The 113,103-nt window shown below is 43.7% G+C and overlaps 1 protein-coding gene across 1 annotated transcript; it reads left to right on the forward strand.

The window, feature by feature from the left end:
• Window positions 1-16,873: 16,873 nt before the first annotated feature.
• MAML2 (mastermind like transcriptional coactivator 2) lies at window positions 16,874-96,494 on the forward strand. The gene is made up of 8 exons (XM_074860794.1): window positions 16,874-16,878; window positions 17,319-17,371; window positions 19,460-19,644; window positions 20,257-20,358; window positions 22,288-23,742; window positions 82,844-83,047; window positions 86,173-86,284; window positions 91,767-96,494. Exons 1-8 carry the CDS (start codon window positions 16,874-16,876, stop codon window positions 92,747-92,749), a joined length of 3,099 nt encoding a protein of 1,032 aa, XP_074716895.1. The 3' UTR covers window positions 92,750-96,494.
• The last annotated feature ends 16,609 nt before the right edge of the window (window positions 96,495-113,103 follow it).

Genomic DNA, 113,103 nt, shown 5'->3' on the forward strand with positions numbered 1-113,103 from the left:
TTTAGTGATTATCTGCTAGTTTATTTTTTCACTATTTGACAAATACTGTGTTAAAGGACACTCAGCCACTCAGAGAGTAGAGAGGCTGACCTGTGCTGAGAGCACTGGGAAACCTGAAATGAAATTATGAACACAAAAAGGAACAGTAAACCTGAAACAAATTTAATTAAAAACTAGCATAAAACAGAAAACTTGGAAAGAGGAAAAATAAAGCAATGAACTTTTTTTTGAGTCATTCTCAACATTTTTCCATTTCAAAGAGGTTGCTCTTCTCAGTGAAAACAGAACTTTGCTGTAAATGTTTCTATCACTGTTAAAACTGAGCTTGTAAGAAAGCAGCGTGTTCAGCAGTATCTGTTACTCATTGGGGATGTTGTATATTTAAACTGACGTAGGACTGTGCTACAGAGGCTGGAAACGTTAAATAATGTGCAAGTTTGTGTTTCCTTGTGAACATAATTGCCTGACCTCTACAGCAGATGCAATTTGCCAAGATTTTCTTAACAAAGGCAGTGACCTTAGTTTACTACATAGTATGAATGTATTCAGGCTATGGCACTGGCATATACTGCATTCCCTTTCTTTCCTCTACGGTTTTGCCTATTGTTTAACTCTCCCTATTTACTTGAGGCCCAAAAGAACTGGCACAAACTACCTGCTCCACCACACATATTGATTAGGCTGATACTGAATTACAGTTCCTTATTTTAAGAAGTTTTGTCAGTGTGCAGTCCTGTGGAGCGTTGTTTATGAAATAAGGCTGCTACAAGGTCAGAGGACTAGCAGCCCCGTGGGACGGTAAATAGCATTGCAGACCATATACTGTTAATTATTTAACATGTCTTCAGATGAGTGATTTGAACTGAATGGTCTCATCTTTCACAGCTAAATAGTGAAGATGACTCAAATGCTTTTATGGCCTAAATCATCCAGGGTAATTTACCCATGAAAATTGAGATGGTAAAGAAACAGAAAAAGAAGCTGGGTTTCTTACAGATTTGAGTCATTCCACCTTTACATTCCCTTTTCTTATCAACCACAGCGCATCCAGCTCCTTCTCCTGTGTCCTATAACATCCTTACCAGGCAAAAGACATTAGATACCAGCTGGGTCAATTTGTAACTGTTCCAGCCCCTACTGAACAAATACGGCTGTGTTCAACCACCACCTCACTTGTCTGTGCCCTGGATTGGATGTTCTCCTCATCCCAGCCACTAGTTTACATGCAACGTGTAAGAGCTTTGCTCCTCTGAGACTCCTGCCAGTTTGTCAAATCCAACTGGAATTGGCTCAGTGGTGGCAGGAGAGGAGGAAAATGCAAAGACCCTAAGCAACGAAACAACCAAAACTCCAGTGGCATGGTGCTCTTCCATGCTTATTGTCTCTGGAAATCAAATGTCCCCTGTGCCAATCATCCAGCCAGGAACATGCTAGTTCAATATAACCATCATACTTAAAAGTAGATTGTAACATGGGTGTGTCCTAATGTTAACTAATGACAAAACTGAACTGAACATGAACTGCCTCTTAAAACTTGAGGGCAGTGAAAACAACCTCTCTGGGTCTGCCATCCTTTATTCCTTTCCTTCATTCACTCTTTCTTTCTTCTTTAATTCTCCAGGATCTTGCTGCAGATCCCTTCCTTCAATGTTTTCTGTTCTCCAATATTCCTCAGACTAAATCATACACTGTCACTCTTCCCTTCCTCAGTCTCTCAGATGGGTGATTCTCTTCTTTTTCCATGTCCTGTAGATTGTTCCTTTTCCTTCCTCATCCAGCCTTCCCATCATCTTGTCTTTTCTCTCTGCTTTTCAACTCCTATTGTGTTTCCTTTTCATCCTTATCTCCCTGCTTCATCATTTACTCTTTTATTCTCTGTCCCCTGTTCCTCTTTGCTATCTGCTACTCAAATTGCACCATGCCTACATGAACTCATGCCCTCTAAAATGCATGTCAATCATATTGGTCAGAAAGGGAAGTGGAGGCAAGCAGGACTGCTTGAGTGGGCACCTTGTTACTCAGCCTCAGATCTTCCGGGGGAGTTTAGACAGCTGCTCAGCTTTGACACTTAATCCCCATTGATTTTGAGTCCTAAATCTCTCTGAGTCTCTGGTTCCAGGTCAGCAACATTATCCATGCCACGTCACAGCCCCTTAGCAAGGCCCACCAATGTGGTCTCACAAAACTTAAGCTATTATTGACAGAAGTGGCCAGTGTATGTGGCCACTTTTTGCTGTGCTCACATCACCTGCTTCTTAATTAAATTGCAGTTGTGCTGATTGGCAGGGGTGAACTTATTCCTGAAACCATGATAAAAAACTGCTGGGGAAGAGGCCAAGAGGGGAAAAGGACAGAGCAACATGGCACTGTGGTGATGTAGGACTGCCAGTTTTTGGATTGCCCAACTTTACCGGGTTCTCAGGAGAATTAAGTCTGTACGCACATTCTTCTCCCTTTTGCTCTCTCCAACACTGCAACAAGGAGAACTGAAGGAAACTGTGAGTAGGAAGGCAGATTTTCCAGTCCCCTTTGTAGGAATGACCCACTTAACAGATGATACAATCAGGGTATTTACTCTTTTTTTGCCGCTTCCAGTAAGAGATGTTCAAAAGCAAAATGCCCATTCACTGAGATGCCCAGTGTCCAAATTGGCCGGCACAAAGGAGCTAATCTTGTCCTCAGCAATCCTATTTGTTCAGGTGCAAAGCTAGTGCCTGCGGTAACTACCAATCTAAATACAGATGCAGGGGCCTAAAAAAAGGAGAAAAAAAGAAAAAAGAGAGAGAGAAAGAAGGCCATTTCAGACAAGCCATAGTGAGCCCAAGAAAGTTAGAAGTAAATTAATTGTGGAACAACACAGTGTACAGTTTTGGCCTCCTAAAATGGAACATATTCCTTATAAAATGGGCATGCTGTGCAGCTCTCTGACATTTCCAAGTGAAACAATAGGACCACTAGAATGGAAAGTCTGCAGGAACGACAGACAAGGAAAGGAAGTTTAGGTTGAACAAAGGTTTTGTTCATTTTTACAGCCCCTAGAGGAAGAGCAGTGCTGTACAGAAGCTGTTAATGATGGGCTGGATTGGACGGCCGAAACCAGTGCCAAGATCTAAATGTGTTTTCACTCCAAACTCCTCCCCAGCTGTCCAGATACCCTGCAGAATTTCCAGCTGGTGTGAACCCCATGGGCTTCTTGGAGAAGCAAAAAAAAACCGGCTGGGGGGCAATCCTGTCCATGGTTTGCACGCCACCTTCTCACTTGATAATGCAATTCACTTGCATGAAATAGCAAATCATTAAGCTTTGTCTGAGAAACTTTCAAGTTGACCTAAACTCTTGGGTTGTAGGAAGGAACTGTGCTGTGCTGAGGGCTTGCTCAGGTAACTATGGCAACTCTGCTTCTCCGTTAGGCTTTGAACGAACTGTTCTTAAGTGAAAACAGCTTCAGCCTACCGTCGCTGTTTAATAAATAATCCGCCAGCAGATGAGAATTCAGGTTCAGAGACGCTGTGCTTCCTTTCAACTAAGAGCTGGAAAATGCAAAAGTAAAATTCAGCAAAGCCGTTTGCAGAATTTCCATGACATGGCTTTCTTCCTCCAGCATGTAAACAAATCCCTCACATACACCCTTGGGGCTCGGCGGAGGGGTATGGGGCTCAGGGACCCGCTCCTTGCTGCTAGTGTCCCAGCAGGTAAATACAGAATTGGAGCTCACAAACTGCTTTTGCTCATAATCTCCCTGTTGTACTTGAAGTAATTTCTAAGCTATATGTCATCATTTTAGATCAACATGAGCAAAATGAGATGTTTCTTTGTATTTGGCAGTGAGGGAAAGAAAGGGAGAGAAACCTTTTGAAATTTGTCATTCAGGACCAGCAGGGTGAGATTCAACCTGCATAGTTCTGCGATACATCAAAGTGCATCGGGGTCAGAAAATAACACTGCACAGTTCCTGAGTGGGAATGATGTTTACAGGCTTTTCTTTTACAAGTTTGGATTCTGCCAGGGACATTACATGAGAACTTACAATTTGTTCTTTATAACTAAGAGCCGTTTTGAATAGTAGCCAGGCAGTCTGGGCCAGGTTCTTCTTTTAGTCTCTGATGCAGCAAGGACTGGCCTGATACGAGTTTTCTGTTGACTCCAGTTGGAGTTGGTTTTATTGGGCATCTCACAGGCATAATGCTGGGCCACCATGGTCAACGGTGGCCTCATTTCTCCTGCCTCTCTCTGCAGTAGGGTGAAGGAGGGATGGCCAAAGTAGTGCAGCTTCATCCTGCTGCTCGAGCTTGTCCACACATTTTGAAGCCTGAGGCATCTCTGTTCTAGCACACGTCTTGTACATGGCTGTGTGGCTTCTCCTTCACAAGGTAGGGTGGGCAGCATGATACATTCAGAAGTGTTGTCAGATAAATAGAAGAAAGCTTCTGGGGCTAGCTGAGCATCTTCCACAGAGGGAACAGGTCTTATGGATGCCCAACAAGATCTAAGGTACCTTTCAGATCTAAGCTTTTCAAAGCCTGCCTTAGTCCAGTCTCCTGACCAGCGAGGAGAGCTTTCATCCCACCAGTGACTCCTTCTACCCATGGGCATGCTCTCTGCAAGGCAATCGAAGGCACTGAGGGCCACAGTGTGCCCTTTCTTCCCTCCCTGCCCTCTCACTGTGTGAATCCCATCCAAGTCTGCCTGCCAATATCCACTGGTCTCTGCCAGCATAAACAGTGGCAGAGGGCCACAGGGACTGCAATTGCACTTATGAGGAGAGGAACAATAAGAGATCAGTTCGATCCAGAAAACATATAGAAGTGGCCAAAATGGAGGTGTGACCAAAGCAAAGAGAAGACCTACAGAAATGGTGCCTATATGGCCCCTCCAAAACACTACAGAACCATGGTAGGGTCACCCCTGCCTTCCCCAGCTCTGCAGCCCGGGTGGAGGACAGCAGTTCAGACCCTCTGAGTGCAGTACCACAGGGACGCAGGATCCAGCTTCATCAAGGAGAGCCACCTACTTCAGCTTTGTCCATTGGGCATCATGACACTGCCATTAGGAATGCCAGGCAGCAATGGGACCTGGTCACCACCCCAGCGCAAGCCAGGGGCAATGCCGGGGGCAATGCCAGGATGAGTGGGATGGCTGAGGAAATGAAAGGAAATGTGTTCCCTACTCAAAACCCCAGATTTGGAAGATGTCTTCCACCCTGTCACGTCTCTCTTTCCTCAGGATCTGCTGGCTTCTGAGCTGAAGATTAAGGATTGCAGGCTCATAGACACTATCTGGTTATTGTCTATGAGTCTGGGACATGAAGTCATTAAAAATAACTCCTCTTGCCACTACCCAAATAACTCAGTAGAGTTGAGTGACTGTAACCCGATTTGGCCTTTTGTCATTCTGAGTGCTGCTATTACAAGGCTGCAGTTTTGTGATTTGTGGAGAGCAAATTCCCCTCCAAGCAAAGGCCAAACCTGAGCCAGAGCCTCATGCACCTCTCTGAGAGAGCAGGGTGCAGTGGGCATGCCCAGGTCCTCTCCAAGCTGAGGGAGCCCCAAAACCACCATGTTTCTTGGGGGGCTCTGTCACTGGGGGTGGCTGAGCACCTTCCACCAGGAGGCTCTCCTGGAGTGAAGAAGTGAAGGTCTATCACTGCAATCTGTCAACATTTGGGCAAAGTATACCTTTGTAGGTGAGATAAAGTTTCCACTCCTGATTGAAAAAAGGAGGGGGAGGAAAGGGAGAGAAGTTCACAGCCTAAGAATCCCAATGCTTAGATGTCTTAATTAAAGGTAAACTTTTGCTTTGGGGTGGCTGTGGTTAGAGCAGCAGGCAGAGACCTGACAGCACAGGCTAAACAGAGAGAAAAAAGGCTCTTTCTTTTTTTTTTTTTTTTATTTGCCAAGCATTCACTTTGGCCTCAGTCTGAAACGGCTTTGAAACTGCAGACACCTTCATGTAAATGTTCTTAATAAAGAAAAAAAAAGTCCGCTGCGGGACATTTGTAATCCTTCTGATTTAGATGTTTTCATAATGTGCGAGTTTATCTTGGAAGATGGTGGCTGACCTGGAATTAAAAGTATGGTTCTGCCAACGTAAGACTAAGAGCCCAGACAGAAGACTTAAATATAATAGTATGTGTCTGTATATATATATATACACATACACACATATATAGACATATATATGCATGTGCTATATAAACACATCTCTAAATAATCATAAACTCTTTTTAAAAATTATTTCAGCCCAAATTAAGGTATAGACAACATCTGATTGGCTCAGACACTACAGAGTGGTGCCCCATGATATATTCATTTCCTATTCTGGTGTGGTTAATTGGGTATTTCAATTTAATTACCACAGTCAATAGTACTTTCAGTTGAGTGTCTTAAGTGTTCATTTAATTTACTGTAGATTTAATAAGGCAGCGGTTGTATGTTAAAGCTGTTAACCATCTGGATGGGCTGCAAAGCCCATCTCTTCTCTTGGGTAGCTGGGGGCTGATCCAAGACACACTGATGTCTACAACAGTCTTTCTGTTGACTTCAGGAGCTCTAGACCTGAACTCCTTGGGGAGCAGGGAGGCAGGCAAATGCCTCTGGCTGTGGGCTTCCTGGCTGGGGTGTGTGAGGAGGGGTATTTTTAGGTGCCATTTCTTTTCTGTAGGTACTCCTGTAAAGTAGTAATAGCAGGAAGAGGAACCCATGACTTGAGGCTTGGTAATTGTGAACTATGAGACTGATCCTTTTGGGTTAGGATTTTAAGTGAAATTTCAAGAGGCTTCTCACAGCCTGGGTAAAGAGGCCACAAGCTGGGTCACACCTAGGAAAAATTAAAATAAACACACCAATATGACAAGCCTCATGCAACTGAGTGATCCATTTTAGCCCATCACAAGGTCTGGCAGAGCTGTTCATCCTCCCTCCACCTCCTATGAGTCACTAGTTCATGCCGTGGGTCAGGAAATATGCAAGTCTGCAGGTTTTCAGATCACTAACATAGTGGGAAGCAGAACGAGACAATCATCAGATATCAGCATTGCTTCTCTTGATTTCAGGGGCTCTTTTAAATAGGAGCATGACTTATTTAGGCAAAGGATGATATAACATAGGGCTGTGATTGTAGGGTCTGGACTTTATGGCCTGGGAAGCTGCCCATCCTATCTTCCTTCACAGTCCTACTTGGTAAGCAGGACAGTACAATGGTAAAATACCACAGTATTGGATGTTTTGGAGATATGCTAGTGCCTAAAGATACTAGCAGGTAATTGAAGGGATTTCCAGGAACACCAGGGTCAGAAGTGGCCAAATGTGTACCAATATCCTCACCACAGAGACCACATGCCTTGGATGAATGAGAAGAACTGGGGAAAGAAGAGGGGATTTTAGGCAGAGGATGAGTAGCCAGGTTCCACAGCTCTGCCATGGGACAAGCAGGAGGAAGGCGTTTTGCAGGATCCTAGAGTAGCCCATCAGTGCAGGCCATGGTGACCCCATTGCTTGCCTCCTCCTCCAGTCAACAGCTGGGTTTATCCAGCAACTCCCAGTCACATACTGCCAGTTATATGATGTTGACCAGACCCAGGGCCATAGCTGGCCGGCAGGCAAGCTGCAAGCAACATAGGAGCCACAGGTTCTTCAGGGCTGCGGGCTCCCATGCCCCCCAGGCTTGAAGCCAGGCTGTGTTTAAAAACAAGCAGCAGAAACATCGGCAGGAACAGGACTCCAGCACATGAAATCAAGTGGAGGGAAATTCTTCTGCTGCAGAAAGTAGGCAAAAGGCAACTGGAGATGAATAGCCTGCCTGACAGTTGGCAGACATGCAGACTGTCTGCCATAGATGGTAATATAGGCACTGCAACTGTTATGGCATCTAAAGTCAAAAAAGCAATGAAAAGATTTAACCTCTGCTATCCGGGAAAACAAACAGTGGCTTCAGATGCAGTCAGTGGAGAGAAGCCTTTGCGATGCTTGTGAGAGGCAAATGGTCTAGAAAGCTCTGCTGAGCTGTGTTTGGGATTAAGGGCTAGGAGCGCCTGGGTTCGTGCTTTATTTGTACTAGTCACACAGCCAGTTTTAAAAATTATATTACTGCTGTTATTATAATGATATTACTATCACTACTGTTATTTTCTTAACACATCAAGGGATCCTGGACAACCGCTCTTTATTTCTTACGTGAATGCAAACGGCGTTTAGATTTTTGTGGAGATCAGACACCAGACACATTCCTACATTCTTGTCCGATGTTCAATATTTTTCCATGAGTCAAGGAGAACAAGAATGGGCATATTGTGTAAATGCAAAACTCTGCCTTTTTAAACTGACACGATGAATTTCAGCCCTGCCTCTTTGTCTCTCTCCTCCGAGCTGGGGCATTTCAGCCTGCCAGATTTTGTTACTTACTATCCTTGAAAACAGAGGGAGGGAAAAGTCAGCCCTTGTTAATTCATTGTCCCAGTTACCTAGCAGTGCTGATCCTTAAGGACTGCTGGGTTTTTTTGCTCTTCTGAGATGGTGAAGGGCTGTTGCTTTCCTGCCAGCTCCATTGTGTTCCCTTAGTAAAAGCCTGCAACACTAGAGGCACTTTAAAAAGAAGCAAGGAGTCTGTTGCAATAGACATCCAACAAAAGTTCCTGCTGCAATCCACACTTCCAGTAAACGCTGGTTCGTAATCCAGATTTCAGGCTCCAGGGCTGGTTCTTAATAAAACACTGATACAGGTCAGTGTAGCTGCATCTGTTTACAGAAACAGAAAATTTGGTTCTCTGTTGCATCAGGCTTCAGTACAGATTCACAGACAAGGACATGTATGCAGACAAATATCAGCATATATGGGGTCCCTGTAATTTGAATTCCACTCGGGGAACATGGCAAAACACTTTCCCACCTCTGTTTTTTAAAGTGCGTGTGAAAGGTGCCTCACTGATGACCTGAAGACTTAACTCACTTGTGCCCTCCAGAGCAACAGCTGCCCTGCAGACTGCTCATATTTGGTCCGTGTCTCAAGCAAGACTTCATGGCCTGCCTTTCCAAAGGCTTCTCCTAAGTACGGACCACCATGGACAGAAGTCTGTGTGCAAACAAAGTAAGACTTTTTTTTCTAGACGGACATTTCTTGGAATTTTTGCAGATATTTTGATAGGCTATAAAATGTGTATTCCCACACCATAAATGAGAATAAATATCTATCTACCAAAGCTATTTAACATCTTTGTCAGTGACATGGACAGTGGGATTGAGTGCACCCTCACCAAATTTGCCGACAACACCAAGGTGTGTGGTGCAGTTGACATGCGGGAGGGAAGGGATGTGCCATCCAGAGGGACCTGGACAGGCTGGAGAGGTGGGCCCATGTGAAACTCATGAAGTTCAACAAAGCCAAGTGCAAGATCCGGCACATGGGTTGGGGCAACCCCAGTACCAATACAAGCTGGGGAATGAAGGGATTGAGAGCAGCCCTTCCAAGAAGGACTTGGGGGTACTGGTGGGTGAAAAACTAGACATGAGCCGTCAATGTGCACTTGCAGCCCAGAAAGCCAACCGTATCCTGAGCTGCACCAAGAAAAGTGTGGCCAGCAGGTTGAGGGAGGGGATTCTCCTCCTCTACTCCGCTCTCATGAGACCCCACCTGGAGTACTGTGTCCAGCTCTGGGGCTCCAACATAAGATGGACATGGACCTGTTGAAGAGAGCCCAGAGGAGGGCCACAAAGATGATCAAGGGGCCTGGAGCATCTCCCTTATGACTACACACTGGGAGAGTTGGGGTTGTTCAGCCTGGAGAAGAGAGGGCTCCAGGGAGAACTTATTGCAGCCTTCCAGTACTTAAAGGGGACCTACAAGAAAGACAGGGAGGGACTCTTTGTCTGGGAATGTAGTGATAGGACAATGGCTAATGGTTTTAAACTGAAAGAGGGTAGATTTAGATTACATATAAGGAAGAAATTCTTTACTGTGAGGCCGATGAGATACTGGAACAGGTTGCCCAGAGAACTTGTGGATGCCCCCTTCTTGGAAGTGTTCAAGGCCAGGCTGGACGGGGCTGTGGGCAACCTGGTCTAGTGGAAGGCAACCATGGCAGGGGGGTTGGAACTAGATTATCTTTAAAGTCTCTTCCAACCTAAACCATTCTACGATTCTATGAAAGCAAGTCTAGTCTAAGTAATATGCAAACAAAGTTTCACTGAAGTGCTTTGATAACCCTGAGTTCTGGTTACTCTTTCTGAGAGTGGAAAGTTTGTGAGTACCCTCTGAGCACATTTGACCCAGAGCTTCCTCACCAAGGCTTATGAAAAAAAGGGGAGCATACAAAGGGAGAAAGGAACTAATTAGCACCAAGAATGATATGGTCATTTGTCTACTAGGAATCAGTCTGCTACCTCCAGAGTTTCATATATAGCAGTTCACTGTGCAGCCCTTTGACTGTAATGATTTGTAGTCACCATTAACTGGTGATGTAAAGGTGAAAGGCTTCACATTAGTTATAAAAATGGAAAATTAATTTTTATCCAGTCTAGTATTTTCTAAAGTCTTTTTGGATCCATATTTTGACACCTAAACAGAAGTTTGCTTCTCAGAGATGCTGAATGTGCATCAGTGTCTTTGGGAATTTAGGTGGAAAACAGGTCTTGTTATTAATGTGTTTGACAGTGTCTAAATGCATGAAGAGTATTTTTCAGAAAAATATATAGAGATAAAGTCCTTGTCATAGAACCTTATAATCAAGGAGAGAGAAACAAAGTGCGGCAAAGTCCATTTAAAGACTTGGATATCTCAATAGACTTTAGCATGGGCTTAAGGAAAAGCGTCATTTAGCAACTCAGATTCATCTGATGCAGAATCAGTTTGCTTGGTCAACCCATTGACTGTTTATGTCATTTAAAAGCTACTGATCTGACGCTTTCCCTGAAGGAATCTGAATAGAAACAGAAATTGACATTTCTCAAGTGCATTGTCATTTATGGCTTTCATCTCCTCCTCCTCCCTCATAATATATATCGTTGACTTGGAGACAAGTAAAATTTATACATCTCCTCCATTCACTCTACATTCAAAGTTTTCTAGTTACACACCAGATCTGTCTTAGAAGTGAACAACAAAAGGAAGAGAGGCAAGGAACATGATTTGCTAACTAGATGTAAGGAAAAAAAGGGGAGCTGGGATGGTGCCTGGAGAGCTTGTGGAGTCTTCATCCTTGGATGTGTTCAGCACTTCCCTGGACAGTGTCCTGAGCAATCTGATGTAAATTTGAAGGTAGCTTTGCTTTCAGCAGGGCCGGGACCACATGGTGTCCAGAGGTCCCTTCACAGCTATGTCATTTTTTGATCCTAAAGATCTTCTAAGGAACTCTTCACTAAGACCTTTGCCACAATACTTTTATTTTCTTTATGCGACTAACATGGTAAATGGACAAGTAGCATATGAACTCTCTTTCTACTGTTAGTGGTTTGCAGAGATGGCATATAAGAGATCCACCTATGGAGCTATACAACTGCACAGGGTTTCCACTGCATGACTCTTAGTAAGGACTTACTCTAGGTGCCTGGACTCCCTTATCCAAGTCAGCAGAGCAGCTGAACAGTTCTGCATCTGGCCACACCCGGTGCATCATCAATGTGTAGGCTACAAAAGTGATGCAGCACTGATGCACAAAGGTCAGTTGTAGCTGAAGGATCCTTAGAGTCCTTGGCTGAACCATTTTCACTGTGTAGCCAAAGGAATGCTCTTTCTTGTGATGGTTGTGGTACCTGTGTCCAGTCTTGCAGGAGTGTGTCCCCTTGTTACAGTGTGTTGTGTCAGGAAGGAGATGCTATTCCACTCAGTCATTGCCAAACAGGAAATTTTTTCTCATTTTGAATTTTCAAAGCCAGCAATCACAATTGGCTCTAGAAACAGGCTCAAGGCTGCTGTGGAGGAAAATACAACTTTGAGAATAGCTGTGATCTTTGAGAGGCCTAGAACTGCTCATTTTTCAGTGCTGTTTCTATTTGCATGAATTCACTTAACAAGTGATTGGTGCACATAGGAAATACGGCGTATAGGAAGCATCAACTGTAATGAGTCCAGTTCTGTCCCATTCACTGAAAACTATCATAGTCAGGCCAAAAATACCTGAAAGTTTTGCGGTGACCCTTTGTGGTTTACCACCACAGGAGATGTAAGGCATAGCTGGTGGGGATGGGCTCCTGTCCAGAACTACCAGGATCATCTTCATCAGCTGCTTAGCATCCCACTGTGTCTCATGGGACTTAGTGATGCATCTAGAACCAACGATCCTCTTGAAGAAAGCTGTAATCGGGATAAAGTCATTCAGTACAAAGGCTCCTAGAAGACTGGATGGCTGCAGATACGTGAGCATCCGCAGCAAGGGTTTGCACTGATGGTCTTAGTCACTGGCATTGCTACTCCAAGCCACAAACCACGGTGTGTGCTCAGCAGCAGGGATTTGCATCAGAGGGGCAGGACAAAGGAGCTGAAAGGCTGCAGTGTGCAAACTGCATCACTTCATTACTGGGGAGGTTTGCCAGTCCCGCCTTGGCACTGTCTCCTTGAGTCTCTCAGTCCATCTGAGGGTTGCTGAGGGCACTGTCATTGAGCCTGTTTCCCACAGACAGGCCAAGGCATAGCTGTCATGTTTTCTTTCCCTCTTTTATCCCTTCCCTGCACCAGATTTGGTCTTCACATATTCTTCCTACCTATTCAGTGACCAGTGTAAAACTGTTCAATGTTACATTTTAAATAATGTGATGATGGCATCTGTTGCAGAATCAACAGCTCTTGAGACACATGAACCCTATTGCAATGTCATCTTTTGCCAAAGCAAATCTTCTTGCAAAAGCCAAGCTTTTGGTAGATGCTCTGTACTACCTCTGCTAATCAGAAAGAAAAAGAAATCCAGAAAACTTATTTTCACTTTCTTCAGAGAAGTCTCCATGCATTTGACTTGTCTACTTGTGCAAACATCTTTCACTCATCCTCTCCACTCTCCTTGTCATTTCTCACATTCCTTCTAAGCATGATCTTGTAAGCTTTTCAGTAACTGAATGATTGGGGTTTTTTAGCTTGTAGGTGCCTTTTTCTTACCCCAGACTGCTCCTGGTCCCCTCTATCCACACTGACCTTTTCTCGCTCCTGGAACTTTCCTTCCTGGATGGTTGCTTGTTTCCAAATCTTTCCATTTATCCTCTCTGGTCATTTTTTTGGGTTTGGATTCTTTCAACCTTCTCATAAAATATCATCAAGATGTTACTCAAAGAAAGACCAAATAATGAAAAATCACCTGAACGGCAACATATGCTAGTCTGAGACAACAAGACATTCAGAGTTCCTGTAACCTGCTAATGATCTTCTGTTGTCTCAGAGCAGTTTTTACTATTCATTCTTGTTCTGTCATTCTGTCTGTGTTTTCAGGCTAAAACTGGAACTCAGGAGCACAATTAGTAGTAAATATTTAGATACTGGTCATATGACTCCCATTTTTACAGTTTTCCTCCAGACTTCTAAAGTGTTGGAAATACAGGAGTTGTGAAACATGGCCAGTCATCCTTTGTAAACCCTTGCAGCATCTCATTGATAACAATGACAAATATATCAGGGGAAGATACACAATCACCTTGATTGGCCTGCAAAACCCACCACTCCTCCCCCTTAGCTCTTTCTCCCTTGCCCACTGACAACTGTAGCCAGTCCCCATGAACTGTAGACTAGTTTGAACCTTCATGTTTAATATTTCACATCCCTTTCTAAATATTTTGTGGTCACCTTTCAAAAGTCAGCATCTTCCCATTTCCAAACAAATGCTCAGTCCCTCTTTAGATCTTGCTGAGCTCTGGATCTGTCATGTAGTTCCTCAAACTCTATCCACATTGGAAGAAAAGGTTTATGATTTCATTGGGATTGAATTTACCGCTGTTCAAGTTTGCTAAATATCCTTCTGATCTGCAGTTAATCTGTTAGACTCTTATTATATAAACTTTAATAATTTTCTCTTTTATTTGTCCCTTCTATTGTCCATTCTCTTCATAAGAGTATCTTCAAAGCTCTTAAATCATTGTTACTTGTCTCCAAAACCCTCTAAAGTTTTGCCTGTTCTGCTTGTATAGGTCAAACTCTTGCTGGCCAATCCTGACACAGGATGTTTAAGCTGAAGGTTTTGAAAATGGCTATTAAGTACTGCTTTTACTTTATGTCCTTCTTAACATGGTGAACATGCATGATGGGGAGAGGCAGGGGGAAGATGCTAATACAGGTCAAACCCAGCCATCAAGAAAGTGCAGCAACCTGTTAGAGACATTCTTTTACACAGGCCTGGATTTGATCTTAAATATCACTTGTCCACTGAAGTTTTTGGCAGAGAATCAGGACTCCTTCCTCCTAACAAGAAGCCATTTTGCCAGTTGCTCATTAAGAGTCTTAGCTGATGCAGTGATGGAAGGCAGTTCTCACTGAAGCAGGACCTCCTTGTTCTGGCTGATAGAGTCTGATGCTGGAAGCATGACTGGGTAATAAGCTGAAAGGATCTTTTTTTTCTAATTGACAAATGATGACTGTATCTCCTATGAACTGTAACTTACCTTGCAGAAGACCTCAAGGCCAAACAGTTGGCCTAGGTGTCCTGTGTGATGTGTTGATTTGCAGAGAGAGAGAAACAGTCTAAATATTTCCTTATTTTCCAAGACTGGATGGTTGGCTGCTGTCTTCCTCCATTGATTGAACTTTTGATACAGAGTGTTGCAGAGGAAATGATAGGTGCTTAGACGGGTAATAAAGGCCCATGTGTGTGTATGAATATGTGTTCTAATGAAGCTACAAAGCCTTCACACAGCCAGTTTGGAAGCAATGCTGGGCAGAAAACCAGGACCAGACTGCTCTCGGCAGTCTTTCCTTAGGTGAAATCTGCTATGCTATTGATCTCTAAAAGGCAAATCAAATAACAGCAGCCACATTTTTAAGGATTAAGAGCTTCCTGTGCAAGACAATATGTGTTTTTAATACTTTAAGCTGACTTATGAAACTGGTAAACAATGTGGAGGGTGGTGTTGGATGACCTCTTTTACATGCCTGATCATCCTGTCAACTTTTATAATGCATTTGATATTTCCTTCTCATCAGGATAGGATCAGTTAAGCAGTCACATTTCCCAAAGCTCAGGTTGCATTATGCTTTGTTCCACATTTCATGGTAATAAACGTTGACATAAATTTCTATAGATTTCACATAAAGTGATTGTTAATTTATTCATAGTTGGAAAAAAAAAAAAAAAAGAAAAAAAAAAAGAACAGAAAAGACTTCTCCAAAAGACAAATACACAGCTTGCAGGATAAGAAATACAGATCTTTCATGCCTATTTGTTTTGCACACAGTAATGACTGCTACATTCTGATTAGCAATCTTGACCTAGTTAAAGTGCTATTGTTTCTCTGTGTTCCTATTCTTCTAAAAGACTGTGGCTAGACATCATATTTTATAATCCATCAGATGTAAAATCTGCATAAAAAATATAATTATTGTGCTTCAGCAACTTGGACCAAAGCCCTGACGTTATATTTCTAGGCAGTACGCTGTGAATGATATTGATGCATTTTTAGGTTGGTATGTTCAGTTGGCAAGATATGTGATTTTTCCATAAGTGAAGGTAAATTGTGGGATTTCTAACATGCTGATTACTATTCCAGCCTTGTTCCCAGCTAATGAGAATTAAGTGGATACTTGTCAACCAGGGAACATCCTTATTTGTTACTATAAATTCAGTTTTAGTGGCACTTATTACAGTAAACAGGGAGAAAAATTTGCATTTACCTCTCAGTCAGCATTATTATTGACAGTGGTAGTTATGTCTAAGGATCAGCCAGAGCTAGGACACTAGTGCAAGAGGCCATGTATAGACACCAAGTCTCCTCCCAAAATTACTATGAACAGAAAGACAGGGATGGGTGGTGGGAAAGTTTAGGATGCGCAGAGCAAAAAATCCCATGGCAGCAAACCTTACTCCGTGTGATCAGAACAGTCTCAGGAGCTGATTAGCTAAATGGGAGAGGAGTGAGGCAGAGCAGAGGTGTGCTGACTCGAGCTGCCACGTTCACCAACAGGGGCTGAAGGCACCTGCACCTCCTCTTCCTCGCTGATCAGAGAGACCAGTTGGTCCCCTTCCTGTGGACACAGAGCAGATGACAGGAGGCACCTGGAGCTGGGCCTGTGAAAGCCAGGCTGGAGAGGGAAACAGCATCTGCTACTCTTGCATAGCTCTTTGCAACCATGGTAGGACCACCTTGACCCAACCGCAGTGCTGTGAGGACACACCAGCTCTTGGTGCCACTCCCCATTGTGCAGTGTTCCCAGGACCTCCACTCTCACTCAGTGCTGCATGAAAAATTAATGTTGTTTCTCAGATCAGCATCATCCAGCAGATTGGACTTTCTGAACCTGGAGTACTAAAATTTCTCTGAAGACAACTGTCACGCTTACATACTCAGCCATGTCATGTAGAAGTTGCAAATGAAGACAAAAGATTAAAAATAAATATCCTTTTGCTGTATAGAGAAAGTGCAGAGCAGAGGGGCTGGGGAGAGGTGCTCAGAAGAGGACCATGCTGTTGAGATCTTCAGGAGAGATGTCAGGGTGAACCTGATGCCCTGGGTGTGGGGTAGAGTGGGAACAGCCAGAACCACTGGATTTCAGGAGATATGTAGAAAAAGCGGTAATGGGAGCCCTTTTGCCTGTTCCTGAAAAGTGTGTTTGTAGTCAGAAACAGGCCATGAGGGGGGGTGTGTGTGATCATGGCATTAGCATCTGTGATGGTCCCGGAGGTGGCAGCTCAGGGCAATGCCCCCTCCTCACCCCATGTCAGCCCTGGGGTGCCTCAGTGGCTCTGCAGCTGGCCATGGTGTGAGTCACCATGACCGTCGTGTCTGGCCAAAGGGGTAAGAAAACAAGGAGGAGGTGCCTGGTCCTCCTGCACGCTGGGGAGATGCCTGCAACAGGGAGGTTCTGCACTGGTGAACCCCAATTCCTGCCTGAAGAGGCACTCCCCAGCTTGGCTCCTCTCCAGACACCGCAGGAGGTGACACTGCAGAAGGCTGGCAGCAAACACTGCCAACCACAATTTCAAAAATGAGAGCTGCTGTCATTCAGGATCAGGCCCTAAGTCCCAGGGGTGGCTTGCCGGGTCCAGCTCTGGGTTGCAAAGGTGCTTTCACAGCATAAATAAGAAGTAGCATTCAGCATGTTTTCCTCCTTTGGAATGAATCCCTTTTTTTTGGCCACTTTCATTGTTTGAATATTTTCTGTATTTTTCATGTAATCCCTTTACCCCTTCCCCTCCCCAGATACATGAAGGATTTTGTTTACAGTGCAGCCATAGATACAGTCAGCACATATTGTGAGAAAGTCTAGGAAGTCCAAAAGGGACCTTTTAAAGTGGATTTGTCTGCTGCTTCTATATCAAAAGCATAAAATCCAAAGCTGCTTTTTTAACATCAGAAATATTACTCCACATGAATAGCTAACACTGCCACGCTGCCTGCTTCAAAAGTGTGATAATTGGTTGGGGTTTAAGTTAGCAGCATGTTACAAGTTTCGTCCCAGTTGTTTGACCACACAACCTAAGAAAGCTGCAAACCTTAGTAGGAAAATGTGAGGGTTGGGAGAAGAAAGGTGGTAGGAGATCTTCCTTTTATGTCTTCAGCTAATAAGGATTAATGGAGACTGAAAACTGTCATACTCCGTTATTTTTCTCTGTAGTTTTCTTGGAGCATTGTGGTGTTTTGGTGCAGTCTTAGTGTCTAGCTATAAACATTTTGGGATGACAGTCAGACATGTTACTAACATCTCTGTACAAGGCCAAGGATGGGTTGCCCTGGGAAAGGAATTGTTTTGGAGATCTGCAGGCACTATGGAGATAACTCAGGCAAGTCAGAGCACAGGCTGTGTTTTACTTGTCCTGAGAGCTGTAAGACTCAAGGCTGCTGGATGGTTAACCTAGGACTTCTGTCAAGCGCTGTGCTCCTACACATTGTTAAATGAAGTGAAAACCAAATTCTAAAGGAAGTCCAACTGAAGAATCTGCATGAAGGGCACAAAAAGTAAGATTTTCAGTGAAAGTGAAACCAGATAGACCTTGTAATTTACTGCTGCCACAGACAAATTCTTTTCTTTGCCATATTGGACAGTCCCTGTGGAAAGGAATGCAAGGTAAATAAATGCACATGGGTAATGTCAGAAATGGGTCAAAGATGTGCTAAAAATATTGTTAAATATGGATATTTTGGAGAAAACAATCCCTAAAATTTCTCATTGTCAAATTGTGCTTTTGCACCAAAGAAGTTTTTGTTTCCATTTTCTGAAAAACTTTTGAGCCAGAAAAAAATAATCAATTTTCAGCAAAATCCTTTAGTTCTACATTTAGTAAAATTTTTCAACCAAAAGAAAGGTGAAGCAAAAGCCTTTTTTTTTTTTTTTGCCAGAAGAGAAATGATTTGATACCAGATTTTGATGAGCCTTAATTATTAGTCTGGTGGAACTCCTGGTGATTTAGCCTGGTGTCAGGGAGCATTAGAGAAGAAGCTGCCTCTCTTAATCCCTTTTAAGACTCAGAATAAGTTTTAAATAGAAATTAATTGTCCCTCTGCACAGGACGTGGTGTAACACTGGGTCGTTTAGACCAAATAATCTCTAGAGTTTTGCCTTCTGCTGTTAACATCTCTGAGCAGTTTGACCAGTAACAGCACTGCGCTATCTTTCAAAGGTGATCTCCAGAGCCTTAGCCCATGGAGTTTTAACTTCAGAAAATCAATGCATCCAGCACTCCCTCGCTCTAAGCGCATGAACGCCTGCTGACTCACCAGAGCCTGCTCAGCAAAAGGTCTTACAATAACACAGGCTGCCAGGAAATATATGTACTCTTTGATGGTTCATACAGTGCTGCCCACCTACCTGTGGGATGGAGCTGTGCATGGAGGGCTTCCTCCTCTCCCACTTACTGTCACGTCACTCATTTCCCATCACAGAGCCTTTCAGTATTACGCAGTTCAAGCAGTTTGAGATGTGTAATCATGAGCTCGTTTGATCTGAGGAATGTGCTTGTGTGTTATAGGAACTTTTGCTCCATGTTTACTGACCCAAATCAATCCTGGCTTGCAAATTGGAAGAGATGGAGCTTGTAATCTGGCAAGCTCTTTTTTTACTCTCTGAAGAGTCTGTGCTTTGCCTGGGGAAAAAGGGCTCAAGTACTGACTTTCAATCAATAGTTGAAAAATGTGATTGCTAGAAAACTGCAAAGAATTGAGTGATCTGGTCCATTCCCCTGTGAAAACAAAACAGAAATAACGCTTGGGCAACAGTGCCCCATAGAAGACAGCATTCAGATGAAATAGCAAGACAGAGGGGGCTTTTGATGGACACTGCTCGTCTCGCTGAACAAACATAGACCAGTCTGCTGCAAACTGCTCTGACACATAATTGAGAACAGCTTGGGGCAAGGAGGGAGAGGGGGCTTCATCTCTGCGGGCTGCTCACATGCTTCCCATGCCCTCACCCTCCACATCCCAAACTCATGGAGGATGTGAAATTAGGACCTTTCCTGCAGCCTCAGTGAAGTCCCCTGAGAGTCCCCTGCACCTTTGCAGCCTCGCTCGCTCTCATTACTGCTTTAAGGTGAAGACATCTCTTGACCAAGGTGGTGTCAGCATTCAGAGGGCAGTGTTTGCAAGGTTTTGGGGAGATGTGATAAGCCAGCACTTGCTACCTCTTCTTTAGAAATGCATAGTGCCCTTTGTGGTGGGCACCTCAGCAGAGCAGATGTCATGAGCACAGGAGTCCTCCAGCCCATGTCGAGGGAGGGAGCGCTTGGTTAAGGGATGTGTCTGGAGATCATGGTGCTCTTCCTGGTTCTGCTGCTGACTTGTGCGTGTCACCAGGCAAACCGCTTTACAGCTCACCCGTATCTGCTAGCAGCTAGTTCAAATGCAAAAGAAAAGCAGCTACTACGCACAGCGCGGTGTAACACCTGCAGTTTTAGTTGTATCAGAAAGCCTGGTGCAGGTGCTCTGAAAATGTGAAGACATTTTAAACAGCTCCCTCTGATTCAAAATCTCAAGCAAAAGCAAAATTAACTCAGAAAGGCATATTAACCACATAAAGCATATACATATGCAGAGGATATATTATTCATTATCTGTTCAGCCTTTCTGCCAGCAACACATCTGAAAGCAAAACATGCTGCCAAGTCGTGTATTCTGATGACTTGGGGACTTCCCCATTTCCCAGGAAGACGAATTTGGGGACACAAGAATGATTTCTAATAAACACACTGACAGCAAAAATGATGGTAAAAGGAAGTTTAACTTACCGTTTTTTTTGCAAAGGAAAGTACAGTGACTCATGTGTCAGAAGAAACACTGTTAACCAAAGAGAAGTCTGCACACTTTGCAAGTGACCACCCAAAACTGCCCCAACAGGGGACACCTAATGACAATTGGTTACTCTTGAAGGCACAAGGTCTGTGGACTTGTACAATAGGCAGCAAGATGTCTGTCCTTATGAAATGAAAACATGAATCTGTGATTCAAATGCTGGAAACTTAACTTGAGATATGAGATTTTCAGTGTCAGAGAGAGAAATTACAAGCTTTATTTTTAAAGGCTAAACTCAGTGACCTGCTGATGCAATGGAAGGATAGGTGGGTATGGAGGAAAAACATATTTGTCGGTTGAGCTCTTTCCAAGCAGCTCAGTGGTATTCACAGCAGAATAAAAGTGTTCACACCTGGAGTTCTCTGGGAAGAGCTCTTACTCATAGATATAGCCTGAAGTGGAGGGGAATGGGGGCCACACAGAGTATTACGTGACCGTGGACTTCTGTACATGAAACAGCATGATACAATAATGGGATTGAAAGATCTTGTGAATTGTCCTTCCTCACTTAACCGGAAAATTAGAGTTCTCAGCATCCCCTCTGCCCATCACAGCCTCCCAGTGTATCACAGTTTGTATGGGCACCGTTTTCTCACTGGCACACACAGGTGTTTGTCAGATGATATTGTCCTGTTGCCTCTGAGGCCATTGCACTTCTGCCCAGGTGCAGAAAGGCAGAAGATGAGCCGTGTTTCCCTGCGGCATTTCCTGACATTGCTCACAGCTGAAACAACGACAGCGTGTGTGCCGATTGAGTGAGGGCTGTTTGTGCGTGCTCACTGCTTGGTGTGCACACCTTTAATGTACAGAGCTAAAGATATGACAGCTGTGCTTGTTTAAAAGTGTTCTATTTTTCTATGAACCATGTTCAAAGCAACTCTACTTGAAGGTATCTGCACCTTACTTGAGGGCATATGCACCAAGTTCAAACTTTTCAGCTTGTGGGGCTACATCTTTGTTTTGTGTGCGTGGGGTGGGAATTTGTGTCTACAACCATGGCAGATGAGTGTAGATCAGGACAGAGCCGCGAACCTCTTTTCCTTCAGTAGGCCCACAGAGCTCGTGAGCAGATGAAAGTATTGCTGTAAATATTCAAGGAAAAGGAAATAGTTACAGTTCTCAGAGCAGTGTTGCGTGGAGTGTGTGTTTTATAGCAAATGTTTCAGAACATAAACAATTAGGGCTTAATGTATTAATATACATCTCTGGAAAATAATCTGGCAGTATATCATGGGCCAGACCCTTGGCTGACATAACCTGACATGGCTCCAGTGGCTTCATTTTCAGTTTTGAACAAGTTAACATCTAACATTTTTAATTGTACACATCTCTGGCCAGTATAAATCCATGTGAGATCGGGATGTCTGGATCTCATGTGTGCCATTAAAATGTCTCCTAGGATCTTTGGACTCTACAGCAGTCAAAAATGTTCTTTTGGATCATATACCAAAATAATGAGAGTGAAATCTTTCAGCACTGAATAGGCACAAGGACAGATTTCATGACTGCATTAGTCTCTGCTATCTAAAAATACTTTAGATCTGACTGGCACAGTTACATGGGAGCAACTCTAGGGCAGATATGGCCACCTCCCTGCACTCATGCCCATGGGGTAAGGGGGTCTGTGATCACAGGAGGCAGCAGTGCTTGAAAAATGCTGGTGGCTACAAGGACAGGGGTGGTGGTGTCAGGGACATGTCTCACTTACAACATATTTTCCTACAGTTCTGCCTAGTTTCATTGACTGAGAAAGCCCAGAGTATCTTTCTGTACTAAGCAATGCTTACTTGCCTGTTGCCTTTCAAGATCCTTCTAGCAAATAGACTACAGATTGTTTCTTTGGTGTCATCTAATGATAATTTCTTTGTGTGTCTGCTTCTTTCAGCTCCAAGGCTCCTTGAAGAGAAAATTGGTGGTAAATCTGTCTCCTGTCAGCAACAAGAGACCCAATGGTGTTTCAGAGAGCTCTTTCCTTGACATTAAGAGGATAAGAGTGGGTGATAATATGTCAGTGGGACAAGGTGGACAACATGTTAACAATTGCCAAAGCCAGTCAATGTCAGGAACTATGTCTGTGGGGCAAGGATCACAAAGAAAGGCCAGCAACCTAGCGAACAATACACATGCTAGTGGGAATGGCATGTTTAATATGACTTTGAAAGAGGTAAAGAAAGAACCAGGAGAAACCATGTCCTGCAGCAAACACTTAGATGGCCAGATATCACATGAGAACATGTTCCCTAACAGATACGGAGAAGACTCATGGGAACAAATGATGGATCTGGAGCTTCAGGAACTATTTAATGAACTGACTAATATATCAGTGCCACCAATGAGTGATCTTGAGCTAGAGAATATGATAAATGCCACAATAAAACAAGATGAGCCATTCAACATTGACCTTGGGCAGCAGAGCCAGAGGGGCCCTGTGAGATCTCTGCAGATGGACAAGATGGTGATAAAAAGTGAATATGCACCAGGCATGAATCAGGCTCCTGTGGGCTCCCCACAGATGAGGCCTTCTTCTACAGGTCCAGCCTTCACTATGGCCACCACTGCCATGTCCACCTCTTCACCCATCCCTTCGGTGCCTCAGAGTCAAACACAGGTATCGCAGGTTTCTTCTGCATCCAGTCGGCCATTGCCTAACTGGCAGGAGGTGTCTCATGCACAGCAGCTCAAACAGATCGCAGCCAACAGGCAGCAGCATGCCTTGATTCAGCAGCAACAGCAGCAGCAGAACCAGACAGCCAACTGGTCCACTCTGTCTCCATCAGGACCTTCCCCTGGACCCTTTGTGCAAGAGAAAATCCCCAGTCCTTCTTTTCGCCAGCAGCAGTTCAGCCCACAAAGCTCAGCCATGCTTGGGGTACCAGTGAATGGAAACCAGTCAAAAGGGATGAACAACTATGTTTATAAACCAACCACTCCCCAGAGCAATCCCATGGACATAATCATGCAACAGAAGCCTCAGGACCTCAACAGAAACTTTATCAACAGCGCTCAGACACCACTAGAGCAGCATCATGGCAACACAAAGCCTTTGTTTCACTTTAACTCAGAGCAAACAAACCAGCAGATGCCTTCAGTTTTGGGTTCCCAAAACAAGCCTGCCCTTCTGCACTACACACAGCAGGCACAGGGTTCAGCCCCCGTGCAACAGCCACAGCAACAGCAACAACAGCCGCAGCCGCAACCTGCTCAGCCTCTCCCGAACCAGTCTCTTCAAAGGCCACCTAATGTACCCCTAGCAATGCAGCAAAAAATGATGCTTCAGAAAATGCAGCAAGGCCAGCAAATCTCAGGTTTGCAGTATCCAGTTTCTCAGCAGCATAGACAGGTAAGGCAAATTCCTCCTTATTTGTTACAGAATCATTCTGGTCTGACTAGTAAAAAGGCTTTTCCAACCTGGCCTCATTCCAGGAGATGTGTACTGGTGCCAGATAATGACTGTCTCAGCACATACTTCCGCAGAGCTGGTGATGGCATGTTTAGCACCTATTCAGGTATATCATGGATGTACATTTATAAGAATTTCAAGAAAGACATGCTCATAACACTTTTTTCTTAATGCAATGGAGTGAATATGTCACTGCTATATATTATGTAGATACTTGTCAGAAAGGTGAGAAAGTAGGGCAGATGCAAGCTTATTTTGGACCCCCATCTAAGTTTTCTAGCTTACAAAAATTTAGGCTCTTTTGAATAGCAAAATTTTAATGAATTCCTATGTTATCTTAGATAATGTATTTTACAACGTTAATTTTTATGCCATCGTTTTCCTTAGGGAGGCAGGGTTAGGAAATTCTGGTTTTAGATATCTTTTGACTGACATGACAAAAATACTGTTTGCACATTTGTTATCTGTTTGGCAAAGAAAAACTAAGACTTATCTGTGAGCTTTATAAACACCCATCACACTTCTGGGAATATTCTGTAGATAAAATACGTGCTTAGATATGAAGGTGAAGGTTGCCACAGATATGTCTACAATTATATACCACATGGCCAGCTCCCACCGTGTTATCATGAGACAGCTCTCTGACAAAATCAGTTGTTATAGCTCAGTTAGTCACTGTGCACCAGTATCCCAAGTTTCAGACCTGCCAATCAAAGTTTGAATATGCAACCTCAGTGTACCCCAGAAACTGGAAACCAGGTGCAAAACAAGTAAAACATATTTGACCTTAGGATGTTTAAGCCACTCTGAGTAGTTTTGGTGGGACTTGGGGTCAACACATTTGAAAGTATGGAATAGCAATGTAGGTGTGGAAATCATCTGTGGATGTGAAAAAGAGCTATAAGAAACTACCAAAAGGTGAAAGCCTAAGTCTTCCACAAAGTCCCAGAGAAGAAGCACTGTGAATGAATCATTCCGAACTGGAGTTTCTGCCTCTAACTGTTTGGGTGATCAATCTGATGTTTTTTAAAAAAATAAAGTAAATTAGTTGTATGCATGCACACCTTTCTCCTTTTAACTCTTTCAAATTCCCTGACCAACTAACCATGACTTTCTCCAACAGAAAATCCCTTAGCAAGAAGTACCAAGTGAAACCTATGGGCAGTTTTGGGTAGGGAGACATTGCTTTGTTGGAAGATGCCTGAGAATGAGCATTGGCAAGAAGCCAGCACAGCTTTGCTGTTTTACGGGAGGTCTCTGCTGGCTGTTCCTCTCCTTGTTGGGCCACTGTGTGCTCTCTTCTTACGCACATTTCCCCATTCTCTTAATAGACTGGCAGGCAGATGAATTTTAACAGTTCCTTCATTCAGCCATGATGAAGCTTCCAGCAATCTGTCAGCACAAGGGAGACAGGCAGGACTTTTGCAAACACTGTTTTTCTGAAAAAAATATGCAAGGTCACATTCTGGAAATGAATAAAAGCACTGAGAGTAACTCTGCTTGAGGCAATGTTAGCTCCTTGCTCTGTGTCCTCTTGGGCTGCTCAGGGAGGCAAGCCAACAAGATGGTACTTGGCAACTTGGCCATAGTAGTACTTGCAAGATTTATCATGAGTAGTGGGATCTCTCACCTGTGCAGCCACAAGATCTTTTGGCTTAGGAAACTTGTCCTAAATGAACTTTGCTGAGTGCCAAACTTTAGATACTACACCAAGGACAGAGTTTTACCTATCATTGCAGACTTCTGCAAGTAGCTTTCCAAGTTTCTTGTCATCTGACCCCAGTTATGTCTGCAGGATGTGGCTACCTGACCCACAGCACAACTGAGAGGCATAGAAGCTTTGTAGACACAGATTACAGGGCTTTTGCAGCAAGAATGCTGTTTTTTCTATGCTCTAGGGAGATAACTGGCTTCTTTTAGAGATCCTTAGCAGTTGTTCCAAAGCTCTGATGAAGTTCAGAAAACCAGGTAGGGCTTTCTCAGTAGAGCATTCTGTAGCTGCTGGAATGATATGTAGAAATACGATCCATAAATTGCAGAGTTTCGGAAAGGTTTGAACATAACTGTTCACCTGGCTGTATTTGTGAGTTCCATGGACTCCTTTAGCTCCTGCCTGCACAGCTGCAAGAGCCCACCAACCCCTTGGTCAGGGTTTGCTTGCCCCATGAGTCTAGTCTGAATATTAAATCAGAGTGGGAGGTGACACCGCTAGTATTATCTTCTAATAAAGACAACAAAGGTCAAAGCAACCTCGTGGGTCAACCCCCGCTGATTTTAGCAATGGGGACATCACCTCATTTAGGCTGCACAGTCTTCTCTCCTAGAGGATTGTCTCCCAACTTTGAGGATTCCTACACATCATTAACAGTAATGAATGATTAATTACCATAATTTACTAATTAACTTCATGATTAATATTTATTTTACTCATGCCTTAGTTCTTCATGAAGAATCAAGGGTTGATTCTGCTTGGTGTCATTCAACTCCTCCTCATAGCATTATAATTTTGGACTGTAAGGACCATCTCAAAACTGTCTGGAATGCTTTGTTGATGGAAATGTGAGTGCACATTCATAAAGGGTTGCTGTGACTTTGCCATCAGATAACACTGACTGGAACACTATAAATTCACATTTTTAGCTGAACCAGCTCACTCTCTCGATTTTTACTCCCCAAGCATTAAGATCCCCCAAAATTATTTGAACTTGGCTTTATCAGCCCAAGCTGGCTAACTGGAAATGTAAGGCTTATAATTTCTCTGCTTGTCACATTAACTTTGTGTCAAACTGGAGCAAACTTATAGTGGGATTTGCTAATTAGATGTCTTTTGCCTCTAGGGAAAAGTCATAAAAATGGAAATTATCTCGGTTTCCTGGAAGGTTGATCTGAATGAAGGGTTTGTTTGCTTCTTTGTTTTATTCTCCATTTTTGTGGGGAAGATTCACCTTTCCATTGTCTATCAGGATGCAACATATGCACAGTCATGAAAAAAACTCTTAGAAATTCAACACTCTCTTTCTTTAGGGAATATTTAGAAGCTCCAAATTCCGCACAGGTTTAATCAGGTTTGCAATACAGAACCTGGGCTGATATGGGGAAAATCTATAACTGGACTTGGATAGAAGTTTGAAGTCTAACTTCCTTCTTGTGAAGAAATGTAGTCTAGTCAGTGAAAGATGCTTCTGAAGTACAACTTAAGGTCTCTGAACAAAAAACTTGAGGTTTTTAACTACTCTAAGAAATTCCACACATATTTTCAAAATTTTTGATCAGCCGTAAGACTTGTTCAATAAAATCCATTAGTCTTATGTAAAGAAGTCAAAAAACAATTAAATAAAATATTATTCATCCCCTTCTGGTTTTGACCTAAAGACAAATTAAACTCAGAGGTTTCAAGCTGATTTTTTCTCCAATTTTTTTTATTCAATTTTATTCACTCAAGGGAGGGGAGGAAAGAAGGCTGAGATCATGAGAATGGGAACCTTAATGGAGCTAGGCCACTCTATCTGCTACATGTGGTCATGTGCCCTATTCAGTCTTGGCTTTGGGACCAAGGATAACACAAGGCATCATAAGAGTTTCAGCCCCCACTTCACACAAACAACCAGTGGTCCTTATTTTTAAGGCTTTGGAAGCATTGGTGTTGTCTATGTAGCTACAATCCACAACAGTGTTTCCTTGTGCACAGTTTAGGGCCTTGTTAGTCTCTGATCCTTTATAATCGCTTTGAGGATGGGGTCATCTTCTTTTTTTCTTTTCTCTGGTTTTTTTTTTTTCAAGGACCCAGGAATGTGGTGTGATTTGTTGCAGTTTGGGACTTTTTTTGCCCTTACTTGCCCTAATTGGGGCATGCCTTAGATCATTTTCTTCACCAGATCTTAACAGGCCTCTTTTAAATCCAACCAGTCTCCCTTCCTACTGAATACTGAGCAGTCCTTTCTCCAGTACCTGCTCCAAGCATGAGTGTCCCATAAGTGCCTCTTGCCTCCTGCTCTCCCACAGGAAGGCTTTGTATTTTGCAGCATGTGGCCAATGGCCTTTCAGGTGCTCTGTAACCCAGGGACACAGCATAGCTGCATTTGTCTGGGGAAGGACCACAGTGCAGCACTGCACCAAGGGATGTGCCACCAGTGAGGAGCTTGTGTTCAGAGGAGCTATAGGAGCTGAGATGACCCCTCCTCACGGGCCCCTTTCATTACACCAGCCCTTCAAATGCCCAGAAAATCAGTGTTTAATTGATATATATTCATCACTCTAATATATCTCCAAGGGATAGATATGATATTTCAACTAACCTGGCAGCTCTGCAGAGATGCTGAGACAGATTGTCCTCTCATTTTCTCCAGTGTAAACCCAGGGTAATTTCATTTGTTTTCAGGAGAGCATAATTGGACCTACAGCAGCATAGTAAGCAGCAGGATATGGCCTTCTACCTTTGTTTTTAAAGCATGCGTACCATATGGATTTAATAAGAAGTGTATGTTAAACTGACAGACTATTAGAGTGCTATATGAGGAAGAAGCACCAGGAGCAAAAGATCGATGGCTTTTTTGAAAGTGCAGATATATAAACTCTTGTTATCATTCACTGCTGAGCAATAACTTACACCTCTAATTTAGCCTCCAAAATTTCTCAAAGAAAGTGTGACTTCTTTGGATGATTCATATCAAAACAATATTTTCCTAAACCTTTGTGTTTACCACTAAAGAAGAAAAGAAGAGCACATTTTGGTGAGGCAACCTCTTTGTTTTCAAGTGTGAAGGAATTATTTTGCAAATATTTGTGAAATGAAGAGAGAAAACCTAGAGTGACTTGTGGTAATTGATACAAACCAGGACTTAAATTTGACTTAGATCATAAATAACAACGATTCCAGGCTTTTGGAATCTGCAATAATAGAAACTGTTCCATAGTGTAAGAAAATAACAATGTGACCTTTCTTTCAATGCTCGCTATAAAAATAATATTTGGATGACAGCTTTTCTTGATAGCTCCATTTTGGTCGCATTCCTTCCTACAAGGGCTTCTGAATTAAATATTCTGGATAAAAACTTGAGTATGTCCCAATAACCACCATCGATTTCAGGGTCATAGCTGATTTATAAACACGAAACCAGAGAGAAAATGTCCTAAGTTCCTGTATTGTCATGGTGGACAGTTGTCTTGGTAGTGTCTTATATCATTAATGCTCAGTTTGCTGAATGAAATACATAAACAATCACACTGTGGACAGTCAGTCTCTGAGAACATTGTAATTCAAAGGCAGAGACACTGCCAGTTCCATAAGGCTTCTTGAACTCTTTGCATAAAGTATTTACACTGGTAGAATAGTAGAATATTAGCCAATTAGGTCAAATGCTTCTAGATTTGGGGATCTGGGAAGTAGCTGAGATAGTCCCTGTTGTGTCATTTGGACTACTTTTTGAAGGTACTTCCATGAAGGTACCAATAAAAACCATCATTGCACTTGCCTGGATGAGTTCTTTACTAGTGTCAGCACACTTGAAGTCTTATTCATTATTTATTAGCATTGTGAAAGTGTCTGGAAGGTCCACTGATAGGGCAAAATGTCATTCTGTGAAGAACTGTATAAACTCAGATGAAAAATGGCACCTGTCTCAAAGGGACAGTGTTAATCTGGGTTCTGTAAGAATCAAAGAAAAGATGACTTTTACAGAAGGAATTTGAAGGATATCAGTTTCTACTCACCTGCATGTCTAAGTGATGTTGATTTGAGGACTGCAGTGATCCAGGAGGAACTTCATGAGCCAGTCAGTTGTCTTGGCCATGGGGAAGAAAAATGCTGTTGGAGACAGGAGGCACAGTCAGGGTTCTAGCTGCTTCAGTCCTCTGATTTTACTCTACTGCCACCTGGAAGACATGGGCTAGGGTAGGAAAGCAGAGGGACAGCCAAGGTACCTGGTGTATACATAAGAGAAGATGATGGTGACTGCAAGGAGGAAAGGGCAGGTGAGTAGATCCACAGTGCTGGTGGCTGAGATTACAGTTTACAGTTTACAGACCTGGGGTGGTGGTGTAAGGTAGGGAACCATCATGAAAGACAGGACATGAGTTTGTGCTTATTAGATTAACAGGAAAGGACGTGTAACAGGACAAGACTGGGATAAGGAACTGTGAAGATGCAATGGTGACCAGGAGGAAAGGGGTCAGGGATGTTTCAGGTCTGGTTCTCTGCTACTAAGCAAGTTAGTCTGTCTTGACCTGTGATCTCATCAATAAAGCTGGGATGTCCGTAATGGCTTCTCACCTGGTTGAAGTGAGGATTTCTGCTATTGCTGTGTGTGCATCTGAGGCCAGAGTCAAGCCCTGAGTCAACTTCCTGCAGGGATTTTGGAAGGGCAGCCTGGAAAAACAATATAATTCCACAGCCATTTGGAGCTGGCATGGTGAAAAACCTTTTCCTGTAAGTTTTCGCTTGTTTGTAGGCAATTTACAAATACCTCAAGAAGTCAAAGAACAAAAAAATTTTAACAAGCCCCAGCTCCCATTTCTCTCCCTAGAGTCTTCCTATTATTTTAATTCCCCGAAGTCCTCAAGAGCATGTCCCAGTAATTTGTCTCTCTAGGGGTTCAAAATGAAGGAATATTTTAATGGCAAATATTTATTCCTCCACTCAGCCACTTTTACTGCCGGTGTTTTTATGGTGAAGACCTGCCCCAGGCCACAGATGACTGTCGTTAAGACAGCAATAGACCTAGTAATGTTCATTTAATGTGAATTTTCACGGGTGAATTTACCATTTGTATGTGATTGTGATCCAGAAAATCAGCCAGATGCTCCAACAGAACTATTCCAGAACCATCTGCCTGCTTCATTTGCTGTATGCCTGTTTCTGGTAATGTACACACACCGTGGAAGAGACAGCTTTTGCCCTGAAGTATTTATAACCTAAATAAGCAAGTCAGCCAAACCTTGAGAAGAAGGAAATGTTACTGTATATTTTATATATTATTATGTATTTTGGGAAAGAGAGAAAGAAGGTCTCATTCAAAGACATGACAATCAATCCACTGGAGTTGTTGAATAAGGATACATTTACTGTCACAGAGGAATCCTCTGACAGAGTTTTGAGTTGAACCAGACCCAGTGTCAGTCTCAGAGCCACTATCCTTGTGTCCCAGGATAGTGCCTGAACCTATCAACTTGCATCTGCTCATCTTGACCTCGCTGCCCCTTGCCCCTTGGTCTGAGAGTCTTCTCTGTAGACTCAGCATCCACAGCTCTGGGCCTTCACAGTCAGCACAGTTGACCATAGGACACCTCTGGAGCAGTTACAACAGTGTTTGATGCCTCTTTTTCCCTTTGTACCTATAGATGGTAAATAACCCATCGAGGTGCACCCAGCAGCTTGCCAACTCCAACTCTTGCAACTTTGAGACACATGGGTGGACGTGCCCAGGCTATGCCTGAGATTCTGCTTGCCACCTTGTCCATGGGGAAGGAGTGGAGTCTTGAGGGTAGCCTCACACCTCATTGAACAGGCCAGTCATGTTGAGTTTGTGTCATCTCTTCAAAAATGGTCCTCTGTCCCCTCTGACGAGTCTCTGCTTTGTCAAGCCCCAGCTGGAATTTGGAGGGGGACCGAGTGCCTGAAGCAGTTGGTCTCTCTGAAAAGCCAAGCACCTTTCATAGTCTTTTAATAGTAATACTTAGCCTTGACATAGTTATGAAAACATGAGCGTTGAATGATTCTCCAATTTCATAGGAAGAGGTGAGGATTTATGTGAGGTCCACATCATATTGTGAATCAGTAGAAAATGTAGAAATCTGGTAAAAGGAGGGATATTTATCCTTCTCCATCTTACCAGTTATCTGTATTTAATGTTAACCCCTTAAGTTTCCTATGTAACCAGTGAGGAAGGCACAGTTCCGAGTACCTAAGCCAGACACATATATGGGGCATAACATCGCTGCAGAAGACTCCCAGTGTCCATGAGCCCAGCTGTGCTGCTCTGCCTGCAAGACAAGCACAGACTGGAACTACAGTGCATTGAATTGCATGTCAATATGTCAAAGGAAGGGGAGGACAGGGGTTTTGGGCACTCAGGTGTCCCAGGATGGCAGAGCTGATCTAAAGGTTAGGGGCAAGGAGTCCTCTCCCACCCCCCAGCCCTGTGTCCACTCCTTCCTCTGCCACCAGCTCTGGCACTTGTCTGTGCTCTCACAAAACTGGCAGAAAACTAACCTTTTTCTCTCTGTGTTGCCTTTCTCCTATTTTAGTGACTTTCTGCAGCTTGTGGGGTCAGACAAAGCCAACACTGGCACAAGGGAGGTGGCAGGAGCATGTAGCTGGAGGCAAGCAGTGAAGATGGGATCGCTCCTGTCAGCAGCAGCAAGTTGTTAAACTCAACTCAGGTGGCTGGTGCTGGGGAACCTCAGCTACGGGGGGTGGCCAGAGAGGGAGTAGAAGGTGGGCAATTGACTGCCAGAGGGTGGAAGAACAGGAACCAAGGGCAGGAAAGAGTCAGGGAGCAAAAGATTTAGTGCAAGGGAAAGAAACAGACAGGTAGGACTGGATCCAGAGTAAGACAAATGTGATGGTGCAGACAAGAGACTGGGAGAGGTGGTGGTGAAGGAGTAAAGTGCAGGAAAGGTGAGAGTCTGAGGGTAGGAAGAAGCCTGGAAGGCAGTAATACAGAGTGTAAATTGGGTTTGGGTGAGGGGGAACGAGGGAGAAGAACTGGGAGCTCAGGAGGAGGAAGCTGAGAGAGAGTCTGGTTGCAGGCAGAGGAGGACAGGGCATCGGAGAGTGGGAAATAGCGTGGGAGGAAATGGGGCAGAACAGGAGCTTCTGGTGCACAGGGGACAAGCACCTACGGTCTTTGCAAAGGGAAGAGTGGAATACTGGTAACACTTAAAAACTAACTGTTTCTGTATCCTATGCCAGTAATAAGTGAAGGGGCATAAGGGGCTTGTTGGCCAGTAGTTCACAAAACATCTGCAGGAGGTCTTCAGGACAGGGCAGGAAATGCAGCTTTGCAGACCTGCCTCACTCCGAGCCTTTCAAACTGCCAGCTGAAAGGACACACTACATATCTCATGCTGTGCTATTCATCCCAACAGTCTCCATCAGTCCCACTGGATAAAAATGAATACATCTCATTCTCTGCTTTTCTTCCTTCAGGGGACCCTACAGCTCTCCTACCATCCCCAGCTGCAAGTGTAGCTATTGAATAACCAACATGTATAGAATAGAATAGAATAGAATAGAATAGAATAGAATAGAATAGAATAGAATAGAATAGAATAGAATAGAATAGAATAGAATAGAATAGAATAGAATAGAATAGAATAGAATAGAAAATTTCCATTGGAAGGGACCTACAGTGATCATCTACTCCAACTGCCTGACCACTTCAGGGCTGACCAAAAGTTAAAGCATGTTATTCAGCGCATTGTCAAAATGCCTCTTAAACACTGACAGGCTTGGGTCATCAACCTTCTCTCTAGGAAGTCTGTTCCAGGGTTTGAATTTTCTTCCTGCCCTGCAAAAGATGCACATGAAGAAGAATGATGGAGATTGAATGGTCCCCTCAGGCCTTCATAAGAAGTTGTGTAGTCCACCTTGGTTGAAAAGTTCCCCATGATTGACTGATACCAAGACACTTGAAATTACCGAGGTGTGAAAATGAAGAAAGATGATATTTCTGTGGAGCCAGTTTGTTCTCTAACCTGTAAGAGGGAGAGAGACTCAGAGCTTTCTGTAATTCTGTGAAGATGAGTTAGATGTACTCTCAGAGTCTTTTCTTTTTCCAGCCCTTTCTATAATTCGTAGTGATTGCAAGCCGGGCTACAGCCTGGCTCCAAGTGAGTGATGAATGACTAAAGGATTTAGTGCTTTGGTTCTGGTTAGAAAAGCATCCAACTTTATCCATTGCAGAACTAGATTTCTCCGAATGACTGTAATCTGCAATCCCAGCTAAAGCAGGCTTCGCTGGGGTGACTCCAGTCTTGTCTGGTTTCAACTAGAATGGAAAAAAAAGAAAAGAATGGCTTTTTTTTTTCCTACTGGAACTGGTAAAAGACATGGGAAGACATAGTAGGCATTAGCAGAAGTATTGCTAGCTTCACAGCCTGAGTGAAAAACAGGGTGGGAGGAGGGAGGGTGGGAGTGAGTTCTGGCTATCCATCCTTAATCCAAAGCCTCCTGCTCCTTCCCAGGCTATACTTCACTGTCATACACTTGCAAATTCACTCCAGTAATGAAAACAGACTAACTTTAAGCTTGTTCCCAAAGCTGCAAATTTGTCCCTGCTGGGTGTTAATTTAACTGCTTCCAGGGCACCAGGATGTCTACTAGTGTTCGCTTTGCTTTCTTTCTTCTTTTTTTTCGCACATCTGGTGTTGTGAAAACTTCCAAGGCACCACACAGAAGAGTGATGAACTGACCACTTTTAACCCTTTCTGCAGCATGCCAAGTATGAACCTGCCTGTCTCTCTCCAGTGTTTTCTCCCTATAGCGGAGTCCATGGGCCTTGTTATGCATAGGATCCACAAACTCTAAAGTGGGTCTCATGAGCATTTCACAGGCTGAGAATTGAGCCTTTCTTCAGCTCCATCATCCTCTGTTTTTCCCGGTAACAAACCTGGCTAAACAGTAATAACTGGACTTCAAAACTTTCCAGCAGGAAGAAACAGGTTTGGAGCAGGGAGAGGTTTTTTCCAAAATATTTCTTTTTTCCTCTTGCTTTTATCTGGTGTTGCCACTTCCCAGCAGGGAGGACATTCAGTGCAGTGGTTTTGCTCACATTATGGCAAGTGATGGCCTTTTCCTGTTGTTTTTTGATTGTTGCATTTGTTCTGTAATGGCTGCATTAACTGTTTATCTGCTGCATCAGCTGAACCAGAGCAAATTCAAAACAATCTGGGTGTCTCATTTCCAGTCATAGCTGTTGTACTTTACCTGACTTTCTCCACTTTGTTTGCTTTCTACAAGTTGTTTGCATGACCAGCTCATTTGTTTCACTAATATATTCCTACCAAGAGTATACAGACTGGCTTTTTTTGTCTTTGATTAGGGTTTCCTAAAAAAATGTCAAAGGTACTTGAAACCCAAATTCCTCTTTTGTTTTGGCCTGTTGTGCAATGCCAGCCTTGTGGCACAAGGAGGGTGCAAAGTCCTCCTTTACTGTCTTCCCCTCATCCCTATCATTTCTTTTATCCCACACTTCCTTTCGTACTTCCATCCCAGTGACTGTCCATTCTCAGCCCTGGTTCCTCTTCAGCACCCAGCTCTGGGGGGCTGACACACCATGGAGAAACATCTCACAGCCACGTGGGCTGCTGAACACAGCGAGAAAGCAGCAGTCTCCATCACACTGATTCAGGAGACCCAAACGTGCCACAGTCTGTGATTTTGGCATCTTCTCTTCTTTCTGTAGGGTTTTCTCTGCTGAATTTTATTTTAAAATAAATTTAATATATTTAATTTATTTAAATATATTTATTTATATTATATATAGAATATATATAGAAAAATATAAATATATTTAATATATTTAAATAAATTTAAATATCTCTTGATCCACAAATTACAGGCCTCTTTGGTAAACATGAAATCTACTTCATGGGTTCAGTACAGCTGTGTTGTCAAAATCTTGTTTCAGATTCAAAGTGCTATCAAGGGCAGCCTTTTGCAGAAGCAGCACTTCTCTGTGGACCAAGCTCTGGGGCCCTGGGAAATGCTGAGAGCAATTCTGCAGAAGGGTTTTCCATAGCCATATATGTACTTCAATAAAAAGTATACCTTCAGATATTAATCCTCCTGAAATGCTTTCTGGAGCGTGGACTCACCACCTGAAAATACTAATGAAATTTGGTTTGTGGAGATACAATCATTCATCTCCCTATTAAGCCTAAGCTTTTTAAAGCTTCAGAACGGGACTTATATGTCCATAGCCAAATTATTTATGCAGATCTAGAGAATGTTGGTCCAAAACCATAGCTTTAACATATCCACCCCTGGGGTTTTTTTGATAAGTTTTCAACCAGTGCACCTAGTAACTACCTTTGAAAATGGCCATAAGTAAATTTAGGCTGGAAATTAACAGCACATTCCCAGCAATTGGAGAAATTGTTTGGCTTTCCCAGGGAGAGTGCTGGTGGTCAAAAGCCTCATTGCTTTTAAGATAAAATTGAGAATAAATGCTAGATGATAGGCGATAGCAAGGCACTCAGTTTAAAAATGGGATTCCTTTCTACTCCTCCACTTTCATAGCAAAAAAAAAAATAGTCCTCTGGCTGTCACCTCATGTGGCCCTTTCTTTGAAGGAACCAAGTGGAGAGCTGTCTAGGCCACTACTAAGCAAAGTGGAGTAGATGGCTAGGGACACCAGGTAGACTTACAGATATTTAATTGTAGCATTCATTTAAATATATACTTTACTGTTGTTATGAGCTCCGAGGATATTTTCCCTCTCTTCCTCCCAAAGAATCCAAAGCAAATCAAAAGCTAGTCAGTTGGTACAGTAATTGTATATAAATTTGCACATGAATCATTAATTAAAGTCAAGCTGTGGAAAAAATTAAAAAGGCTAAAAGACCTTTGGACATTTGTGTGAAGATCACCGCGCTTGATACTAGGGAATATAGAAATGTTTGGACTGTTTGCTCAAACGGGCACGGTGTTAATGAATCATTTTAATCACCTTCATTACAGTCTTTCAAACAGAGGACACTACTATGCAAAACCAAGCCTGACAAAAACAACATACAAAACCCAGAGGCAATTCTGAGCCTGTTAATTAGATAACTTTGTCTTGATATTTGCATTTGAGCCTATGGATCTGGACAACACAGTGTGTTACTCTCAGGGCAAGAAGCAAGCGAATGAATGACTGCTGCCCTGTGTCTGCTCGAACAACATTTTCAAGGTGCCTCTTGGTCTCTTGCATCCCCCAAGGTAAATATTTGGGATACTCTTTATTGTGCTTTTCCCAAATTTTCCTTACATCTCTGGTCTTTTTGTGGCAACAAAACAATGCAGGAGCTGGAATTATGCTATAAAATTTAGGGAACAAAAAAGATGTAGAATGCCCAGATTTTGTGTTATTTTAGCCACGCAAATGCTACAAGCAAAAACTAAACCAAATTAAGTTCATGCGTACATATCAGTAGGAACATTGAGGTAGTAGTGATAGCAGAAGTAATGAAATTATGTAATATATGCTAATTGTTTTCTACACACTAATTCATCCATAAAGCTTCTGGGAAGTGAGTAACTATTAACTGTTCTGTAAAGGTTAAAAATTGTAACTGTGAGGTAAATACTTTTTTCTAATGCAGCTGGTGAAAAAGCATTAGAAATACATGTGATGCATCTAAATAGGTGTCTTGCTACAAAATGACTGAGTCAAGGAGAGATGAAGTAGATCAGTGAAAACCGGACATCTATTTAGATGCATAATTACAGCTTTAATTGTAGTCTCCAAAATAGTGTTGGATTCAGAATTAGCATAAACTTTGCAGGTTTTATAAATTTTTCAAATTAAATTTTTTTGACCAAGCACTACCCCGTCAAAAATTCAGATAGGCAAAGATTCCTACAAATGTCATTGAGTATTTTCAGGAAACTTCCTTTTAAAGATTTAGAGGTCTCAGAAATGAAAACAGTCAGAATTTATTTTCATTAATATTTCAATACATATAGCTTAAACCAGTCTTAAAATTCAGATGTTTACATTCCATGCTGAGGGAGGCTGCATGTGTTGATACTCCTGTGTGATAAAAATGAGTTCATGTACACTAGAGTAGCATCTTAACACTTCACAAAATGGCAAACAGATGCAAGGTAAGTTCTACACTTTCAAATGTAGATCACAGGAGAAATTGATTTCACACCAAGGCTTCTGAATTTGCATCTCAACTACTTTATATATGTCTGTTTACACAAAAGGCAAATATTTTTTCATGTATGACAATGCAGAGGGCAACTCTGTCCTTATTTAAATGGGAATCAAAATACTGTTCACAATTGCCAAGTTACATAAACAGTAAAAAAATATTTTGAGTTCAAAACAATACTCTTAAAGATTGGGAAAAACAGGTTTTTGTTCCTCGTTCAGACTCAGATCTCCCTTCTTGTCCATCAGTTCAGAGTGTTACTGAGGTCCTGTGAGAAACACAGGGTAAGTCCTGTAGTGAATGAGAAGGAAATGAGGTCTGCACTTGCCAGAAGTACTCTCACTGAGTTTGCTCAAAGTGGCAAAGTGAATGGTAGGAATCACTGTGGTGGAAGTGGGGAGCGCGCACACACACACACACACATACACACAGATACAGGTTAATGCCACTGTACTGCTAGGTGTTTGCATCCCAAGCACCACCTGCAATCTGCGCATCCATCTCAGGCAACTTTCAGACAACGAGAAGGTATGAGAGAGGAGATATAGATAGAGATCATGAGTGACATGGGGAAGACAAACAAGGAAGAATTAATCACTGTTTCTCCTAGCAGGAAAGTTCTAGGCACCTATTAAAATCATCAGGCAGTAAAACAGGCAAGAAGAAGGCATCTTACACCTAACAGCAGGGAGCATTTTCTACAGGCATCTTTGCTGCCCAACATTGTGGGTACCAAAAGTGAGCATGGATTCAAAACTGGAGTTGGGCAAATTCAGAAAAAATATTTGTGAAGGGTAGCCAGACAGCATGATGTAGATGCAAAGTTGCACTCAAAATGCCTAAATGACAAAGCTGAAACATATATTGAACACAGTCCCAGCCTATAGTGGCTCTGTTCCTATAGTCCATCTCTGAATATCTCCTCTTGGTCACTCTGAAGGTGACCACTGTAACACACAGTTCTGTTTGGAGTCACAGAAATAATGCTACTTGATCATAGCAGAAAAGGTTATTAATACAAACACCAGAAATGGTGCCCAGTTTGGGGGAATTCATCTTAGTCGTGTCTTCCCCAATGAAGTTTAGGATCACCTAACCTACCAGCCCCTCATTGCAGCAGTATTTTTGCCCATTGACTAGTCTTCGCTTGACTTGGCCCAGCAGCTCCAGGGCTTGTGAAAGTGGATCTCCTGTTAACTTTTCAACTCTGAGAGCAGGCACAGCCATGTGATCGTGAGCTATGCCTCTTGGAAAGGGTTTTTTTAAACATGTCAGCTCTAGGAGAGCTTAGCACCCTCCAGCAGTTTCTACTGGTGTATGTGCTCCTCCTGTTGCTGCCTTCAAGGCAAGTTTAATGATCGCTTTCACAGGGTGGCAGAAATGTCCTGAGGAACACAAGCAATGGAAGGAAAATGGTGATTTTCAGCCATTTATAACTGATCCAAATTGGAACAGCATTTCATGGAGAAGCCAAGAGCAATAGTGTCAAGGTACAAGCCTTGCTCACTTCCAAAAGTTTCTTGCAAAAAAAAGAAGGCAATTAGATTTCTAAACTAATTATTGCAGGTTCCCTTTCAAGCAGGGTATGTAAAGCTCCCATAACACTATTGCCTGCTTTTTACGTTATGTTCAAAAGACTTCTGCTGATTGCTAGGCTGATCTGTGGAAATAGTGACAACAAAACTTGTTTACTCCTCCCCGCTATTGCAAGTTCCTAAGCAAAAATTTTGTGTCTGATTCTTATTCAGGTTGAGATCCCCTTCATATCATTATGACCATAGAAAGGAGCCTTTAATCAAAGAAAAATTTAATTACATATTCAGGCCACTTTGGTATAACAGGGACTTAGTGTTAATAAGAATCAGGCTTTAGGTGTTCCAAATGCTCTTTAAAAAAAGAGACAACAATGTGCAAAGTAAACTCCAAGTTATTAATTCAAGAGCAGTATGAGCAGCAGCAGCAGTAAAGAAACCTGATATATCCATCAATCAACACTGTGGAACCCTGTTTGTTTGCACTAGTTAGAGAGTGATGAATAGGTCCTCTGTGTAAAACATTCAGCTACAGTGTGAGAGGGTAATAAATTATGTTTGTTAATTTTATATGCCATACATATAAAAATCACTAAAAATTGTTAATACACTGTAATGGTGACAGAAAAGTCTGGTGCTGTAGGAACCTTAACGCAGTGCTTTTTCATCTCCACAAGTGAAGGTCTCTTTTGGCATTTCCTGCATTTCAGGGAATATGATATAAAAGCCCTGGAGGAAGAATTTTACCTGCTAATCACTCAGGTTCCCAGCTGCCTCACTGGACTATACTTATCTAAAAATTATACTTCTCGCTTACACTTACAATCCTCATTACCTCAGCAGTCAATGGAGATACAGGGACCTCCAGGGAATGAATGACTCTGACCCCCAGGAGGTGCCCAGGAGATGGGGTGTGATGTGTGGTGGTGGCAGGAGGGCGATGATGCCATGGCTCATTCCACTCTGGAGAGCTGAAGGCAGATGCAGTGGAAGCCCCCGTCAGGGTGATGTACAGGCAGGCATGAGCTCAGCTGTGGGACCAGTCTGAGTACAGTCCGGGCCCTTACACAACTAGCAACGAGCATCAAGAGCTTGGTCTCAAACCATCCTGTTTTGGCACAGGTGGAGAAGAAGTAGACCTGGGCAGCTGGCATAGACTATGTAACCACCTCAGCCTGGTATCTCCTAGGCTGCTTTCAAACTGCAACTCGGAGCACAGTCAGTGGGCACAGTCTTTTAAGCCCAGGTTAGACTGCTGCAATATTTTTTCTTTATCCATGTGAGCTCTTTCTGCTTTTGGCTATGAGGTTTGACCAGGACAAAACTTTGCACACACACCCACTGCCTTCTGTCCTAGGGCTATGCTGTTGTACAACTCCAGTCACATTTTCACACCCACTTCTGTTGCAGCCAAGGCTAAGTGAATGTGAGTGCAGCCTCAGTCCTGCTCACATAAACTGAAGTTGCTTTTCAGAAATCTTTCCTCTCTAGATAAGCTGGTTGATGTTGTCTGGTGTATACTGTGAAAGGGTACAAAGTCTGCAATGATACTAAACAGTGTGGACAAAAGTATGTGTGAGTATTTTTTAAAACATCGTCTCCGAGGAGAAGGCAAGCTTGAGAAACTGCTTCGCTTTCCAGAAGCTTGCTTTACGGCAATATTTATTTCTCAAGTCATGGCAGCAAGGAAATGAGTCTAATGCATGAGAATGTTGCCATGTTATTAAACGGTGGTGTAAAAGCTGTGCTTACTTTCATGGGAATGAGGTTCTTTGCCAAAAATGAGATGCCTCAGCTCCCCCTTGGGACTGCATCCTAGTTTGGAAGGAACAGAGGAAGCTGCTGTGAGCAGTCAGAGCAGATAGCAGGAACGACCCTGCATTTCTGACAGCCTGTTTGTAAGGATGGAGTTGCAGCTCGGCGCTTGCCAGCCGATGCAGGGAGCATTGCATGGGGTGAGGCCGGCAGATCTGCCTGGTGTCCCTGCCCTTGCACCCCAGCAAATATGCCCCAAACTGCTGCTTGCTCCTTCCGGTGCTTGGGTGTTTCTCTCATTTACACCTGGGTGCAAATCCAAAGTAATTGCACTGAAACCCACTTACACTTTGCAGGGTGCTATGACAGGGCAGAATTCTACCTGCACACACAGCACAGCAAACTGGCCAGTCCCTACAGGGGAAAATCAGGAAGGCTTCAGTGATGGCAGCACTAAGCTTCATCCCCCAAGCTGTACAGTAAAAATGAATGTAAAAATAAGACTAGCTTTGTTTGACTTGTTAAACACAAATCATTTCAACCCCCCTGTCAGCAAAAAGTAATTTTTTTCCTAGTTATTTTTATTTTATCGGAAATGGGGAGAACTCATTAACACTTGTGTTTTGAACTGTAGTTTAATAGAAGGCAGACTAATACAGTTCATTAAAATATGCATGTTTGATGTTTGAGGTAATGTTTGCACAGATCCTTGGGGAGAGGATACTGTAGAGCTAAAATGATGTTTTTCACAGCCAAACGGCATAATCTCATTACCAAAGTTTTGTGATCAAGATGAAAGGTACACTTAGTAATTGCAAGGGATAAACATTTTTTTATCTGTAACTGCCCTTATTACTCACGGATAGCAGATCCAATGCAGACTGTTACATTTCTGTCTTCTTTCCTTTACCACCCACTTTGTTTATGATTCACCAGCAGTTTCTATGGACTGGATGTAAGGAATGAGGGAAGTTTCTGTTTGCCTATTTCATGGCAAAAGTACATTGTGAAGAGATGCATTTGCTAACATTTAGCCTGGAAATGCAGATATTGCTCAGGGGGGACAAAAGTTTAAAATCTGAAATTCTTTTCCATGACTTTCCTCCAGCTTCTGGCTTTCCAACAGGCTGCTCAGCACGCTACTCTTCAACCTATTCCAGCTGGTGAACCCACATTATTTCAAGGAAATCCACAGACCCAATACAGCAAATAGAAACCTTGCTTTTCTTAGTTGCCTTTTGACCCTAAGAAGTAATCTGTCGACTCCCAGGCATCTGATCTTATGCTGAAAACTATGAATTTAAGAGATCTGAAGGAGAAAGGGTACATCTGCCAGAAAAGTATAGTTCTTCTAAACATTCCTCTGACCACATTGTCTTTGGAGAGGGAAAAAAAAATCCTTACCTCGCTTGTAGGGTGTGGGAAAAATCCTTTTTTGCCCTTAGTTCAGTACTGCTGTAGCAGCAACTGGGGTGGCCTTTGGGTTGTATTGTTACAAATAACTGAAATGAAACTGCAACCCAGCCAAAGCACTGGACCCTAGTGTGATCTGGTGAACATTCATTTTACGTGTTCCGGTGGACATTTCGTTGTGAACCTACTGGCAGTTTTCAGAAAGCAAGATAGATTGCACTGTGAATTTTTTTCTTCTACTTTACAGCTAGTATGTCATATCTGTAACTGAGGCCTCTAAATCAGGAACTGACACTGTTCCCATGTCCTAAATGATTATATGACCCTTTAGGATTGAGTGATGTGTTAATCTTTTCTAATTATACTATACTGTATCTCTTGCATTCAAACATGGTCACGAACAGGGCTGTTTCTACTCCCATAGATGTAGATGGCAGAAGGCCAGCTGGAGCGGCACCAGATCCCATTTGCAGCCCAGTGACCATGTGTTTGGGGTAAAATTGAATAGCTTACGTTCATGGAAGACACGAGAAATAAAGATGCTGGAGCAGGATAAGATATAAAATGATGTTTTGAATATTCTGTCCATTTTGCAATATGATTCCTCATTCATCATGCAAATTTATAATTTTCATGCAATTAAAAAATATTTTTTGTTATGAAGGTGAGTTTGATTAGCTTGTACAGTTGACAGCTATTAAAGCAGTATGAAATATTCACACACACAAAACCTCTCCTCCTAGTGGGAAATTCCACTTTTTACTGGAGAAAAGGCATATTGCCCTTATCGTAAGCAGAGAGGGAGGATGAGAATTTGTCCTTGTTCATCTCATTACTGGCTGTAACCCAAGAACTTTACATAGGTGATCCAAAGTTGTTACTGTCATGACATAAAACCATGACTCTGGAATGTGCCTGGCTGGATTGTTACCAATGCTGCCACAGTGACCATGTTCAAGGACATTAAATTACTTTTAGAAATCACAGTCACTCCTCATCTTAAAGCTCTTGGTGCTCCCAGAGTGATATAAATGTGCTACATGGTAAATAAAACCCAGCTCCACGAAATTCAGATACACAGTGACCTCACCCCCATTCCAGGGAGGCCAGCACAGCAATGCCAGTGCAGGAGTGGGTATTTACCACCATCCCTTCTCCTTCTTGCTGGTCACAGCACTGGCTGAAGCACTGGGGAGGATACATCTGTGCTGACAGACAAGCGCTATTATCAGCTTAGTTAATGCCATTCAGCAGCAGTAAAGCTGCCAGCAGAAAGACTCCTGTCATCATACGGTGCATCTCCACTGGGGGCTATGCCAGCATGTCTGCTGTGATGGAAACATCCTGGTGTGGACAAGCCTGGGTCTCCTTCTGCTGTCCTGAAGGAGCTCTGGAGCATTACCTAGCTGTATCACCCCTTGTGTAAAGTCTCTTTTAAACAACAGAGGGAATTGAAAGTATCTTAATATATGTCCAAGTCAGCCAAAGTGTGGCTAGTCTCGCGAAGCCCTCAGCATGCATGGCTGCAGCCAGATCTCCAGAAGTGCTTAGCAGCTTCTGAGGCCATGCAATGGAGCTGCCAAATGCCTGCCTAGGACCCAGTCCAGATCAGGACTACAGAACACCTCACTGGAGTGAGATAGGCAGCTGGGTCACGGCATTTCCAGCATCTCACCAGCGTTACAGAGATGCCCAAATTCAGCTCTCATGAGTCTCATGAGCTTCTGTGTCATGCCTCCCTGGAGGCAGTCCTCCTCTCCATTTCAGGGAGTGTGATGGCCTCTGTCATGTCTCAGGAGAGCCCATGCCTGGAAAAGCTTCTTGGATGGATTTGTGATCCCTCAAGAGCTGTATGCACTGTGGGCCAGAGGGTCCGGGACAGAACCCAAGCAACCAAGACAGAACCCAAGAGAAGCTCTGCTGCTGGGGATGCAACATGCTATGTGCTCGCTCGCTATTTGCTTGCCTGCTCCAGAAGTCTAGGTTGGTGCTATGAGACATCTCTGTGGCCTAGGTTGGTGTTATAAGCCGTCTCCATGGCCAAGGTTGGTGCTGTCAGCCATCTCTGTGGCCTGGGTTGCTGCTATGAGCTATCTCCCTCTGTGTGACTCAGGCGCATGACCAATACACCAGATGAGTCCTGTGTGACTCAGTTCTGTAGTGCTGTCTAATGATGGAAGGAACAAGACATGAGAGGTATTGCATGTTGAAAGGTTGCAAAAATGAGAACTCAGGAAGTACCTTTTTTTTTTTTTTTTTTATGAAGATGCTTAGGCAAGCTGGAGGTCAGGTTTTCTAGAGCTCTTCACTTGACAGCTGTCTCTCAGATGCATGTAACTTGATTTTAGCAGTCAGCATGCACCTGCCATATCCACCTCTTCCAAAGACATTGGTGCCAAAAGTCAAAAATGGAAGATTTTGAAAAGCTGATCCAGAGCTGCTAGTGGCTGTCATCCCAGGTTTGATGTTGAGTAGCTACAGTTTGAAAGGGTTGTTAATGAATGATTGGTTCATGTAACTGAGAACTGCTACAGAGGCGTTAGCTACAGACTACTTGCTGCTGCCTAAGCACTCAGTTTAGGGCTCACTGAAGTTCCTTCAGAGAGGGGTTTGGACTATTGGCTGATTCCTTCAGCTAGAAAAGTTCAGTGATCCCAGCTGATGGGAATCTTGAAGTTGAAACATAATTCAATTTCAGCCCTTGGCAGGAGGTCTCTATCAAAACCTGTTACAGTCACCCCTGGAAGGAAAAATGACTGTATTCTTTCTAGGTAGACTCAGATCTGTTGGAAGCATAGGAAGGAGAAAGTAGGTAAAATAAAGGAGCAGGAGAATAAAATTAATATCTGTCTTGTCTAAATTTCCATTTGACTTCCAACTTCTAAGATTTTTGGAGAAAAACATCTAAAATAAGCTTTTGACTATATGTAGAGCTATTGCGATACTCATTTTGAGGACAAAGCATCACTGGTTATGGACAGAAAGGAAGGGAATGAAAAAGATACCTTCTTACTCAACTGATCGGTCCCTGGTGTGCATTATGAGTCATATCTGCTTATTTCACCAACAGAAACAAGTTTTTATTCTTTTTTTCCCTTCCTATTAGCAACACATAGCACTGACAGCTAAGGGAGGACTGACTGGATCACCAACAGAAGAGTTAACTACGTTTTTATTGCTGTGATGATGCACAGGATAGAAGAACGCAGCCTGACTTTCAGGCCTCAGGTGGTGTTCACAGTCCTGGCAGTTAGAAGACACAAATGAGGGATTTTGCAATGGAAAGAAAATGTGAACCCAGCCCTCTGAGTGTCCACGTTCACAGCAGATGCTACGTGAAAGCATGGCTGTATAAAACCCCACAGATAGATCAACAGACTGCTTGAAAAAAGAAAACTGTGGGACAAGTCCTACCCTTGGTAAACCCTAGGCCAGTCCATGCCCTTTTTGAGGGCAGAGATGTGGTCTTGGGTGGGCAGAAACAAAGCTGAAAGGGAAGGCAGAGGGGCACAGCAGGAGGACATACAGAAACCAGGGGGTTTTACTGTCCCAAGACCAGGTGTCCATTCACCAAACCAGGCTCTCTTCTCCCTCCCCAAGAAAATCTCCATAGCTGGATTTGGGCCATGCAAATGATAAAGTAACCAGCTGGTTGATTTTTCAGCTGAGGAGGTTCATGTCAAGAAAGCCCTGTTCAGTCTCCTACGTCTGCCGTGATCCTGCATTAAAAGCCTAAGGGCCAAATACTCCAGTCTGTTTCCAGTGCTGGAAAACAAGATTTAACCAAACAGGCTAGCTAAACTGGGATTATGTCAATGTATTTCACACTGTTGAATCTATCTTTTATGTTTGTTGCTAACCAAACCAGATTCCATTTAACCAGGGAAATAAGTTGGGCTAGTAGGTGCCAATTTTGCATGAACTTTATGCCTATGCTCATTTTCTACCTCTTTCATTTCAGTTTTCCATAAGTTTGTTATATGTTGATGGATACTGGTGCCAGCAATCTTTTTTCCCTCCAGTTTCTACAGAGCTGTTCATGTGCATTCTATGTACACTTATTTACACTCATTAGGAAGTGTTCCCGGCGGAGGCTGCTCTCAAGCATGCTGCCAGCACATAGCAGAGGTGAAAGCACCAGGCTGCAATAAAAAGTTTTGCCCTTGAGGCAAAAAGAGGGATGGAGACAAAAAGCATTTATCATTTCCTGTCACTATTATTGTCTCGTGGTTCCTCCTCAGCTAATGCCAGACCTCTGGCAGTGGAGCGGGGAGGGATGGGAGGACTCATGCTGTGCGTCCATTGAATTAACAGTTTGAGGGAAGAGGCTTCCAGTAGCTACTTGAAGAATCAGTTAGAAGTGAACCTCAGGCAAATCTCCTACTCCTTAGATAGGTCCCTTTGAAGGCTAGGATTTGCCTTGTGAATTATTTAATTTAGTTTAACAGAAAGGTTTTAATTCATTCAATTAAATTCACTGAAATCTGCAGTATTATCCTATGGACACACTGGAGTCAATGGGAACCCTTCCAGTGACTTTAATTACTTTGGTTCCTTAAAATAATTTTTCTAATTGTATTTATTTAATTTATTTAGTTGTATTAAAGACTTCTGTCATAGGAAAAAAACATCTCTTGCTTTTTGAATTTAAATTTAATGCTAACTATACCTTTTATAAGTCATGTTTCAATGAAGGACTTAGTTCTATGATGGCACCAAATGAAACATCCATGAAGTCTGAGCTTTCCTAATGTTTATCAAATGTGGAGGCAACTTTAATATGTAACAGAAATAAAGGAAAAATTCCTTTTGATCAGAACTAGAATTAAAATTTCCCTCTGTACTTTTACTGCATTTCAATGTTAAGTATTTAATTAAGACTAGAGACTTGTCCCCAAAACTGCTAAAACAAAACCCTCAACAAAAAACCATATTGGAATATCAGTGTCTCCACAAAACACTGATGATTTGAAAACAATATGCTTGACCCTTTCAAAATGTGCATCCTTACTCCTACGCCAGTAGCACTTTTATTTTTGTAGCAGCCCAAAATCTGGCAAGACACTCATCTCTCCCATTGACATCACTGAATCATGGATCAGTGCACATAGGCTGGAAGCTTGTGATATAATACCTTCATGCTAATATTTATACACTTGCCTAATTTTACTCCTAAGAATAATCCAAGTACCATCAGAATACTTTGGTTCATAATATAACTAGAAATAATTATTGCAGGTTATTTCACGCTTCTATTGTAAAAGCAGATAAAGACGAGACAGATCACAGACATGTTGTCTTCAGTCCACTCAACAATAAAGTAAATGGCAGTCTGTGCATAAAAATTGTACATGTTCTTTGACTCATTTGTAAACCGTGATATGTCGTTGTGATATTTCATACGTATATAATGACTAGAGCTAGTCATGCTTATATTGGTTTAGTGGAAAGTGCCGCAAAAGCATTTTTGTTACCTTTCCCAAAAGAGTTGCTATTACTTTTTACCTGTACAAAGCTACAAGACGACTCAAAGCAGTTTCAAAGATTGCTCTTCACCAGCTTTAATTATTTGCCCTTCAGCCAAATTTCAAGGTTGATAGCTTTTCAGTTTTGAAATAACACTTTTACATCTTCAGCCTGACCTCTCAGCTGGTATTTAGTAACTGCCCAAGTCCAGGATCTCCACTGGGATTCTGCCATGCAAAATAAAATCACTTCCCTGAAATCAACACTGAGGTGGCATCAAGTTGAGGGGACAATAGTTTCTTAAATAGAAACTTAAATAGATCACTTGCTACTGTCTGCCTGTGGCGTGGCCAGATGCTCTTGTAGGGCACTTCCCTGCTATTGCCATGCCCTCTCTGTGAGTCCCAAGTTACACGAAAAAGCTTGAATGACTTGGTTTTGCTTACCCTCATTTTGCACTCCTGCTTTTAGTACCAGAAGTGGTCCCAGGCACTCTTCAGCTCTCAGTGTTTTGCACTTCTTTTGGTATAAACTTTTGTTCTTTCCTTCTTTTGCTGTGATGAGGGAGCAGGGTCTTCCTGCCAGCCATGTATGCATAAGCAAAACTATGTTGGGCTTTGAAGGCTGAGCCCAAGCCAAAGCGTTCCCAGTAAAAGCTGTTTCATATATATCATCTCTTAAGTATCCTTTAAATGCTGCATTAATTGTGAGGCATTAGTACAGGGAAGAATATCTTTTCACTTAATCATTCCTGACCAAGAGGTTTCTTGTAAACTTGATTCACTCTCTCATCTCCAGACTTTTTATTCTTATATCGCTCTCCTCATTTGAAGTAGCAATCTGCTACTTATCCTGAAAACAGTTCTTTCCAGGCCAAAGGAAATTGTATGAAGCTGCTTTTTCCTTCTTCCAGGCCTGCGGCCAGGACAACCGACTCCAGAAACTCGCTACTGAGTGTTGGACACAGAGTCCCAACAGGGACAGATGCTGCTCAAGCCCATGACCTGGTTCAGAACTGGGGAGATGATGTCTTCCCCCAGTTGCCAATGCCTTGTTACTTAAGAAAAAGAGCTGGTCTCCCCTTTTACTATCAAAACAGGAGAGAAATCTGGTGAATTATTTTCCATAAAGTTTGTTTTATTACTTACCTTGCTGGCTGGGTGACGATTCCTGTGAAGCTCACAGGAACTTTTATTCTTTTCAGTTGCTTTTGGGGTGATGGGACCCCTTTGAGTCAGTAGGTCTCCTTCATCACCCTCAAGCCAGAAATGCAAGGAAGAAAAGAAAGAATTAAAATTCTGTACAAAGGTCAGAGAAAGCTTAAAGCCTGCAACTTGAAACCACTGGCACAGAGCTGCAGCACTTCATATTTCTGCTGGGAAGGGATCCCGCTTGCGGAATGAGAATAAAAGAAGTTCTTGTGAATCTTACGAGTGAATGCAATGACATATATATGCAAAATTATATGTGTGTGTGTGTGTGTGTGTGTGTGTGTGTGTGTATACATGCATGCATATTTGCTATATATATGTACATGTATATAAAGATGGAAATCTTTAGGGACAGTTTTCATTTGAAATCCTTGCTTACTCCTGGGTGATTAGAAAGGATAATAATAACAATAAAAAAACCCTCAAATGGGGATTAAATCCTCAAGAGAAGAAGTGCTCCATTTATTGGAGCCTTGCTTATCTCGCACAGAGTAAGGGGATTATGCGATTGCTTTTGTGTTCTGAACGATTGTGGCTAGACAGTTTCTGACATAATAGACTTGCCTACTGAAATAGAAACATTACTGTTAGATGGATTTGCAGCTGGCTGCAGAAGTGCATTTGTCTGAACAGAAATGTCCCTTGTAACTTACTGAAACACTTGCTCTAAGTGTGGAAGTCAGGCCTTTTGGGGAAGACATACACTGCCTTTTGTTAGGCTCATGAGACACTGTAGCCTCTGGAGACACTGGGGCTGGCGTGCTGCAGAGAAGGGACCTGAGTTCGTAAGCCTTTTTGAATTGAAAATGCAACCCAACACTTGTGGGCTGGAGCCTGGATATATAAGAAAATCTGGCTTTTGGGACATGTTGCTAACTGATGTAATGGCACCAAGCAAGGAACTTGATTTGCAGGAGCGCAGCAGAGTTATGTGACCAACTGGCATGGGCTGTCCCCAAGAGTAGTATTTGGAAATATTTCTGTGTTGGAGCTCCATCTCTCCGGACACACAGAGTACAGGCTCCTTTGTGATAAACATCATTAGTTTCAAATACTGCTTGGGAGACCCTGGGCTGCAGGGCTCTCTGCAGACTCCCAGCTTTGCTCTGCTAGTTCAGACTGATGTCTGTCTTCCAGGGCTGCTGGGCTGCATTTTCTGGCCACTAACACTCTCCTTGGAAGTGTTTAGTCCTGCTTTACTCTGGTGTCATGATCACAAAGGGGCTTTGAATGTTAGACACAACTTTTATAGGAGCAAAAGGGAGTCTTTGCATCCTTTTCCAGCCAAGGACAGAGGTTCCCCACTAAAGGTGACACTGGGACATGCAGAGCAGGGCTCGGTTTCTCTCCCTCAGTGTCCCCTGCCTTTCCTCGGGGCACTTCTTTCCCCACTTTGGTAGCTCAGCAAATCCCACATGACAGCAGCGGTGCTCCCATCCAGCGTGGCTGGAGGACAACAGAACCAAAAACCCCAGGTTGGGGCTTTTGAAGTTCTCAGTGTGGGATGGATGCTGTTGGTTTCAGAGAAGCAGCACGAGGCCAATTCAGAGCACATGGGAAAAATCCTCTATGTCTGAAACATTGCGCTGGCACAATGCCAAACAGATCTTTGGGCTGCATTTTGCTATCCCTCCCTCCAAATTTCAGTATGTCCTTTCCAAACATTTTGTCAAAATAAAGCATGATCCCAGGACCTCTTGGCTCTCTTGTGTGCCCATGACTGGCTCTCCCCATGAAAGGGACAGCCTGGGAGGGATGTGCCCCAGGGTGCAGCTCCATGGGGGATGATTGATCCCATCTGTCCCTTCCACAGGTGGACCACACTCATGGGTTGGAACATCTTCTGAGGCAAAGCAGCCCAAAGCCACATGAGTGTCAGAAAGGGACAGCAAAGGGTTAAGGTGTTCAGGCCATCGCAGCTACAACAGAGCTACTCTCCTTTCCTGTTTTCATTCATCTCTGGCTACTTCCACCAATACACCCACTCCCACCCCTTCCCATAACCTGGTCACGTTGTTTGGGGAAGACATTAACTTTCTGCAGTGTTGCTTTTAGCGTGGGTTTGTGTTTTTTTTTTTTTTTTCTTTAAGATTATGTCATTTTAAAATCATTTCACTTCTAAAAATGACAATAAACTTTACACTTTCCTGCTGTAAAACAGGCCAGTGCTGTCACTAGTCTGCTTGTTCTGGGGGATTTATGGCCCCGTGTCTGATGTGATGCAATCCTCTCAAATGAAAAATCATCACGACTGAGCCTGTAGCACAAAGAGACGATTTAAGAGGAAAAGGAATAATTAAGGCTGCCCCTTACAAGCCCGGCACAAAGGCATTTCTCAGAGCAGCCTGTACTCTTAGTGAATAGGCAGAAGGGGATCTTAGTTGTCCAAGACTGAAAACCCCCATGGTCTCCACCGCATTTGTGAGTGAAGGCAAACCTATGTCTCTGGATTTTAGCCTGTGATTAGGGAAAAAAGAGACTGTGATTCTGGGGGGGATCCTCCTTCCCCAAGCCCTCCAGACCTTGCCAAGCCTGTCTTAAGGAGGGGAAGATGCTGAGCGTGTGCCAGTTACAGCACCCACACGCACCCACTTGACTCTGCACCACCCTGCTTTCAGTTGTTCCCTCAGTAAGGAACCGAGAGCGTCCTGTGGCCCCACATATTTGCATAAATAACAGATAGGACTTCACTTTGGCCATGTCTGTCATCCCTTGCTCAGCAGCTGCTGTCTCACTTGAGCCCCTGGCTTGAGTTTGGCATCCCTTGGATTTGGAGACTCCTGCTACCATGTCTCCTGCATGAGCTGCTCAGCCTGGTGTCCATCCAGGGCAGGAGGCCTCTCAGTGTCCCATAAACACCCAAATCAAGAGCTGTTTAAAATCTGTGATTGTTTCCCAGGGTCTTGGGGGATGCAGTCTTCTGTGTTAAACCTCCCTGACATCTCTTTTCCCAAAGGTCCCTGCTGCAGCCTGCCTTCACCTTGGACACCCAGGCGCCAGGTCACCCCCTCCTGCTGTGCTGCTGGGGGATCAAAAAGGGTCCTGCAGTGCACTAATCTTCCCCTCTGACTTTTTCCTAAGGCACCAAACTGCCTTTGGGGGGGAAAACTGTCCAGCAAATGTGTGTTCTCTTGTCCTACTATGTGCTTGAAATCAGAAATTAGGGCACAATTAAAATTAAAACAAGGCATTTAAGGAAGAGAAAAAAGCCATGTTATAACTGAAATAATAATTTAGGTTATGTTTTAAAAGTCCCCACCAAGACAGCTTCCCCAGAAATTCAGGGGATTTTAGATGGCCACTTTAAATTAACTACTGTAGATGCTCTGAAACTGGCACGTGTTGCATTAGCAGCTCTTGCAGTTGAGCTGCTCTCTCTTTGGGAATGGAATTCATGTCCAAAATGTTAAAGGAAATGAACACTCCAGTTAAATGACAGGGTGGTAATTTCAAAAACACACAACTTCAGTTATCTGCCCCTCTTCAACTAAAAAAATGACCAGTGATTGCAACAGGAACAGAATCTGGCTGAAAGATTTTATTAAATCTCATTCATTATCTAGAAACGTGACTGAACAGAGTACCAGCAAGCATGTTACAGAGATCCAGGTTTTAGTTACACAGGATTTTGAACTAAATAATATTTTTTTTTTCATCTTCAGTTTCTGGATTGGCTTTTCCAGGGGGGCTTTTCCAAGGGGGAGGCTTCAGGTTATAAAAGCCTTAGGTCAATTTGTGGCTGAAAGCACTGTAAGATCATCACCTTTGCAGCATTGTGCACGCAACTGGTGCAATTTAATAACAATAATGAATGTAACAAATATGAGAAGTGTGCCAGTGCTAATCACATTTCACATAATCAGGCTTTTTTAGCCTTAATGCAGAAGAAGAATGTAGCTTTGATGTAGCTTCTCTTGTTTACTATCATTTCTGTGACTGTTGTTTTATGTACTTAAAGCCAATTATGAATGTGACTCACTGGTATTCTCAGCAGACTGCATTCAGGGAGACCATCTTGTCAAAAGTTAGACCTGAGAAAATGGCTCATTTACTCTACATACTGACTCGCGTTTTCTGTTTGTAGGGCATCGATACAAATTCCCGATATTCAGATAATTGCATTGCTTTATTTTATCTGGAGGCATGTTTTTAAATTTTGGACTGTTCATGAAAAATTCTCTGTTAGCATTTCATGGTTGAGTTGAGGTAGTTAATTATATGTGGTCACACCAGCCCAGTAGCATCATTTCTATTTGTTCATTTAATAACCATAACAGCTGAGTTTGAAAAGATCCGTATTCCTCCAGTACACTGGTTTTCACTGGTCAGTGAAGCAATGCCAACTGGAGATACAATAGAGCTGGACTTAGCCAGCATGGTGTCCCAGGAAGAGGTAGTGTCCTATATTTTTCCTTCAGTGCATCCCATCAATACATCCTTCATATTTTTCCTAAATGCTTCTCCCATCGTCCTCTTCCAAACCTCCCCTCCTCAACTTTCTGGCCCCTCTCCCCCCCTGCTTCTTTCACAACCTACAAAAAAATTGAGCTCTGAGGAGTATCTGGAGGTGGATCCACAGATGTGCAGAGCTGACAGTGCTGCTGTGGCTGTGCTAGTCAAAGCTTGATCCAAATCCTGTCTATCAAACCATTGGGACAATGTTCTTGGGTGTCACTTGGTCATGCTCACATTGTCCTCAGAGCTGAAATGAAAAGACAGCATGCAGCTACATAGCACGAGGGAGTGTTCTCCTACTGCATGTGTTCATGCAGTATCTGGCTGAGGGTTGAGGGTTGCAACTGTTCCAGCTCTACAGCTGTTGCTTAAGAAGGGAAGGTCTTGTACATCATCTTCATTGCCCTTGTTGTTGCTTCCATTTGGCTCCATTAAGTAATAGTTTATACTCCATTTTAGAGTTCCTGTTGTAATAGATGCAAATGATCTGCACTCTTTGGTTGCTTTTTTTGAGCTGACCTGCGAATACACATTAGTTCTTTTCCAGCGGTGTAAAACCCGTAATTGTCTGAACATGGAAACATATGAGCTCAAGCTGCAAAATGAACGTCTAATGGTGTAGAGTCATTCCTGTTTGCACTTTCCTTCTTCACGTTTCCTGCATAGATAGCATGGAAAATTGGTTGTTTTAGAAGAAAGCAGCTGCAGGCTCTGTCTTTGGGCACGTGGTGAGCTTAGGTAGAAGTTAGGAGGAGATGCCATCTGCTGGAAATTTTGGACATTGTCAGAAGGAGAAGCAGAGTTGAAAGCAGCTGTGAGCAAATGATACAGAAGATTAAATTAACACTCTACGTCTGTGAGTAACCACTAGCTAGGGGTGAATCCCAACTCCTGCTTTCTCTGCAGCTTGGAGTGCTGAAGCTGCTGCTCTCCTCCCGGTGGGATGGTTGTCTGGCCCTTGCTGGCTGAGCAGTTGCTGAATCACGGCCGCCACCGCTGTTTGCGGGTGAATGAGGCGGGGAAGGAGTATGTGGAGGGGAAGAGAGAAAGAGATCAAATAGAAAGATTTAGGACAATCAGTACGAGTGGGTATAAAGGAGACTACAAGGTTAAAAATCTAGAAATGCAAGTGGGAAGAAAAATGAGCCTACAGAAGCCTTGGAAGGGAAAGCTTTTAATAGCGGGAACTGCAATAACAATAATTGTCATCAATGGGGACTGATAAATGTGTGTCTCTAATCCAGCAAAATGTTGAACTTCACTGAGTAATGCTACTAACACCTTAGTTAAGCACTTATGCAAATGCTTGAATGATAAAGATAAAATTAAACCAAAAGCAGGAAACAGCATGTCAAGAATAAAACTGTTAATTGTTTTTTTGATTTAATCCTCTGATTCTCATTACTGCTTCACTCTGCAACCCACTGTGTTTTCACTGTAACTTTCAAACTTTCAAGGTGGTTGTAGAGAAGTAGGTAGAGCTTAGTGCTTTCTTCATTTCCCCCCAGTGTGTGATTGCACTAAATGTGTTTTTAATATTGCTTTTTACCACTTTGATTTTTTATTTTGTTGTTGTTGTTGTTCACATCAGAAAACCACAAGGCAGACATTAGATATGATTTATCAGGAAATATCTGGGGCTATGCCAGCTGATTAAAAAAGAGTAAGAAAACAAGCACAACACACATGGGAGCCCATCTGAGTAAGACTCATTGAGCTGCAGTCATGAGAGGAGTTCTCTGTAAACTGGAGTTGGATGAGCTGATAGTAACAAAGATATCTGTGTCGGTTTGTCATGGAAAAGGAGAAATGGTACCTCACAGCACATATTGATAGGAGTTAAAAATAATAGGCTCAAGCATCCTTCGTTAGAGTCAGAGTTCAAACATACAAATGTATATTGCTGTGGGGCTCCACTTTCATATACTACCTGAGATCCAGCTCAGAGCCTTACAAGGAGGCATTTAAAAATCAATAGGTTCAGCGTGATTCTGCTCCTGTTGGAGTGGATGAGAATAGGCATGTGCCGGTAGATGCTCCCACTGACTCTAAGGCCAGCGTTAAGCCCTTAGGAACCATGAACCATGGGTCTTGCTTTAGCAGCAGGAGGTCTTGGCATCATCCTTAGGTTGATTTTGGAGCTGAGAAGTAGAAAGAAGATGACCAGGGTAAAAAAGGCAAGAGTGGGAGAGGGAATGCAAACAGAGAAAGGAGAGACCAGAAATGTAAGTACATCTATTTTGTGTTGTTAATTCAACTTGGAAGCTCCATGTCTTCCTTGGACTGGCAACAATCAATATCTCATAGTAATGACTTGCAAAACTGTGAATCACTAGAGACTTGTAAGGTTTAATCTTCAGAGCTCTTCAAAGATTGTATCTCAAAGATCTGAAGGAGTTAAGATATAATGGTGATGCAAAATGATAGGCTGTCACACAGGTAAAATGGGTAGATGGGTGTGTAGATGGCTAACCAGCCAACCAGCTGGCCAGGGATTTAACAAAGTGACCTTTGGATGACCTGTGTTTCATTTGTTTGAAAGTTCAAATCTTTCCTCCCTCACCTGGATCCTGAAACTGGCCACTGAAGGATTTGCAGTTTGCTGGGGCTCTTACACTGGTCTCCATGAGGGGTCACTCCATGAAGCACCTCACCCTTGGGCATGGGCTCACCTACTCCTCTGGTCAAAGTGAGCAGATGGACCTGGTCCTTAGAGGGAATCCATGCTATTAGAAGCATCATTGCCAACTCCTCTCAAAAACAAGGAGATATCATTTGAGTGATTTCTCCTAACAATATGAAGATGTGGGGAATAAGATCATTTATGCCATTCCTGCCACCAATTAGTTTAATGTGGACTCCAGATAGCAGCACCATGGGAAGCTTAGAGGCTGTTCCAGTCAAGAGAAAAGAAGTGGATTGCTGGGAAGGGGAGGTAGGACGAACTTGTGTCTTCTGAGATTTAACTACTAATGAAATTCAAACCTCTCCAGGCTTCCTGATTTTAGTTCGTATATCTGAAAAGTTTTCTTTGTGCTTGTCCCAAGACTTTAACACCATAGAAGACCATAACATCAGAGGACTTCTTTGTCAGAATGCAATAATACACCCAATTTAATTAAATTAAACTAGTACAATACTAATAACAACTCCAATAATAATAGTAGCCAGAGGAAGAAGGGAAGTTGTAAATCCTGCTGTTAAGAATTTTACATGTACTCAGAGCCCATGAGCAACGTTGCTGTTCTCAGTGCTGCAATGCTTCTCCCTCCTAGTGAAAAATAAGGTATGCTGTGTCTCTACAAAATGTGCCAAATGACATGTGAGTCAGTCCTAGAGCTCTGAAACACCAGGGGAGTAGTTAAGCAGCTGCCTTCTTATTGTCATAAAACTTGATAGCTTTTTGCAAACGTGTACAAGCAAATGTTTTGTTTACTTTTGATGTCTTCGAACATGCATGCTGCCAAAAAGCTAAATACCACCGAGAAAGTTTGGTATTAATTCTTTCCCATCTTCATTTGATTGCTTATAGATTTGGCAGGAGAAGGAATTGACAGGATTTAGGACAAAACAAAAAGTAGCCACAATGTCATTGTCAAACTTGAAAATTTTTAAGAAATAATGAAAAGAGTGAAAGTAAAGAGTAAAGAGTGAAGTAAAAAACATGGTGGTTTTGTGGAGTTGGAACTAAAAAAGGGAGAAGGGTACTGAAATACCTTCATTCACTGTTTAAAACAATTGCTTCAAGGAGGATACTTGGCACTTGAAGCTTTTATTAATTCAGAGGGATCTGTTTTCAACAAACGAGATGAATGTCAAGATGAAGTTTTTAGGCAGTCACAGTACATCACATTTTCCTTTCCTGAGAAAGTAGAACAAAAATGTGCACAAATAAAATTACTTACATGTGTAAAAATCACATTCAGTTTAAATAATCTTTTCTTCCTGCCTGGATGTATCAACAGTGTATCAAAGCTTAATGTAATCTTTTAAGAGTGTGATTATTTGAGAATGTTTTCATCCCCTCTACTCCTTATTGTTAACCTACTTCAAAGCAAACATGTAAACACATATTTATCTGGATAGCAGGTCACTGCTGTGCTGGGTGCTTTCTATGTGTATATGGAAAGGGACATTCAGGCAAATCAATAACAATTCTTTACAAATTTTTTTTGCTCTCATCCACTTAACAACCTCTCTCTTTCTTTTTGCTCAGTCTCTCATCTCCCATTATGTGCCTTTCAGACTGTTCCAGCTCCTGGAAATGTCTGTTTTTCTGCTGCCTGCTCTTTGCTAGCACAGCCTAATGCTACCAGGTACATTCGTTGTGGTGGACAGGGGCAGGATCTGTCATGGAGATGAGAGCATGTTGCTCTCATCTGCAGCTTTCAAACTTCCATTGCCAGTTAGTCCAGAGGCTTTCTGGCAGTTGAGTCCTTTGTCTTTTAGTAGAAATATGGCAACAGTCTTAGGTGCTTATATTCCCTTTTCTTGGAGAAAAGAGACAGAGAAGGTGCGGTTTGAGAAAATGTTAAAAGATTTCTGAGTCTTGTGAGGTCAGAAACTGTGGGATAATGTTGACCTCTTCATGCTGGCTCTGTTCCCTGAAGATCCCAGTGTGACACCTAAGCAGCCACAGCAAAGAAGGAAGTTTTTATTTTCAGTTTCTCATCAGAGTACCAGCTGATTATACCTTTGCAATACAGGAGAACAACTTAAAGAGCTGTGAGGGTGCTGAGGGAATCTTTCAGTCCCAAAGCAATGAGATTTGTAATCCTTACTCAAGCTAGGGAAGGCTATTGTCAATAGTCCCTTGATATTTAAGCTCTCCAAACCACTGAGTCATTGGGCCTACTCATCTGAGTCAGTACAAAAGGGAGGGAGTGCTGATGTTGCACAGAGGACTTCAGCAAAGGCGAGTTTTCAGGGAATATCCCACCAGACAAAGTCTATCCCATTTAAATGTGAAGAATGTTCAAAACCCGACAGAGTAGACCAAGAGAAAATCAGGAAGAGAATGTCAGGTGGGAGGTGGGAAGCAGTGATGAGACTTCTGTCTTCTCCAGAGGACACTTAGCCAGTTTTCCATCCCTGCTCCATATGATTCTCGCTTTGCTCTCCCAACATTACTGATGGGAATCTCAAAAGATCAGAGAAGGAATGAAAAGAAAGTTTGTTCCTTGCCACATCAAAACGTTAGCCAGGGACAACACAACTTCAGGAAACACCACGAAAGAGGAAAAGTATAGTTCTGATGGCTCATGTTGCTGGTTACAGAGTTTGACAGAGCCATTTAGCAAATGTTTCTGAATGAGCTGTCAGGGAACAAGTAGAAAGGCCCAATGGTCACGCAGACTTCTATCCTGGGCATCTCTGACATAAGCATTTGTCAGGTTGACTTTGCCCTTGGGTAAAACAATGCTGTTTGGTCTTGTGATGGCATTGAAATATGGAACTCCGTCTTCTGAGGAAAAGCTCAGGGAGGTCACAGAAAGCAAATCAGGATCTTTCCCCTGGTATCACTGTCACTAAATGCTTTCTTTGAAAGATTATTTCCCTAGGAGCCAGAAGCTTGGCTTCCAAATCTTTCTATATCTCCTACAAATCTGTACTCTCTTTTTTCACCTCTTCCTCTTAATGTAATGATGCTCCAGCCTGACATATCTGCGGATTAAAAAAGACTGTATCAGCCTTTACATTTTCAGAGCTTACGGAATTGTCCCTGATTCAGTCTCCAGTCCATATCTTCCCTGCAGAGATACCAGTTGTATGCTTGGTTTGGTCCCCAGAAGATTACAGGAGAGGTCACAGTGATGGGAATTTCTTGATGAGCCTTATATTTTTCTCAGTTCTTAAAGCATGCCTGTGATAGTAAGCAACCTTAAAGTAATAATCCAAATCTTAACGTAATAATCCAAATGTGGTAGCTTTATTTCTCCCCAAGATATGAATTGTGTCCATTGTGTCAGCAACTCACATGTTGGCTTCCAAGGCAGAAGATGAGGATAGAGATTATTAAATGTGTCACTGTAATGCTATAAAAGCTATGGACATTTCTCGTCAAAGGGCAACTGAGATTTTTCAGGTACAGGCATCCCCAAGTAGCCAAAAAAAACAGCATAACCAGATTTATACTTTCCACTGCTTTGTAGGCACAGGGACCACTTCATGGCCAGGGTCATGCAAGGAGGGTCTTGGCCAGGGACAGTAGTCCCTGCAGGACTGTTCTAGCTGGCATAGGTTAGAACAGAATTCAAGATGCTTTAGCTCACATGTAGGATTGTTTTGGCATCTTTAAGTGCCAGAATGTGGGATATTGGGATGCTTGGGTTTTATCCTGGGTTTTGGAAGTGGTCTGCTGGTTGGTTACAGAAAGTACAGCCAAGTACAGACATAGTTAAAAGAAACAATCCTGTATATATGTACAAAATCATGAGCTCTGACTTAGCTGCCACTTCTCAGGAGAGATATATTGAGTTATTACGCGTAGTTCTCTGAAAATATCAGGATCAACAGTTATTGGAAAGGCAAATAGCAGGTACAAAGTATTAGAAAGGGAATAGAAAGCAGACGGCAAAACATCATTATCCCGATGTTTCAACCTATGATTCATCCGCATTTTGACTGCTGCATTGCAGTTCCATTCTTCCTAGAAAAGAATCAGAAAAAGGCAGCAAAGGTGATCAAGAGGTATGAATGGCCTCCATCTGGAAATGGATTAAAAAGTCCAGTACTCTTCAGCTTGAACAAGAGAAATCTGGGAGGGCCTGACAGAGGCATACAGGTATGAATGATATAGAAAAGGTATACAAGGGGGAGAAGCATTCTCCTTGCACTCTTCTCTCTACTCCAGGTATTTATTACCAGTTGTTATTGGATCCAGGATACTCAGGTAACTGGAGCTGTTTGCTAGTTCTTAGGATAGAATAGAATAGGATAGAATAGAATAGAATAGAATAGAATAGAATAGAATAGAATAGAATAGAATAGAATAGAATAGAATAGAATAGAATAGAATAGAATAGAATAGAATAGAATAGAATCTGGGGTAGGAGAAAGCTGTTACAACCAGCTGTAACTCACAGGGGAAACTTGTATTTGATCTTGCTGTGTTGTAGATGTATCACTGATTTTTGCACAGTATTAAGAGAAGCAGAGAAGGTCAGGCCAGGGTTTCTGCTGAGGCATCAGTTATGATGAACTGAAACAAGCTGAAGTTTAGCTTGTGGGCAGAAATTTCCCAGAATACATTGGCAACTGGGCAGAATTAGTGTTTTGGCTTGGGTCCCAAGCACACTGGCTCTCTGTTCCAGCACAGGAACAAACCTAGGCAGTGTTTTGTAAGATGGGTCAAATTCCTCAGAATGGACCTGATTCAAAAGTATCTGCTAGTCCATGACTATGCCTCGAGTGTAAGGGTTGTAGCAACTCTACTAGGCAGTAGTAAAGGGAATCACACAGTGATGCTTAGTGATGGCATTTCAGCTTTGTAAAGTTGTCAGCTACCTATAAGCAATTCAGAGAAATACAGAAATTACAGCAGTGTTGTTGTAATTATTGGTATGCATTATCTGTCATCGAGACTGGTAACACTCAAGCAGTTAACATGCCCTTTGTTAAGGAGCATCATGAATAATTGTTTTGTCACAAATTTTGTATGATTACTAGTGCTGTCAAACTGTGTTCTCAGCTGAGTATAGTTGTTGTTATTTTAATACCAATGGTACGTGATCGTAATTTTCATGAGGGACCTCAGTTCAGATGAGGATCCCACTTCACTACCTCAGTATCACAACAGTGCAAGGACTCGCCTTACTGGGGCATCACCATTGCCATGTGAGAGATGGGAAGTGGTAGGATGAGACAGGGTGCACATAGCATTGATGGTGGTCTTGGATTTTGGGTAGATCTATTTCCTCACAACACAAGAATGCTACAGGAGTGGCTCTGATGCTGGTGGACATGGTTTCCTAAGCAGGGAGGTTCACCTCTGGGTGAGGTGTAGGCACCTCAGGGTTAACTTGTGGAACTGCTTGAGGCTGGCAGCAGAGAAACTGGGAGTTTTCTGAGAAGCTAATCTACATGCTGGAAATGGCGTGCTGGAAACATTAGCTTTACGCAAACTAATTTTCCTTGTTTCTGAGCTTGCTCAGGGTTACCACATCATGTCTCCAAGGCACAACATTGTGCAGCTCTCTGATAGTACCTCCAGAAATCACATGGATGTGCTCTGTTAAAAATGGGAAGGAACTAAAGGTCCTTGCCAACACACTTTAGAACTGACTATGTCTTAATTTATCCATGGCAGAGTGTCTTACTCAGTAGGTGAGAATTTAGCTATGAGTATATTGAGTGGCAGCCAGCTTGGAGCAGGAGTGTAATTTACTGTAACTCTTGCTACATTCTGTCTGATCATTATCGTACTGAACAAAATGTTTTTAAAGTGCTTTTATAGAGTTGAGTGACTTATTCAATAATTTATACCATTTTGGATGGATTAGTGGATGAATTTAAGTTATCAAATAATGTCATTATGGCTCAATGACTACGTTCTTTATCAGGAAAAAAAATCAGTTGTAATTATGCTCAAAAAGACAGAGACCCTTTATTCAGCAGTTCCCCCAAGAACAATGATATCAAAGATGCTGATAGGTCTCTCAGCTGTAAAGAGGGCTGTCCTTCTGTGTTAGGAAAGAATATATCAGCTGCTGTCTGCTTATCTATATAACCATTGTGCCATTTATACCACATATTTTCAGTATGCCATGCCTTTAAACGTCTGCTCCTTGCAGAGAACAGGGATCCTTCTGCATGCAGAGCTGTGCAAATTCTTGGGCAGCCCATGGCCCCACTTAAGTTTGTGGGAGTTTTGCCCCTAATTTCAGCAAATTAATTTCTCTGCCAGAGCTCACCAAGCAAAGAAAAGGCAAAGTCTATGTGGTGACTCTGGAGACTTTTATTTACACCAGATGGTAACGTGTCAGCCTGGCCCTTAGGAATTTTTTAATGTTTTTTCCTTTTCATTTGTTTTTATTTATCTAAACTCATAGCTGCCCTGGCTAGGGGACTGCTGGTATCTCAAAGTAGATGTGCTTTCCACCGGTGGACTGGGCACTGCAAGATTTCATTGGACCCAGCTTATGTCTAATGCTGGCAGACTAGCAGTGTAACCCAAAGCTTTCATTTTTCTCCTTAAAGATATCCAGTGAAATCATAAATCCTGCTCACTTGACCTCTGAGCCGGCTTTTCAAACCAGCTTTTAGCAGCTTAGGAAGACTTATCTCAGAGAGGAAAATCAGGTCATACAGAGTGTGTGGACAAAGACTAGATAAGTCTGATTTGAGCAAGGGAGGAAAATACATTAGATCATCCCTTATCCTCGCAAAATGACTGTATGTTCAAGATGAGCATTAGTCGGAATAATTCCCCCAGAAGAGCTCAAGAGGTGGAGGCCAGAAGCAAACACATCTCCCTGTGAGGGTGTTGGGATTTGGAGTTCTCTGCACATTGCTCTCCATGTCCCTCACTTACTAACAGCACCAGCCACAAGCAGACAGGCGACAAAACAAAACGTCATTTAAGACAGGAGTAAGGAACAAGGAATACATTTGGTTTCGTTTCTAAAGGCATGTAAATTATTACTAAGGTCCACACCTGAACAATATTTTATTGCAAGCATTCCCCTCCATGCCTTTTGGTGTAAAATGAGTTTTCTAAAGTACACTTATTCAAAATGCCACCTGGCTGCTCCATGGCTGTGTCTCTGTCCTTCCAGATCAAATGCACCCTGCCCCAACAGCCACTGAAACCTGGAAATCTCTATATTGTGCGCAAAGAAACACTCCCCTCCCTCCAGCCATACAGCTCGAGCTCTGCAGGAGGTTGGGTCCCCACATTCCCAAAATTTATTGCCAGCACCAGAGTTTCTGCAGGCTAAACAAAGCTGTTAATGACACATTTGTTGTCCAAATAACAAATTAATGTTATCAAAAGCATAAAGAATTGAAAACTTTATGTTCATGACTCAAAATAATAATACCATTCGGTCTCCCTGTCTGGTAACAGTGTTGGCTCTACAGGCCTTGTAGGAATCAAAGGCAGAAAAAGTTGTTATTTTGGCCCAGATTCACCAAGACACCATTCTTCCTCACTTCCAAAGTCTAACTGGTTTTCAACCAGACCATACCAAACAGAATAAACTTCAGTTCATCCTCATAGCTGGGAAAAAGGACTTTACTGCAAAATATGGGAAATGTCTTTATGTGAACACACTGAAAATACCTAGAACTGTGAAAAATAGTATTTTAAGTGTAATTATGAAAAGCTTTTTGGATTGCAGTGATATTCCACTGATACCAGGCTGAGGAAATTAAGAAACTTAAACATCTTGCTGGGTCAAGGTCTTGATTGCCTACTTCAATACACATGGAAGCAGGATAACAAAGTGCCATTTTACTTTTTTTGTTTAAGGCAAACCCAGCCCTTTTCTAATCAGTGGCGTTACATTATATTATCTTTTTCTACCGAGGCTAGAATGAAGGAATAACATGACAAAGAAGCTTTGCAAGTAAGAATAATGCATGCAAAGGTAGTGCTACAAGGTGCTTCATCTCTACATTTCATTTGCTTTCCTTTATGTGATGAGAAGGTGTGCAGTATTTTTGTGCATCCTTTGGCCTGCTTCCCCTTGAGCATATCACAGCAGATAAGAACTTGTCTTTATGACAGAGCCTGGTCCAAAGCCCAGTGGGATCTTTCCAATGCATTTGCATTTGATTCCTAAATCTGTTACTACAGACTTGGTGCCCATGCAGTTTCTTATTCAGATTTCTTACCATCAGGTGAGAATTGTCTCATTTCAACATATAGTCTTATGTCCAAGTTAGCCCCCCTTGCTCCTCAACTCAGCAGAACAGAAACCCCTCCAGACTCACCCCATCCATTTTAGAGGCCAGACGTGACCAGTAACCCTCTGGAGGCAATGAGTAGCCCTCATTCTGTGAACAACAAGGAGAGTCTTGGTGACTGGATTAGATACCTAACTTTCAAATGACATGAAACAAATCTGTTTCTGGCTCCTAGATGGGACAATACAGTAACTCCTGTTCATTGCTTGTCTAGGAAGGCAGGGACTGGTGGGTCTGGCTATTAAGATGGCTGCCTGAATCACTCAGCACTCTCTTGAATTTAGATGCCATAGTAGTTGTGACACCTAATTATCCATGTATAGTAGGTGGTCCAAATAGGAGTGCACAGCAGAGGAGCAGATGTGGGTTGCTGCTGTCAGATTAGATTGAGATTAGATAAAGCTTAATTAACACTTTATTTTCATTAGATTCAACTCTGATTAGTCACACAAAAATTATTACAGAGAAGCATGGCAGAAATCAAGACCCACAGCTAACATTCTTATTATTAAAATCAAGGAAGCATTTTTACAGAGCAAGACCTTGCTAGTAAGGGACTATTCCCTGAATTTGACACCTCTTTGGTCTGGAGAACAAGATGAACTTGGAAAGAGCTCTTTACCACACTAAGCACCTACTTCGTAAACATGCCCTTTCTAGCTGTACATATCCCAAGCGATCTAATTAACCTAATCATACATATTTGAACACACATTTGAGGTACTTTATGCCATTGGTTAAAACTCACATTATTTCCCATCAAATCACTTCTGTATTTGTAGTAGTAACAGTATTTTAGAGATGTGTTAACAAGACTCCTAGTAACTTTAGTACAATTTATCAAGAATTTTGGTGCCAAACCTCACAAATGTTACATCAGAACTCCTTGCTATCCAGACCTTTATCATGATATTCTGAATGTTCTGAGTCCACAGTTCAACACATCACAAGATTTTTGCCCTTCCCCTAATTAACAAATGCAGGTGATTTCCTCTGTGTCAGAGTCTCCTGTTGTTTGAATCCACACAGTAGCCTGGTAGGCTTCTCCTGCCTGTAACACCTAAAAAACTTACCAGAAACTTTTATGGGGCCCAGAGGGAAGGTTGGTTGCAGGAGCAGCCTTTTGGTAAAATTTATTTCTGTGCAAAATAGTACAAACCAGTGAGCCAAGTAAATCCCATTTAAACCTTATTTTGAAGTTAAAGGAGACATATGGTGTCTATTGCCCAAGACTGAATCCAACTTTTGCTTTTTAGGACAGGGAAAAGGATGTCACAGATCAAGATATTTTTTCAGTAGAGCAAATATGCAGGTTTAGAATATCTAAAATCCAAAATAATCATAGAATCATAGAATGGTTTAGGTTGGAAGGAATGTTAAAGATCATCCAGTTCCAACCCCCCTGCCACGGGCAGGGACACCTTCCACTAGATCAGGTTGCTCAAAGCCCCGTCCAACCTGGCCTTGAACACTTCCAGGGAGGGGGCAGCCACACCTCTATGAGCAACATGTTCCAGTGCCTCACCACCCTCACAGTGAAGAATTTCCCCCTTATATCAAATCTAAATCTACCGTCTTTCAGTTTAAAACTGTCACCCCTCGTCCTATCACTACATTCCCTGATAAAGAGTCGCTCCCCATCTTTCTTGTAGGCCCCCTTTAAGTACTGGAAGGCCGCTCTTCTCCAGGCTGAACAACCGCAACTCTCTCAGCCTGTCCTCACAGGGGAGGTGCTCCAGCCCCGATCACCTTCGTGGCCCTTTTCTGGACCCACTCAAGTAGGTTCATGTCCTTCTTACACTGAGGGCCCCAGAGCTGAACACAGTGCTCCAGGTGAGGTCTCACGAGAGTGGAGTAGAGGGGAAGAATCCCCCCCCCCTCCACCTGCTGGCCACACTTCCCTTGATGCAGCCCAGGACATGGTTGTCTTTCTGGGCTGTGAGCGTACATTACTGGCTTATAGTCAGTTTTCCATCCACTAATACCCCCAAGTCCTTCTCCGCAGGACTGCTCTCCATCCACTCATTGCTCAGGCTGTATTTGTGCTTGCGATTGCCTCGACCCATGTGCAGGACCTTGCAGTTGACCTTGTTGAATTTTATGAGGTTTGCATGGCCCTACCTCTCCAGCCTGTCAAGGTCCCTCTGGATGGCACATCCCTTCCCTCCAGTGTGTCGACTGCACCACACATCTTGGTGTTGTTGGCAAACTCACTGAGGGTACACTCAGTCCCACTGTCCATGTCACCAGCAAAGATGTTCAACAGCACCAGTTCCCCTGAGGAACTCCACTCATCACTGCTCTCCACTTGGACATCAAGCTGTTGACCACAACTCTTTGACTGAGATCATCCATCCAGTCAATTCCTTATCCACAGAGTGGTCCATGCATCAAATCCATGTCTCTCCAATTTAGAGACAAGGATGTCATATGGGACAGTGTCAAATGCTTTGCACAAGTTCAGGTAGATGACATCACTTGCTCTTCCCTTATCCACCAATGCCGTAACCCCATCATAGAAGGCCATCAAATTAATCAGGCACGATTTTCCCCATGTTGGTAGTTTCCAGAAGGATCCACTCCATGATCTTGCCAGACACAGAGGTGAGACTGACTTGTCTGTAGTTCCTCAGGTCTTCCTTTTTTTCCTTTTTTAAAAATGGGGGTTATGTTTCCCCTTTTCCAGTCAGCAGGAACTTCACTGGACTGCCACGTCTTCTCAGATGTGATGGATAGTGGCTTAGCCACTTCATCTGCCAGTTTAAGACCCATGGATGCATCTCATCGGGTCCCATGGATTTGTGCACCTTCAGGTTCCTTAGATGGTCTTGAACCTGATCTTCTACAGTGGGCAGTTCTTCATTCTCCCAGCCCCTGCCTTTGCCTTCTGCATCTTGGGCGGTGTAGCTGGAGCACTTGCCAGTGAAGACTGAGGCCAAAAAGTTGTTGAGTACCTCAGCCTTCTCCATATCCCAGGTAACCAGGTGTCCTGTTTCCTTCCAGAGAGGGCTCACATTTTCCCTAGTCTTCCCTTCATCACTCACTTACCTGTAGGAGCTTTTCTTGTTGCCCTTGATGTCCCTGGCCAGATTTAATTCTATCAGGGCTTTGGCCTTCCTAACCTGATCCCTGGCTGCTCAGACAATTTCCCTGTATTCCTCTCAGGCTATCTGTCCTTGCTTCCACCCTCTGTAGGCTTCTTTTTTGTGTTTGAGCTTACAATAGGTGAACACTTCTCTCTTGTCCTATATTGTTGTCCAGCTGTCAGCACTGCAAAAGGATGACCTCTACAGGGCAAACCACATCAAACCAAGCCAACTCCTTTTTTTACATCTGTGCTATCTAACCAAGTATTTACAGAATATAGTACAGCTCCATGTAGTTCATTTAGTTCAGATGGTTTCTCCTTTTGCTTTCTGTCCTTGTAAGCACAGTTAAGTGCTCAGCTGGGTATTTCTACTTCGATGTTTTGTCTGACCTGTCTGGTCCAACACATCTCAATAGGCATTGCCGATGACTATGAAAGGCTCTTTAGTGTACTTTTATCTCCTCAGCTTTGCCACCTGACAGTGAGAAGGATATACTCTGTCCCCTGAAAAGACTGATACCAATAAATTGAGTCATTTCTTAGTTTATGTGTTTATTAAATTGTGTGGTTGTGACCATCAGGGTGCATCTTCATTCTCAAGTCTGCTTGCTCTCTTGTTCATGGACTGTATTCAAGCTCTCCAAATTGTTGGAAAAAACCTGAGCAATGTGATGCTGGCAAAGGGTTTCTATATTAGTTGCTTCTAAAGTTAATACTACTTACATTTTTCATATGTGCTGTGAGACTGAGGAGGAAAGGGCTGGTGTAGGGAACAGGATGGCAGTGGGGAGGGTGCTGAAATAATTCCTCCTCACGGCCGTTAGAGGCTGAGTGCCAGTCGAAGCCAGGCTATATATTCAAGAAAGCAAAGTTCACAGTAAAGTTTCCCTCATCTGCATATTTACATGAAACAAGGACCTAAGGGCCTCTCCAGACAGAATAGCAGGAACATGGAAAACTGAAACAAAACACTTAGCTACAGCCACATTTAGCAGCAGAAAAGAGAACCTGTGCTGCCAGGATGTGCTCACTAGTGCTTGTGGTAAATCAATTAAGAAGTCATGTTAGACAAAAAGATGAGAGAAAAGAGAGAGGTCAGCTCACTCTTCAAGCCACAGACTAAATTCTACCTCCATGCAAAGTTGGGGACAGAACTTGAATCTCCCTGCTGCCTCTTCAAAGGCTTGCCAGAAGACATTGCTGTGTCCCCCACAGCAAAGCCCAGAGCTTGTCTGGCAGGGAAGACAGTGTGAATGTAACAGGCTAACCAGAGACCCCTAGTCCTTGCAGTGTGGGATACTGACCTTTGCTATTTCCCAAATGTGGGAAATGCCACAGCATAATCTGAGGATCATTTGTAGACACAGGCAATTGCATTTGTACTTTCCCCTGCTCAGGGAAAGAATACAGGACAGTGATACCCTGTCCACCTGTTCTTTTTCATATGTGAGTGGGTCTGTTTAAAAACAAGAATACAAAACAGGTTTTCACTGCTCTTACACAAGAGTAATGCAAAATGAGCAGAAGTCCAAGAAGGTTTTTGTTGGCACCAACCTTCCCATTCTCCAGAGTTGCACGTTATCTGATAGCTGGAATATGGCAGACCCTGGATAGTCTGTTATTCTTTCCCACGCTGCAAGATCTGGGCAGTAAATAGCTTAAATAAATGCCAGAAGTATAATTCTTTTTTACTTCATCTGATTTAAGGAAGCCTTTCGTCAGATAATTCCTCCCAGGCATGGTGTCCAAGGCAGGACTAGTCCCTGGTGGATCAAGCTATTTTGACCTCTGTACTGGCTCCATTACAGCTTTCAAAAGGTTGGCGATAAAGAACAGAAAAAATAACTCACTACATCCAAGTACTGTTGCACCTTTCTTTGAGCTCGGTGAGATGCCAGGCTCTCCTTGAAGGGCCTGTGCCATTGTACTGTGGTAGTGGCCTCTGTCACCTTTGATTAACCTTTTCTATTCTGAAGCCAGATAAAAAAAGGAACTACCATGTCCAGTAATGCTACCAGAGGGGCAGTGAGGCAGCAGATAAAATCCCATTATGGGGATCCTGGCCAGACAAACAGATAAACTCCCCAGGGCTGAAAGCAGAAGTGAATGAGTTCTGTCTAACCCTGTTACCCCTCAGAGAAGAATCATAGAATGGTTTGGGTTCGAAGGTGCCTTTAAAGTTCACCTAGTCCAACCCCCTGTGCAATGAGAAGGGACATCTTCAGCTAAATCAGGTTGCTCAGAGCTGTGTCCAACCTGACTTTGGATGCTTCCAGACATGGGGCATCCACCAAATCTCTGGGCAACCTGTGTTTCACCACCCTCATCATAACCCTCATCATAACAAGTTTCTTCCTTACATCTAGCCTGAATCTACCCTCTTTTAATTTAAAACCATTAGCCCTTGTCCTAACGCAACAGCCCTACTAAAACATTTGTCACCATCTTTCTTATAAGCCCCCTTGAAGCACTGAAAGGCCACAATAAGGTCTCCCCAGAGCCTTCTCTTCTCCAGGCTGAACAACCCCAATTCTCTCAGGCTGTCTTCCCAGGAGAGCTGTTCCATCCCTCTGATCATTTTTGTGTTCTCTGAATCAGCTCCAACAGCTCCATGTCTTTCCTGGACTGAAGACTCCAGAGCTGGACACAGTACTCCAGGTGGGGTCCTACCAGAGCAAAGGCGCAGAATCACCTCCCTCGACCACAATTCTCTTAATGCAGCCCAGGATACAGTTGGCTTTCTGGGCTCCAGGCACACATTGTCAGCTCATGTCCAGCTTGTAATCCACTGGTACACCCAAGTCCTTCTCCGCAGGGCTGCTCTCCATCTACTCATTGTCCAGCCTGTATTTGTGCTTGGGATTGCCTTGACCCATGTGCAGGACCTTACACTTGGCCTGGTTGAAGCTCATGAGGTTCACATAGGCCCACTTCTCAAGTTTGTCCAGGTCCCTCTGGATGGCATCCCATCCCTCAGGCGTGTCAACCACACCACTCAGCTTGGTGTCATCTGCAAACTTGCTGAGGGTGCACTTGATCTATGTCATTGATGAAGATGTTAAACAGTACTGGTCCCAATACAGAGCCCTGATGGACACCACTTGTCACCAATCTCCAAGTGGACATTGAGCCATTGACCACTACTCTCTGGATGCAACCATCCAACCAATTCCTTATCCATCGAACAGTTCACCCATCAAATCCATCTCTCTCCCATTTAGAGAGAATGTTGTGAGGGGACAGTGTCAAAGGCCTTACAGAAGTCCAGATAGATGACATCCTTTGTTCACTGATGTAGTCACTCCATCATAGAAGGCCACTAGGTTGGTCAGGCAGGACTTGTCCTTGGTGAAGTCGTGTTGGCTGTTTCAAAGCCCATCCCTGTCCTCCATGTCCTTAGCATAGCTTCTAGGAGGATCTGTTCCATGATCTTCCCAGGCGCAGAGGTGAGGCCAACAGGTTGGTAGTTCCCAGGGTCCTCTTTTCTACCAGTTTTAAAAATGGGTACAAAGTTTCCCTTTTTCCAGTCACCAGGGACTTCACCTGACAGCCATGACTTTTCAAATATCATGGAAAGTGCCTTGGCAACTATATCAGACAATTCCCTCAGGACCCTGGGATGCATCTTGTCAGGTCCCATAGACTTATGTTCAGGTTCCTCACATGGTCACAAACCTGATTTTCTCTTACAGTAGAAGGGACTTTTCTTCCCCAGTCCCTGTCTTGCGGTTCATCAACTTGAGAGGTGTGGGAAGAGAGGTTGACAGTGAAGATTGAGGCAAAAACATTGTTGAGTACCTCAGCCTTCTCCTTGTCTGTTGTTACCAGTTTTCCAGTCTTGCTTATCATGGGGGGTACGCTTTCTTTGACCTTCCTTTTCTGTATGACATACCTGTAAAGGCCCTTCTTATTTTTCTTTGCATCCCTTTCTAAGTTCAACTCCAACCGTGCCTTGGCCTTCCTGACCCTATCCCTATACAACCAGGCAGTCTCCCTATACTCTTCCCACGATACCTGTCCCTGCTTCCACTACCTGTGCCTTTCCTTCTTGCCCTTTAGTTTGACCAGCAGGTCTCGACTCAACCATGTCAGTCTCTTGCCTTCCATTCCTGATTTCTTACACCTGGGGATCGAGATCTCTTGCACTGTATGGAAAACATCCTTAAAGATCTGCCAGCTCTGTTCTGCTCCCTTGTACTTGAAGGCAGTTTCCCAGGGAGTCCTATTCACTAACTCCTTGTACAGCTGAAAGTTTGCTTTCCTAAAATTCAGGGTCCTCACTTTACTCTTTGACTGACCCAGAGAAGAAGTATTCAGAGCTGCTGGGATACCCAATAAAACTACTTTGCTTCCTACATCTTGAGTTCATAGTGAAAAATGAGGCAAATCCCAAGAGTGCTATTCAGGAAACCTGGTGTTTTCATATTTTAATGAAACTGCTGTTGGCACAGACAGATGAAGGATAGGTAGATTTGTCAAACCCTCAGGCTGCTGTGGCCACTGGCACCATTTTATCACAGTCATCAAGATAGCGAGGGGGGATGGCAGGAGCCTCAGGTTTATGTCAATTCCTGCAAATTAACACCCATCAAACTAAATTGTTTTATAACAAAGACAGTGATCGTTTTAAAGTAAGGAGAGGGCCCTTCAGGAAGAAGAGGGAAGATCACAGTTGGGGTTGCGTGCTAGGGACTCATTTAAAAGCGAGTAGATGGGCAGTCACATCTCCTCCTTTGAACCCTGCATTGCACACTTGCGTGGGCTGTCACAGTGAGGAAACTGTTGTCTCCCCCCACCTTCTTCTGTGTCAGGTGACACTTGGCCCCCAGCCCCAGATGCTGATTTTGGTTAGAATCAGTCATTGTCCCAGGACAGGTAATTTGGAACAAAGAGATCCAGCCCCACCATGTGTCCCACCCGAGGCCTTAATCAGTGCATGGAGACACAGGTCAGAACCATTCTTCACACATTGCTTTTCAGTATTCAGCATTGTTTTCCATCAGAGTTCAGAGCTGTTGGTTTAGAAACAGGATCCCAGGAGGCTCTGGTTTAAGGATGCTCATGTTCTTGCTGTGTGTTCTCAGCAGGAGGGTTTTGATCTTAATTTGTGTCTGTGACAGTCATGTCACCCATGTTGTGCCCATTTGTATTCAAGTGTTTGGTCCCAGTGATGTGGTTTTTCTGTTGTTGTTGTTGTTCTTTCTGATTAATTATTTTTTCTTTCTTCATTGAATATTTTGTTCAGGTTGCCTGCTCCCTCATACCCTCCCGCAGAAAAACTGGCATTTTATGGTGTTTGCTTTGCTTTGGTTTATTGCTTGAGGAAAATTTTCACATTATGTCATCATCCTTGGTTTTTTTTTTTTTTGTGGTTGTTATTTAGAAGTGACACAGATGTGTTTAAACTACAGACAATTAATATGGAGGGTGAATCCTATATGAGGAGGCATATGGAAGGTGCAAAGAAAACTTAGATAAATGCCAGTGGGAAAAGCTGAAGAAACTAAAGAATAGCCTGGAAATCAAGAGGATAAAAAAAATTACTGTAATTTCCTATAGAATTTTTCATTAGTGTTTATGATCAAGAAGAAAAGGCACAGACTCTTTTATTCTATTTCCATTAGATATGTTAAAAAGTAATACTTTTGCAAATGCAGCATCAGTGTTGACCTGCTCTTACAGTGACAATACTGGGTGGGTTCAGGTCTGGAAGATGGCTGCATTCATGCAGCATCCTCCTGAGCTAAATGTCCCTCAGCTCAATGTCCCTCAGCATGGTTTATCTTTGAGAACAAATAGTGGCCTTTGTGAATAACTATTGCAGACTTAGCTAGTTCACTTGGCACTGCTCCATGTGACCTTAGCAGCCCAGATCTCCACAAGCTCAGGGACGCCTGGACCATACTCCCCTGTATGGTGCCCATATGCCCTTGGGTTAGTGGGACCGTCAGAGTTGCTGCAGGGGGGGGTGGGAAACATGAGGATGAGGCATGAGCTTGACATGCCAAAAAAGACACGTTATATGTAAGCCTTCAGTGACATTTTTAGCACTGCTCTGTAAACTCGACATTTAAATATAAGCATGTATGTATGAGAGTGCCAATTATTACTGAATTACCTGCTTCCTCTTACAAGACCCTGGTTTTGATCGCTTATAGTTTTTCTAAGTGGGCTGAAATTTTCCACACCCTGTATCAACCTCAGGCTAGATAATTTTGGGAAAAAATAATAAACATATGGCAACAAGACAAGAACATTCAGATGAATAAGGTATACACATATATAGATAATATATGCCCACACTAAAGATACAGACAGATAATCACAAGTGTTTAATTCAAACAGTTTAGGAAGTTTTCACTGTCTCAGATGGAAATTACCACTCCTTAAGCAGAGGCACAGAGTCTGCAAGCATGCACGTACCTTGTCCTGAAGTACTAGGCAAAACAGGTCCACTCACACCAGCTCTTGTTCTAGCTAGAGGAGTGGCAGTTTCTTAAACCTCTCTGACTTTGTCTCCTGCAATTGTGTGATGATAAACTAAAGGGCTTGGCTTGTTGCAGTGTGAATATTGCATATTACAGACATTGCAAATAATAGTGCTAAAGTAGAACAAACCATTATGTGTCTGATTTTGGCAAAAACCTGATAGGAGTCTTCATCATTCATGTTTATTGGTGTAATTATTACAATATAAGTTAGCGGATGTGAGGCATTTAAAACCAGAGCTCCATACAGACCTGAGGATAGATTTGCTCAGCTACATTAGTGGAGGGTCTTTGCTAGCATCTGCCTGGACCAGGTAAGTATCTTGTCCAGAGGGTGTAAGCTGAGGTCACTCCAAGCCAAGAGTGCCACTGTGCCCCTGGGGAGGGGGCTGGATGGAGACCTGGGAGGAAATTCTAACCCCGTTGAAGTCAGCTGGAGTTTTGCCATTGGCTTCGATGGAGCCAACATTCCTGTTCTGATGCAGACATTTCACAATAACCTCCTCTGTTGAACTTTCAACACGTGCATGTTATTTTCATTACAAATAAACAAAATCTTTCTAAGATGGAGACCTTCATAATATACAGTATGCCAAAAGATCACATTAAAAGTTCATCACAGTGCACGTGGTAAAATACTAATAATCCATCCTTGAAGTCTCTGGGAAAATTTCTGACATGAACAAATCCCCTTTAGGTAGTTTCGCCTGAATATATAGCAATCACATGTACAGCTGAGGGTTTATTATTTTTGCAGAATGCACATGCATTCCGAATTTGCCGTGCTCAGCTCAGAAACGGAGACAAGACATTCATCTGTGTGCTTGGCTTTGGGAAAAGACATCTCTGTGTGTCCGGACACGGGCCCTGGTATAGCACAGACAGGAAATCTGCCAGACTGCCTCGGCAGGAGGCTGCCTCCAACACGTGCAGCAAGGAACAAGAAATGTCTTAATGATTAATCACTGTCAACCTTTGTTCTCGTTAAAGCCTTGATTGTCGGACAAGGCTCGTAATGAGACACTGTTCCTGGGTCTGTTACTATGTGATTGTGCAAGTGCTGAATCTGAGCCTCGGACCCTGCAAGATGCAGCTCCCACTTTGCCCAAGTTTAAGGAGTTGGGGTGGGAATGTTGTTATAAGAGTGCCTGCTAGTGGCTATAGGGCTGTGCAGCTTTCCAGCAAGAGATTATGACAAGGCTACAAATAAATCATTAATGGCTGAAAATCAGTTCACAAGGATCTCAGGAGTGGGCAACTTCCTTGTTGGTGCTGAAAAGGCAAAGTGCTATAAAAGGTTTCTCTTAAGAACTGCACAAATAACTATCTGTCAAAGTCTCTTGCTTATGGTTTCTCACCAATAGTGGGGATTGGCTACTTTGAGGTATTTGATCACCCATTTCTACCTAGGAGATTGTGCACAGTGTTCTTTTTCACTCTTTTTATGTATAAAATTTGCAACGCTGAGTAGCAGGAGAATTACCTATTTCTGAAGATAGTTCTGGGGTCCACCTAAATTTCAGTGTGTCCAAAAAACAGGCCCTTTAAAAAGCCTGGCCTCCCTGGCTCTCCCAGTGAGAACTGCAGCAGATGGGTGTGCTGAAATACTTACCCTCTGCATGTTGAGTATCTGCTGCATCACCTGATATCCAAATATATCGCTCCAACGGGTGACTCACACCCATGAGGCTGCAGAAATCAGGTGTGTGCTCCTTACTGTCATGATCATTTCCAGCTTCGTAGTATTGAAGGGATTTGTCCGCATTTCCTCTTTGAGCTCCGTTGCTTGGTTGTTGGAGGAGTGACACAGCATTTGCTTCTTTTCCCTGGTTGGATGAAGGCTCAAGATTTCTGGCAGACAGCCTGAACTTGTGAAATTGCAAATGCTGGTGTCCGTGATTCCTTGTGTATGTGCCTTGGAAACATTGTTGGCCCTGAAATTTTTGTCCTGAGAGCTCAGATGTTCACAGAAAAAAACACAGAAGATGGTCCCCTGTGGTCTTAGCCAAATTCTTATAAACACTCCACAAAAAGGGAGTTTTGCAGTCTTCACCCAGCTATATCTCTGGATAACCAGGATGGATATGGATATGGATAACTGCAAAACCAGGTCTTGGGATCTTGCAATAATCAAGTTTTCCAAATGCTGTTCATACATATGAAAGCAGTCTTGCTGGAACGCATAGAACTACTCTCTGGCAGGGTATTAGGAGAAATTCAACCTAAAACAGTATCTTCTGCATGATTAACTTGAGAGGCTTTTAGGTCACTCTATACAACATCCTTAGAAAGTGATCCACTAGTGCCTGGCAGATCAAGGGGTGTTCACAGTCACTCTTCCAGGCATCTTACTCAAGTGTGACTAGAAGCACCTAAAATGATGAGTGTAAGGGAATGTTCCTATCATCTAATCCGTGCTTCTAACAGTTTCTAAATTAGGCATCTAGAACCTAATCATACAGCCCTGTCCCTCTGTATAGTAGAAGGCAGAGCTCCAGCAGGCAGTTTAGAGAGAATCTGATCTAAGTTTTTAGTTAGAGACCTAAACTTAGAGGAGACTCAGTTTTATGCTGTATGTTCCAGATATGAAAAAAGGTTGAGTGAATTTGAGGTGCTCAGGAAGATGCTGTTTTCCACACCCATTGGGCTGAACGAGCAGTAAGGCAAGGGAGAATTGGGCTGATTGTATTTCTGCCCAGACTGTGTTATTTCCAGCCCTGATACGTAGATCAGATCTTCAGCTGTTGCATATCAGTGTAACCTCAGGAACTACTTGGGGCTCTCACAGTGTACATTGGCACAGAAAGCAGTCCTCTACGCTCCAGTCAAGAGTGGGAGTTATTCCTAAAAATAAGAGTTTTTACTCAATAGGCACTCTGCCACAGTCCTGCTGTAGTTTTGTTTTCTTGTCTGAGGCAAGAACACAAGCAAGCAGTGCTTGGAGTTCAGATGTCCATAGAAACCCCAGCGTTTGGCAGAAAGGGGTGTTTCTGCTTGCATTAGATGTAGCAGAAAAGACGTGGCTCAGAAGGGGCCTGGTGAGTCCTAGGACCAGCTGTTCAACAGAGCACCCGGTGCTTGGCTTCCTAAAGTTGCATGAGTGAGATCGGCTCTTCTCAGTAAGCTTGGTACTGCTCCATGCTTGGCCCTGGGGGCTGCTGGAGAACCTCAGTTTCTGGCTGTGGAAAGGACCATGCCAGCTGAGGTGGTGGAGGTTCACACCAGGCGGTCGTGGGCGGTCTGGGCTTTGCCACCAGCCTTGCACCACCTTGAAACAGTGTTGCAGGACTTCATCGAGCCATTCCTCGGAGTCCTTCTCTTCCTCCCCCTCCTCCTCCTGCTCCTCCTCCTCCTCCAAGTGCTCAGTGTCCAGGGTGGTTTGTAGCAAAAGCATGATGCCCTTGAGAAGCTCATGGGTCAGGACAGCTGGTGGTCCATGAAGAAATCCACAGAGTGCCTTGACCTCCATAATCCTCACTCTAAGTAGCCCGTGACGCAATTAACACAACTGAATCAAACCACCTATGAGTGGGAACATCATGCATAGGTTTGGTCACCTATATGAACAGAACTTTGCACAGCTCTTCCCCTGGAAGCAGCTTTTGGTAAGGCAGGCATCCATTGCTGAGCAGGCTTCCGTGAATGGATCTGAAGCCTTTTCCATTTTTCTTTTAATTCTGTTTCTTTAAGCCAGAGCTATTGCAAAAGGAGGGCAGAAATCAGCGCTGTCATTCCTGACCTGACACTGGGCACAGAACGAGCTGCCCCACAGGGGAACAGAAAGGTGGAAAAATTTACCCCCTCCTTTTGAGGGAAAATCTGCAAGAAGCAGGTCTGTGACACAGATGCCAGTGTGCCTGGCTGGGAAACGAACAGCCTCAGAGGGCATTGTGGTTTAGTAAAAAATTGACCATTGTTTCCCTTCTGTCCCACCAAAATTATTTATCAATTCAAGGCATTTCCAGGAGAAAGAAGCAAAAGGTTTGCACATCCTTTTCCAGCCAAGTGTCCCTAAACTGCTTCTGAACTAGGAATGCAGAAGCACAAGCTTGCAAAAGGCTTTCAGGCCCCCCTGACAAGCTTTGGAGAGAAAGGAAGAGGAGAGGAAGGGGGAAAGGTGCACTTTGTCCCGGTGGCACAGGGCCTTGCCAGCTCTCTGCTTTGCAGAAATCCCTCGCTCCAGCTGCACGTTACTGTTACTGCTCAATATAAAAGCAGTGATCAGGAAATCCCCTTCTTTCCCTGGTAAACACAGTAATGTCTTGCCTTTCTGTGGAGCTTTTCACCCACCTTTTCATCCATCCTCCATGGAGGAGCCTCTTCAGAGAAGTGTGGAAGGAGCCTGTAGTGCTGTGGGATCATGGAGGGAAGGATACCCAGCATTGCCCAAAACAACTTGGGCTCAGCCCAGAGAGCAGCATTTGGTGTCAAAGGTTTAAGCAGCAGCATGAGGGGTCCTGACAGGGGAGAGAGCCCGCAGCAAAGGGCTGCACAAGCCCAGGAGATGCTGGGCAGGGGCTCGCTGGTGTGAGCTGCCTGGCTTGTCCTACACAGTGAGCAGAAGGCCAAGGTGAGGCATCCTGTAACACCTCTCAGTGAAAGCATCGGGAATGGCCCCAAAAAGGGAAACAGAGTTGATATCCATCCAGACCCAAACTCACTGGCATGGTCTGAAGTAAAAGGGGGAAGGGGAAGGGGAAGGGGAAGGGGAAGGGGAAGGGGAAGGTTGGGGAGGAGAGGAGAGGAGAGGAGAGGAGAGGAGAGGAGAGGAGAGGAGAGGAGAGGAGAGGAGAGGAGAGGAGAGGAGAGGAGAGGAGAGGAGAGGAGAGGAGAGGAGAGGAGAGGAGAGGAGAGGAGAGGAGAGGAGAGGAGAGGAGAGGAGAGGAGAGGAGAGGAGAGGAGAGGAGAGGAGAGGAGAGGAGAGGGGAGGGGAGGGGAGGGGAGGGGAGGGGAGGGGAGGGGAGGGGAGGGGAGGGGAGGGGAGGGGAGGGGAGGGGAGGGGAGGGGAGGGGAGGGGAGGGGAGGGGAGGGGAGGGGAGGGGAGGGGAGGGGAGGGGAGGGGAGGGGAGGGGAGGGGAGGGGAGGGGAGGGGAGAGGAGAGGAGAGGAGAGGAGAGGAGAGGAGAGGAGAGGAGAGGAGAGGAGAGGAGAGGAGAGGAGAGGAGAGGAGAGGAGAGGAGAGGAGAGGAGAGGAGAGGAGAGGAGAGGAGAGGAGAGGAGAGGAGAGGAGAGGAGAGGAGAGGAGAGGAGAGGAGAGGAGAGGAGAGGAGAGGAGAGGAGAGGAGAGGAAAAAAGAAATGTCTGTTTCAGAAAGTCCATGTGTTAGAAGCCAAAACCTCCATTCATTTGTATGAACACAAGTCAGCTGCAGCAGGGATAGTGAAAGGCAAACTCAGTCTTAAATGTTTTGATTTACTGTTATTTTAATTTATTATTTGAGCATAATGTTCTTTGTGATGCTTATGAACAAACCCCAGTTGTGCTACCAAGTCTTGAGGAGCTTTCACTGCCTCTCTTTCTGCTTCTCAAAGGTTTTATATCTCACTGTAACATCAGAAGACAGGGTGCAATGCACCTGCTTTGCACCTAGAGCATCACTGTGCTGGAGTTTCAGCACCAGCAGAGCAGATGGGGTTATGTGGTGCTTGGTGAACACAAGCTCAGCCCTCAGCTGCTGCCCCTGCCCCAGCTGGCACCAGGCATGGCCCTGCAAGGGCCGCAGCTCCTCTGCAGGGCTGGAAGGATGTGGCATGCATGAGCAGTGCCAGCAAGTGGAGCAGGAGTTTGGGGGTGAACCCAGACAGACAGTTGTACCTGTCGGAGGTGTGATGCCTCCATCCCATCCCTGACACCCAGCTGGCTGCAGGGATGTGCTCCTGGTCGCATCACCTCCTTGAAGGCAAAGTGGAAAGAAGGTTACCTTCCCCATGCAGGGAAACAACATGGTGTCATGGTGCAGGCAAGCAGGCTCCCCAGCTGGAGTGATGCTGGGCTGCCTCTGGGCTTGGCAGAGGTGCCCCTGCTGCTTGGCAGAGGTGCCCCTGGGCGAGAGGACACACATGTCCCACTCCAGTCTTTCTTTGGTCAGGGGTTTCTAAAGTTAAAGTGCATGAACCGCAGGCATAGGAACTCAGGAATGAAGTTCAAAAGGCCACCAACAGCTTTAGATGGGTGGAGTTGTAGTAAAGCTGCTGCAGGAAAGCTAGACTTAGAGCAGAATGAAACAATTCAATGAAAGCATGGTATCTTCAACCCAAATCTGCCCATCCTTGGCAGGGATGTTGGAAAGCGTCCTTTGTCCAAGTGCACGGGCAGAGCCCTACCTCCCTGGCAGCAGTGTAGGCCTTCTGCCTTCTGATTTTCAGCTATGCAAGCACAGAGTGAGAGTAAGGCTTGATACCGCCAATTCACAAAGGGTCAAACTGCTGCGCAGCTAATCTGCTGATTTATTAGGAAACTGTTCTTCCTCCTCCCATCGCATCACTGCCGATCAGCAGGCAGGAGAAGTAACACATCATAGATTCATAGACTCATACGGACATTTCATGAACAGCAGAGAAAGGACCGAATGCAAAAAAAACCCCAAACTGGCTCCAAGTTGATGATTTATACTGTTTTCTCAGAGCCTGTTTGCCAAGCAGCTGGTGTTTTGTGCCAGTTGCTATTACAGAAGAGCTCTCTTTGATAGGTATTGTGAATGGACACTGCACAGTTTATCTTAAAACAAAATCCCTCCCCACAGCTTATATGGGCTGGCAGGGGATGAGGGAGAGAAAAAGTTGGGTTTTGTTGGGTTTTTTTTTACGCAGGACTATGAAAGCACATTTGGGGGAGCCTGCATTATCTGTGCAAAAACACAACAGATGAATTCTATTAATGGATGTAACATGTGGCTGGGTTCAAGCTAGAGTTGTCATTTGAATATAGAAGTCAAAGCCAATTTATTGTAACATATTTTTCTTTTCAAAATATTTTAAGAAAGACAAAAAAGTTTGCACAACAACTTGGCAAGAAGGTCTGTTGAGAGGAGGTATTTTCTATCTCGCAGCTAACATAAGGGCTGAAAAATATGGCAGTGCTGAGCAATCCTGGATTCCTTCTAGAACTGAAAGAAAGCGTGTGGGATATAATTGTGTAAGAGCCCAATAAATTTTGAAGGGTGGGTTTGTAACACAGCCTTGGGGGCTGCAGGTGGCTCCAGAAGAAAGTCATGGTTTTTATATCAGTAACAGTCATCAAATACTTTATCTAGCTAGCTACGCACTCATGTGGCCCCATCTAAAAGCCACAGAATTATTTTAAAATAGAAATACCCATAACAGTCATTGTGTTTCTTCCATGCCAGATGGTGGAAAGATAAGTTGGATTAGTTTGTAGTGTGTGCGTGTGTGTGTGTGTGTGTGTGTGTGTGATTCTGTGTGGGGCAGGGTGCAAAAGCTAAGGCACAGAAATGAGCTTCCTGGGGTTTGCAGAGCAATGACCATCAATGCTCTTCAGGGCATGGGTAGGCTATGCCTGCCCAGCCCTTGTTTCACTGTTGGTCAGTCTGTATTTCCCTGGATGCCGTGGGAGGCAATGGCCATGGAGCAGAGCTTTACCTACGTAGTAGACCAGACTCTGGCACTACACCTTGGTATCAAGAGAACCACTGCGTAACAGGGAGCATCAGGCTCCAGCTGTGGATTCCTATGTTGCAGGGCAAAAGTGCTGCTGCGTATTAGGTTATACAGAATTATATGGTTAGGTTCCTATGGTGAATTGCAACAAAGTGGAGTCAGAGAACTGATGTTTCTCATGACTGTTGTGGCCTCTCCAGTGTATCCTATTTTCTTTGTAACTGGGTGGCTAAGGAATACCTGACTATCAAGTGATCCAACATCGGCTGAGTGTTTTTGTGTGTGGACTGAGAAAGCTACTTCCTACATTTGGTAAAGCCCCAAGTACCAAACACTGGTGGAGCAAGTAGACAGAAGCCATATTGCTGTCAAGGAAAACCATGGCTAAAAGAAAATGAGCAGGATATTGAAATCCCATGTTCATTGTCATCCTGTATGTGCATGGTTTGAGTCCCAAAGTACCTTTCCCATTGCCTTCTGAGATGACTTTTTGCCATCCCTTCCTCATGAAGCTGCACACAGGGAAGCGGAAGCGGATCTAGATCCCTATTGCAAAGACCAGGGGAGACCCTAAAGCACTCTTCAAAGTCCTGTCCAATTACACATTTGTTTTACCAAGGAAGTTGATAAAGTCTAAGCCTATTTAATCCTGCCACTAATGAGAGTCAATCAGGGAGGTGACGGGATGAATTAAAGCATCTAAGCAATGAACAGTCTAATCATATGCTTAACTTGAGGCATATGAATATTGTCAGTGGTTTTCTTTGCAAGATAAGCTAAGGTGCTTTCATTCACCCCACTGCGAAGTAACAACTTCTGTATTTTCTAAGAATAGGTGCCACTTCTAGCAATGAGTTTGTCATTTCTTGCTGCTGCTCGCCAGATGGTAGGAACCAGCAGACGCCAAGTTTGTTCCCTTGTGGTCAAACAAACTGCCATACGGCCTGGTGCAAGTTTCCCGAAAGATCCCCCAGGACGGCTCCGTTACTTCTGTTAATGTTTCCCAAGCTCCTGGTACAACATTGAGGTTTTCCACTGGAACCACCTGGCACATTTTCAGAGTCTTCCATGAGCAATGAAGTTACTCAATCCCCTTCTTATTTTGTCAAAGCCTTTGTATCGGTCACTTGTCCTGAGAGCCTGTGGGCTGTGGCCTGTACTTGAGCTAATTGCATAAAAAGGATTATTTCCTTTTCCTGATGCTTGTTATTATTTTCATCCTTCACAAGACATTTCTTCTGTTTTAGGATCAACACTCTGTGGTAGGCCAGGGAGCTGGCCCCACTCCAAGCTCCAGTTCTTGCTCAAATCCAAACACTGGAAGTGGTTACATGAACTCATCCCAGCAATCAATGTTGAATCAGCAACTGATGGAAAAGAAACAGGCTCTGCAACGGCAAATGATGGAGCAAAAACAACTCCTTCTACAGCAGCAGATGTTGGCAGAAGCCGTAAGTTTTCTAATTCCTTATTTTACATAGAAAAGATTATCATAGAAACAATAGAAAAGAAAGCTAAGACAGGGGGAAGAAAGCCCCTAAAACTTAGAGGTCATTTTGGCAATGCCTAGATCTTCTAGAATGTGCCTCATATTTTTCAGCACTTTGCTAAGCCCTTTTGAAACCTTCGTCAGTTTATATGAAACAGCTCAAGTATCCAAGCTACTGTGGTTTCATTATAAGAATAGTCTAAGCATATGCTTAATTTGAGGCATATGAATATTGTCAGTGGTTTTCTTTGCAAGATAATCTAAGGTACATTGCTATGCTATTTCGACCACAGGGGAAAGCTGACTTCCAGGCTCTGAAACCTAGACAGCATGGTATAAAGTGCCTTTGTGTAAACAAGGATCAGGTACATCAATTGTAGTGTTCAACACAAGTTTGTGTGCTTGGCTGGGATCATACACAAGTCCTCCTTTCTCTGTTCTTCTTTTTGCATTTCCAGATATTTGTAGTCAGTTCTCTCTCCCTTGGTATCTCAGAGGCCAGTTGGGAGTTTCTGGTCATTTTATGAGGCGTGGGGGATATTTGTGGTCTTGTTGGCAGTGATAAGTGCTAGAACTCACCAGTTTAGTTCCACGGAGTCAGCTGAAGGTGCTTCATGGACCACCATCCAAGGCCAGTGCAACAGGGGGGAGTCCCAGCTGCCCAGAGCAGTAACACATGCCCTCTGCATCCTCGTATTCACCGTTCCTTGGTAGCCCTGCTTGCCAAAGCATGGAGAATAGAGAAGTTCTGGAAGAGAATCTGAGCTTGTCATGTCTCTAAGGCAGGCAGAAAGCAATGTGGGTGCCCTGTGGCAACTAGGGAAGGGCTGCAGGGACAATGTTGGGGAAGGACGGAGGTGACAACCCACCTGCTTTGCTTCCCCCAGACTGCAATGACAGCAGACACGAAGCCTGTGGCTTATTTACCTCAACCTGCATCTCAGCCTACAGGACAGACCCATTCATGCTGGCCTGACATTTTGAATCCAAAACTTTCTTTTCCCTATAAAGATGTAGACTTAGAAATACTGACACATTTAGTGAATGCCATTCAGTAATTGAAGAACAACACAGAAGTGGAAAAACATTCATGTTTTTGTGGGAATGTTTTCAAAACAAAAATTATTCCATTTTTTATAGCGAATATATTTTTTTTTACAGATTTATTTCCATTCCAAAAATACAATTGGAAAGCTTGAGTTTGAAATTTCAGATTTAATTTGTACTATAAGGGAAATATTTGTTGACTTTTTAATTTATGCAGAAGAAAACTGAAGTTTCAAGTCAGCTCTACATGCTGCAGTTTTCTGTCAGAATTTTTAGCAGAACGAAAGGCTACTTGCTCAAATAGCTCTTCTTAAAAATAAATAAAATAGAAATTAAAATCACTCTACAGAATGTGTTTTTTTCATCAACTTGCCTTTGCTTTTGTGTCATGTACATAGAAATAAACACAAAGCCTGCCTACATTTTTTACAAGTATTGCAGGATTTCCTGGGTGTTAACTTGTCTTTCTTCTTCGCAAGGGTTCAGGTCAAGCAGTATGTTAAAATAAGCCTTATAAATCTTAATCAGACCCCTCGCTCCCACAGTGCATTACAGAAATGCCTAAATACCGCAAGAAAGGCTCTTTTCCTAGTGTTTTAAAGTGCTCCTGGCAAAAGAAAAACCAGATTTTTCACAAGAAGGTCCGTTTGCATGCTCTTTTCAGGCAGAAGATCCCTAAATTACTCTGATGGACTTCCATCACCAGCCAGAGCCTGACTCTTTCCCAGTGATGAGCTGGTTTGCCATTCTGGCAGCTGAGCACGAAACCCAGGCAGGTTGCAGAGAAGGGATGAAGTCTGCCAAGCAACTGCCCAGTAAGCAGTTTACTAGATGATCTTCAAAGGTCCTTCCAGCCTAGGTGATTCTGTGATAAGCACAACTCCGGAAGGCATGTGTGCACTGGCAGTGACCTACCAGTGACTGAGATGGTCAAACCCATGTTTTCCTACCATGGGGCACATATCCTAAGGAGTCGTTGCTCATGGGTGGGCAGTAGCACTCTGGAGGCATCACACTGATGCTGATGAGAGATCTGGCGTTGACTCCAGTGAATACGCTTTCCAGATCTTTACAAAGGCAGGGCAGTTACTTAGTCAGATGCCAGTTCAAGGACTTGGATTTCTATCTTCCCTTCACCAGAGAAACATCCCTGCAGGCCCAAAATAAAAAAATCTCCCCTACTAATTGGCTTTTTCTGCAATCTTTCCCTGCTGTCCTTCCCCCAGTGCTTGCACTCCCAGTGTAAGAGGAAAGACAGCACCATGTACATGTACGGGGAAGCACAGGGCAGTGGTGAGTGGCATGAAAACCAACCAGGCCAGCACTGTCCTTGCTAAACCCTGGCCATGCATCCTGCTAGCATCTCCAGTGAGGAGACACGGGGGACAACAAATCAAGGGGTTTGCTAATTTTTGTGGGAGCTCCTCCGGTGTAGGAGAAAGAAGGGAGTGAGGGATGGGTATGGCTGTGGATGGGGGTGACAAGCTGAAATCCTCTTTGCCAGCTGTGCACACTGAGAGGGCTGCGTTGGTGAGGTGGGCTGAATACCATTGACACAGTCAAGGAGCAGGTGTCGACCTTGCAGGTCTGGACCCTCGTTGCTCGCCATCTGCACCCCAGCTGTGTGTTTGGGTTGGACCTGGGTGTTTACTCTGCCTCTGTGATTTCTTTGAAAGCAAACCCAGATGCACAGACAGGGAGGGAGCCATGAGGAACCATCAGGCCCATCTGTCTGATAAGCATGGTGAGCAGTGTGGACGTCAGAAGACACTTTGTACTGCAGTGCTAATGTTCTCAGAGCCTGAGAACCTCTCAGTGGTTTTAAGGCCAGACTCAAACACAATAGAACCAGCAGAAAGGTTTCCATACAGACTTCAGTGGGTGATGGCACAGGTTCAGAGATGCCTCTCCTGTGGACCAGGCAGGTGAAAGAAACACTTCAGTTTTGTACATACTGAGAAAAGAAAGAGGTGGGCAAAAGACTGAGCCAGGAAAGCATAAGGAAAAGCAGATTAATATATTCCTGCTCTACTCTTCTAGGAGAAAATAACTCCACAAGATCAGCTGAACAGACACTTGACACGACCACCACCAGATTATAAAGACCAAAGAAGGAACGTGGTCAACATGCAACAAGCAAACCAATATCCTGGTAAGTGCCCATGAGCTAAATGAAACTGTTCCCTTCCTTCCAGCTGGAAGACCATCCAGAAGAGCCATGCATGCACTGATGACCAAGGCCTTATTTTCTGGGTATCCACTTACATCACTGCAGAGGCAGCGGTTGGTGGCTGCTGCTCTCCTGTAATATTTACCTTACTGTCCACCACCCACTGAGAAATGCTGGTGTATGATCTGGAGAACCAGCTGGTGGTTCATCCAGGCTGATGCTGCAAGTCTCAGACATGGGGAAGGAGGGGCTGGTACCCTTCCCGTTAGCACTGTCTGGGGCAGATGTGTGCCCAGATACTTGATACAGAGGTGTCCTCTTGACTATGCAACCTCACTCCATCCAGATGCTTCTCTCATGTACATGGTACATCTTGCTTCAGAGACTCAGATGAGAACCACCCCTCCCTTCAAATGATAGCTGAAGTACAGCATGAGGGCCCTCATACTGATTTTTAAGTACCTCACATGACATCATCATGGGCAACCAGAGCTACCATCTGAACTTTTGGTCTGTTTAATATGTCACGGTCATGGCCTCAGTGCTGCTCCACAAGCAGCATCTCAATAGATCAGTCAAACAGCAGGGAAAAAGCCCCTGCTTTCTGCCAGAACAGCTTAGGGTAGAAAATGCTAGTCCTTTGTTTCAGCTTTGTGCCCTCACCTCCTTGGAGAGTCTAGTTTTGGGAGCACAGGACTGCCTGGTTGGCATTTCTGGCTGTTCACCTTACTGGTTAGCTGGAGAGCAAAGACAGAGTAACAAAAAGATGCTGTGGGGAGAGAGGAGGTGGGGGGAAATGCAGCAGATGGGATCAAAGGATGTTCTTTATACTGCAAATTGTCTGTACATTTAAGTATAAAAAGGATCCTTTTCCTTCTAGTTTGTATGTAACACAGAGGAAAAAAAAGATGGTTTTGTTTATTTTTCCATAACTGTTGGCTCTGCAGATTGAGCCAGGGATCTCAGTCTTTCCTTCCTACCTGTCCTTTGTGGCAAAACTTTTTCAGCTTCTGTTATGATTTTAACGAGTTCCCAAGTGCAGCTTGCTCTCATGCTACCCCTCTGCCCAACCTGCTGGCCATGACACCAACAGCCCAGCTACGTGTGGAAGAAGGTTGGGCTGCTCAGGCAACATTCATGCACTCCTTTGCTTTGCTTACAAGTTCTAGCAGCGATAAGCTTGCTTCAGCCTGGAAATTGCTGCTTTCCAATGGGCCTGAGTGTTTATCATCTTCAGTAAATTTGCAGAAGCATCACTGATGCCAGTGTAATAACCCATGCTGAGGGCAATGCCACAGGGCAGAGAGAGCCCTGCTTGCTGTCTTGGTACCTCCTGTGCTCGTAAAACAAATGCTTTGGCAACCCTGACAGTTTGCTGGGGGATCCTGTGATTTGGTGTGTTGTTTAAAGGCTCATTCCTGGAATTAAATGATTAACTGAGATTCTTGGCTTTTACTTAAAACCAATCCGTTTCTAGCCCAAGAGAGAAAATGGAAATGACTGCAGCCACATCTGTGAAAGGCTCAAAAATAAGTAGATCACCATTGTTATGTGGCTCTTCTTGTTCTTAATCTGATGGACTCTTTGCCAGTCTCGTGGTATTTGGAGTCCCATCTCCTGGGTTTGAAACATGTGGGATTGGCAGCACTTGTCCATTCAAATTTCAGGTCCCCACTGAGTGAGCCCAGGGAGGAGAGCAGCTTTTCAGGCGAGCCTGGGAGAAAGGGCTGTGCTGGGAGCTTGCAGCAAAGCTACCAGATGGAGCGATTAGGAAACTCTTGCATAAGGGAGTAACAGCAGGGAATCTGTTCCCTTTTTCTGGGAATAGCTTTGCTCAGGTCAGGGAAGAAGAGACAAGAAGTTAAATAAAATAACACAGGGGCTTGGAGACACTTGGTTAAGCATTTTATTCCGCTATGCTTTTCCCCATAGTGCCATGTCACAGCAAGAAACCCCCAAGAAAAGAGCAGGTGAATCAGGCAGTGAAGGCATTTCTCTGAATTGCTGTAGCCTGGGGTGCCCAGCTGCTGTACACAGCACTGCTGGAGAAGACATTTCTTCCCATCTGGAAGAAATCAGAATGGAAAATATTTGCGTTAAAAATAAAAGGATAAAAATAGCAATACAAAAAAAGAGGAAGCTTCGTCTTTTGCACAACAAGTACAACCCATGTCCCGACGACTTGTGCTCTTTAAAGAGCGTGGCATTTGCAGGAGCAGTGCGATGGTAGCCCTGAGGGCTGCTCAACAGCTGGCAGGGTCACCCCAGGAGGAGCTTCATCCAAGAGGCAAGTGAAGTGACTCCACAAACTTGTAGTTCAGCTGGAGGGAGAGAACCAGCTCTCCTCAGAGGGCTGTTCCAGGTCTTTTGAAATGCCACCGATTTCTGTGCCATTCCTCCTCTTTAGTACCAGCATAAGGAAGCAAAGAATCAGGGCCCCCATCTCTATCACCCCTGCAAAATGATGTTACAGTATTTCCAAAAAGCAGCAATGCACAACCCACTAGCAAAGGCAAAGATGGGGGTAATCATGAGGCTGCCTGCTGAGCACTGATCTTCTCCTCTTCGTTTCCAGAGCTAAATTCAGTTAGGGGGCTCCCTGGGAGGACATGGAGGAGAATCTTATTGTCTCTGTGAGGGTAAAACCAAGCGGACTCCTCATAGTATCCCCTGTCCCAGGGACTGCCCAGCCTGGGGACAGAATTTAGATGCTTAAGTTAGGTCAACGTAATTGTTAGGACAGTTAGATTCTCTGTAGTCAAGTGTCTCCTGCTTAGAGCCAGTGTGTGGAAAAGCCTCCCTTCCAGAATAAGGTGAGCTTCTTAATTTAGGTATCTATTTTTATATTGATTTGGAACAAGCAACTCTGGTTGTGGAGTCACACTCAGTGTTAATAATGATTTGGGAAGAGATTATTTCTAAGTACTTAAGGAAAAAATGAGTCCTTTGCATCCATTACTAAATGGAAATAGCAAATGTATAAAAATAATGCAGAAAAGGCAGAAATATATGATATTTTTTTTTCAGTTCCAGTCTGAGGGAACTGAACATTATGGTGAAATTTCAACAGGAACATTATATTAAACAGCTGTTCCTAAACATAGACTTTTAAAATATGTATGCACATGATTTGTCTTCAAGAGTTTTAAAAGAGCTGGCTGAGAGGTTCTCCAAATTCTTAATGTCACTTTTTATTTAGTCTTGAAACTCCAAGGAATACTGCTAATACCATGACAAAAATTAAAAGAGTAAGTAGGTAATCGCAGCCCTAGTGACCTAATACAGAGCTCAGCAAAAATACTGGGGAGCTGATACAGCCTGAATAATACAGAATTCAGGACTAGAATATAATTAATGTCAGGAAATATGGACTGATGTAAAAGAATCCTTTCAAGCTAGCATGGTATTTTTTTCAATGAAACCACAACTTTGGTTGATAAAGGTAATAGTTGTTCAGGTAATGTCCTTTAAAGCATCTGACTTTGTACTGCTTATTTTGGTTAAGAAACCAGAGTGATACAAAATTAACACAGCACATAAGGAAATGGCTGATAGGTCTCCAGATATCACTGTGAACAGGCTGTGTGATTGCAACCAAAAGGACAAACACCGTCTGAGATGATGCTGAACAAGAAAAAAAGAGATGTGCAAGAGCTATTACTGTGATCAGCTGTGATGTTCAGCCTTGAAATCAAATGTTGAGAACTGTCAAGTTTTGAAAAGAGCTTAGAAGGACCAAAGGACTGGAAAACATGCCACAAACTGAGACTGATGTATTTGGAGAACGCTGCAGTCATGATTACAGTCTCAAAGCACCTGTGCAGTAAGAAGGAATTGATGGACCAACTAATAAAATTAATCATGCAGACTAATATATAATAAGATTTGATGATGAAGTCAAAGTTAGTCAAATTCAGTCTGGTTTTGTTGTATATATGAAGGATCAAACCAAGGCAATGTCCCATGTCCAACAATTGCTACTTGTTGCTACCTATGAAATAGCAAAGCTCCAGGGCTGTATGTTCCTCTACTCCCCCACTTGGAGAGGCGCCGGGAATTCCCTAAATGTGGTGGTAGCAAGCCTTTTCTCATACTTTGGAAGCCACCCAAAGTGGTACAAGAATTTAGCTTGTATTGAGCCATGTGGCAAGTATTTCCTCAGCTGACCCACACATTGTGTGAAGAAATATGTCCTTTTCTTTGCCTTGAACCTGACTTCTCCTAGCTGCACTTCTTGTAAGGCTTGTACTGGAAGAAACAGTAGCGAAGGGAATTAAGGTGTGGAGCAGCTGGCTGTGTGCAGAGGTGGGGTCTCCACAGTGCCATCTACACTGGCTGTGTTTAGAAAACATTTGCTCTTCTTCAGTCAATCATTCAGAGCCTTGCACTGCATAAGCAATCAGCCTGCATGGCATAAATGACTTATTGTGGCCTCAAAATAGAGACTATGTAGCTGCAAATCTGCCAAAGAAGTGAGCTTGTGTTGAGGTTTGGAGGCTGAAGAGAAGAGAAACCTCTCTTCTTATGATTCATTGGCAGATGTCAGGTACAGGAAAATCCTCCACTGGGCAGAATAAGCCACAAATAGTAGACTCATGCCAACTCACAACTTCTAGTTTTCTAGTGCACAAAAGGTGATGTTCATGTGCAGCAAACGCTTGCACATCAGTATCGTGTGGCTCCCTCATGGGCAAGCCAGCTTCTGCAGGGGCAGATGGCCGTAGCCCAGCTGGGAATAGAGCTTAGAAGGGGGCACGTGGGTGGCACTTGCCAGGCATAGCACCACGCCATGTCCTCGTGCCTGCTCAGCCACCACGCAGGAGGATAAGCAGGTCACAGACTGAGCTGAGCTGCTCTCCCAGCACCTGGCTGAGAGGGGGGTCTGAGTGCTGCAAATATGTGACACAGTCTTGGCTCCTGCTATCATCTGAGACAGGCATTTCCAGAAGGCATAGATACCACTGCTGTAGGTGCCTAAGAAAGGTGGAAGAGGGGCCTGATGATGGTGCTATTGTCTCTAGAGGGAGCCAGCATAAGCCATGCCCTGTAAGGAAGAAAAGTTCTTGATCTCCTGTGCCCCTGCTCACTTAAACAGGCTTTGTCCTGTCCGAAGTGTCTAGCCCTTCTATAAAAAAAGGCAGAAAAGTCTTCTTTCCCGTCCAGTGGTTTCTGTCTGTCCTTCCCTGCTTCAGTATTTCTCTTACAATGAGCACTGGTTCTGGTTTATCTGATGTCCTCTGAAGGGATGGAAAGACCACCAGTGGCTTCATATAGACCAAACCACCCTTTGGATGATAGGCATCTTTAAGGCCTTGAGCAAGTTCATGCATGTTCTCTTAAGAGCAAAGTATCTTCAAGAAATTCTGCTGCTAGAAAACTGGATTTTTAACCTGTTGGTATTTGAATGACACCATGCACTGATGCACTCATATTTGTTTTAACACTTTTGTTTTCTCCTTTCCAGGTGGTTCACCAGCTGTGAGTATGAGCTCCAATAACATGTCTTTATCCAACCCAATTTCAACTCATAGCATCATGCCCCAGAGCTCCAGCCTCATGTCCACCGCCGCTGGGACCCGAATGCCTTCTGTTCCTGCTGCTCGGAGTATGGGCTGCTACGGGAACCTTCCTTGCAACCAACCAAGTGCATACAACGTGACTTCAGGAATGAACCAAATGCAGCCACACAGAAACCAAAATCAAGTCCTGCCCAGTCAGAGTAACCCCATGATGTCTCGACAGCAAACCATGACACAAGGAAACAACGTAGCAGCTTTTGGGACGGGGTCAGTGGTCAACTCGCAGCAAGTAAGGCCAAGCTTGAACCATGGAGCCACAGGTATCCCTGCGCAAAGGCCGGCCAACGTGATGATCACGGCTACTGCCACTGCCCAGAATTGGGCCCCACAAGAAGCCACAGTGAAGCAGCAGGATGCACTGAAACCCACAGGGGTCCGTTTCCCCACTGGCACTCCATATCCTAACCAGGCTCTGCAACGCAACGTAGGCAACCAGCATTTTCCTCAGCGTGCATTGGCACCTCCGAATCAGTTAACAGCGGGAATCCAAATGAGGCCTCCTCTAAACCAAATGCACCAGACTCTAAATGGACAATCTGCTGGCTCACTACGAGGTCTCAGCATACGACCTAACCAGCTGAGAGGACAGACTGTGCCTACCTTGAATCAGCCGGGAACAAGTATGACACCTCCGTCATCTCTGCCATCAACCAGTTTCACATCTACCAACCAAAACTCTCGGGCTTACCAAGGAAGTGACCATGGTAATGACCTAGCGTTTGACTTTCTGAACCAGCAAGGTGATAGTATAGGACCTGCGCTCAACAGTGACTCAGACTTTATAGATTCTTTACTGAAAACGGAACCTGGTAACGATGACTGGATGAAAGACATCAACCTTGATGAAATTTTGGGGAACCACTCATAAGTGACAGTACCAAGGGTGAACCAGATGAAGAGGCAGTAAGGACATTAGCTTTCTCTTTAGATACCAACAACCTGCTTTATTAATTTACACTCCAGTAACTGGGCTGTCCTTTAAAACGCCATGTAGGGCAACTGCCCTGTTTGAAGAGTTGCTCTAGGAACAAGACTGAAGTCTCCCCTGATGAAATAATAACGTAAGTGATATTCACGCCTGCCACAAAGGAGTGAGAACACGTGAAGGGTCTGTTCCCCACACCGGTGCCCAGCACATCACAAACCCATCAGTTCTTTTCATGGGGGCTGCGGGGAAAAACGTGCTTAGCTTTCCACACACGCAAGTACCAGACAGTGGCATGGGTTGTGGAACATCATTTCTCTGAGTGCAAGTAAGAGCCCAAGTGGTCCAAAGCTCTTCAGTCATCGTGTTCATAGCCCTTAACTTCCTCGGGACTCCTCAACCCTGACAGCATCAGGCCCTGTGTAAATCTCATTGAGTTACAAAAACTGTTTACTTCTACAGAGTACAAACTCACATTTGCTTTCCCAATGATTTTGGTTTAAACCTTCTATGTTTTGTAACACCCAAAAGGGTAAGTGGTCTCATCCGAGGGAAGAAGGAAACAAATCACCCAGTGTGTTACTCAGTGTGCTCTAGCGTTTGCTTTCTCCCTTTCATCAGTGCTTGCAACAAGTATCAGAGGACACTACTGTCCTGCCAGCAGCACAATCACTTTGGGCATTGAGGGGAACACGAGATGAACTACACCAAAGCTCAGGATCCTCACTTTGCCACCTTCTCCTACCCCAGGGACTCCAGTGACTTAATGGACAACTTAAGTGAGAAGGGTGGTCACAATTTGACCTTCAGCGACTACTTTCACAGTCCAGCTTAGAGGAGGGCAAATGCATGAAGTGGCTCAGCTAAGCCACTATCTTCATTTTCATCTTAACCCACGGCGAGTGTCAGGTAGTTCAGCCCAGTCCTGTTCTATCAAATAGGTTTACCCCGGTAGAAATGCCAGCATCTCTGTCTGGGGAGAGGCTACCATTTTGATTGCACAGCATTTTGGCTCCACCCTGCTTTCCCTTTGCCATATAGGGGGAGTTGAAAGAAGTCCAGTGATGGCCCAGGTCCCCACAGCCTCCGCTGGGCAGAGTACAAGAGGCTCTTCCCCTGAAACTAGCATGCAGATCAGTTATAACCACGTGGGTTACTCACAGTAGGAGGCTACACTCAGCCACATCTGTGCTTGTAAATGAAATAGTTTTGGGGAATATTTCTGGGCACTGGACTCAATCATTGCCCTGAGCAATTTCTGTGCATCACTAGGGAGTTAACCTGAGGCAAGGACCATTCCCATAGACAGTTTGCAGTCACCTTGCCTTGGAGGCTAATAGAGCAGAGCAGTAAGGATATAAGTTGTTCCATACTGCTTGATCTCAGTGCCAGGGAGTAGTCTCGACTGTGTTAAATTTTCTCCTGTAGACTTGGTCAGTAAGGGCATCAGAATGAGGTGCTATGTCACTGTAAAGCAGCTCCACAGTGAGTCAGACAGGAGGATTCATAGATGGGAACAGATCTTGCAGTTCAGATGAAAATGTTGTTCTTTAAAATGATATGGTGCGACATGTTTCACAGCCTCCTCTGAATTAGCTAAAACTAGATGTGGCAAAGGAATACAATACCTATGTTCACATGCCTCAGTGCCAAGAGGCATTGCTCTGCCCCGTGTAAGCGCTTTATTCATCCTTGTTAGTGGCAGCGGGATGAGTAGACCACTTGACAATAGCCTCTGCACCTATCCAACCTCAAGAGAGGTTTTAATAAGGCTTTTCCAGCCATTTCACCTTGTCATTCCATGTGGGCACAATTTTTCATGATTGTTTCAAGAAGCATCATCACACAAACAAGCACCAGCACCTCCAGGAAAGGTGTAATGTGGGCATTTAGCTAGATATGCCAGTTGAGGTGGGCTGGTCCATGTCGCTGTTTGTTCCCAGACATGTTTTTCATAAGAGGGACGAGAAAGTCTGCTGAGGAGTCCCTTATGCTGCCCCAGCTGTTGATCGTTGCACACCCCTGCATTGTGTAACATGGGGGCTCAGCTGCCCAGAAACCTCCCTCTTCCCAGTTTTGGCTGGGGTGCATGTGGTCTCCTTTTGATATGCCAGTACAATTTTTTCCAAGTCTTTAAAGAGCTTTTCAGCCCAGGTCACTGGCACCCCACCTAAGTTTGGAGAGATACAGATGCGGTCTAACAATTGAGTCCCCTATAAATTGTGCAAAACTAGACTGAAATAGTAGCTGCACAGTTTAAAGTGGAGGGAAGCTTGGCTTATCTGTCTCACAGGGAGGCACACACCCTGTCCGTGAGCAGGTCAGTAGTGACTGCTGAAGCTCTGCTAGGAACAGACGACTGCGATGCCACTAACGTCGACGCTGAGTTAGTATCATCATGAGCAATGGGCACTGAAGTCTGGTAACTTCAACTACCCTCACATGCCATTGAAAAAGCCACCACTGGTTTCTGTATTAAGACCAGATTGTTTTCAAGATCCTCAAATGATGTAAAAAAATTGTTCAGCTGAGTTGGTCCCAAGACTTAAGGATATCATCCAGTGGTGGATTCAGTGCTGAGCTTTGTCCTATTGGCCTAACTCAGCCTGGAGTAGAGAAGACACTGGGCTGTGAGAGCCATCCCTGGGATCAAAATTTCATCCTGTCTTAAGTAAATTCAACAAAGGTAGAGGCCATTTGCAGTCCTGTAAAGATATGCCTGATGCAATTGAAATGTGAGCTTGTGAAAGACTCTTGGAACCAAAACTTGAATCCAGTATCATTTCTTCAGAACACTTGTATCTGAACCGAGTTAGTGTCTTTTTTCTCTTTCTTTGCAATGGCTAAGTGCACTACCCTTATAGTCTATTTTTCATCATTGACCGGGCACTCTTCGCAGTATTGGGTTGTAAATATAAAGAATTATTTGTTTTGTAAACTTTTGTAAAAAAAAAAAAACAACAAAAAGTAATAATATTTTGGTAGGAATAATAAAAATCATATTATTTGGGTTATATTTATACATATGTGAAATAAATATACTATCAAAAAGTTGTATTTTATACAAAAAGTCAGCGGTTACCTTTTGTATTCTATATACAAAGTTTTGTATGATACGATTGTTTATTTTTATCTGCAGACTTCAACTTTGGATTTTGGGGAGGGCAGAACGGGATCGTGGTAAAATAGCTGGGTCTGACCCCAAGCTCACTGAAACCAGTGGAGTCTTTCCATTGCCTTCACAGGGCTTTGAATCAAGCCTTTAAATAACCTTCAGATATGTTTGACATCTGAAGCTCTCTGGAAACCTCAACATGAAAACATTCCAGGTTTCAAATTTTTTCCCTGAAAAAGGCTTTTATTATTATTATTATTATTATTATTGTTATTGTTATTATTATTGTAACTCTTGGGAGGCAGGTGGGACCTATGTAACTGTCATGTCCTTGTTGCATGTATGTCTGCTTTATATTTTCCCCATATTATAAACCAGTGTTTCTCTATACAGACTGAAGGGAAGAATTGCTGTACAGAAATGTTTGTGTTTATGCATTTTTACATGTGGCTGTATATACCTCCTAGTACTATGCAGTGACACTTATTTGACTCCATTTATTTTTCACCTAAACATGAATAGTATGTTTTTCAGTAGCTATCAAAACTCTGCCAAGTAAATCAATCAAAATTATCCCGAGCGTCTCTTTTCTTAATATGAATTTTATAATGAATGTCTGTTTAGTCAACTGCTTGTTCATCTGAGTAAATTAAAATTACAGGGATATTTTAGGAGGGGGTGAGAAAAATGTGCATCTGGGAGCTTCTGGGAGCTCAGTCTGCCTCTTTGCAAGAGAGCTGCAATGTTTTCCTACTGACTGAAGACATGGTTTCAGTACCAGCAAGGGTTAACAAATAACACGTGGTATTTTAGCTCCTGATGAATGGGTTGGTGTAGTCTTGCAGCACAGCAATTTTCTCTGGGATCCTGCTAAAGTTAAAGCATAGAGCTGGGTACCCCAAGAGCTAGGTACCCCAAGAGGGCCAACCAGGTCCCCAAGCCCATGTCCTGCCCTGGATCATGCCCTGGAGATATCTGCCCCTCCCTACTAGTAGAGACCTCTAACGAGATGTCAGAAATCAAGGCAACAGGCTTCTCCTTCCCTCCCTGCCTGCCTCACATTACGCTTCATTTTAGCCTAAAAAAATTCCAGCGTGTACCAGATCACGTTGGGTTGTGGATTGTTTCATACAAGTATTCAAACCACCAGGATATTTTTAGCAGGCCAGCCCTGCAGAAGTGATGTCCAGTTCCTTGAGAGGCTTTCCTCATTAGCCAGGTTCCATCTCCAAGTTGGTGGCTCTTTCCACCCCATGAGCTGAGCAGCAAGGGGTGGCAGAGGGGACATTTCAAAGGGACAAATGTCAGTACAGCGCTGCCTGTGCTCGAAGGCTGTGCTGTGCTATTTTCAGATGTAGAAAACGAAAAAGGGCTCCCCACACCTTAACTGCTTCACTGCTGTTGGTGATGCTCAGGGAGCACCATGATGTGCATCCGTCCTTTTAGTCCCCCTCTGCTCACCTGCCCCCATGGGCTAAGCAGGGAGACCCCTTCCTTGGCTGTCCCTCTCAACCCCAGCTCTGCTGACTGCTGCCCTCCCATTTTTTTGCCAGTGCTGCTCAGTCCCTCCACTATATATGACTCCCACCTGCAAATGGCTCCTGTGTCCTTCCCTGGCATCTGGGGGCTGCACAGGGAGGGATTCTGGCACGTGCCCTGTTCCCCACCACCCTGGCTGTGCCTGTGTTCCCTGTCCCAGCTGGAGATGATGAAGCGAGGTGGTGCCCAGGAAGTGCGTGGCTCTCTCCTTGCTTCAGCATCTCCAGCACACATGACAGACAGTGCTTCCCTCGCACTTGAGGGTGGAAAATAGGGCACAGCCCCACTCATTGGATGATCGCACGCTTCGCTGGGTAAAAAACTGGCTGGATGGCCGGGCCCAAAGAGTTGTGATGAATGGAGTTAAATCCAGTTGGCGGCCGGTCACGAGTGGTGTCCCCCAGGGCTCCGTTTTGGGGCCACTCCTGTTTAACATCTTTATTGATGATCTAGACGAGGGGATCGAGTGCACCCTCAGTAAGTTTGCAGACGACACCAAGTTGGGTGGGAGTGTTGATCTGCTCGAGGGTAGGGAGGCTCTGCAGAGAGACCTGGACAGGCTGGAGCAATGGGCTAAGGCCAACTGTATGAGTTTAAATAAGGCCAAATGCCGGGTGCTGCACTTTGGCCACAACAACCCCCAGCAGTGCTACAGGCTTGGGGAGGAGTGGCTGGAGAGCTGCCAGTCAGAGAGGGACCTGGGGGTGTTGATTGACAGCCGGCTGAACATGAGCCAGCAGTGTGCCCAGGTGGCCAAGAAGGCCAATGGCATCCTGGCTTGTATCAGAAATAGCATGGCCAGCAGGGACAGGGAAGTGATCTTGCCCCTGTACTTGGCACTGGTGAGGCCGCACCTCGATTACTGTGTTCAGTTTTGGGCCCCTCACTACAAAAAGGACATTGAATTACTTGAGCATGTCCAAAGAAAGGCAACGAAGCTGGTGAAGGGTCTGGAGCACATGTCATACGAGGAGCGGCTGAGGGAACTGGGGTTGTTTAGTGTGGAGAAGAGGAGGCTGAGGGGAGAACTCATCGCCCTCTACAACTACCTGAAAGGAGGTTGCAGCGAGCTGAGGATGAGCCTCTTTAACCAAGTAATAAGTGATAGGACAAGAGGTAATGGCCTCAAGTTGCGCCAGGGAAGGTTTAGGCTAGATATTAGGAAGTATTTCTTCACAGGACGGGTAGTTAGATGTTGGAATGGGCTGCCCAGGGAGGTGGTGGAGTCCCCATCCCTGGAGGTGTTCAAGAGGCAGGTTGACATATCGCTTAGGGATATGGTGTAGTTGGGAACTGTCAGTGCTAGGTTAACGGTTGGACTAGATGATCTTCAAGGTCCTTTCCAACCTAGATGATTCTGTGATTCTGTGATTCATCCAAGAGTACATTTGAAATAAATCAAGAAACTCATGCCCTGAAGGTTCCTCTTTGTCTGTCCTGGCTGTAAAGGCAGAAGACAGGGCAGGTGGGATGGCGGAGCCTCAGGCAGGGCAGCTGCCTGTCTGAAGAAGCTACATATATATCAGTGAGCTGAAAAATAGCCAGGGACCCCTCCCAGGCCCTGGAGCGTGGTTCTCTGTGTCACCAGTCTGTGACAGTCCCTGGTAGTGCTTGGGTGCAGTGACCACCCTCCCAAAGAGGTACCACAACCAAGAGCCATTCCCACACTGGATGCAGAATAAGAGGAGTAAGAGGGTATAATAATATGGACACGGGTCACCCTGTGCCACATGGCCTCTGTGCCAGAAAATGTCCTCAGACCTGTCTCCTCTGCCCAGGGAGAGGTAGCCAGTGAGACCACATGGAGGGGGTGGGTGACATGGGTGGCAATGAGTATTTTCTCTGCCTGGCCAGATGCAGCACAGAAGGAACTGCACCAGATCTGGGCGAGGGCTGACCTTTCCCATTGCATCTGAATCACTTGGCAGGAAGCGCTACCAGCTCGGACGGGCAGCACAGCCAAGAGCGCTGCTCCCTCTCACAGCAGCACGGCGGTCTGGCAGCTGCAGGAACCAGGGATGACATGGAGAGGATCCTGCTGCAACAAAAGCTTAGACCATGGTAAAAGATTACATCACCCTGATTTTTAAATTAGGCATTCTGAGTCATGTAGACCACTTTGACAGAGCCCCTTTAACAGGGTTCCAAATCATGTATACATATCCCATGTATCCCTTTAAAGAAAACATAAAATTTATTTCATTTTTTTCTTCTAGTTCACAAAATGGTTACAAACTAGCTCAGCCACACTTTACTGTCTTACTGGAGGACTCACAGGATGAAATGCCAATCCATACGCTACAGATCAGGTCAGGTAAGTTGATAAAAGCAGCCTGTTTAAGACTTTAAAATCTAGGTTTTAAAAAAAAAAACTAAACCCACACCAAAACCAAACTAGCATTTTCCAATCTTGCCTTTTCATTATAAGGAACTTCTATAAAAGAGTTGAAGCTTAAACGATTGTTTTCTCTGTAATGATTCAGGCTCCTCTGTGCTGAAGAGCAAGCACCGAGTGAGCGACTGCAGTTGCTGGTTGAACATGTGTTGATGTCTGTGTTGCTGCTGCCTGGGTATCCAGGTTGGATGAGCTGCTTAGCTGTCCTCAGGACATGCAACGGCAGAGCCGGTCCATGTCTTCTGGAGCAGCAGGGTTAAAGCCCCACCGGCTGTGCTGGCATGCGCCTGGCATGCAGCTTGCTCTCCCCAGACATGTCGTGCATTCCTGTGCATGGCTTGAGACAACAAAGATGTTCTATCTGCGACGTTTTCACTCTGGCTGACTGGTCTGCCTTGTTCTACAGGACACAGTTGCTCTGTTTTATCCTTCATGCCCAGGAACATTGGGGAAATCCTGTAGTGCTGTTAAGTGTTTAGGTGAAATACTAAGTATAGGTGCACCCATGCAGCTCATGTGCAAGTTAACACCTCTGATGGCAAAATCTATCCCTCAACATTGATTTGACATGAAAGGAAAGATTCCTGTCATTGTGAAGGTCAAAGAACATCGTGTAAGGGCAGAGTTTGCCATTGACACCATTATGTTGGAGTGACATGGTGAAAATAAAAATTGAACATATTCAAATTGCCTTTTGTGCTGGCCTGGTCTCTAAGTACAACAGGGAAGTTCAACTCTAGAGACCTAAAAATTTTTTTTAAAATTAAATTAGTGCCTCAAGAGCATGAGCTCCAGGGTATCAGCTGGCTGAGAAATCTTTCCTAGAAATTATCGTGTTATTATTTGAGGATCTGATTTGGAAAGCTCCTTCTTATAGAAGTACCCCGTAGGGTTAGTTCCATTAACTGATCTTACATGTCAATCAGGTTAACATATGAGTGTAATTCATATATGAATGTAATTTCAATCAATGAAAGACATCTAACTTTCTCTAGGAAAGGCATATTTGGGGACTCAGCACATTGGCTGCATCTCTTCAAATTTATTATAGAAGGAATTTGATAAATATTCCCAAAGTGTAATTTTAAAAAAGAGAAAAGTGTCAGAATGTACGTGCTATATTACTTGGTTCATCAAACTTACCAGTGTCTTTAAGGTAAATACCGAGGAATGTCTAAGAATATATGCATTGGCCAAAGTATCCCTTTGTGAATCTGCACGTCAATTTTACCAATGACAATGGTTTATTCCTTTCTTGAGTTCCTTTTTACTCTTAAGGATCCTGCTTTTCTTCCATGTTACTTGTCCTCCAGCAAAACTAGCTGGCATAACGTTACTCCTTATAGTAACTCTATGAGTAACTGAACTCTACACCAAAGGAAAACTGGTGTAAATGTACTCTCTCCTGTGGTTTCCTTAGTGTGAACTTATTAGCCTTGGTCTGTTGGGTAACCAGGCTCACAGGATGTCTACAGCAGAGGCAGGAACTCTTATGTGTGTTCCCAAAAGGTTGATCAAAGCTGCAGGGCTATGTGGTGTTCCCGTTCACATGTCAGCAGTAAATTAACTGCATTAGCACAGCTAAAATCAGGATTTCATGCATAAAGCTCCCTCAAAGCCAACTTTTCCCTTCATTTAAGAAACAAATCCACTAATCAAAGGAGTTTCCCCATATTTACATTTCACCTTTATATTATATTGTGCCACAATGCACTTGATTAATTGTACTGTAGTAAAGCCATCACATGCTAATCTCATTCATTAACTTCCCTCCAACCTCAAAGACTTAGTCCAGTCTGTTTTACAATATAATCTGCTAACTTCTTACATGCAAATACCAACAGACCATCTGTTTATACTGGGGAATTTAAAATCTTCGTGTAGAAAATGTCTGGAGTATTTTAGAAGGTTACGAAGAGAAGCTTTCAAATGCTGACAAGATAGTGCATTTTAAAGAAGCAAATCGTTAAAAAAGAAAAAAAAATGTCCTGGAGAATATTTCATTACTTTCTGAACATTGAACATAGTCTTTTTGCAAGTGACTCAAGTGCACAAAACATTTCAAAACCTCAGAAATTTCCTTTTGTTACATTAGTTTTTTAAGCTTCAGTAGTGGCGATTTTGTTTTTAATTTTTCTTTTTTGAAAAAAAATGAAATAATGTCCTTTTTATACACTTTGCCTCCAAAGCCTCCTGCTATTAGATCGGTTTTAGCTTTCACTAAGCAAGAGTGTGCAATAAAGGAAAAGTCTCCCAGTGGCCACCAACACTGTGACATAGTGTAGCTGTGCATTTAGATGGCAGATTAGCTCCAGAAATGCTACTTTATATTAAACTATTCAAGCTTTCATCAGAGAATGTTTCCACGAGGCTGTTACGGCCTTTGATATAAGGCAAGATTTTCAAAAAGGAGTCCGAAGTCTGGCTCCCATGTTCACACTGATCAAAATGGTGATGTCTGGCCCCCAGATTTTAGCCCCATCATCGCTTGCAGAATAGGGGCATTTGGCAACATGATGTACATAAACAAGCAATGCAAATGATCAGAAGTTTAGAAAATATATGGAAAAGTGTTGAGGTTGTTTAGACTAAAGAAGAGGAGGTTTGAGTGGGGATAGGATGAAGATTCTTTGAATAGATAAATCACTGCTGTCAAGGGAAAAGATTATGTATTTCCATATTGATTCACACAGTTCAGTTTAGATGCCAGGTGTAAGTTTTTAACAGGAAAGATAATATGACAATGGACTGTCTGAGGAGGGTATGCGGTCTGAAGGTCCTCAAGACCTGGTTAGGCACCTGTCAGAAATTATAGTGGTATGGTTTATCTGCCTTCAGCCAGTCGAAGAGATTAATGTCTTCATGGGTCCTCACAGGAAGACAGAAAAAATAGGGAAAACAAGTGGAAAGTTTTCATGTCGAGGAAGAAATAGAAAAGAACCAGTAAATAGAGTTTTGTGGGGCTTAAGTCAATGAATACTCACCAATTGACATGAACATCACCCACCCCCCCATACTGTAATGCAGCTACTCGAATCACTCTCCGCTCCCATACCATAAAAACACAGCAGGAGGCCTGAGAGAGTTGGGTTTGTCCCAACTGTCTTGCCTGCCCCTTCAGTCTTTTTCCTGGGGGGTGAAGTTAAGGAAATCTTCCATTTGAGCTCCTTTCCTGAAGAAAAAGGTTTTGATTCTATGCTTGCCCTTTTGTGTTAAAGTTACCAAGGCAAGCTGGCTAATCGCTGGGCTGATCAAAAGGTCCCAGAGATACCTGAATCCAGCTCGGATCATGTCTAAGTTGATGTCTTTGTTCACTTCACAAAACCAAACAGGAGTAGCTTGTGTGAGGATTAGATATCTGCAATTCAATCCAGATGATTGCTTTATTATGGAAAACCATTCCTCTCCATACCACCCAGAAAGACAGCCACCGTGGGATGAAGTATCGCGGGCTCCTGTTCCGCCCCAATTGAAGTTGCAGGCTTTAAAGGCAGAGTTAAAAGAAGGCATACAGCTGCTACAGGAGATGGGCTTAACACTGTATGAACACCATGTGCTTGTAACAATATTTAAAGGATTAGGGGAGAATTAAATGTTTGCCTGTTGTTCAGCACAGCTTTAAAGCTGGAAGACGATATTAAAGAAGATGTTTCCCCTTTTTAAATACCAGAAGGGGACTCCTAAAACAATACCTGGAAAATGCAGGCATGACCTAACAGTTTTATACACAAAGGTGCCGGACAATTCTTATCAGACGGGTGAAGAACATGCTATTTCGCAGTATAAAAGAGTGATATAAAGTTCGCAAGTTAAAATATCAGTGCACAACCACCAGCATGGACAGCCAGCTTAAAATTCCTCTCCAGGAAACAGAAGGCAGGCATCCTGGTTGGTGGTTTCAATTTATGCTGGGCTGTGGGTTAACTGGCCAGTAGCAGTGTGATGTTTCCCATGGCCTCTCCTAGGAGCAGTTCTCTTGGGCAGCCAGGGGTGGTCACCAGTTCAGCTGCTGCTGTTAAATCTGTCTTGTACCTAGAATCAGAGCTCTTAAGTCCCCAAAGAAGGAAATTTCTCTATAACCTTTTAGGAAAAAGCAAATCTGAGATAGAAACACCCTTGGCGAGATGCTCAGGTCAGTGGGTGCTTTCTGGTGGAAAGGCTTAGTTAAGGATTCAGGCAAATTTAGTGCCTTAGCTTGCAAGCGGAGGAATGGAAAGTCTCTAAAGGAAAAGCATTATCTTTCTCAGAGAGGTTATGACATTAAATCAGATTTTTACTGAACTGAGAAACTTGCAGGTCCAGGAATAGGGCTAAAGTGGTCTTAAGATACCTTGGCATGTTCCTGATCCCAAGCTATTCTGCATAACTTAGATGACTTTGGCTGAGTTGTGGCACACACCCCACAGCAACCGCCCTCCAGACACCAGAGGTCTGCCTGGGGCAGCTACGCTGCTCTGTGCTGTGACTGCACTCTTGCTCTGGGCCTTTCTGTCTGTAGCCATATACCAGGTCCAGAGCTTCTGAAAGCATCTTTAGAAGGCAGACCGATGGCTGTCTTCTGCATGAGGGATCATCTCTTCCAGCTGCATTTGAGGCTTTTATGGATTATTCTTCACTGGTCGTCTTCTTTTATTCATTATAGAAGGGGAAGAGGAAAGTTGAAAGCCTCACTTGTTATATCTTTACCCTCTCCTGCTCCAGCCTAACTCTGTGAAACATGTTATCACTGAAACAGTTAATCTGGACTAGTAGCAATTGATATCACCCTTAGAGAATAAAGGAAAATTCTTTGTAAGAGCAAATACTCATTCTGAGCAAACACAGCCCTGATTTCCTTAGCTGCCCATCACCTAACACAGTTGCATTACTTGTGACTTCACAGGCCCCACAGTGAAGAAAATAACTGCTCATCTTCACTGCTGCCATACTATAAATTTGAAATGCATTCAGTTTTGTGTTAGTTTTAATCACAGTGGGAATGTGCTCTATAGGATATTATCCAAGCATTTTTACAAAGGGCACTGAGCTAACAGATACTCAGGTTATTGAACAACATATTCATGCAGCCAAAGACTTTAAATCTTGTCCACGAAGAAATGTTTAAGCAGAACAAGGACATTTCTCTCCTTTCTTTCTTTTTCTTTCTAAAAGTGAATTAATATCTCTCACTGGGGACACTGGTCCATCCTACATTAACTTAACCCTTGCCTTTACAAAGGATTCTCATGACCCTTCTCTGGGAAGGGATTGCATCTCCATTTTTTGGAAGCAGGTATTTGTATCTGGCACAGGGAATGCCCATAGGGTAAAGAAGTACCTTTGCCCTGGGAAATTCCACTCTTGTTTGGTTGAGACATTTAATGTTAAATCTCTGTTATTTTACTTCTCTGTTTCCTTAGGCTGGAAAGTATGTTGGCAATGTTCCAGCACAACTGAAGCATCCGAGGGAGCTGTGAGGCACACGCTCATGGTTCAAGCCAGGGCTCATTCTGAATTCCTGCTGGCTTCAGGCACTGCCAACCCCACAAGCACCTCTGCTCTCTGCAGTTGCTTTTGCAGCAGAGTTGGCCAAAGCAAACATGTCCCAGCCAAGGCATCAGCCTCCAACCTGTCTCCGCTCACGAACCACCCGAGCTCGTCTATCAGCGTGCTAAGGATGGGCTGAACGTGTTGGCAGAGCAGCAGCAGATATTGCCTGGAGACACTACTGAGCTGCCAGAGCAGCTGCAGCTGGGAGATGGTGGAGGACTGTGTTTCATGTCACAGTCCCATCACACCACTCTGGGGCCCCCATGATGGACAGAGGGTTGCCATCCCCGGGCAGGAAAAAAAAAAGGTTGCCTTAGGCTTCTTTCTTCTCCCTCCACATTAGTGCCAACAGATCCAGCACTAAAACTTACTTCTCATCCTTCCCCCTCCTTGTCAGGGACAGGAATTCCCCAGCAGAGAAATGAGGGCTGTCATCTTACACCCATAAACTCCCCAACAGTAGCATATGTCCCTCTCAGTCTCTCAGACATATTGCAGGGACACGAGGCCCCTGCCTTTCAAGGACAGGAAAGGGAATACTGGATTGTACTCCTCCTCATCAACTTTTGAGCCAAACACATGAGACAGCAATCCTTTTCAAATATCCCAGACCCAAAACGTACAGACATGCACAGAGAAATGAGGGTATCAGGACCCATCACAGTCTCTGAGTTACAGTACTGAAGGTTCAGGGGTCACTGACTGTGGATGATAGTAAGGTGACATATTACACTCACATAAGATAATTAATGCTTAGTTTTGGCCTTCACAAATTGTAGTTTATATATCAGCACTGCATCAGAGTCTTGCTACGCGTGGTAGAAGCAGTTGACATCCAAATGCTGGAATATGGCCAGTAATGGCATATTTGGAGTTGCTTGTGAAACCTGAATTCAGCCACACTTACATGCAGGCATTAAACTGATGTTTAACTACACAGTCCGATTATGCTTTTTGTCCTGAACCTCCACTGCATCCAGCACAGAGGTGGAATGCCTGAGCAGGATCCATTCAAGTTATATGGGCAAATTTAAACTAGGCATTTCCTAACTTTTGGTACACATGGTATTGCAGCCTAAATATTTCTTGAATGCATTAATTTGATAAATACAATATAAATTTCGCTACAAAACAAGTGGCAGGATAGGCATATGCTGGCTGTTACTTGCATGATCTAAAACTAGAGGGAAGTGGTGTTCACGTCTATGAGAATGGTAACAGTAAACGGTCCTTTCAGCTTGTGCCAAAATTTTAGAGTCTGAGACCGCTTGTAGGAGACTGGATGATGTGCACTTCCCTGACCAGCCACTCGCTACCACCTTCCTGGGAGAAGCACACCATCCCCTTTCCAGCTGGCTGGTGCTCCTATGGGCATTGATCAGTGTCCCCATACTGGGTGTGTAGTGGCCTTGAAGTCAATGAGAAACAACTCCCTGGGTAGGTCCACACTGCTAAATAAACAGCAGTCAGGCAGAGATGCTGGCCATGAAGCCAGGCAGAGCAAATTGGCTTCTGCTCGCACCAGAACCAGTTCCTTCTGGAGCAGTCTGGCCACATCCACACTACGTTGAGCCTGGTTCTCCCTTGGCCCTATATGACACTAAGATGTAATTTTTATTTTGGAGGCTATTTCAAATCAGCATGTCTGCTACAAAGGGAGACCCACCAGGCAGCTATTTTCATGGCAGGAAAGGATGGGTATGTCTTGCACATCTGGAGGTGCGGCCTGAGAGCACTGGGCTGTTTGAGAAGGCACAGCTTGCTGTCACTGTGCAGAGGCTGCGTAGGGTGCAGGGAGCCCCATCCCACACCACCTTTTGAGACCCATCACTGGGGCAAGCTCTGTCTTGAAGATCGCTCGCCCAGTGGTAAATCTGAAAAGGCAATGTGAGTGCCTTGAAGCCAGCAGATTGAAGCAGTCTCCCCATCCCACATGGTAAACTAACAATTAAGCAGTGTGATTAATCAAGGCTCCAGCACTTAAATTTGCTCCTTGTGCCTCTTATTTGGCATTATTGACAACCCTGTCATCTCCATCTCCAAACTGCCATCTCCAAATCCAAATTATCCATTGCCATCTCCAAATTATAGTACCACTGGAAATGGCAGTAAGCTTCCTCCCTCATTGTATCCAGGGTCTTAATGGGTCTTCAGTAGCTTCCTGAATGTTTTCCACAGCTCACCCACTGCAGATATGTTGCTTACACAGAGGAGATAATCAAACACCTCTCAAATACTTCATTTTTATTACACTCACTGTTAAGCCTGCAACTCCCCAGCCCTTTCATCACTAGAGCTGAACACCCTATTGCATCTAAAAGAAAGTCAGACAACTGTATGAGCCTTCCACATGGAAATTTGAGCCATCAAGGTAAATAAAAGGGAAACCAAAAGGTTTTCCTTAATAGGAAAAGAAGCATAAATGAGATAAAATCAAGTATTCTTAACCATTTCCCCAACTGTAGCTATTAAATACACCAGTTGTAGATTAAGATCTCACTTTGTGCACATACACAATATAAAGAAAGTACTATTTCAATAATGACTATTTTAAAAATGGCTGTTTGCTTGAAAATTGGTGTATAAATCAGGACTGTAAAATAAAGATTTGAGATCCAAGAAGTACAGAGACTCTTACCCTGCGTATGAACACCTATCCCTATCTTAATGACACTGCTCAGCACAAATGCTGAGACCTCAGAAAATCACCCTCCTAATGGCTGACAATATCAAAACCAACTTTTGCCCCAATGTCCTTCCTTCCTGCCTGATCACCCTACAAGTTCTGGAAATACATTTATTTCCAGCAGTGGTGGTTTAACAAGCACCAGAACTTTCAAATTTAACTCCCGTGAGTAATTCTTACTTCATGTTTGCCAGATTGGACACCATTACACAGATGGCAAGGAGCTGCTGAAGTGTTGCAGTCCAAACCTGTAGACAGCCAGACAGCTGCTGTGATGTATTTAGTCCTTCAGGAGGAAAGATGCTATACTACTTTATTTGAAGTGACACTAAAAATTGATCTTCTAAAACTGCAATATGGTTTGTGGCATGTAATGGAAGTCCTGCCTGTAGAGCCTGAGGAATACTGCACACAGCAGGTGAGGCAGCCACGTGCTCTCCAGAACAGGGTGCCTGCACCTTCAGACTTCACAGTCTGCTACAGCACTGAAATACTTACCTTGTCAGCCTTGGACTGGTATCATTGCTTAGCTATAAGCAAATGCATGCTGCAGTACATTGCAATAAATCAGTATCTGCAGAGACCATTAAAAATTAAAAGCATAAGGCAATTAAAAGCTGGGTGAAATGTCTGACTCCAGGCAGTGGTCTGTACGCACTGAGCACACACTGGGATGGATCCTGACGTACTCATTAGCCTGTCTGATATTTAATGCCTCACTGCTCTGCCAGCAGCCATGAGCTGGTGGTGAGTGTGAGGACAAGAAAGCAGCAAGCAGAATAAATATTCTGCCCATCAGAAGTGCTCTGTAAGCAGGTAGCAAGTTATAGCATGCAGGATTAGGTCCAGCTTGAGTCCAGAGCTCCACATCCGTAACACCTTGTACCAATATGTGCATGACTGCATAAAAAAACCCCAATCAAGTGACCAAAAAAAGCATCAGAGGCCTACTAATCATTAACTTCTGCTTCTATCAGACACATGGCGGGTGCAAGGCAAAAGCACTGTCAGGGTGCCATCACAGCCAGTAAATAACCATGTCAGGGGTGAGCTAAGGTGACCACTCTGGTCAGTTTAACCTCAAGTACAGTAATCTTGGAGACACGGTGACAATTTAAGTGTATCTGCAAGTCCCTCTCTTGGTTTTGACTAGTTTCCAGCTTCGATGGCACAGGCATCATGCATCAGTAGGACCGAATCCACGCATGTGCCCCATGACCATCTTGTAACAGATGTTCTTGCAACCACAGGCAGCTCTAGCTCCAAATCACAGCCACAGCACGTTGTTCTTCAACAGCCTCTCTGCGTGTGCCAAAGCTCTTGCTGTTTCTGACCTCATACTTTATCAGCTGATGGAGCTTGACAAAAGGAACACATGCCACCTCCAGTGTGATCTGATGATCGTACATCACAGTGGGATCTCGCCAGTGACAATCCGCCCTTCCCAAGGCGCTGAGAATCTTTTATCGGCTGCCCACTGCCCTTAAGCTGTACATCAAGGAGACAAGAAAACGTAATAAATCTGAGAACCATTTTAGTGAATCAAAGGGAGAGACGAGGGTGTCTCTGGTTGTGTGGTTTTCAGAACAATTATGGGACTGAGTCATGCTGCAAATTTGTTGGACTCACTGATGTGGACTACTAGAGAGGAAGGCACAGTGTTTGAAGCTGCCATTGCTATGAATTATTCAGTGCGCCGGCTAACAGGGCACAGAAATGTATGAGTATAGTGGGGAAAATATGGGAGATCTGTAGAGCTCTAGTGAGGAGAGCTAGTTTTAGGATGGATATGTTTTTAATGTTGGGGCTGGAGTGAAGGGGAGAAGGCAACCATTTTCAGAAGGGCTTAGGGCTCTCGTTCCCTTGTTATTTATAGGCCTTTCAAGTAACCGTGTTGGGTTGTGAGATGGGGAAGAGGGGGAGGGAGGGGAATGTCTGATGAGCTGTACCATGTAGGGCAGGTTATGACAAAGACTGCAGCAGGGGAGCATGCTTTCTTAGAGAGAATCATTTGAGCACATGGTTCTGCTTCATGGTTCACCCTTTGACCACTGTAGAAGCACGATTCCTCCTCTGCTCTGGCACCCGATGCTCCAGGTACCTTTAGTCAAGGAGTCACCGGCCATGACCAAACATCCCCACAAGACCCCTACGAGCAGGTTGTGCCAGGAAGCCTGGGATGTGTGACTGTCCCTAGCCTTGGGTAGCACTGTGCTCACACGACAGGCCTGTGTTTGGCTGTGAAGCAGCAAAGCCAGCAAGTTCCAGGGATAAGAACATCTGGATTTGTAACATCTAGCACATTCATCTATCACATACCAGATGTATGGACTACACATACAGACAGAACTAGAATCCCTTACTCAACAGACACGTAGTTTAAATACAATGGACACAAATACTCTCTCCCTTTCACCCTGAAGGTCCGAGGCAAAAGTTTTACTTCTCCTCGCTTAATCGTGTTTTATATGGTACATAAAATTACCTTCTTTGTGTTGTATTTGCCACAGCTTTGACAGCCTCTAAACACCTGAGAAAGCCAGGCTACATATTTGACACTTCTTATGTGCTATAAACAAAAGTTACAGCCACATACAATTTCAGAAAGTACTGCAGGATGTCTGCTTGCCCTTTACTTGGAAATAATCTTTCACAGCTTTGATTTGAGAAAGTTCCTTGTCATTCTCTCTTTCAGGATATCATTTATCTCAGCTGTGTCAGCGATAGAGCATTAAAAATGAACACAGGTAATTTTATTACTTATCCATGATTATTTTTAATTTTATTACTTATCCATTTTATTTTACTGTTTCCTGTCTTCAAATCACAAAACAGCAGAACATTCCCTCATAAAAAAACAAATGATGGTATTTGTAAGATAATGGTAAGGGATGTGGCAAGCAAAAGTAGGTTAACTATGCTTATTTTGCATCTGTTATAAAACAGTCTTCTGAATTGTTCTTAATTGGTTTTGGTTATGTCAGAGCCTTTATTTAATTCTCCATCACTTGTAAGAGCCCTGAGGTAACTCACTTCACAGAGAAAATTCTGACTGACTTTGAAAATGTGGTATTGTTGAGCAGAAAGACTCACTAAGCAGACTGCTAGCTTCTTTCAGCAGGAGGAGAGATCCAGGAGGTGATTAGCTTTGTTCTCATTTACAAAGCACCAGTGGGAATTTCTAAAAGGTTTCACAGGCCCTGGGGATAAGGCCAAGAACAAAACAGGGCAGTGAAAAGCAAATAGAGCACTTCATCAATAAACTACTTAGAGATGCCACATCAATAGCAAATTAGGAAGAAAGGAAGGCAGTCTAATATTTTCACACAGCAAAGGAGGTTTATATATTGTTTTTATTCCTGCTTGACTTTTTTTAAACAGCTGCACCTCTATCAAGCTAAGTTTAGTGGAGAGAACAGAGGTAATACCAACTCATGACAACACTATTTGGTAAGATTTGAAAGGAAGACATGCACTGCTCTGTGCTAGTTCTACAGCGCTGACCTCTCCCAAGGGTTACTACCATCAGGAACTCCATCCTCGGGAAAGCTGGGAAAAGAGCACAGCAGTGGGAAAAGGCTACCAGGAACTGTGTGACTGTGTACCAAAGATGCAAAACTACTGCTGCCACAGCACCCTCTGTCCGCTTGTCTCTGAAGAGGACACAGTCTGCTTGCCCTGACATAGGTGGGATGGAAAGCTAAAGAGAAGGGTGGAGGGAGAGTATCTCATTGGTATCTCATTTGCCATTAATAAATGGTACTTCTGAAAGGTTCATTGACCCTAACTAGAGAAAAATAAAATAAATCAACATTTAAACAATTTTTACAGCTGGGACAAAATCAGCACAGGTCTATTGATCTTTTCATTGTAATAATGGCAAAGCAGTTTGTTTGGATTTTAACACTGCAATAAAACACTAGCAATTATCTTATTTTTTAAAGCAAAAATCTCACTTCCAACCAGAAACCAGAGTTTTCATTTTAGAAAAGGCTCCACAAACTAAATTTTCTAGTCTGAAAAAAAAAAAAAAACACCAGTAGACAAACTTGAAGATTAAGTAAAAAATACAGAAAAAAAAAAACCCTGCTTCATCAAAGCTGTGTTTTCAAGTTTAAACCAGCTTCAAAACCATCCAACATCAACTTTACTCAAGAGCTGCTAATAGACACTAAAGAAAAGAGCGACGGAGGCGATTTCACAGGCTCATCACGCAGTCTCTGGCAGGGCTCCTGCAACCCTGCTTCAGCATCCTGCTCATGTTCACCGGCTTCTGCATGATTTAATCTGCTCCGGAGTTACACCCTGATGACAGGAACAAAACGGGAAACAACAGAGATACATCAACTAATTTAGTCCTTGGAACACAAACAGGGATGACGTTTCAGTAACCATTTTACAGCTGCAGAGTATTCAGATGTTTAGAAGATACAGGGTTTATGCTGTTTTGAGGTAGTGTTTCACACAGGGAGGTCCATTTGGACTGATGCTCCTGACATCATGTGCTCTTTACCAACAAGCAAGCCTTACTGGAAACCTACCTGCCTACTAACATGTCCCTAGCATTTCAGTTTCTTTGTCTCATGGGATTTTTGCCAAAACAGCTATGCATTTGGAAGACACCTTCACACTGGGCATGAGAGCCTTAAGATGCAATTCCCCAGTCTCCACAATCAATGCCACGACCTTTTCTCTTGATCACCGAATTACTCCAAGGAAATGAACATGCTATGGCTCTTCCTGCAGATCATTTGATACCAAGCTGTGAGTGCAAAGCTTCCTGGGCACAAATGGTCACGTACGCATGTGAGCTGCCAGTCAGGTAACTCTTCTCCCTGCGAGCACACAGAGGATCCGTGCTGGCACCCTGCGGACTCGCGTGATTTTGACCTGCCATGTTCCACAGCCTGTGCCCCATCCAACTGAGGGATAAAGTCAAAGGGGATTCTTGAGCAGACATGGGCAATTAAAAATTTCAGGAGCACAACTGGTTTTTGTTATGGGTGTACAACCCAACACAAGAGAGGGTCTCA

This window comes from Strix uralensis, chromosome 2 (genome assembly GCF_047716275.1).
Source record: "Strix uralensis isolate ZFMK-TIS-50842 chromosome 2, bStrUra1, whole genome shotgun sequence".
Lineage (NCBI taxonomy): Eukaryota > Metazoa > Chordata > Aves > Strigiformes > Strigidae > Strix > Strix uralensis.

Excerpts from the sequence above, each read along its gene's own strand:
- MAML2 (XM_074860794.1), top strand. Across the intron at positions 17,372-19,459 it reads AGATACAGTCAGCACATATT|CTTGGGGCAAGGAGGGAGAG; the intron begins GTGAGAAAGTCT and ends AATTGAGAACAG. Across the intron at positions 83,048-86,172 it reads AGCAGATGTTGGCAGAAGCC|GAGAAAATAACTCCACAAGA; the intron begins GTAAGTTTTCTA and ends CTACTCTTCTAG.